Source organism: Petaurus breviceps, unplaced genomic scaffold (genome assembly GCF_028583685.1).
Source record: "Petaurus breviceps papuanus isolate PSGF00001 unplaced genomic scaffold, PetGlider_PUasm1.0 208, whole genome shotgun sequence".
Classification (NCBI taxonomy): domain Eukaryota; kingdom Metazoa; phylum Chordata; class Mammalia; order Diprotodontia; family Petauridae; genus Petaurus; species Petaurus breviceps.
In genome coordinates this window covers 26,991,242-27,117,086 of record NW_027185852.1, presented here as the reverse complement: position 1 = coordinate 27,117,086, position 125,845 = coordinate 26,991,242, and the positions used below count along the sequence as shown (strand labels likewise).

General features: G+C 44.7%; 1 protein-coding gene across 2 annotated transcripts; it reads right to left on the bottom strand.

The window, feature by feature from the left end:
• Positions 1-6,070: 6,070 nt before the first annotated feature.
• On the bottom strand, positions 6,071-123,925 carry LOC138165204 (spermatogenesis-associated protein 6-like). Of its 2 annotated transcripts, XM_069093326.1 has the most exons (13): positions 123,724-123,925; positions 114,529-114,666; positions 113,405-113,453; positions 109,055-109,096; positions 107,323-107,447; positions 78,856-78,939; positions 76,235-76,537; positions 70,409-70,496; positions 57,344-57,384; positions 48,802-48,983; positions 38,615-38,714; positions 18,697-18,788; positions 6,071-6,290 (listed from the first exon to the last, which is right to left on the bottom strand). In XM_069093326.1, exons 1-13 carry the CDS (start codon positions 123,772-123,774, stop codon positions 6,116-6,118), a joined length of 1,470 nt encoding a protein of 489 aa, XP_068949427.1. In that variant the 5' UTR covers positions 123,775-123,925; the 3' UTR covers positions 6,071-6,115. The 2 variants fall into 2 exon arrangements, with proteins under 2 accessions (XP_068949427.1, XP_068949426.1); XM_069093325.1 differs by lacking the exons at positions 38,615-38,714; positions 48,802-48,983.
• Between the last annotated feature and the right edge of the window lie 1,920 nt (positions 123,926-125,845).

Genomic DNA, 125,845 nt, shown 5'->3' with positions numbered 1-125,845 from the left:
GAGAGAGAGAGAGAGAGAGAGAGAGAGAGAGGAGGGGAGGGGAGGAGAGGGGAGGAGAGAGGAGGGAGGGAGAGGAGAGGAGAGGAGAGCAGAGGAGAGGAGAGGAGAGCAGAGGAGAGGAGAAGAGAGCAGAGGAGAGGAGAGGGACACTGGGTTTGAAATCAGTAGGCCTGGATTAGAGTTCTGGATTGGCAGTTCACCTGATAATAACGGGGTTACAGTAGGTCCTTCCCATCTAGGTGGTGCCACAGTGGATAAAAACTGAGCCCTAGAGTCAGGAAGACCTGAGTTCAAATTTGGCCTTATATACCTTATATGACTCTGGGCAAGTCTTAATCTCTTTTTGCCTCGGTTTCCTAATCTATAAAATGGGGATAATAATAGCACCCAATTTCCCAGGGTTGTCACGGTGCTTGGCACATGGTAGGCACTTATTAGAGGCTTATTCCCACTTCCTTTCCCTGCTCTCAATCACTGCCCAGGGCTCTATGGGCAGGGGTGCCCGCACTCTGCAGTGCCCCTTCCCCAAATATTGGGGGAGCAGGTGCCCAGCTGGGGGGGGCAAAGCTATTTCCAAATTCATCCCTGCCCACACAGTGAGGAAGGAACATCTTGAAATATACAAGACACATATGTGTTTCCTGGGGAAGAGGGAGGTGTTTCATAATAAAAACAGGAATGTGTGCATGGCTTTGGAGCGCAAGCTCTGCTTGTCATGAAAAGATGGTTCCCATCCTTCAACGGGAAGAAACAATATGGGTCCCAGATGGGTGCTGAGTGGCAGCGTTATCTGAAGGATGGAGTGGGAGACAAATGAAGCTTGAGACAGTATGGCTGAAATGTGGGCAAACAGCCGAGGAGGCAGAGCCTGGGGAACACCCGCGGGAAACGGGGTCCTGCTGTCACCATGATCTCTGCTGGGCATTCAGAAGCTGCCTCCTCAGGGCTCATCCCCGCCCACACACTCCAGGACAGGGGTGTTCTCTATAGAAAGCTGTCTCCTGCCCCCCCCCCCCCATGCCTCTGGAGCATCAACAAAGTTAGGCAAGCTTCCTTAGGAGGGAGCTCCTTGTTGATGGAGGTCGCCCAGTGGCATGAGTGAGACTTGTTGGCAGTGCAGTTAGAGGGGACTGTGATTCAGGTATGGCTTGGGTGAGGTGCCTCTGAGGTACTTTCAGCATCTAAGTTTCCTGTTCTTAAAAGTCCTTCCAGATATTCCCTGTTCTATGAGCAAACCACTAGAATTCTGACCCCAATCCATTCCCTTCCACCAGCCACACGGCTCAGAATCGAAGCAGCCTAAATGTGTGGGATTCAGAATTAAGGAAAAGCATTGAAATCTCCTGGGCACTGGGAAGGATACTACACATCCACCCACCAACAAGGGAAAAATAGAATCTGGATTAAACTTCCCTGATGCCAGTGTTCATTAAAACACAACAAAAACAGAACTGAAAGGAGTCCCTATCACTCTCCCTCTAAACAAAGCCTCAGCTAATTTCATCCATTATTCCTTGAGTGGAGGAGGCTGGATCCTTTCAGAACTAGAGGAGGAGGGGGAATCCACCCATTTTGGTGGCGTGAGCAAGGGCACACACACACACACATACACACAGACACAGACAGACACACACAGAGATGCAGACAGACACACACACACAGAGAAGCAGACAGACAGACACACAGAGATGCATACAGACAGACACACACAGAGATGCATACAGACACACACACATAAGAACAGACGCAGACAGACACACACAGAGACGCAGACAAACACACACACACAGAGAAGCAGACAGACAGACAGACACAGAGATGCATACAAACAGACAGACACACACATACACACAGAGACGCAGACAGACACACACAGCAGACAGACAGACACACACAGAGACGCAGACAGACACACACACATACACACAGACACAGACAGACACACACACACACACACACACACATCCTGCTTTGTGCATAGCCAAAAAGAACAGAGGCTGAATTTGCACTGGACAGAAGGAATTGTCTCCTGTCTACGCTTCCATGGCCTGGCTCTCCTCCTACCTGTCCTAATGCTGCCCCTGGTTTTCATTTGCTGCATCATCACCTACAACACTCCCCCTAACTATGGATGTCCCCCAAAGTCTCCCCCTCTGTCCTGTTTCTTTTCTCTACAATGGTGACATCAGCTCTGGAAGATTATCCCCAGCCCCCTCTCTTTCCTGCTTTTCAGGCTGACTAAACAGATGTCGAGAAGATTTTTGTACAGGTCTGGGTTGGGCTCTATGGTCTCTGAAATCCTTTCAAAGGCTGAGATTTTGTGACTAGCTGATCCATGGTCACTAAGGTCCCTGCTAGCTCTGGCCATTGTGATACTAAGTTCTTCAATTCAAACAGCTTAACATGGAAACATTGTACCTTTATTTTTATATGTGGAAAAAAATAATCTTTTCTCTTTAGGGATCTCAAGCATTAGTCCCATCCTCAGACTATAATAGCTCTCCATCCAGAATGGACCTCCCCACCTGAACAGGGGCAGGGGTTTACAGCAAAGTCATGGTTTTTGAAGTCTGAATTCAACCACATGAAGAGCCAAGAGTGAGCAAATACTCTGATTGTAATGTGAGGGAGCTTTCATTGACTTAGGTAACTTTCCATGGGCCTGCTCCCCAAGTCCTACAGAGCTGTGTCTAGGCCTGATTGCACTAGATAGAAGGAATATATAATAAACACATTATATATATATATATATATATATATATATACACACACACACACACACATACACACACCACACACACACATATATAAAACTATGGATGGGAAGGAATCAACAAGATGCAGAGGCGAGTATAAAGGATAAAACAGATTAAAATTAAAAAGCTAAAGCACAAACAACATCAATGTACCTAGAATAAGAAGAAAAACTACAGAATGGGGGGGGCTTTGCATCAAATAATTCTCATGTCTGATATCCAAAATCTATATTGAATTAACACAAATATGTAAGACTAGAAATTCATCCCCCAATATACAAGTGGTTAAAGGCTCTAAAGTTTTCAAAAGAAGAAAAGCAAAATTTATTATGAAAAAATGCTCCAGATTATTATGAGAAATGTAATTTAAACAATTTCCCATTAGACAAAATGGTAAAAGATGGAAATAGTCAACATTGAAGGGACACAGTAACATTGTTGATGGAGCTATGAATTGGTCCAACCATTCTGAAAACAACTAGGAATTATGTGAGAAAAGTTACTTAACTGTTCATATCTTTTGATCTTGTAAACTGGGTTTATAACCCAAGGAAGTAAAAAACAGAAAGATAGGTCTCATATCTACCAAATGACTCATGACAGTTTCTGTAGCAGCAAAAAGCTGGAAGCAGATTATGTGCCCAATGACTGAAGGACACCCAACAAATCATGATTTGTGAATATAGTGAAAAGGTACTTTGCCAGAAGGAATCACAAATATGAAGGACTTAGAGACACTCGTTCAGCTTTGAAGACTCGTAGGAACTTAGACAAAATAAAGTGGAACCCCCAAAACAATAAACAAAATGGTGGCAACAGTATCGATGATGACTGCTTTAAAAGACAAAAGAGATCAGATTAAATACAATGGCCAATGCTGCTTACAGAGGAATGAGGTTAAAACACACTTCCCTCTTTTCTGCTAAGAAGTGGTCAGTTCTGAGAACAGAAAGTACATGAGCTATGAGTCCCTATTGCTATATTAGGTGGCTTGATGGGGAGGTACTATGGCAAGGGGGCTGTTTATGGCCATGTGAATCACACATCAAAACAAAATGCATCAGACTGGGACCACGCTCGCAGATTAGCGGATCAATGCAATCCCAAAACATAGGAAGTACTTGTGTTTCAGCCCAAGCATGCCTGTCTGAAGTATCTTTGTGGACGAGATGGAAAGGAAAGTGACCAATGAGGATAAGTGGATTTAGAAATAGCTTAATGTCAGGGCCCAAGAGTCAGTAATGGTCAGAGCTATGCCTCCAGTGGATTGTCTCACACATCTGTAATTTTGTCTGTGCTATTCAATATTTTTATTTGAGTGGCAGAGATGTCATGCTTAACAAACTGGCAGAATACAGGAAACAAGGATGGATAGAAAACATGATGGATGACTGAGCCAAATCCAAAAAGACCCTGACCTGTCAGAGTTTAATAAAGTGAACTTTAGTGGGAATAAATGTAAAGATGGGGACCAAGAAATCAACTGTATGAGAGAAACATGGCTAGACAGAAATGGTTGTGGAAAAGGTCTGAGCCAAGTGAACTGAAAGCTCCAAGAGCCAGTCAGCAGGGTGATAAGGCACCCCAAAAGCTTACATGATTCCAGGCTTCTGTGCAGTTTCCATATGGATGGAGGTGAGAGCTGCTGTAGCCTGTCTTGATTACACAACATTTAGAGTGCTGTGTTCTGTTCTGGGCATGTTATCTCAGGAAGGAAACTGACAAAAAGATTTTGTTGCGTTTATCCTTCGTTTTCGCAGAAGACCGTGGCATCAGGGGAAATGATGACATGACCTGCAGCTGATGCTGATTTGAGTAATGGAGGGCTGACTGCCATATGAGAATTTGTTGAAAGAAACAGTGATATCTAGTCTGGAGAAAAGAAGATTTAAGAGGACACGACTGCTTCTTCAGGTAGTTGATGGACTGTTATAGAAGCAATGTAAATAAGCAGGTGCCAAAAGACAAGATATAAGGAATTGGGGGGCCAATTGGTATTGTATGACTCTTGGTGATCCCATTTGGGATTTTCTTGGCAAAGATACTGGAGTGGTTTGTCATTTCCTTCTCCAGCTCATTTTGCAGATGAGAAGACTGAGACAACCAGGGTTAAGTGACTTACCCAGGGTCACACTGCTACTGAGGGTCTGTGGCCACATTTGAACTCGGGTCCTTGTGACTCCAGGGTAAGCCCTCTATGCACTATGGTGCCACCTACCATCCATATGAGGAAAAGCTGCCTAACCATTAGCACTTCCACAAGTAATTGTTGCTGTGTTGGTGGATGATAAGAATTCACCTCATTGCAGGTCTTTAAGGGGACACTGAGAGTCGATTTTCAGGACCACAAAGCTTCTGGGATCCTTTTCAGCTTTGACTCTATCTTCCTACCAGTGACATGGAGAGGATCTGTTACGCATATGGTTGTTTCCTGGGCTACAGCAAGGACCAAGCCAAGGATGAGAATCCGTCCATCTGTCCTCTGGCTCAGGACTCACAGATGTCAGGGCAGGACAAGTGGGGGTGCCCCTCTGTGCTGAGTCACTGAGAGAGGGGCTCCCCACTCCCAGGACTCGGGTTGGTCCTCAGCTCTGGGGGTACAAAGGGGATGCTCTAGCCCCCCACAGCTGACCCAGTCGAATCCTGCCTGGTAAATTGGGAATGGGACACACTGGGTGTGAACGCAGCCTCCCGGGGGGGATCACCTGGTCCATCTCTACTGGACAGGTGAGCAAACTTGACCTGCCAATAGTTACACAGAGACAGGCAGGAGTGATAGAGATGGGGAGAGTGGCTGGTCTGTGCTTCTCCAGTCAGACTCTCCCAAGCCTCCCACTGGGGCCAGGACCCCAGACACCAAAGCACAGGAGGTGGTATATGCCAGACACAGGGAGAGCTTGGGACAAGAGGGGGAAACTGGTTCTCCCAGAATGACCAGGGAATCACCAGGTGCCCAACACATGAGGAGGATGTCTCCAGCCCCGTGAGTTTGTCCTTGACCGCGAGAGATGGCATCAGCACTGGCAGAGGGTGCAGCCCATGGATGTGCCCATGGACCTGGGGTACACACATTACATCTTACCTGGAGGACTTTTCCTGACAGTAACAAGGGTAGAGTCCAGGGACTGTTTGCAGAGCCCGTGGCCTCTGCCCAGGAGGTCAGACAGGAGGGAGGCACAACCCCCCCAGCTCAGCCTTGGCCTCCCCTCCCACCTCTTCCTCTAGACGCCTGCTCTGACCTGGGGCCCTCGGAGCGAGAAGACCATCATCCGCTGGCAGAAAGCAGACACAGAAAGTGGTTCTAGTAACAGATTTCATTGGGAAGCAGGCATGACAAGCACAGTGTGTGGCGGGTGTTGTTAGAAGCTTTCCTGGGTGCTGGAGCCACAGGCTTTCCTGTACAAGTTCCTATAGATCTTGTCCATGCTGTTCTCAAAGTTGCCTCGATGGGACTTTCCTTTATATGCTGCTGCTCGGTTGGACCAGTACTCGCCATTATCCAAGTGGACCAAGGGACGTGACCTATATACAGAACTGCCAAAAGAAGGTTAACACAAAGGCTGAAGTCAGTGACTGTGAAAGGCAGATACTCATTCACTCAGCCAACCCACCTGGAATGCTTATGAGGCAGCTATGGCAGTGCCCAGTGATGATTAGAGGAAGACAAGATCAAGGTCGGCCTCAGGCACGTACTCTGTGTATGTATGACTCTGAGCAAGTCACTTACCTGCCCCCACCCTCAGTGTACTCATCTATACAATGGGTAATAACAACACCTCCCTCAGGATTATGGTGAGGATTAAATGAGGCAGGATCTGTAACATGCTTTGTGAACCTTAAAGAGTTATATAAGCGCCATTATTATTATTATTATTATTATTATTACTATTATTAATCACTGGGTACCAAGCACTGGGCTGGGTGCTGGGACTAGTCCAAGCCCAGACAACTATCACAGGTGATCGCAGAGGAGCAAACCCAGTGCTCAGAGGAAGCAGCTGACAGCCCTTCCCCCTCCTGACCCTGAGGGTGAGGGGAGGCTGTTGGAAGATCAGGACTGAGTCTCCACATCTCCCTGGGGCTCTGCCCAGGGAGGCCAGCCTTGGCAGGTGACCACACGTGATGATTGCTGTCCATGGTCCTACCGCATGACAGTTGTGAATCTTTTCTGGTTTTAAAGTCACCAATGAATCTACCAGTATTTCTTGAGCATTTAGGAGCCTTCTAGGGCCTGGGGATGAAATGATGCAAGACCACTCTTCTCTCAAGGGCTTATAATCTGACTGAGGTGAAACAAGGCAGCACTCAGGGCAACCAGAGACTGATGGTTTGGGGCCAGAGAACCCCAGCCTTCTCCCTGATTAGCTGCGCAACCTTGAGCAGGTCTTCCCCCATTCTGTGGCTCAGATTCCTTCTGGGTTTGGCCAGGGCATCTGTAAGGGCCCTCCCAGCTCTCATACCCATGACCCTAATGTGCATGAAACCACCAGTGGGAAATGGGGGCTGTGTGAACTGCAGAGGCCCAATGCAGGAGGAGCTCAGAGAGGATGGGGCCGGTGTGGGCGGGTGGAGTCAAAGACAGCTATGAGAAGGAGGCCGTGAAGGATGAGGGGATCCTGCCCCATAGGACAGAGAGCTAGAAGGGGCTTAAGTCATCTTAAGACACTGCCTCTTCTTAAAGGCTTAGCAGGAATATGACGGAAGCAGAGGAGCCTTTGGGAAAGGTTCTCGGAATCCAGCCCCAGGCATTCCTCATTGCCTCACCTGATCCAACAGCTTTTGCTCAGTGCTGATCTCTGTCTGTCCCCTTCTAATCACAGTTATTCTCTTTTCCCCTTGTTTCACCAGTTCCCTTATGATCTCTCTTTGCTTGATCATCCTCAACATTCCCCCCATCTCCTCATCTCAGGTACCACTTCCTAGCTCATCCCCAGCTGCTGGAGCCCCCGCCCCCTTCCTGGCATGTCTTCTGGATTTACTTTTCTGCAATATTTGTCATTTCTCCCAATAGAGTACGAGCTTCTTGAAGGCAAGATTTCCACTTTTTTTCTGTGTGTCTCAGCACCTGGGGTCTTAATAAATGCTTGCTGGATGAATAGGAGAGAACAGAGAGGGGTAGAAAAAGCAGTTCCTAAGGTTGGGTGCCTGGACTCTACAGCTTCAGGAAGGCAAAAGGCAGCCTTCTAAATAGGACTGTGAGAGGGAGAATGGGGTAAATTATCTCACATAAAAGAGGCACAAAAGAGCTTTTACAGTGGAGGGGAAGATGGTCAGGAGGTGGGGGGGAAGCACTTGAACCTTACTCTCATAAGAATTGGCTCAAAGAGGGAGTATAGAAATTTCTCTTACCCTATAGGAAAGTAGGAAATGAAGTAGATAAGAGAAGGGGGGGTGAGAAGGGTGATAGAATGGGAAGGCAGACTGGGGAGGCAGTAATCAGAAGCAAAACACTTTTGACAAGGGACAGGGTAAAAGGAGAAAGAAGGATAAATGACAGGGAAAATAGGACGGAGGGAAATACACAGTAATCAGAAATGTGAAAAAATGTTTATGGCAAGTTGTTCTGATAAAGGTGTCAAATTCATAAGAATACAACCCATTCCCCAGGTGATAAATTGTCAAACGACGTGAACTGGCAGCTTTCAGACAAAATAATCAAAGCTATCTATAGTGATATGAAAAAAATGCTCTAAATCACAATTGATTAGAGAAATGCAAATTAAAACAATTCTAGGGTACCATATCACACCTATCAGATTGGCTATCATGATAAAAAAGGAAAATTATTATTGTTAGAGGGGATATAGGAAAACAGAGACACTAATGCACTATTGGTGGAGTTGTGAACTGATCTAACCATTTTGGAGAGAAATTTGGAACTATGTCCAAATTTATAAAATTGTCCATACGCTTTGACCCAGAAATATCACAATTAGGTCCATATCTTAAAGAGATTTTTTTAAAGGACCTATATATGTATAAAAATATTTATGGCAGTTCTTTTTGTGGTGGCAATGAATTAGAAATTTAGGGGAGGGAAAGATGGAGGAATAGAAACAAGACTTCCACATGGCTCCCACTCCCACCATCTCTAATTCATATAAAAAATGATTCTAAACAAACTTTGGAGCTACAGAACCCACAAAATGACAGAGAAAAGCTCACTTCCCACTGAAGACAGCCCGGCAGACTGGCAGGAAGGGGTCAGCAGGGCACTCTGGGAGCCAAGCCCAGCCCTGCATGAGCCCGAGGTTTTAGCCTTGGTGAGATCACCAGCAGCTGTGGCAGTTTCCATTATTATCAACCCATAAATGCTAAGGACAAAGTGAGAGATCAGTGCAGTGTGGACTTTGGGATCTGGTAATTCGGGAGTGCGGTCCAGCCTTTACCCCCTGGAGGGAGAAGCTTCTGAGGCTCGGTGGCCATCAGGCGCCACCGTGTGGCTGCTTCAGAGCTCCTGGCCTGCAGATTGTAGGGGGACCAAGCGACCAGTCTAAGGGGTAATCACTCTTGCTTTAACCTGCTTGGATCTGGATTGCTATCTAGGGTGGAGGTCCTGGGATGCACAGCCAGTTTGCCAGAGTGTGTGGAGGCTTCAGAGAGGGCACCCAACTAATAGATCCAGTAGCTTCAAAAACCCCAGCAACTGAGACAAAGCTCCCTTTTCTGGTAGCAGAGTTCTACTGTGGCAAAAAGCTCAAAAGTCAAGTAATTGAGTGGAAACATGAGCAAGCAAAGGAAGCAAAGGAAGAAGAGCAATCTGACATTAGGCTCCTATTTTGGGGACAAAAAGAATCAAAGCATGGAACAGGAGGAAGATAGCAAAGTCAGAACTCCTGCACCAAAAGCTTCCAAGAAAAATATAAGCTGGTTACAGGCCATAGAGGAGCTTAAAAAGGATTTTGAAATCCAAATAAGGGAAGTGGAAGTAAAATTGGGAAGAGAAATGAGAACAATGCAAGAAAATTATGAAATGAGAGTCAACAACCTGACTGAAGAAAATAGCACATTAAAAAAGAAATTTAGGGGAGGCCCAACATTTGGGGAATGGTTAAACAAGTTGTCATAAATGATTATGATGGAATACTATTGTGCTATAAGAAATAAGGAGCAGGATGCTTTCAGAAAAACCCAGGAAGATTGATATGAACTGATGCAAAATGAAGTGAGCAGAACCAGGAGAACAATATTGCAAGATGACAATACTGTATGATAATCAACTGTGAATGACATAACTATTCTTAATGATCCAAGACAATTCTGAAGGATTTATGATGAAAAATGCTATCCATCCCCTGAGAAAGAACTGATGGAGTCTTAATGCAGATAGAAGTATACATTTTTCTGCATTCTTTATTTTTCTTCTTGGTTTTTTTTTGGGGGGGGGGCTGTGTTTTCTTTCACAACATAATATGGAAGTAGGTTTTGTGTGACCACACATGTATAACCTATAACAAATTGCTTGCCTTCTCAATAAGAGGGGAGGGACTGAATTTAGAACTCAAAATTAAAAAGAAAAGTTAAAAATCATTTTTACATGGAACTGGGAAAAATATTAAACATCTCAGAAAAAAATAGATGGGATGGTAAGAGATGTTGGATATCTCAGATGATACTCTTCAGTTCACAGATTAAGCGTGTGTAGACAACCAAGAGCTTTCACAAGAGGTCAGGAATGCAAGTCTTCTCAGGTCATTTTATAGATGAGGAAACCAAGGTGAAGTGACTAGTTATGAAGCTATTGTAGGAACTGCTGAACACCCAGATGAGGGGGCCACATAGATCTGAAGGTACAACAACACATTTTTGAGACTGCAGGATTCCATTGTATGAATGAATAATCCTGGGCTGGAGGCACAGCCGGGCAGTCCCTTGCCCAGAGTGCTGACCTGCTCCAAAGTGAGCTAAGTGTAATGAAAAGTCATTGACCTGCTTGAAGGGGCCAGGCCTCTGGGAGGGGCCTCCTAATGGCACAGCCTGGTCATTAGGCACCCCAAGGCTCTGGGTTTACACACTTTAGTCTGCACTCACCCCGTCAGACATAATTCCCTCTGGTTTGATGCATACAGTCACCGTGGGCTCTTGCCCTTGGCAGTACAAGAAGGAGGAAAGGTCAGGGCTCCCGGGCCCAGAGTCTGAAGAGGGTCAATCTGCTATATGGCATGAGTACCGGCTCCCCAGGAGGGTAAGACTTAGCTCCTCACCAGCTGTCATTAACGTCTAATAAAACCTCTCTGCAATTTAAGGGTCTAATTAAAAATTGACAGTGGCTGCAGTTGGTTCTATCTCAGGAGGCCATAATCAATGAGACTTCCAAGTTGACTCCACTTTCTCTTTGTGAAACTTTCACTAAGTCGGCCCACAGGATCCTGGGGAGCTCAGGGTAATCAGTTGGCTCCTTCATATTATGGAGGTACCTGACTCCTGCTGGCTCACAGACTGCCCCAAGGTCATCTGGGCAGAAAGAAGCAGTCTGAGAAGTTCCTTCTGGGCTTAGGGCAGTCACAGAAGCACAGCTTTAGGCCTGGCAGGCCTTCTGAGTTCAACTGGCCTGCTGCATTCTGTATCTCTCTGGAGCCTTGGATCCCTTGGGCAATCTGGTGAGGCCTGTGGGCCCTTCTCAGAAATGCTTTTAAATGCAGACAAGACATAAGATTGCAAAGGGAACACATGATGGCATCTGATTTTGAAGTTCATGGGCCCTCCAGGTAAGACCTCCAGATCCAGGGGGACTGAGTCATGTGGAGGGTAACTAAGGCAGGATTTGAACTCCAGACACCTAATTCCCAATCCTTCTGAAGCAGCAGGAAGGTCTGGGGGCCTCTGGATCAAGTTCTTCATTTCATAGTTGAGGAAAGACAAGTAAAGCAATAGTGAGTGCTGGTCACCTGGACCCCCAGACAGAAGTGGCCTCTGAGCCCTTCTTAGGGCTTCCTGAAAAACTGGGAATTGTAGGTGTAGAGAATGGCAAGCATTAGGATGATTCCCCAAAGGAGTAAGAGGCTGAAGTGTGTAAGCTGAGGCTCTGCCCAAGGTGACCCAAGCAGTGAGGAAAGGCCACCTCAACACAGTATAAAAGCTACCAGTTTTAGAGTCCGAGGACCTGGGCTCAAATTTCACCTCTGACCCTTACTAGTCAGTCAGTCAATAAGCATTTATTAAACACGTACTATGTGCCAGGCACTGTGCCAATGCTGGGGTTACAAAAAGAGGCAAAAGAGAGTCCCTGACCTCAAAGAGCTTGAGACCTGAGGGAAAGAACATGCCAGCAAGTCACATACAGGAAAAATAGGAATTGAAGTGGGACCGGGAAAGGCTTTTGTGCAGAAGGCGGGATTTTAGCTGGGACTTAAGGGGAGCCAGAGAAGCCAGCAAGTGGAGTGGAGGAGGGAGAGTGTTGGGAGCCTGGGGGCCTAGCAGAGAAAATGTCCAGAGCTGAGAGTGTCTGCTTCCAAGAACCACCAGGTGGCCAGCGTCACCAGATCAGAGAGTACTTGTCTGGAACAAGGTGTAAGAAGGCCACAGAGGGAGGAGGGAGGACGTCTGAAGGGCTTTGAATGACAAGCAAAAGATTTTGTATTTGATTCCAAAGGTGCTAGGGAGCCTGGGGAGTTTAATGAGTAGGGAGGCAGCCTAATTGGACCTGTGCTTCAGGAAAGAGCCTGGAGTGAGTGGGCAGGCAGGCAGTGGAGGCAAGCAGCCCCAGCCGCACCCCTCCTCTGGCTACAGCAATGGTCCAGGTGTGGGGGGATGTACCAGGGTAAGGGCAGCCTCAGAAGAGAGAAGGGCTCTACTGAAGAGAAGCTGCAAAGGTGAAATCGACTGGCCTTGGCAACAGTGATGTGGGGGGCATGAGAGACAGAGGAGCCAGGAGGACTGAGGGACTGGGCGGATGGTTTTGCTGGGAAGTCAGAAAGGGGGAAGAGTTTGGGGAGAAAGATCATGAGTTCCATCTTAGACGTGTCTGTAGGACATCCGGGGTGAGCTATCTGAAAGGCAGATAGACATCAGAGGTCAGCAGAGGTTGGGGCAGGAAAGGTAGATTTGAGAACCATCAGCACAGAGGTGGTGATTAAATCCATGGGAGCTTATGGCATCACTGAGTGAAATAAGAAAAGAGGACAGCCCTGAGGAACACCTGCAGTTAAAGGTTGAGATCTGGAGGAAGATCCCCCAAAAGGAGACAGAGAAGGAGTGGTCAGAGAGGGAGGAGGAGAACAGGGAGAGAGTCAGGGCTCGAGAACCAAGAGAGAGGCCCACAGAGGTAAAGGCTGCAGAGGAGGCTGAGGACTGAGGAAAAACCATTGGATTTAGAGACTAAGAGATCACTGGTGACTTTGGTGGAATAAGGTCACAAGGCAGACTGTAAGGGCTTTTCATATTTAAATGTTTCCCTTGGTTTCTGCCCTAGGGAGCTCACAATTTAGCAGGGAGATAAACCATATATACCGAAAACCCCAGCACAACTGAAAGGCACAGAAGCAATGCTGAGTGAGCTGGGAAGGAAGTTGTTCCATGGGTGACTTATTCACAACCCAGGGGGCGTAACCCCAGCAGGCCGAGGTGAGCCCACTGAGAGCTGGGAGGGGGCTCAGGGGCTAAGCGGGACTCTCCACCAGATGCTCCTCCCCTCCTTGAAGGTGATAAATAGCCAAGCAGGGACTGGAACCCAGATGCTCGCCTAGATCCAGATCCCCTCTTTGCAGAGAACCACTGTCTGGTGTGGCTTCCCCTGCCTATCTCAGCAGGGGGCTGTGGGGAAGTCCTCAGAAGCCTGCAGAAATGGGAGTTCTGAGCAATCCTCACCACCTCCAAGGGAGGCTGTGTGGCTTCAGCCTCCCTTCTCTGTGCCTCAGTTTCCTCTTTCCCCACATGAGGCAGTTGGGCTCACTGGCCTCCAAGGCAGCCCTCTAGCTACGACATTGGAGGAAGGAGAGGGTGCATGCCAGTCTGGCTAATGTCATTAGGACAAATGATTCAGGAGCTGTTCGGGGGTGGCTCCGCTGTCCTAGCAGATGGCCGGCAGTAACCGTGCTCTGCTGATCTGGTTATGGCAACCTTGATTCAATCAACCTTCTGTAACACAGATAAGACATGCAAGTAGCTGCCCAGGTAGGAGCGAGTGTCTATATGAAGACATCACTCTTTGGGGTTTATCATCTGTCACAGAACTACAAGGGAAAGCATAATGAAATATTAAAAATTAAAATTAAAACAATTGTTTTTGTAAAAGTCACATGGGTCACTCCTGGCCAGGACCCAAAGTCATCGTCTGCAGGACAGAGAAGGAGAGACAGGAGGGCGTGTTCAGGTCTTATCAGGAACTGAACAAGTCAAGTGGCTGAATGTGGGGTCTGTGCCTAGGAGCTCTGCCCCTCTGCTCTCCTCCCCCTTCAACAGAGCACAGCAGCCTTTCTCCCTGGTGGCCCATCCTCCCAGAATCTCCATTTGAAGGAGAGTGGCCAGGCCAGCCGAGGGGTCCATCTTGACTCTCCAGACTCTCTCCCCCACCTCAGGTAGGGGCTGCCTCTTACTTGCTTCATTAGCATGCTGACTGGCACACAGCACTTAATAAATACTGCCTGACTGCTAAAATGAGATGCTGTGACCAAGGCTTTGGGGCCAGGAGCCCTGGGTTCAGGTCCTCACTTTCTGTACCATGTGACTCTGGCCTGACTCTGGGCCTCAGTTTTCTCCTCTGTAAGAGATGTCGGGCCTCCTTATCCAGAAGGTCCTTCCCAGTACTGACCTTTGAGGGGCCCCGTATTCTGACTCTGAGCCCTCTTCCTTCGGTCTTGCCAATCCGTTTCACTACAGACATCTTCCTTTCCCACCACATAACTTATAAAATTGATTATGATATCATAATCACGTTAGAGACAGCAGGGGAAGGTGGCCTGATCCAATTCCAACGCCTGGCTGTGGGATGGAAGGGACTTCAGACTTGCCAATGCTAGAAGCCAAGTTCTAGCACACCCCAGTGGGTGTGAGCCTGGGTCTGCTACCTGAGAGGAGGCCTCGCCCCTTGGGCAAGGAGCCAGCCAGAAGGGCAGGCCCAGGGGATGCCACTGCTAATGCAATTTACAAAAACCATCTATTAAGTCACAGACAGCTTGAAATTTATGTCAGTGAAGGGAAAACATAACCCTAATGAAATCACAGATGCTGGAATTACTGGAGCATGTGAGCTAGCAAAAAGAAGACTGGGCACAGGCCCAAAGATCTGGGCTGGAGGCCTGCCTCAGAGATTCAGGGGGTGATCTAGAGGAAGAGATTTCACTACTTTGGGCCTCAGTGTCTTTGTCTGTAAAATGGAGATAGTGATGTTCAATCAGCCTTCACATAGCACTACTGACAGCTGATGAAAGAAGGTGCCATTGCTAAAATGGGACGTACAGAATTTCCTCAGGGCTACAAAGCACCCTCAGTGAAGACTGTCTGATCCTCACAGCTCGCTGTGAGGCAGGTAACAAAAATGTGGTTCCCATTTTACAGATCAGGAAGCCACAGCTGACAAAAGCTGCAAAAGCAGCAGAAATGGAATTCAGATCTGGGGCTCTCTCCAGCTGCCCAGGGCTTAAGCACGCTGGGTGAGAGCCCATCAGCATTCCTCAGAATGTGTCCCATGGGCTCCGTGATGGCCATGGCAGACACCTTGGACCATATCACAGAGGCCTGAATTCTCCCCAGAGGTGCTGGTCAAGGCTTGGGGGAAACCTGGTGACTTCACCTTCTGCTTCCCTGCTATTTGCACCAGTGAAGTCTGTCCTGCTGCCAACAGGATTCTCTCCTTGACCCCCAGCTCCCATTGTCACCTGAAACCATTCCTGATGCTCTGAGCCAAGGGCTGGAGGACTTACGGACACCAACAGTAACAGAAAACTATCTGGATGTGAGGGTCAGCTCTGCCAACAGCCCTGTCAGCTGGACTCTCCTGCTGCTCCCCTTTAGGAGTCCCTGGGGCTCTCTACAGCGAGTCAGGCACTAATTAACGCTGCACAGCAGCCCCTGGAAGCTGCTGGCTGAATACCTAGGACCCTCTCTGAACCCATCACCCAGCCCCACTGGACAGCTGAGGCTGCCCACCCTCCTCCGCCCACTCCCAAGGCTTTGCCTCCAGTGTGCCTGGGCCCCTTGAGTCCTCTCCTCAATCACCGAGGCCATCACTAAAAGATGTCATGTTGACAAGGCTGCTCAGGTCACATGTGCCCCATGATGTGGAGCCACATGGCAAAGGAGGCTCAGGTTCCTGGCAGTAGGACCTGGAACTGGCCCAGAATCAGCCCACAACAGCCACCATTCCTGCAGCTCCTCAGGCTGACAAATCTTCTTCCTCACAGATGTCCTATGAAATGTGGATCCAACTTTTAAAGAAGAGGAAACTGCGGTTGAGTCTGGGGGGGAAGGGGAATGACATGGTGGATAGAGCACTGGGCCTGGAGTCAGGAAGCTCTGCAAATCCAGCCCTGGACACTAACTAGCTGTATGACCCTGGGCAAGTCACTTAACTACTGTTGGCCTCTGTTTCCTCATCTGTAAAATGGGAATAATAATAGCATCTACCTGCCAGGGGCCCAAGAGAAGAGGAGAGTATAGAGGTGAGATGGTTCATGGAGGGCTCCAGATGGAAAAGAGGAGAGAGTCGCTAGTTCAGGGGTGATGGCCTGGGAGAGAGCCAAGAGGCTGAGGGATGGAAGGCCCTGGCGCGGAGCAGGAGGGTTTGGTGACAGAAGACAGTGTGAGAGGAGCAAAGCCAGCAGATTACGGCCAGAGCTCTTGAACATGGAGGGGGGACCAGCACAGAAACATGGATGGGGGCTCTTTCTGTAGAGGTGAACTAGGGAATGGATGAGCACATCACGGTCTAGGCGTGAGGAAATGCTGCTGCTGGGCTGTAAGAAAAGCCTGGGAAGATTGGTACGAGCTGATGCAGAGGGCACAGTGTGCAGCCCCATCATCACTGTGAAAGATGAACAATTCCAGAGGGCCAATGATAAAGAATGGTGCCCCCCCCACCCTGCCCATGGCCACTGTAGGAGTTTATCTGGCTTGATTATGCGTATTTGCTACAAGAGTTTTGTATTATTCCCCCCTCCCCACCATGGGTGGGAGGGAGAAAAAACAAATGTTCCATAACTGGAAAGAAATGATTAAAAAAAGATGTACAAAACACCTAATTAAATAATGGCAAGATGTAACTTCGTAAGGCTACACTCTGCAGCTACAAGACATCATTATAGGTCACTAAAATTTACTAATGTGTCACAAGTGTGTTACCCAAGGAGCCCTTCCTGGGTCTAGCTGGTGTGTCTGCACAAATGTGGCAGAGCAGTGGGGTCAAACTTCATCAGCAACAGGGGCCATGGACTGACTGGCTTATGAAGCTCCACAAGATCCTTCCAAGTGACTTAAAGGCAGAGGGGCAGGGCCCTCGGCACAGTGAGAGCCTCCAAGAAATGCTTTCCCGTCCACTCCCTCGGAGACCCGTTACAACAAAGGGCAACGTCAGCTGCCAGGAATGGGCTGAGAGAAACTGGCAGCAGTTTTGCCTCTGAAAGCTGTGCAGCCCAGAGAGCAGAGGCTGGTGAGAAGGCTGGCGGGGGCCCGGACGGCTACGCTGGGTCAGCTGGAAGGCACCACTTAGAGACGCTGCTGGTAATGCCCACACAGCAGATCTGCTGGCCTTCGCACTGCAGCCACGGCTGAACTTTGGAAAGGGCGATTCCCAAGAGCCAGCACAGCCGCACCAACATCAGCTTCTAATATAAGAACATCAGGGAAACATGGTGGATACAGTTTACTGAGATTCTAGCAAAGCACCTGATAAAATGCTTCATACAATTCTTGTAGGAAAAAAAAGGAGTGATGTGCCTGGGATTGCAACACAGTTAGACAGAACCAGATCTGGGCGAATGGCTGGACTGAGAGTGGCCGCTAAGAGGCCAACACAAGCTGGCAGGAGGTCTCTAGTGGGGTGCCCCAGGGATCTGCGCTGGACCCTGGGCTGCTTCACATCGTTATCAATGCCTCTCAAAGGCATAGATGGCAGGCTTGTCAGATTTGCAGATGACCCCAAATAGGAGGGAGAACTAACACTAGATGACAGAACCAGGATCCCAAAGGACCTTGACAGGCTAGATACTGGGTCAAAGCTAATGAGCTAGAAAGTCAGTAAGGATCAATATAAAGCTTTATACTTGGGTACAAAAGCTTCCCGAGGACGAGGTCAGGGGTGGGGAGGGAACATGCTTAGGTAGCAGTTGGTTTGAAAACTACTTGGGAGCGAACTGAGAGTCAGCTGTGTGATATGAAGAATCAAAAAGAGCTTACGTGACCTGAGACCACACTGGAAGAAGCCAACCAGGCAGTGGGTGGAGAGCTGGGTCTGGTGGCAGGAAGACACAAGTTCAAATCCTGCCTCAGACACTTACTAGCTGTGTGACCATGGGCAAGTTATTTAACTATTTGCCTCAGTTTCCTCATCTTGTCAAATGAGCTGGAGAAGGAAATGGCAAACTGCTCCAGCATCTTGGTCACAAAAAGAGTCAGACACGACTGAAATGATCAACATGCAACAAACACATTCCTGAAGTTCAGAGGTGGAAAAAGAGAACTGACTTTCCTTTTAGAAAACACATTTTTCTCCTGGACTAAAATTATGCAAACTGATCCTTAACTAGTGAACATTTTCATCACTGAATGAAGTTCTGCAAGTAAAGGTTTGCAGGGCGGCCCCACACCCAGCTCCCTACAATGTGAGCTCACTCATGTGGAGTCTGTCAGCCAGTGTGGAAGGCACAGTGAGATCCCCCAGGAGCTCGGAAGCTACAGAGCACAGCCTGAGCCGGGGCCCTGGGCCTGCCACCGCCTCCTGAGCCAGGGCCCTGGGCCTGCCACTGCCTCCTGAGCCAGGGCCCTGGGCCTGCCGCAGCCTCTGTACCTGTATTCAGGATCGCTATCACAGACCAAGTCTTTATATGAAAAACTTCTCTTCAGGTCCAGCTCCTCGTCTTTTTCTTGGTCTCTCTCATCCTGAAAGAATTCAAGAAATCACTAAGTTGGCTTTTTACTCTCTGGAAATAGCTTTCATTTCATAAAATTTTATTTAAATGTTTAAATTTCTTGACAAAGGAGAAGAAAAAAGCAGAACACCATGTGCTTACCATTGGTTTTAATGAAACTTAGTGGACTCTTGCTAAGAATTTTTAGCCAATAAGCTGGTAACATTTCACTCAAGCTTCATGATGTTCCATACCTGAGTGGGAGGGCAGTGTGCTTGGAAGAGCACTGAATTGTGAATCAGAAGGTCTGGGTTCAAATCATACCTCTGCTACTTATTACACTGGTGACTTTGTACAAGCCACTTCCCCACTTTAGGACTTGACTTTCCAATCCACAAAATGACCTGGTTGGACTGGGAGCCTCCAGCTCTACATGCCAGGACCCTGTCTGCTTACCCCTGCCAGGCCTGAGCTCACCTCAGGCTGCCTTAACCCAAGGAAGCCTGAAAGCATGAGCATTACACACCCATGCTTCTGCTGCTACTCTGTTCCTGTGCCTCCTGGATGCAAAGTGGAAGCATGCTGACCTGTCCTGATTGCCAGACCCCTGCTTCCTTTGGGGACGAGAGCAATTGGTACTGTTAGTTAAGGGGAAGTAAGAGGCCATGGGGGAACGCTCTCTTGGGGAAAATGGCTACATTTCCAGACCCAAGAGGTTAACTGAAATACCATGTTGGGTCCAACATGAGTTCACAGGGTCAGCAGGAGAGTCAAGTAAAACAGTAAACATCACAAGACGACAAAATGGTGCCTGACTCCTGTCACGTCTTTGTCCTTTGTGACAGTGACACCCTCCTCACGTCTGAGCTTGATGCACCGAAATGGGCTCAGATGCTCAGAGCCCAGCTTGGCATTCTCAAACCTTCCAGAACCTCACAAAAAAGAGACACTCCAAAGAGAATAATGCTGGAAAAAGATGTTTCTAGTGGAAAACTTTCTCTAAACTTCCTGAGTCTCAGCTCATTTCTACCCTGGGCCCTGACGGCACCTGTCATGATCTCATCCAGAAGATGGAAGGACCTCCTTTCTTGTGATCTTCCAGGCACAGAATGGCATTCCTGTATCAAGGCACCACTACCCATAGCCATGGAACATCACTTCCTTAAGTTTGGTCCATTGATAAATTTATAGTCAATGATACCGCCTCAGCAAGATTTCCTATTGGCTTGGTCAGTCTTTACAAATACAACCATCTGATCACTGCTTAGTAAAGTGGAAAGAACACCACACAGGGAGTAAGATGATGCAGGTTTGAATCTTGGCTCTGCCTTTCACTAGCTGTGGGGCTTGTAATGCTTCAGGATCTGAACATGACAATGATCTCCAAGGCCCATGCCAATGATGACATTCTGTGTTTCTGAACCAAACAGAACAAAACGATAGTCCAAGACCATGAGAAGGGTCTATGTTCCTCCTTCATGCTTTCTACAATACCACCATGGATTTTTAGTACCTTTTGATTAGGGGTATGGAACACATTAGAGATGGGGAGAGCAAAGGATAATTGGTAGCTTGAGCATTGTTCTTGTATTCACGGACTATGAAGAAAATCAGAGGAAGGGTCCTATGTGTTGGATGGCTCTCCAATGGGAGATTCATGGAAGCCCACTAAGAAGAATCCCACAGAATGAGAAAGTTATAAGTGATACCAGTGGAGGGGATGCCCACACCCAGGAGATTCTGGAGCTATTGCAGCATCATGGTAGGGTACCCACAATACTGTTACTCCAATAGGAGACCTTTCTCATGAGGATTTTACAGAGATGAAAAAGTGGGGATGGGGGTGGGTAGTGGCTGACATCATCTCCATCATGAATTCTTTTTTAAAGTAAGTTTTCATTGATGTTTTCTGGTTTTTTTTATACCATCCGAATTATCCCCAGTATTCCTCCCAAAGTCATCCCACATAACAAAAAGTACTTTTTCTTAAAAATGAAATCCACACATTGAACAAAATTTAAAAATACATGCCATGTGTAACCCTTGTGGGTTACCTCCAACCCTTGAAGGGGTGAACTGGAGAGGTGGGTTGTCTCTTCACTCGAGTCCTGCATAATCTTGATCATTCTGTTCTGTTAACTTTTGGGTTTTTTGGAGCGTCATTCTTTCCATTTACATTGTGGTAGTTACTGGATACAGATTTCTCTTGGTTTTGCTTACTTCATCCCGCATCAGATCACACAGATCTCTCCATGCTTCTCTATATTCATCATGTCTTACAGCACAATAATATTCCACAAACTTCTTGTGCTACAATGTTATTAGCCATTCCTCAATCCAGGGGCATCTACTTTCTTTCCAATTCTTTGCTATCATGAAAATATTTCGGTGTAATATACGGACTTTTTGTTATTGATGTCTTCCTTGGGGTATTGGCCCAGTAATATACTTTCTGGTTCAAAGGGTATAGACATTTTAGTCATGTAATTTGCATAATTCCAAAAAGCTCTCCAGAATGGTTGTACTAATTCACAGCTCCACCAAAAAAATGGATTAGTGGGCCTGTTGCTTAACAACCCTTCCAACATTAACTATTATAATTTTTTCCATCTTTGCTCATTTTCAGGGTGTGGGGTAAAACCTCAGGGTTATTTTTATTTGCATTCCTCTTATAGTTATTTCATGTGGTTGTGAATACTTTTAAATTCTTCTTTTGAGAACTGTTTGTTCATATCTTTTAACAACTGATCTACTGGGGAATTAGTTATAGATACATATATATATATTTGTATGTAGGTATATAAATTTTTTTATGTATTTTGGATACTAAAACCCTTATTAGAAAATTCTAATACAAGGATTTTCATATTTGACCATTTCCCTTTATCGTAGGTGCAATAATTTTGTCTGTGCAGAAGCTTTTCAGTTTCAAGTAAACAAAGCTATCTATTTTAAATAATCAGAGTTATCTATTTTATATTTTACAATTGCTTCTTTCTCTTATTTGGTTAAGAATATGTCTCCTATGATCAATGCAAAAGACTTAGCTACTCTGATCAAGACAATGATCTCAGACAATTCCAAATGACCCATGATGAAAAATGCTATTCACCTCCAGAGAGAGAACTGATAAAATTTAAGTGCAGATTAAAGCATCCTTTATAAAACAAAACAACTTTATTTTTCTTGTTTTGTGGATCTCTTTGTGTTTTCTTTTGGAACATAGGTAAAATGGAAATATGCTTTGCATGATTTTACATGCATTATAGATATGTTGCTTGTATTCTCAAGGGACAGGGGAGGAGAAGAAAGCAAGGAGAAAATTCAGAATTCAGAACTTTTAAAATAAATGTTAAATTTTTACATATAATTAGGAAATAATGAAATAAATGTATTTTAGAATATATATTTCCTGCTTATAGCTGCAGGAGGTATATGACCTAATATTTTAAATAGTATGATATTTAATATTAAGGTCATACTATTAAAAAAAGAAGAGAAGCAGATTATATACCTCTCTCAGCTGTCAGCAGGAGATACTGTGGAAGGAAGAGTGATATGTTAGACTAGTCTAATTTTTGCCAGACTGCTTTCCAGTTTCCCCAGCAGTTTTTATTAAATAAAGATTGCTTTTCCTAGGTAATTTATGTTATCTACTTTATCAAACACTGAGTTATTGAGTTCTTTTGTTTAGGATTCTCCCTTGTTCCACTTATCTGTTTCTCTATTTTCTAACTAGTACCAGCCAGTTTTGACGGTGGCGGCTTTCTAATATAGTTTGAGATCTATAAGCGATATCCCTCTTTCCTCCCTATTTCTTTTAGTCTTTGACATTTTAGATCCTTTGCTGTCCCAAGTGAAATTTGTCTTTATTTTAGCAAGTTCTATAGAGTAAAACCTTTGGTAATTTGATTGGCATAGCAATAAAAACAGAAATTAACTTTGGAAGTATTATCATTTTTTATTATATTATATTGGTACTGGCCAGTCCTGAACACCAAATATCCCTTCAGCTATTTAAGTTTGTCACTGTATCTGTACATATTTCTGGTGAACCTTGGTAAGTTGATCTCCAGATATTTTATGAATTTTGTAACTATTTGGAATAGTATTTTGCTATTGTTGCTTCTTGGGTTTTGTTATTGTTATGTTGAAATGCTGTTTTTTTTTTTTTGAGGATTTATTTTGTAGCCTACAACTCTGCTGAAGCGATTGTCTCAATCAGTGTGCCGATTCCCTGAGGTTTTTCCAGGTATAGCATCATATCCTTAGTAAATAGGGATGTTTCTGTCTATTCTTCACTTATCTTTCTACTTTTTCTTATCTTATTGCTAGCATTTTCAGACTCCTATCAAATAACAGAGAGGAGGCATCCTTTATTTATTGGAAAAGGTTCATTGTGGATGATGCTTTTTTATCTTTAATGGATATTTTTCACTGTATTTAAAATGATCCATCTATGCCTATACTTCATAGGGTTTCTAGCACAAAAGTGTGATTTATTGTCAAAGGCTTTTTATGCCTCTGTTGAAATGATCATGCGGTTTAAAATATTTTGGCTTTTAATATGATTAATTTTATTGACTTTTCGTAATGCTGTCATCTCTGTATTCCTGGTATTAATCTCATGTGGTCATAATGAATGATTTCTTGAATAAATTACTCTTTCATTGACAGGATTTTGTTTAAGCTGTCTGAATCAATCAATATTCATTAATCATATTGTTCTACAATTTTTCTTCTGTGTTTTATATTTTCCCAGTTTAGGTATTAGATAAAAGGATTCTGGTAGTGTTCTTTTTGAATTTTTGAGAAAAATCTTGGAAGTTTGGGCACATGTTGTTCTTAAAAAGATTGCTAGAATTCACCTGTAAATCCCTCAGGACAAGCAGGTTATTGGTTTGTGTTTTGTTTTTTGATCGTTCTTTTATAGCTAGATCTATTTCCTTTCCTGAGATTGGTCTTTTATTTGGCATTTATCTGTTCTTCTGATAGTTTTGAGTATTTTACATTTTTTACAGATATTCTTCTATTCCTTTTTGTGTTTTCAGTTTTGTTAGCAAAAAGAAAACAGGTATCATATTTTGATTATTCCTTTTATTTTTTCTGGTTTTTGTTGGGATTTCATCTCACTCACATGCTATTTCATTGACTTAACTTTCTGCTCTCTTTTTAAACAGATTTGCTAAACCTTTGTCAACTTTATTAGTCTTTTCAAAGAATAAATTTTTAGTTTTATTTAGTTTCTCCTTATCTATTTTTCATTTTTGCGCTCATTTCAGGTTTATTTGTTGACTTTCTAACATTTTCAAATGCATATTAAGTTAACTAATCTTCTCTTTTATTTGGTTAATATACATTTGTAAGAATATGATTTTTCCCCTGAGGAATGCTTTATCTGCCTCCTAGAAATTTCAGTGTGTTGGTTCACCATTATCATTTTCTTCCGTGTAATTATTTTCTATGATTTGTTCTCTGCTCCACTCATTACTGAGGATTTCATTGTTAAGTCTCTATTTGGGACTCTGCCTCTTGTTTGTGGTCCCTGAACCAATTACTATTGATTGTAACATGGTCTATAAAGGATGTATTAACTATTTCTACATTTTTACATTTATTTGCAATGTCTCTCTGATACAACATGTGGTCAATTTTTGTTAAAGTTTCATGTGGTTCTCAGAATTTGTATATTCCTTTAGAGTCCCTTTTAGAAGACACCGTAAATCTTTTAACACCAACCAACAGTTTCTCCAGCAATTTGCCTAGTTTTATATTTTCCCTTGCTTATCTTCTTGTTAGATTTATCCAAAATTGCTAGAGAGATACTGAAGTCTTCTATCACTATTGTGTTACTGTGTCTTCTCATAGCTGTTAATGTTTTCTTCATAAATATTGATGCTAAGGAATTGGAAACATGTAAGTTTGTTACTGATATTGGTTTGTTGTCTATGGTTCCTTTCAGCACAATGTTGTTTCCTTGTCTGTCCCTTTTTATTTTTTTAATGTTTGCTTTTGCTTTGTCAGACAGCATGACTGAAACTCCTGGTTTTTGTTTGTTTGTTGTTTTTTTAATTTGCTTGATGTATAGTAATTTTTTTCCCATCTCAGTTTAATTTAATGTTTTTGTTTCATTATTTTTAAAAATGTTTTTGTAGGCAACAAATTGCAGGGTTTTTGTTTTCCTATCCAAACTGTCACTCTTTTTTATTTTATTGGATTGTTTCATCCATTCATTTTTAAGTATATGAGAATCAGGTTTATATAGTCCTCCATTTGCTCTAATTTTTTTTTTATATTATCATTTTTTCCCTCTTCTGTTGTAAACACATGACTATGTTCCTTCAGGTACTTCAGCCTATTCTTCTAGAAGGTGCCCTCATCCCCACTGACTCTATAATCCTTATCACCCCTTCCATTTGCTACCCTTTCCCTTCAAGGTTTTGTCTATTCGTTCTTTTTTTCTCTTCCTGCTTTTATCTGGTTATCTCTTACTCCCCCTTTTTTCCTCTCTGTCAAGTAGATTGCCCCTTTCTCTTCTTCCCTCAACTAGTTTTGTTCATTAGTTTTTTACATGTCATTTTCTGTGTCCCTTTTCAGAGAGGGTCTTTCACACTCTCTTCATTGTCCATCCTCTCTGTCTACTCCAGATCCTCATTCTCTGGTTCATGACATTGACAAGTATCTAGTCTCTCTTCTCTGTATTCCTCATGCAACCAAAACTTCCAAGGTGACCGTTCTGGGCTCTCCCCTCTAGGAAGTTTTTGCCACTGACTTGTAGAGTTTGTCCTACATTTTCACTACCAAAACACAAGTTCTACAAGTGACAGAGAGGACACTACCCAAGGGTAGGGACCACCCTCCCATAACCCTCATTATGCCACCCACCTCTGATTTATACCTTCCCTCTGGTTACCTTCTTTCCCCATATTCCTCAACTTTCCTCCCTGAGTTCATACTGTGCCATCCCTGTAGGTTCTCTTCTTCCTGAGTCTACAAGGATCACCTTCCCCTTATTTCTAGGCCCAATTTGACCCAGGCACATCACACTCCCCATTATCCCTCTTGTTCCCCTCCCCCACTTTCATATACCTCCTATGCTGTAATGTAACCCCACACATAATACTGATTCACCTATAGGCAGGGTGTCATCAGATTCTGTCCATAATGCCCCAAGCTTGTTTCTTCATTGTTATCTACACCTGACTTCAGCCTTCATTCCACTCTCCTTGTGTACTTTTGTCTCTCTGCTCTCATTCTGTTATTGTTGCTGTCCTTGGATGCTGCATTTATGCACACCCCACCCCTGCAGCTTGGAAAGGGGGGGGGTGGTTCAAGAAGCAAATAATCTCTTCAGATCTGATTTTCTTTCTAACAATGTTTCCAGCGCCTTTTTATTATGGAACATCCATCTTTTTTTGTTTATGACTAAGCTCAGATTTGCTGGATAGGTCACCTTGGGTGGCATCTGGAGCTCCATTCCTCTTCAGAACATGTGATTCAGAATTGTATGGTGGGTGTAGAAAAGTCTTGTTATTGGAATTTCCTTACTTTTGTATTTAAAAGTCTTTCTTCTGATTGCTTGCAGAACTCATTTCCAAATTGGATTTTTAAATTTTACCACTATGTACGTGTCTTAGTGAAGTCTTGGTTTGTTTTGTTTTCTGGAGGGAATCCATGAATTCTTTCAATTGGTCATTTCTTTTTCCAAGTTCAAAAATTCTGGGCAGTTCTCTTGAATCATTTCCTCCATGATGATGTTAAGGTTTTTTTGTCTTGCCATGTTCTTCAGGAAGACCTATGATCCTTAGGTTATCTCTATGCATCCTGTCTTTGAAATCAATATGTTTTGTTTGGATAGTGAGCCTATTTTTAAAATGTTATTTTTTTTCTTCTTCTCTTCTTCTGGGTTGTCCTTCACATCTGAGTATTTGCTTTCCTGATTTATTGTCTCTCTTGTTTCTTTGGTGGAGCTGGCCATGGCAGATTCCAGTGGCTCTATTCTGACCATTATCTTTGCTGGGAAGGCCAGCCATAAGTTCTGCTCCCATCATTCTCATTTCTCTTTAAAATCATGCAGGAATAGCATGTTGTGGTTCCATGTTCTCCTCATACTACACAAGGTTCTCTGTCTCACCAAGTGTTGCATCATTTTCCTTCATTTTTCAGTATTTATTCATAGATGTTCCAACTTGTTTACTAGATCAGGAGCCGTTTTCCTTCTGGCTGTTGGTGTTTTTCCTGTTTACTCATCTGCTTATGTCCTGTCAGTTCCCTCTGCTCCTCAGTTCTCTGCCTTAGCAGTCCTCTTGGCTGCCACACTTGTGCTCTTATAACTAAGGGCAATGCTCTCTGAGAAGCACTGAGCTCTATTTCAAGGCCAGACACCTGTCCAGCTTCTTTCTGCAGAGATCTCTTGTAGCACAGAATGTTGCTGCCTGGTGGGCCAGTGAGCTTCAGCAGATAATAGGTTGGGGGGAGAAGGGTGTGGTGTTGTGGCACTGGGTTTTGTTGCCAGCCCATATGCTGAGTAGAGCTGGACTGCAAGAATGTGGTGTAATCCCTGGGCTGTTGTTTTTTTAACCTTTTTTTGGATTCCAGGTGTACTATGACAGTGGTGTCAACTTCAAATAGAACAGATCCATCCTGTGGGCTTCATATCAGCTTAGAAAACCACAAACTGACATTATGCATGTTGTATTATATTTTATTTTCTTAAACATTCCCTAAACACATTTTAATCTGGTTTGGGCCAGTCAGGAGTTTGGTGGCCACTTGTTTGACACCTCTGTCCTAGACCATGGAAACAGCTGAAGTTGCTTTATTTTTGTCATATGATTTCTGATTTGGAGAGGTTTGACAGGTCGTGAGTATCAGAGAAAATGTCCTGCCCACCACCTTTTGGTCCTGCAACCCAGAAATCCCCTTTATCACCTATTTTTGCTAATAATACCTTGATCTAGCAGATTTGGGGGAATCTTTTCCTTCCTGAGAGATCCTGAAAATTGATCCTTATATGCCTTGAAAATCATGTTACCTCCACTGTGTTTTCTCTGCCATGCATCAGAACAAGATCCTGTTTCTGTCCAAGTGTAAAGCCAAGCACAAGCAGCTTTCCAGAGGTCTGCTACTATGAACAGATTTCAAGGTTCTGATTATACAGTATAGAGAACTCTCCATTTATTCAGTAAGAAACTAAGACAAAACATTTACAGAAATTAAAATACAGTATTCACAATGTTATGGCTTAATAACTTATCACTAAAGTGGCCACATAGTTTTCACCAAAGTGGTCACATACTTTTAAGCAAAAGATAACATTCATTCAGTAGCACAATCATTCTTAAGGAGGCAAGCCTCCTTAATTGACACAAAGTACAGAGGTCAAAAGCTCTCCATCCCTAGGTCACATTGTCTTAATCTCTTCAATCAAAAAGTCTTCTTTCTTCTTTATTGGAGATTAGTTTCCAATCATCTTTAATTAGTAAGTCCTTAACTCAAACATGTAATGGTAAAGGTCAAAGTTCTCCACCCCTAGTAAATCATGATCTTCTCAGTCTGCATTAAATACCCAAGGAGAGGTCTTTTCATCTTGACTTGAGGCTGGCTCTCTGCTTATATGGTTTCCCTTCCATGGTCCCAGCTCCTGCCAGCTCCTTGTCCAGTTCCTGTTCCATACTGAAGCTCACAGTGTCTAATCCACCTCAAGTCCTTCACAATTTCTGTTCCTGGGAAAACAAGGTTTAACAAAGCCATGATAATATTCATGTATATTGCTGGTATCCTCATCAATTCACTTTTTCTTTTTTGCTTTTTTGGAGGGCAATTGGGATAAAGTGACTTGCCCAAAGTCACACGGCTAGTAAATGTGTCAAGCATCTGATGCTGGATTTGAACTCAGGTTCTCCTGACTCCAGGGCCGGTGCTCTATTTACTGTGCCACCTAGCTGCCCCAACACAAATCATCAGTATAGTCCCTGGATCTCTGAAATTGTCAGCAAGACCATCCTCTAGGATTTCTGTAAATATACAAAAAGGAAATCCTCTTTCAGGGCTTCTGAAGCAGCAGCAAGGCCCCAGGGCTTCTGTAACAACAGCACCATCCTCTATTAGCAGATGAATCTGACAAAGTAATGTCAAAACAGACAGACAAAGTACCAACACCACAGTCATGCCTCCTCCCAGTTCTCTCTTCTCAATTCTCAACTCAGTCCTCAGTTCTCATTTCTCTTCTCAGTTCTCATTTCAGTTTCCACTTCTCTCTCTCCAGCAGTAGCAGCCCAGACTCCAGATGCGTGCTCCCAGAAGTTCTGGCCTCTCTCAGCTTGAGCTTTTCTTTATATAATATAGTATTAACTCCTCCCTGTTCTGCCCCTTCCTGTCACATCAACAAGTCCATCCCACTGTGGGATTCACAAGTTCTGGGTCTTAATATTTGAACTTGAACTAAGTGCTAAGAACCTGTTAGCTTGCCAATACAAGGGGCAAGGAAGATCTTCAAATTCCCATTACCATTACACCAAGTTTAATCTTGAGGGTCTGAGAAGATATGTACTTGGCAAAGTGAATTCTGCCTTTTTACCCCAAGGGATCAACTAATTAGGTTTGTTAGTCTAATCTGGAACACAGGTAACCCAGGAGGCATCTGGTTTTCTCCCAAGCTGTGGCAGCAATATTTAATCCTGGGATAAGCCAGTTTTTAAGACAGAGAAGAAGAAAAAGTACTGAAATTCAGAAATAAGTCATAGTAATTTAAAATATGACACCCACTTATTTACTATCACTGAACATTTAGCATCTTTTTCATGTGTTGATCAAGACCCACAGTGCCCTGAGCCCAAGGCACACATACAGAGAGAAGGCAAAAAGAAGAGACTGAGGCCGCACACTGGAGAGAAAGGTAAGAGAGGAAGAGATCCTTCAATGGTTGGGGGCTTGAGCCTGTCTTTTTTGAGCAAACGGAAAAAAGTGGGTGAGGAGAAAAAGGAGGTTTGGGAGAAATCTTGATGAATTTCAAAGGGACTGCTGAGTTTGCCCAACCACAGGACACTGGGCGACAGAGGGGGACTGAATCACCATACTCTCACTCTGATTCATTCTCAGCCAGAAGGAGAACGTCCTTCAAACTAAAAAGGCAGAGGTAGACAACATGGAGAGGGGACGACGCCCAATACAGGGAAGAGAGCAGTGAGGCTCCCAACCTGGATACAAGACATCACACAGAGCTCATCTCTCAGACGAGCTGCAGCGACAACACTGAGGAAATCATGAGCTGCCAAGAGAAGCTGAGCAATCATGGCTGAGGCAGCCTGCCCCATTTGTGGATGGGTAGCTCGAATTATTGAAAGTCTTATTTTTACCAAACCTCAGTCTACTTTCTGCATCTTCTGCCCTTTGGGTCAAGTACCACAGTGCTAATTCCTCGTCCCCACACACTGGCCCTTCCAGTACTGGGGCCGCTCTCATCCATCCCTCTAACTCTCCTGTTCTTCAGGCTGAACCCCTTCAGCTTGCCAACAAACCAATCTAAAAGCATTTATTAAGAGCCTACACCAAGGGCAGGCACTGTGCTAAGCATGAAAATGGCTTTTTAGTCCTGCCCCTGTGTACTGCACAACACCCAGCACACAGTGAGAGCTTAATAAGCCCCTTTCATTCATCCATCACAACCCATGATTTCCTAAGTATGGGTCACTTCCCACAAAACACAGGCCTCAGTAAACAGTCTTCACAAGTTCCCATGACATCGGGAGGCAGCTACATCAGGGCCATGATCCTGGGCACTGAGCCAGACTGGCCTTCAGTTGGCAAGCTGGCAAAGCAACACCAGACCTTTACTGCACACATGTAGCTGGTATGACGATGGGCCCAAATCTATGTTGCTAAAGGAACAAATACTATGAGATGGGAAAGAAAACAGGACTTGATCTCCAGCCCCAAAAGAGACTTGATTTAGAATCCCCTAGACTTGGCCTGTTCACTCATCTGCAAACCATAGCTTCTCCCAGTCTTAAATCAACTAGTTGTTGTAAAGATGATATGGGGTTAACTTATGAAACTTGCAGCTTCCAAGGGAAATGACAATGAATACTGCTGAGAAGATTCCACATGCTTCCTGGGAGGGGCAGGGTGAACTTGGGCAGGATGGCCTGACTGCAAACCTGGTTCGGACACTCACTAGCTGGATGACTGCTACTGGGACTTACCCTCCTCTGAACCTCCTCTCCCTTCTCCGACAAAAGGAGTTGGTAACAGTACTTGCTCTGCCCTCACCTGAGGAGAGGACAGTTTTGGTTTTCTGTCCACATCCCCAGCAGGAGCTTACATACAGCAAGTGCTTAATAAACGCTTTGAACTGGACATAACAGCTACAAAGTACAATGTAAATGTCCACTAAGCTTTCCATTTCATAGGAAAGGGTGCTTTAAGAAAAAGATGATCTTCCAATATAAATGATCTTTGCCACAGATTTTACAATGAAATCAATAAAATGGGATATGACAAAGCATTTTCCGGGAAAGTAAATGCAGGGAGGCCTCCTCAGCTGGCTGAGCACTTCAGAAGAATGGCCAACCCACTTATCTTGTGTTCACGGTTAAGCATTTACACCTAAGTAATCTGGAATCACCGGCTCTAGTTCAAGCAGGTAAGAGACTCCAAGCTCCCACAATGTTTAGTTTGCCATCTCAAGTGCATTTGAAAGAGAAAACTATGATCCCAAATCCATCCATCCTGAAAACACAAAGTTTAGGCAGGGCGCTGACTGGCACAGCCTCTGCCTACCCACCCTCCCAAGCTCTGCAGGAAAGCATTTTTGGCTTAGGAACAGAGATGACTTTTCCAGGCATGAACGTAAGTTCGACATTCTTCTAGAATGAACACAAGTCACAGGATTATCATGTCTGAGAGCTAGTAGGGAGAGAATGAGAGAACCACAGGTGGGGAAAACCAAAGTCCAGAGATGGAGGGTGATTTACTCAGTGCTTTCTGACCTCCCTTTTTGTAGAGAGGGAGAAAGCCCACAAATCTATCCACAGATCTCCACTTGGGAAAGCAATGAGCCAGGATCAGCATTGTGCAGGGAAGAAGGAGGCACCTGAGAAAATGAACATCACTTTCTATGAATCTAAAGTGTTCAGGAGCCCCCAAGCCCATCTTTACAACAAGGCTTGGTGCTCGATGCTTGGTGCTTGGTGGCTGCCAGTCCCAGCCCACCTTGGAAAGATCAAAAGAACAGAAGCCCCAGGGCGATGAAAAGCCTCCTGGAAGGTCTAAGTAAGTGGTCCCAGTTAATCTATGCCTTAGATAAGGGTCCTAGGGATATCATCAAGATCAGGGAGGTCACTTCCAGAACACATACAGGACTTAGCAACAATGACAACAGTTGGCGCAATATCGATTGTCATGGTGGGACCTGAGGTGCTGGTCAAGGATTATGCTTGCTCAGGGTGATTATATGTACTTGTTACAAAGGCAGCCCTTTATTTTTTTAATTGGGTCAGGGGAGAATTGTGGCAGGGAATAAGAGGTAGTAAGAGTGATACTTTTAAAAAGGAGAGAAATAAGATCATCAATGGCTCATTAAAAAATAAACCAAAGGGAGCAGAAAGGCATCCAGAAAGGGACACGAGCTGAGCAGCGTGGGTAGTGCCCCAGTAATTCTGAAAGAGCCAAAAACATTGTGACCCAGGGAAGATCGGCGCTTCTTCTGTTCTTCACTGTAGAGAAATGCTAATGTTTATTGGTGTTTGTCATGTTCAAAATGATAAAAAGACAAATTTCAAGAATTTTAAAAGAAGTATCAGGCTAGTCTGCCTATAAAGGGAAGCAGCTGATACTACAATGGGGACCTCAAGTGTGTGGAATAAGTTTGGTAGAAGATCTGCAAAAAGACAGGAGGAAGTCAGAGGGATAGTGAGACTAGGGACTGCAGGCAGGCTATCTGCCTGGGCACCGCCCAACTTTGGCTCACCTGCTGCATTATTCAGTCTAAACCTCAGGGGAATTTGCAAGGCCCTCCACTGGCTGCTGGGAGGTGATAGGTTGAAAAGGCAAAAGAAAGGGTTAATGTGTTTCATTCCCAGCTTCAGAAAAGCTCAGCCCAAAGCTGTAGACTGCGGGAAGCACACAGCTGACCATTTGCCCATGGTCCATTGAAGGGGCTTGGCTAATAAGGGCTCAGCAGCTGTGAGGCAGCAAGGCAGTCTACAGACTGGCAAAATTAACCCAAGAGCTGATGATGTGGCAACAAGTGTCCCCAAAGCCTTCCTCACCTTGGGCAGTAAATTTTCTGGACATAGGTTTCTCTTCCCACCTATGTGAATCTGCAGGAGCCTATGCCGATTTCTGTATGGGAGGCTGAAAATGAAGTTCTGGCAGGTTTGACCAGGCTGCAAAAGAGGCTTTGATGATAGCCTGGACAACTGGCAGTTTGTTCTGGAAGACCAGCCTAGCTAACTATGGAGGGGGGTATGTTACCACTTGGTGATGAATTTTTTGGCCATGGAAATCCAAAATTGACACTATGCAGCTTTCTTCTACATTCTTGGTGGCGGAGAAGGGGGCAAGGAGACAGAGTACTAAAAATAGAAATGTTCATTTGACTGTTGGCCCTGAGATCCTTTTCCAAAGAACAATGAGTGGACACAGTGCTGTGAGAGTTGTGTCCTATTATGATATCCTTGCTACAAATGAAACCAGAAGAAAGAAAAGAGATTCAGGGAAAGGAGAGAATGACTTCTGGGTAGTCCATGGAGAAGCAGAGAGCAGTGGTGGACCAAGCTTTATTGTACACTGAAGGCAATATTTCCTGAGATATTTGCTCATCACATTTTGCAGTAACATAATAACAGCCAGGCATTTATACAGCACTTTAAGGTTTACAAGGTATTTTCCAAATATTATCTCATTCCATCATTTTAATAGGATTCAATAATCTGCCCAATGCTTGGCTAGCAGGAAATCTGATAAGAGAAGAGAGAGCATGAATATCCCCCCCTTCACGGAGAGGCATTTCCTCCCTTCTTGGATCTTGCCCTTACACACAACCTCCAAGAAGTCTTTGCCAAAAGGTTAACATTAGGGCAGTGTGTCATAATGGAAGGGGATCTGGCCTTGGGCTGGGGAGCCCCAGGTCCTGGCCATGTGACCTTGGACAAGCCACCTCACCTTTTAGTGCCCTGGCTACTCTCCATGAGCAGAAGGTGCAGAGAAGGTGCCAACCCGCACTGAGAGAGTTTCATCATCCAGTGAAATCCAGCTCCAGCCCCTATCCTAATACCCATGCAAAAAGACGCCATGAAAATGATTTTGGCCGATGCGCCAATGTTGGTGGCTGAGGATGAAATGGTAGAGAAATTACAAAAAGAATTCTAAAAATAGCCTCCAAATCAAATCAACATTTACTCCCATATTTGATGACTTCAGTACAAAGTTGGGAAAAGATGAAGAAGGGGATAAAGACAAGGGGGAAGCATGGTTTAGGAGGAGGAAATAAGGGAGGCCAAAGACCTGAAATCACACAGAAACCTCATGCCTTTGAGAAAAGCAATGGCAGGCACTGAACATGCCAAGCAACAAATGGCATTATGAAGGATAGAAGAATTTATATTTTAACGGAATGGAAAGATTTGTTATTAGTGTGGAAGCAATTTCTGAGTCAGCGAAAGTCAACCCATTGACTTGTCTGAGCTAAGATTCAGAAGCAGTAAAAAAAAAATAAGACTAATATTATGAGGAAAAGACATTACATATAATTGAAACAAACTTAACCCTTTACAGTGTAAACCAGTTAGTCGGTCAATAAACATTTATTAAGCCCCTACTGCATGCCAGGCACGGTGGCAGGTGCTAGGGACACAAAGAAAGGCAAATGGCAGCTCACAAGAAAGCTCACGGTGCAATGAGAGAGGGGAGCCAACAGGCAGACAACCGCGGGCGCTAGATACGCTGGGAAAATCTAAGGATGATCGCCGGAGGGAGGGTGCTAGCATCCAGGAGGAGGGGCCAGGCTTCCTGCCAGGGGGGATTTTTTCTGGGACTCCAAGGAAGCCATGAGGAGATGAGGAGGGAGAGCAGTCGGTGCTCAGGGCAGCCAGTGACGGCTCCCAGAGGGCAGGAGGAACAGCAGCAAGAAAGTCAATGTCCCAGGGCCCCAGGGTCCCAGAGTCTGGGGGGAGGAGGAGGAAGATCAAATAGGACATTTTATATTTGTCCCAGAGGAGACAGGGAGCCGCTGGAGTTTATCAAATGGGGGGACAGTGGTGATTATTTTTAGACCTTCACTAGAGGAATAATGATGATGATGAAAACTAATATTTATATAGTACTCTCCAGGCACTGTCCTAAATCCATTACAAGTATTTTCTCACTTGGTCCTCACAACAACCCTGGGAGGTAGGTATTAATATTAGCCCCATTTTACAGATGAGGAAACTGAGGCAGGCAGAGGCAACGTGACTTGGCCAAGGTCACACAGTAAATGTCTAAGTTAGGTCTTCCTGACTCCAGGTCCAACACTCTATATACTGTACCATCACATTAGTGACGTGGAGGATGGTCTGGAGGGACTTGAGGCAGGGAGAGGTGATAAGGGCCTGCCCTGGAGGGTGGCAGCATTGTCAGAAGAGAAAAGGGGGTCCATGACAGAGATGCTACGGAGGCAAAACCGACAGTACTTGGCAGCTGACTGGTTAGAGAGCAGGGGATGAGTGAGGAAACCCCAGGTTCCAAGCCCGGGTTAGTGGGAAGAAGACGGTGCCTGGACTACACTAGGGGACTTCTGAAGGTTTGAGATCGGATGAGATCTGTCTGACAGGCAGCTGGAGATGCCAGCTGGAAGTCAGCAGAGAGGCTGCAGCCTAAGTACCTCTGAGACTCATGAGCATGGAGATTTTAATGAAAACCATAGGAACCGGTGAGATCACCAAGTATAAAAGCAGAGAGAGAAGAGCGCCCGAGACAGGGTCCCGAGAGCCACCCAGTCACCGGGCATGACCTGGCTAAAGATTCAGCAAAGGAGACTGAGGAGAGGTGAGACAGGGAGAGAGAAAACCGGGACAGAGAAGCCTTGTGAAAACCTAGAGAAGACAGAGCCAAGGAGAAGGGGCAACTGACAGTGTCTGACACCACAGAGAGGCCAAGAAGGATGAGGAGGGAGAAGAGGCCATTAGGTCTGACGATTAAGGGATCCTGGATACTGGAGACAGCATTTTCAGATGAATGATGGGGTCGGAAGCCAGACTGTTCAGATGAGAGTGAGACGATGGAACAGAGAAGCCACAAAAGCAAGGAGAAGCATGGAACAAGAGGCTGCACAGATAAGCTGAGGCTTTTGGACGATGGATCAGCAGAGACATGGGTGAAGGTGGAGACAGCGGCAGCAGGCATCTATGTGGCTGCTTGATGGGAGAGAGGGGGAAGTAGAAGCCAAGGTTCTCAGCTGAATGGGGGAGGGAGGGAGGACACAAAGGTCTGGAAGAGCTGGCTAGTGACTGGGTGTCAGGGAGGGAGCTATAAGAGGCCCTTGCCACAGCGAGGGCCAGCGGACATGACTTAACACAAACGTGTCGTGCACTCAGTCAGCAGTTGTGTGATTTTCTCCGGCTTCATTCAGGAGCATGCGAAGAGGAGAGCAGTCAGCAGATGGAGGCAGTGGTCCAGGGCTGGGGATTGGCAGGGAAAGTCAGGACAAAGGAGCAGGGGGCCAGAGCTGAACTGATTCACCCAAGAGGTCAAGATGGATTAGGCTGTAGATCCAGAGTATGGCACATGTCTGGGTAGCTGGGGTGTGGTAGAGGAGGAGGCCATAGGCAATGAGCAAGGTGAAGAACTGGGAGACGGGTGTTTTGAGGGGGCATGGATATGTAGGCTGAAGTTCCCTAGGATGAGGGCAGGGGTTGGGGAGGAGAGAGGCCCTGAGCCAGGCACTGGATTATAGAGGAAAGAAAGGGAGAGTCCTGGAGGGCTGTAGTGACTGAGTGGTCAGTACCGACTGAGTGAACCTCAAAGGAGGAGAGGTGACTGAGGGATGCTGGGAGAGTGGGACCCTGGAAGTGTGATGACCAGGGAGCCAAGGAGAATGAGTGACAGGGGAACCTGGAAATGGAGGCCAGGGAGGCTGTACCAAGTCTCAGTGAGAGTCAAAAGATAGAAAGGAAAAGATGTAGGATAAGTAAGTCCGGAGGGTAGGGGACAGAGAATGGGGTTTGAATAATGATAGTCAGGAGTTCAGAATCACAAGGAAGAGGAGACTGAGTTGGAGTAATCACTAATGATTAAGTTCAGGTGGGTTGTGAACATCACTGGGGTGTGGTCTCAGGATAGAGTCCTCTAAGGATAGTGGGCAGCTCAGCTGATGGAATCCGGTTTCTCTCCTTTCCCTACAGGTAAGTTCTGTGTCTGGAGGGAAATAAAGCAGGAAGGGTCCTTGACAATCGGGAAGAGGCCAGCCTACAAGACCAGCATACAGAAATAGGAAATGGACAATATCAACACCAACAATTTTATACACAAGTTTAGTCATAAGGAGGGCATCGAGGTAACATGTGACAGGCAGTGAAGAAGGGCTGCCCCATGGTCAAAGGGGGAGGGTTGGCAAGTTGACTGCAAGGTCCACTGAGGCTGGACTGTGCCCTGGGGGAGGATCAGCCAAGCTCCAGGAAATCAAACCAATTCAGCAAACAATGGCCTACCCTTATGCTTGGTTTTGGGCAAGAAACAGTTCAGATAAGTTGTGGTCCTTGTTTTCATGGGGCTCCCAACCTCTGGGAGAAATGAGGCCTTATGCCCAGGTAAGTAAAAAAAAAACAGACAGAGGAAAACACCACAGCCCTGGAGGCCTGAGGGGAAGGCCTTCGGGAAGCTTCCATTTCTTCCATTCTCTCTGTGAGTTGGGGGATTCCAGGGTAGATATCTTCCTGCCACAGATGAAGGGCCAGTGTGTGGCCCTGTAAGTCAGCCATCATGGATTTATTAAGTGGCTACCATGTGCCACACCCAGGGCTATTAAAAAAAGGCCAAATCCCAGGCCCTGCCTTCGAAGAGCTCATATCCTAATGGGGGCCAACATCTGGGTCCCTATGAAACACACAAGGTAAAGCTCAGGACAGAGCGGGGGAGGTTTGGGCTGAATCCTGGAGGAAGCAGGAGGTAGAGATGAGGAGAGAGAACATTCTAGGCCAGGGGCACAGTCAGTGCAAACAGACAGAGGAACAGTAAGAAGGCTAGTGGAGCCCATGCAGGAGAGTAGTGTAAGAGGATTGGGAAGTCAGAATGGGGACAGGGCATGAAGGGCTTTCCAAGCTAAACACAATTTTATATTTGACCCTGGAGGTCACAGGGAGCCCATGAATGCTGGCTTCTTCCCTCCTTCCTCCCTCCTTCCTCCCTCCCTTTCTTCCTTCTGAGCAGAAGGATGACACTGATGGACCTAAACTTTGAAATGCTTTGGCAGCTCAATGTGGAGTGTACTAGAGGGGGAAGGCCTGATGCTGGAAGACCAAGCAGAGAGCTCCTGCCATAGAGCAGGTGTGAAGAGATGGACAGTGGAGACCATGTGGGAGGGGAGACATATACAAGAGATAGAAAGGGATAGAGAGATGGATAAATGGAAAGACAGATGAATAGATGGACGGATGGATGAATGGATAGATGGAGATACAGACAGATGATAGAGTGAGCAGCTGAGTGTGTATTAAGACTTTACCGGGTGCCAATCCACAGATGTTATGAAGGTAGAAAGGATATGAGGTAGGGAATGAATGATACATCAGAAAAACAATTCAAGATCTTAGGCCTCAATATCATCTTGAACTATGGCTTTTACGAATATCGAGTTCCCAGGAAGCTGCATTCACTTACATATAGACATCTTTGATGAGCCCTGTGTGATTTCAATACATTTTTTACCCGCTCATGTATTTCATCTGAGTTTGAAGGTGAGCACCAATCTGAATGATATCTGCAGACATAAATGACAGAGAGAGATGATTTGTAGACAAGGTGGTGGTGGGAAGACAGGTAGGGAACACTTTTCAATCCCCAAATGCCAGTTACAGACAATTATTCCTTCCCAACCCCTCCTCCACAACTGATAATATAGTCAAGATCCAAAAAGATTGCAAAAAAGTCTAATATTTGGGTCAAATCTGAAAAGACAAAATATAATTTAGATGAATTTCCTCCATTTGGATTTTAAAAAATGAAATGCTTAAGTACTGAATGGGGAAGCCACAGCTAGCCAAGTATTTGAAGGGGTGACAGGAGGAAGTGGGATTGACCTTGTTCTGACTTCCAAAGGCAGAATAAGGCCCAGAGGGGCAGCACATCCTGGCACAGCTGCCTTGGAAAATGGGGGTTTCCCAGTAAGGGAGGCTCAGGTATAACTGAGAGCAGAATGCTACGGGGTTTCTGGAAGACAGTGGTCAGTGTGAAAAAGATGGGAAGGACAGGCAGGAGGGGGCTGAGAGCTCCAGCTGAGTTAGTCAAGAGTGTGGCCTGGCAGCTGAGGAACAGCCCTACATGTGCTCAGCAGGAAAGGCTTGCAGTTCACTGTCATTGAATGATTGTGTTCAGTTCTGGGAGCCACATTTTAGGAAAGATAAGGATTGATAAGCTGGAGGGCAATCAGGAGAGGCACAGGAGTGGGAAGTGGCACTAGGGCCCATGGAACATAAGCATTAGCTGGAGGACAGATGAGTGCTTGCCCTAGGGAAGGCCATGCTCCTGTGCCCAGAGGCTTCTGGGTCAGGATAAACCACCTCCCGCTCTTCCCCTTTGAGGTTTCCCAACCAGACAACAAAGCTAAGGCCACAACAATGGCAGATGTGCCCCACTGACAATACGTGGGAGGACTGTCTGAACACAAGGTCGTGACTGTGAACCTTTTAATCCTCTGTTTTCATCAGCAGACCTTACCCTGAACTGCCCAGATACACACCCCCACCCCCTCCCACTGTCTCCACGCCCATGACACCAGAACCCTGGCTTCCACACAATAAGGGTACCAATAATATCTAGCATTTGCTAAACTGCATTTGGGTGTTATTTGACGCGTCCAATAACCCCGTGAGGGAGATGCTGTTATTAAGCCCCCGTCTTACAGGAGAGGAGACCAGTGCTGAGAATTTTAGTGACTTGCCAAGGGTCATACAGCTAGTAAGTACCTGAGGCAGGATTTGAACTTGGGTCTTCCCGACTCCCACTTCTAGCACCCGTCCACTCTACTCAAAACTTCCTCCCCAATATCCCATTCCATATCTGCTCACTCCTTTTTTTTTGCCTTTTTATTTTTGGAGGGCAATTGGGGTTAAGTGACATGCCCAAGGTCACACCGATAGTTTTTGTGTTAAGTGTCTGAGTCTGAACTTGAACTCAGGTTCTCCTAACTCCAGGGTCAGTGCTCTATTCACTGTGCCACCTAGCTGCCCAATCTACTCTTTAGTCCATGTACTGTGCTAAATCGTCCCCCTGCTATCACTGCACCCTCTTCTCTTCTCAATCTGGACTGTCTTTGAACCACCATCCTACTGATGACCATGCCTTGGACCAAGCTCCAATGCCAGCCTGCTCCCAGCATTCACCTCCTTCATTTGGTCACATGCTACGTATTGGAACTGGAGGAGAGCACAAAGACTGTTCTGACTGGACCATGTTACCAGCCTCAGAACTGGGCCCTCATCATAACAAGGCAATCTCCTTCTTGTCTGCCAATCTCACTCACCATAGCAGCTGTTACAAACCTTTTCTCCTGCTCCCCATGCTGCCTCATACTCCACCAAAAAGCAGGGCCATTCCTAGAGAATTCCTCTTCTCCCATTCCTCTGATGTCATCCCTCACTCTTCTCCAATGATAAGGAGGTCTTTCTGCTTGTCGAGGTCACCCCCCCACATGTCCCCATGATCCCACCTTCTCCTGCAGAGTGTCCCCACTATCGGCCTCCCCCTTTCTTTCATCTTCAACCTCTCCCTATCTACTGGTTCCTCCCATATTGCCTACAAACCTATCCAGTTCTCTCCCTATTCCCATTTTAAAATCCTCATTAGGTCTTCCCATTTCCCTCTACTATCTTCCTATAATTTCTGTCCTCTTCTCAGCTAAATTCCTTCAAAAAGTTTTTGAGAACTGATGCCTTCATTAATCTTCCTCTCCCTCTTTTAAAGTCTCTGCAAATCTGGCTTCTAACCCTATCATTCAACTGAAATTGCCCACTCCTAAGCTACCTGCAATTCCTTAATTGGCAGATTACCCCTCTTGACCTCTCTGCAACCCTGACAGTCCCTGACACTACAGGCACCTCCTCCTCCTCCTGACCACTCTTTCCTCTGATTTTTCACAATATTGAACTCCAGGTTCTCCTCCTACCTGTATGACCACTCCATCTCAGTCACATCCAGTTACTGTGGGGATCCCTCAAGGTTCCATTCTCATGTCCCTCTAGACTATCTTACTTGGTGACCTCATCAGCTTCCTTGGGTTCAATTACTTTTTTTTTAAGCAATTGGGGTTAAGTAACTTGCTCAAGGTTACATGGCCAGTTATTTCTGGGTGTGGTGCTGAGTATCTGAGCCCAGATTTGATCCAGGTCATCCCAACACTGGAGCCGGTGCTCTTACTCGCTGAGCCACCTGGCCGCCCCATGGGTTCAATTACTATCTCTGTGCAGATGACCCCCAGATCTACTTATCCAGCCCAAGTCTCTCTCCTGATTTCCTTCCAACTACCTGTTGGACATTTTGAATTGGATGTCCCACAGACATCTCAAACTCAACATGTCAAAAAGAGAACTTACCTTTTTTTCCTTATCCAAACACTGCCCTCTTCTCAACATCTCTATTACTGTTAAGGGAACCACTATGTTGAAGGAGCCTAGGTTCCCAATTTACATTTCATCCTTACCACCTCTCTCTTTCTCATTCCATGTACCCAAACAGTTGCCAAACGCTGCCTTTTTTTTTCTCTGTAACATGTTTCAAACATGTCCCTTCTCCTTGCTCACATGGCCACCACCCTATTTGGGGTTCTACCTTTTGTCTGAACTACTGCAAAAGTCTTCTCATTGATCTCCTGGCCATAAGTCTCCAACTCAACCTGAGTGTGTTACTACCTAAAGTGCAGGTTGGACCCTGTCACTCAAGAAACCCCAGAGATTCTCTATCATCCCTCAGATTCCGCAGGAGCCACTTGGTTTGCCATTTAAAGCTCTGAGCTGCCTGGTTCCTCCTCACCTATTTGCTGTTCCTAGTACTCGGCCTCCATCTGTACTCCTGGCATCTTTGTTCTGGATGCTCATCGTGCCTAGAGTGTCTTTCCTCCCTCCCCACCTCTGACTCTTAGGATCCCTGGCTTTCTCTGAGAGGAAGGTTCTTCTCCCATCATTGCCTCGTCTCCCCCGCTCCCCAGCTGTTAGTGCCATCCAAGTATTTATTAGGTGCTAACTATGAGCCAATCACTGTGCTAAGAGATGGAGCTGCAGAGAAAGGTAACAGCCCAGTCCCTGCCTTCTAATGAGGTGGAACTAATTATGTAGAGACATGATATATCCAGAGGAGACGGAAGGAACTCTGTATTTACCTTGCATGTCCCATTAGAATGCAAGCTCCTTGAGGATGGGACAAGGCTTTTTCTTTGTTTCCCCAAGGCTCAGCATAGCAGCTGGCACATGGTAAGCATTTAAGAAACGTTTACTGATCCATCCATTCTAGTGCCAGGGTTGTTATTTGAGGAAGAAAGGCCTGTTCTGCTTTGCCAAAGAGGACAATAGTTTGGAAGTCACCGAGAAGCAGAATTACATGTGATGTAATGACAAACTTTGTACAATTAGAGCTATACAAACACATGATGGGCTGCCATGGTGGGGAGGGAGAGCCCCCCTCACTGGAGGATTTTAAGCAAAGACTGCAGCAGCCACTTGTCAAGCATGTCAGTCAGCTAACAGGCATTTATTAAGGGTTTACTACATGCCAGGCACTGTGCTAAGCACTGATGCAAAGAAAGGTAAAAAAAGTCCCTAAGCTCAAGGGCTCAACTGCCTAATGGGAAAGACAGCATGTGAGTAACAAGGTGCATAAGTATTTATGAACCTGTATGAGTATGAAGGGGATGGAAGGCGTGTGAAAGAGGCAGCCATTAGCAGCTGGGAACTCCTTCTCAGCCTGCCAGGATTCGCATCCAGCTCCAGCTTGATAACTGTAGATATCTTCCAGGGCTCTGTCTCAGGCCCTCTTTTCTTCTTCGATCTTACTTTGCTCGGTGATGCCATGGATCCTATGGATTCAACTATCATCTCTATGCTAATGATTCTTTAAAAAACTTTTTGGAGGAGAGAGGGCAGGATAATTGGGGTTAAGTGACTTGCCCAGGGTCACATGGCTAGTAAGTGTTAAGTGTCTAAATCTAGATTTGAACTCAGGTCCTCCTGACTCTAGGGCCGGTGCTCTATTCACTGCGCCACCTAGCCACCCCCTCTGAAAGTTTCTGATTCCAGTTTTGTGTAACCTGCAAATCTGATCAGCACATTAAGTAAAGGAACACATTTGGACTTTCCCCAAAAGGATGCTGAAGACACTGCCTTCGGCTGACTTAGTTTAATGGCGCTGACATAAAGGAAGCTGTCTTCTCTACTTCTCTAAACAAATTGGGCAGATTCCCTTTTGATTTTTTCCTATGAAAGTTCTAACACACACATACTCCATTCACGGTTATCATGCAGATCATGCGTATGCGTGGCCATGTGGCCCAGGACAAAGGGGCACTGAAGACTTGAATTCAAACACCTGCACCACTCCTCCCTAACTGTGTGACTGGGGAGCCTGCAGTGGCCAGGACTGTCACCTGTGACACGGAGGAGCTAGGCCAGGAAGTCTCCAAGCCCATTCATTCCAGCTCTAAGTGTACGGCTTTCATTCAGACAATACATTTTGAAAAAGCTGAGACCGTTCATGCTTTTTTATTTGGAAGCTTTTTACTGAAGACTTTGCCTATTTTATACATGCCATACTTCAAACGTATTCACATTTGCACATGAGAACGAAGAAGACAAATCACAAATTCATCTTCATGCTAGGGCAGCTGTCAGTAATCCATGTGCAAATCAGCCAAATTGATCATTGATTTATAAAAAAAGAATTTGGTGAAGTTCATTCACTAACACATGCTAAGTGTCTACTGTGTGCTAAGTCCGTTGATGGGCTCTAAAGACAGGAGGAAATCCAGGGTTTTCAACAGCCCCTCAATGTCACCCATTGGGGCATGTGAGAAGTGGGTGCTAGTGCATCCCTGGCAATGGTACGCCTGTGTTTTGGAAACTGGGGCCAAAAGCTAAGCAGCTCCCAGTGGCTCTGCTCCAAGGTCCAGGGCGGCCCATCAGAGAATCCACTAGTCTGCGCTGTGGGATAAGGGATGCAAGAGAAGGACATGGACCCCCTAACATCCTCATTCGTAAAATTCCGAATCCCAACTATGATTAAAGAGAGTCTCAGCTTCTTTTTAATTAGCTTTCCCAGTATCTCAGCTGTCTAATTTTTGTAATAACTATAAAGCCTAATCCACATTTTAAGGCCTAATGTTAATATTTAAACCTCTTCAAGTCATCTCAGGGAGGAAAATAGCTTCTGAAATCTGATCTCATAATATTGAGAACATTTTAGGTTGTATTGGAGTTATTTCCTATAACGGGATTGAAGCAAAGCACCTCATTTAGAAGGGCATGCATTGCATTTGCCAAGTACCACTAATAAGTCTTTTAAAAGCAATCACGGCTTCTGAGGTTTGTGCCGATGTCAGTTCTTTGCTGCAGCATTCCAGGAAAGCTCATTGAATTTCATTCCCCGTTTTCCCAGATAAACAAAATAAACTTCAAAACCTGCATTCTTTGTCATACTTCCAATTTTCCCGGGGACACAGACATATTCGACAGTTACATCAGTTTAAATTGTTTATCGATTCCAATAGATTATATAAACACTTTGGAAGTATTGCTCAGTGACCCAGAAAAAGCCAGATTAATCAGCGAGTGGCTTATAATTCATTTTAAAGATGCCAGCCATGTTGAAGCACAATCAATGGGACAAAACCGTTTTTCCTCCCCTGGTAATACAACTAAAGACATTAATTTTTTTGTTTACTGAAGATAGGGGAAAAAAAATTCTGGTCTAAAACACAGGCAGTCCACTGTGGAGTATGTGTATGTAAATACACATTTTTTCATGTGAAGAGTCTGCCATACGGTAGATGAATAAAGTTCTGACATCTCTACCTAGAAATCACACGTTCAGAAATCCAGACAGAAGGCAATGTCTCTGTCTTTATGTCACTCAATAATGCAGGAAGCCCTTACTCAGCACCTACTGTGTACTAGGAACTTTTTGAAGTGTTGGGAATGTGGAGACAAACAAAGCAATATGAAGCCTGGCCCTCGAGCCCCACTGAAGCAGCCCTGTCCCGGCTCTCACACTGGCACCAGGCACAGGCTTCTCAGTCTCAGAACCACTGGCTCCAGTCTAAGTGAGGAGCCAGGTCATGACCCACACTCCCTCCTTCTCTTCTCCAAGGTGCTCCAATGTTCCCCCGTAGCAGCACCCCTGCCAAAGGGCCAACCCAGAGCACAGGGGATCATGGGCACAGAGCAGACTGACTCAACCAAGAAGCATTCACTGTTTCCCATGTGTCCCTTTCCAGGGGATACAAATTGTCTCTTCCACAAGCAGCCTACCTGTTATTGGGGGACACAACATATGCAGACACACACGTACATACATGTACAAGTATCTGTGTGCATACATTCAGGGTGATTTTTTGAGAAAAGGTACCAGTACCTACAGGGGTGGAGGGGGGGGGAAGGGAATGAGCATGTATGAACACACATGTATGAAGTGGCAGTGGAATCAACCATAGTCTAAGAGCAGAGGGGCTGAGGGAGGGCACACCAGGCATGAAGGACAGCCAGTGTAAAAGCCTGGAGATGAGAGATGAAGTATTATGTAGGGAGCAGTAAAAAGGCCAGTGCGGCTCTGGTGGACAGTAAGGGAAGCGAGGCTAGGAAGGTGGGCTGGGCCAAGTGGAAGCACTCTGAATGACCAAAAAAGGCTTTCCTATCTGTTCTAGAATGTACTGCTGAGTAAGTGAATGACATTAGGGGAGTTAATACCTTGGCAGCTCTATAGATAAGCTTCCCAGTGAGGCTTCAAGCCACTTCCAAACTACGGGGAAGAGCACTACAGCCCCAGGCCCTGATCTCTAAAGGGCTAGGGAAAGGTCAGCCCCTCTGCAGCACTCCCTCTGCCCAGGTGAGTTTACAAAGGGCTTTCACTCTTGTGAGCAGGTGCCACTGACCACAATTCATGGGTGAGGAGGCTCAGGCTCCCAGAGGGGATGTGACCCACTCCAAGCCCCTCAGTCAAAGTGCTGGACTAACAGCTGGAAAGGTCCCCTCCCCCCATTTCAGAGGTAAGGACACTGACCAAAGGGTAAAGAGACCTGCCCAAGGTCACAGAGTCAGTGACAGGCAGAGGTATCACGAGGCTAGGTCTTCTGACTCCAAGTTGAGACTCAAGTTACAGGTCAGAAAACCCTCCCAACATTCCCTCAAACCTGCCTTTCTTCTAGAGGTGTGTTTTTCCCCTAGAATCAGATATTTTTAATTGATGTCTGTGAAGTTGCTTTCGATAAGTCATTTCCGTCCCCTTGGTCTCCTCTGAGCAGGGGTCTGCTGCAGGCTTGCCAGCCGCCCCAGGTGGGTAGGGTCAGGGAAGGCAGGACAAGAGCCCCTTCTCCATGGGAGGCAACACGTAAACACCTCAGAACACACATGCCCCAGGCACACGGCCAAGGGGCAGGAGACGTGGAATCCCCTCATCATGCCCTCCTTGGGGGTGACTTCCACTCCTCTTCCCTCCTCTCCTGGAAAGCCTTTCAGGGAAAGCAAGGCACTGTCTCCAGATAGCATTGGGGATGGGGCCCTTCAGCTACAGCCCTGAGGGGGCTGTGCCTTGGATTCACTTTCACTGTCAGACTCAGGCTTTGTTACAATACAGAGACTCGCTGGGCTGCTTTTATCTGCTCCATCTGACAGGAGATGGAAGGATCTGAGGCCCTCAGCAGTCTGAGCTCCTGGAGGACAGGGACCATCTTTTGCCTTTCTTGGCCTCCCCAGCCCTTAGCACAATGCCCGGCCCGCAGAAGGCATTTAATAAATGTTTACTGATAGATTCACTGGTGGTGTCTGCTAGGATTTTCCTTTTTTCAATTCCGGGAAAGCTCACTCTATCACAGAAATACAATCAAATTTCAAAATCTCACTTGAAATCCAGCAAATTGCCAGAGATGGCAAAAGATGGAAATATTGCCCACTGGAGGAGCTCTGAGACTTAAGTTTCTCATCTATTAAGTGGGGACCTTGGACTAGATGATCCTAAGGTTCTTTCAAGATCAGAGTCCACAGAATGCTCACTCTCTGATCTCTAGACCCCAGGCACCTTCTCTGGCTGTGCCCCTTGCCTGGCATGCCCTTCCTTTTCCCCTCCACCTCCTGGCCTCCCTGGCTTCCTTCAGGTCCCAGCTGAAATCCTACCTTCTACAGGAAGATGTTCCTGATCTTCTCCTTCCTGACCATGTCCTGTCTATCCTCTACATAACTTGTTCATTCCAGTTGTTTTTGCATGTTGTCTCCTCTATCAGACCCTGAGCTCCTTGAGAGCAGGGCCCATGATCTTGTATCCTCCATGCCTAGCACAGCACCCAGCACACAGTAGGTACTTAGTAAATGCTTATAGAGTGACCAATTAGTTTAAGACTGACTCCAGATCAAACATTCCAAGGGCTCCCTCAGCTCTGGCATTCCATGAGTCCATGGCCAATGGGGATTCAGGCACAAAAGCCACAAAAGGGGCCTTGACAACTTGTGTCAGATGGAACACTTCAGGCACCACCTAGGAGTGAAGGACTACCCGCCTGCACTAAGAAAACACCCTGAAGGAGGGTGGGCCTCCGCCTGACTGGGCAGGCTTCCATGACTGAGCAGAACAGCCCTTACCCACAGTGGAGGATTCCCATACTCAATAAGGCAAATCACGTTAAAAGTCAAGGCCAATGAGCACATCCTACCTGGTCCTTGAGCAAGCTAAGAACTTGTATAAACTCCACCCCATGCTCCCAAACACTCACATGGCTGTTCCTTTAAAGAGTTTAAAGTTCTGGGGGCCATAGGACTGCTGGACACACACAGGGCCCATTCAGGAGAGGCCTGCCTGTCTGTCTGTCTATCTAGGAATCAGCAGATGAGGTGGGCGGGGAGCCCCTTCCCTTCCCCATGTGGGGATATCTGATGTGCAGAGATTGAATGAGCCACAGTAAGCAGAGCTGAATGCAGAGATCAGCAGAGGGGCTCATCCTTCTGCAGCTTCCCCCCCCCCCAGTCATTTTCAAGGGCAGCATGCTGGTACATGTCTCTGAGCCCAGAGGCCTCTGAGGTCCTAGATGGTCAAGTTGGATGGGACCTTAAGGAACAGGGAGTACCCCCAGCACTTTTCTATTGGCCATCCAGGTGGAACACAAGCCTCCCTGGCCCCAGCCCACCCTAGCATCTGCCATGAACTGGCCAACTCCATCACACTCTGGGTGCCATTCAGCAAACTCTTTCCCCCACCAGCTGTTGCTAAGCAAGGTTTACTAGTGGAGGCCATTCGTTGATGAGATGCCACCCCCCCCCAGCTCTAAGAGTCTGTGACCCTGGGGAACCCTCAGCCCAAGTGCCTCATTCTACAGAAAGCAACAATTGGATTGTCTGAGCCTTTGAATTTACAAAGCACTTCTCTCCTTCTGATGATCTCTAGAGGCTGCTGAAGCCCGAGGAAGCTATAGATCTTGTCCAGTCTCAAGACTATTAAGGGGAAGGGCTGGAACCCAGATGTTCTAGACTCAAGTTTCCAGGACACTGCCTCAGCTTCCCCAGAAATGACAAATGACAAAACAAAGGTTTAGAGAGGCAGATGATTTTTCCAAGCCCCCCTTAAGAATCCTGATCAGAGAGGGAGAACACAGACAGCCTCACCTTTCCCTCAGAGTCGACTGATTGAACACTGGACTGGGAGAACGCTTCTGCATTGATGATGGTGCTGAGTGGACCAAGAGAGCCCTATCCATGTGGTGTGGCCGAGACGGCCTTGGGGCAAGGCATTCTTCACACCTGTCAAGAGAGTCTTCACGGTCTCTTATATGAAATGGCTTAGTGATCTGTTAAAAGACACATTAGCAGAGTGCTTAAGAACCCAAGGATCAGAAGCCCAAAGCCCCATACATGAGATAAAGTGCAGCCAAAAGCTTACTCATTGGATGGCTCCTTCAGCCCACAATCATTCACACAGCATGACCAGGAGTTACCTAAGGTCACATATGAAGATCAAAAGCCAAAAGACTTCCCTTAAGGCCCCAACAGCTAGTCAGGAAGAGTGCCCGCAGGGAAAAGGTCCCAGACTCACAGAGCCTTGGAGCTCACTTCCTCTTGCACCAAAACTTTCAAGCGAGTAGAGCTTTTCCACAGGAGACCATGGCCCCTGGAGAGAGTGAGCATCCCCATCACTAGAAGACCATGTCAGCAATGGCCCAGAAAGGATTTCTCTCGAGTTCTTGCCTAACTAAGCAAGGAGATATCTGAGACTTAATTTCTGACTCAGTCTGTGATTCTCTGGTACATCCTAGATTCCTACAGATCCTACAGCAACGGGGCTAGACCAAAGCTGCTTCCAGCTTTAAACCTGTGATCCTAGTTTTACAGAGCAGGAAACTGGGGCTGAGCCCTCTATGGATGAGGAGCCCTCCATCTCCATCTGAGAAAGGCAGAATGTGGCCATGTCCTGGCTCCAAGGCCTGCTGCTGTCCAAGGTGATGATGGGCTGACTGGCCAAGGATTTGCTCACGGTGGCCAGCTAGAAGCAGGGGGGAGCCAAGCAGTATCAAATGGTCAACAGCCAAAGAAGCCTAAGTCAATTTGAGTCAACAAGCACAATCAAAAGAGTAAGAGACTGAGCTTAAGTAGCCAAGTAGTGCCAGCAACACGCGGTCCCACTCAGAGGGATGGCAAAGCAAAACTTTGGACCTGGCCTTCTGGCCTGACTCTGACACCAGGCTGAGTCTTTCCTAACCAGTCAGTCTTCTCATCTGACACAGAATGGCAAACACCACAGCGCTAGAGAAAGGGCAGCTATGTCTATAGTTGTACAAGGTCAGATCAGGTGGCCTTTGCCAAGGCCCAAAGACAGACACCAATGATCAACATGATGTGAGATCAGAAGAGGGTGAGGTCAACCTCTGACTGCAAAATGGGGAGCTGAACTCAGTGACTGCAGCATTAGCTGCCAGTGCTGATCCTGCCCTCAGCCCTGGGACAGGAAGTCCTCTGCCACCACCTCCCTCTTGGGTCTTTTGCCCATTGGACTTTGTATGTGGCAACATTAGTCAAATGAAAAATACAGTGATCCCTGAGAAACTACCTAAGGGGGTTTGGAAAGGTCTCCTGGCAGAAGCCTTGAATAGCCATGGATAGCTGTGATTCTGTGCTCTGCTCCTGGTCTGCTACTGAGCCTGGACAGACCACTGGTGTGGGGCACTCAGTCTTTATGTGTCCAGGGCTGAGCAGGGGCCTTTTACAAACATCAATGGAAGCCAGTATTCATGGAGAATTGCTGAGCTTAAAGTGAGGAGAGGAGGCAGGGCAGAAAAGCAAGAAAGGCACTATTTGAATTCTGCCCATAGAATGCAACTGTAGCAGGGGAGTGAGGGACTTAGTTAGCTGGCACAAAAAGAGCCATTTGGTTTCAACCTGGGAGACAGAACTGGGAGCAATGGGGGGATGCGGCCGTGAGACAGACTGCAGCCCAGCATGGGGTAGAGCTTCTGAGTAATGAGGGCTGTGCCTGGAATAGGGGGAGCATCCCATCTCCAGGTTCCCAACCCAGGGTGGATGAGCTGTGCTTGGGGAGGCCTGGAAGGGGCCCCTACCTAGGAAGTAGCTGCCATAGCTGCCCTCTGACAGGCTCCTCTAGCCAGCTGTCCTCTTGGATCCCCCTTTCTATCCATGAGAAGTTGGTAGAGGCAAGAAAAGAAAATCTTACTATGTGATTAATCCTTGAGTCTCCCTACTTGGCACAGAGATATTACATTCATCCCCTAAACTGCTTTTTATCAAGGGGGAGAAAAAAGAAAAGAATTTGGACAATTAGGAATTGATAAAAGACCTGTACCAGTTTGGGGAGGGAATGGAAAAGAACTGGCTTATACTGGATCAGAGGACAGAAGGGCGGCATCGTCCTTCTCACCCCAGCCTGTCCACCACCAGGCTCTTGGTGATCCTGCCTAGTCCCCTCTCCTGACAGCACCTCCTATATGGCTCTCTTCCTCTCCTAGCTCCAGGCTTTCATGACCGCTCCCCAGGCTCAAGTAACCCCTAGCCCAGAAATTACTTTGAATTTACTTTAGATAAATGTCCTGTTGATTTATCTGCATGCATGTTGTTGCTTCCCAAGCAGAATGTAAGGACCTTGAGGACAGAGCCTGTTTTGTTCTTCTCATCCCAATGCCTTGTACATAGTAGGCATTTAATAAATCCTCTCCTAACTTCCTTTTCTGCCTTCATTCTCTGTCTTTTCATGGAGCTAAGTGGATCTAACTGTGAAGTTAACGGATCTAAGGATGTCATGCCCTGCTCAAAACCCTGCACTCACCTTCTATGGCCTCTAAAAGAAAGAAAAGTACTAGTCCACAGCACTTTCCCTTCCAGAAGACAGACGTTCTTCCTCTTCCAGACACCTATGAGCTCTGTCCCCACACCTGTCCCCCTGCCTGTTCCCCCCCTTCTCATCCCTGCCTCTGAGAATCCCAGCGCCACATACCCCATGAGGCCTTTCCCAAGCTCGTGGCTACCAGGGCCTCCCACTCCTGAAATAACCTTGCATGTATTGTGTACATTGTGTGTTCACTTACACATGCCCATGTCTTCTCCTCCACTTAAAGAACAGCTCTGAAACCTCTCCAGCATCTTTGCCAAGAAAACCCTAAAAGGGGTCATGAAGAGTTGGACACAACTGAAAGGATTGAATAGAATAATCCTACAATGACCTCTAAGAGTTCAAGTGAAAGGAAGAGTCCCATGTCTCTCACTTCAAATCAAAAACTAGGAATAATTAAGCTTAATGAGGAAGGTATGTCAAAAGCTAAGCTAGGCCAGAAGCTAGGCCACCTGATCAGTCAGCAGCCATCAACATCGAGGCAAGACCCTCCACCAGCAAAAAGATTATGACTAACTGAAGTTTCAGATGATGGTTAGCATATTTTTTTTAGCAATAAAGTATGTTTTAATTAAGGTATGTACAATTTTTAGACATACTATCATGGTATAGTGTAAACATGACTTTTATATTCACTGGGAAAATAAAAAATTTTGTGTGACTCAAAAAATTAAAAAAAACAGCTCCGGGAGAGCAGGGCTTCCTTCTGAACCCAGGGCCTGGCCCACAGTAGGTGCTTCATAGATACTGACCAACCGATGGGAAAATTCTTCCAGTTTCATTCTAAGGCCCACTGGATGTTTCCAATGACACAGCCTCAGAGCTGGAAAGGGCCAGGAGGCCAGTGAGTCTGACTTGAACCCACAGGGCTCTTTTCACAGTTACAAATGTCCTTTCTACAAGTCTTTTCTCCTGGATGCTAACCACCCCCACCTTGGCAGAGCCCCACTCAGCAGATATCATATCTGGTCCCTTTGTTCCAGGCTGCCTTCCTCTGAACAATTTCCAACCCATCAAGTTCTTCCTCAGCCCATGGGGCCCAGAATGAAATTCCATATTCCAGGTGTAGCTAAGACCTATGGAGGAGCAGGAAATCACAGGGAAAGAAAAGAAGGCTCAAAGGAAGGGGAGGGGCACACACATGTTCCAAATTGCAGGTAAATGAATAAGCACAGGCTGGTCTAGGCTGAACCAAGAAGCTGGTCTTGTAGTCAGGCACCTGCCTCTTCATCCAAGGACTTTAAAATAACCACAAGATGCATTTGTCATATTCTCCTTTGGTCACCTGTGTCTGTGTATGTCATTCCTTATTCCCTTGCCCTACACCAAACAGGAATCAGACTGTCATCTTCTTTTGTGCAGAGACAGCAGAGTGCAGGGGAGGGAGCCTGAGGGCTCGGCTTCCTAGACTCATAGGAGCAGAAAGGGACCTGAGAGGGGAAGCCCAAATGCCTCCTTTTCAAGATAAGAAAACAGGCCCAGAAAGGTGCAGACCCCTCAAGGCGACAGAGATCTGAATCGAAATTCCTCAGTTCGGAGTAGCTCTGCTCTGGCCCTGCTCTGCCACTGGTTTCAATTCATCTGTGCAATGGAGGGCCTGGATGACAGATGCATCTTAGGGACAGGACCCCATGGAGAACCACAAGATGTTCAACCAGCAGATGTAACAGCAAAGGAAACTTTTCCGTTTTCCCAGAGAAGGGAGGCGATTTGTCCCAGGTCACACAAGTGTGGGCACAAAGACTGAGGGCCAGGTCCTCAGCATCACAGCAATGACGTATTTAATCAATGTTGGCTGGATGCTATCTCTGTAGGGGAGAAGCAAACCTGACGGCAGGTGAAGGGAAGGGGAGAGGGGAGATAGAGAAGAGGCAGAGTTAGGCCTGTTGTCAGTAAAGGCTTCCTGACAATGAGCATCGTCCCAAAGCGGGCTGAGCAGCCTTAGAAGGCGGCAGGCTCCCCCTCTTTGCAGGTCTCTAGGCTGAGACTGCAGGCCACCGCAAGCCAGCCTGTGAATTCCCTCCCAACTCTGAGATGCTCAGATCCCTGAATAAATTTTGTTAGAAAATAGTAGTGCTTAAAGGTCTTAGGAATGTGATTAATTAATTGATAGCTATACTACCTAGACAGTACAAACAATGGTTTTCTCCAATAACTTTTTTCTTTTTAGAAATCAATTTTAATTAAAATGTCCTAGATAAAGAGTCTCTACCCCATGAATGCTTTTCAAGTGGGTGACCTGCATGTGCAGGAGCTCTCCAAGGAGACCCCAGCAGATTTAAATTGGTGGAAGTGCTGACGTTTGCTAGCTTCGAGGCCCAGACACCATCAGAAACCAGCACAAGTCTGGGTCTTGTGTCATGCCCAGGTGGCTCGTGGTATCACTGATTATGTTTCTGTCCCCAGCTTTCTCACCGATTCATTAATGGGAAGGGCAGTCATTCAACAGCAGAGCACTTCTCAGAGAATACCAGACACAAGGGCCTCTGGATTCTGGAGCGCTACCCTTCCGTTTAAAGCCAGCCCCTCATTTACAGATGAGGAAAGTGAAGGACAGAGAGGGAGGATCCTTGCTCAAGGTCCCACAAGGTCTATGTGGCAGAGCCCGGTCTCAAACTGAGGTCTGCCAACTTTCTGGCAGGTCATTCCACTACATCAGAAAGCAAGATGTCTGAACTGTAACCAGTCCAGCAGGGGAATTTTCAGGGAAAAGCACATGCAGGAGGAAGTGATGAGCTGGGATATCCCATCTAAAGCCCTCCTTCTCCTTTTGTAGAGGCCCTGAAACAATCTGGATTCTTTGGAAGCTGATTGAGAAATCAAGGGGACCAAGGCTCTAACCCCCTCAGATATTCACTAGCTATGTGGGCAATCACTTCACTGCCTGGGGCGGCTTCATCTGTCAAATGAGCAAGCCAGATTCCCTAGCCACTAAGACAGGCAAAGATGAGCCTCTCAGATTCTGGCAGGCCTTCCAGGCTTGCGTTAATCACCTCTGCCAATTCCAGGCTGCCCTTCCTCTGGGACTAACTCACCCCCTCCACCTTTGGTCTCCACAGACTCCATCTTCTAGGCCCCTGCTCTAGGCACAGAGTGCGCCCTCCTTGGAAAGAAGAACAGCGACTAGTTCTTTCTTGTTGGTGAGAATCAATTCAAGTGAATTCACACTGACTGAGTAATCCCTACATATATGCCAGGCCCACTGCTAAAGAAAAGTGGAATTGTCCTGGGAAAAGAGCCTATATTATAATCAAATGCTGAACAGAGCCTCCCTTTGGCTCCTTAACATTTTCAAGAAAGGAATTTGCATTAAGACAACTTAAAATGATTGGCTATTCAGCTTCGCCTCCTTCCCCCAAGTCTCTATTCCTCCCCCATTGGCTGTTCAACACTTCCTCTCACCTCTCCTGGGCCACATCACCCCAACTCCCCACTCATGGACATCCTCCATGAGCTTCCTCATTCCCCCTCTCTCCTCACAAATGACGAAGGTGCCTTTTTCCTCACCAAGGCTCTGACGTCTGTCTGTCCATGATCCCATTCCCCGACCTCCTATGTCAGACTGCTTCCAAAGCATCCCCCCACTGTGCTCTAACAGTCAATGTCCCCTCATCCATGGTTCTTTCCTGTGGCCTACGATCACACTCCCCTCCTTCGTTCCTCCTAACAAAACGCTCGCCAGTCTCTACTTTCCCTGAGGGGTCATCCTGGTCCCACTTGCCCTCCTCCTGCTGCACCCTCATAGGCTGGCCTCTTCCTGGTCTCCTCCTTCTGGACCTTTGCACCATATGATACAGACAGTCATCCTTTCCTTCTTCTCTCTGAACTGCCTGTCACCCTGCTCCCACCCAGCTGACCTCACCTCCTCTGTCTCCTTTTCTAGATTCACTAGGCCGTCTCCCTAGCACCCCATGCCTCTGTCCTGTTCTAGGCCAATCCACAGGTATCTCTGCATAGTGACTTACTAACCTTTTTATGTGATTAAAAAATGCCATAAATTTCAGCACCATAAGAAAGACCTTCCTACCAAGCAGAACTGTCCCACAATGGGAAAAGCTGCCTGAATGAGGAGGGAGTTTCCCACAAAGATATCATCCAGTCCAGCCCCTTCCAAGGCTGAGTAAAGTTCAGTGACTTCATGTAGAAAGGAAAGCATGGTTCCTTTATGCCCCAGCCAACACTCTACACTGCAGGCTGACCATTCTCTGAACACACCATGTACATTGTCAATCCCAAGCTTTTAGGGAGATGCTGCTCCCTTCTCTCTGGCTATCCCTCAGGGCCTAACTCAAGTTATACTTCTCTGAGAAGGCCTTCCCTAACTAGCCCTGGCCATGTGATTCTTCAGCACTTCTCTGGTCTGCTTAGGCCAGCATTTACTTCCATACTAGAGGGTCAATAATAATGAGAATAAGAAGAATTGAGTGATCAGTAAATACTTCTAGAATGAATGAATGAAGTTGTAGCTAGTTGGTGTAGTTGGAAAGAGGCAGGCTAGGCCTGAGGTCAGAAGACCTGAGTTCAAATTTGGTCTCAGAAATTTACTAGCTATGTGACTCTGGACAAGCCACCTAAACTCAGTTTGCCTCAGTTTTCTTGACTGTAAAACTGGGATAACAATAATAACACCTGCCATGCAGGGTTATTGTGAGGATCAAATGAGATGATATTGGTAAAGGGCTTGGCACAGTGCCTGGCACATAGCAGGCACTATATAAAAGCTCATTCTTTTTCTTTCCCCTTTCCCCTAATGAAAAAAAAAATATGTTGCTTGTATTTGAGAAGGTTCCATTTCAGCAGAGGCAGAACAAAAAGCTAAAACAGAAAGAAAATATGTAATAGCTGCTGAGCTGCCATCACTGCTGCCAATCACACAAAGACATGACCAGTAATCAGAGGGACCTGGAGAGAGGCCCCTAAGAACTGAGAAATGTCCCTGGAATGGGAATGGGAATTTGAAGATCTTCCCTGCCCCTTAATAAGCCTAAGGGAATTTGAGGACCTTCCCTGATTTGAAAATATACTCTGCCCCTAAGAGGCTGACTGTGGTCACACAGAGCCTGTGGGGGGAGGAGTTTGCTGAAGGATGAGCAGAGCCCACAAGAGAAGCTGGCTTGTTTTTCAGGGACACCCACACATTGTTACTTTGTGATTAGGCAGTGGGTCCTGAGGGTTGTGATGGTCTCTGACCCAGGAGAAGCCTATATATACCCTGATGCCAGGTTTGGCTTTGGGGCTCACTTTGGGGAGAGTTGTGTGATTAGGCTAGATGAGAGTCTAGGCAGCCATTGAGCCCCTGGCTTTGAAAACACAGATGCTGGTGCTTCTCTCTCTGGTAACTAACTATGGAGGTATGTGATGGTCAGACAGCTAGAAGCCCTGTCTGTTGGTCTGTTGAATTGTATTACTTTCTCTGTATTTTTTGTCTGCTTGTAATTTCTGTTTGTATTTTCTGAAGTTTGGGGTGCTGACTTTTCCCCCTGAACTCAGTAAATGGTTTATGTATCTTTGATTAAAGTAAGATCGTTAACCTCTTTTGGGTTGCTTTCCTTTAGAAAAGCAGATCAAAGAACCTATACTAGCAGCCATCCTGGGTATGCTAGGGTGCTTGCTGCTGTAGTTCCTGACAGCTGTCACCACCCTGCCTGAGGACAGGAGCAGAATCACAGGGTCACAAACAGCCTCTCTAGCTTTCCATTATTGGCCACCTTCATGTTAGGTATGTATTTTATGTGATGGAGTCACACATTCACACCCTCCCTCAGAACAGACACAACTTTTATCCTATCTTCTCTGACCTTTTCTACACACCTTATATTCCTTGGATCGGTAGTTGCCGAGATGAGCATGATCTGAAAAAGGAAGTTACAAAAGAATTAAAATTAAAAAATATTTGATAACATAAAGAAAAGATCAGTAGTCTTGCTTCAGCTGTTATCTTTACTGTCATATTATTAGAACATTCAGTCACTTCTAATTCAAAATTCAAAAGAGCTCTGTACTTCTCAGGATGATGAAATGGTACAGAAATCAAACCCATCCCAGACAGAAATGATTTGATGAGCAGTTACATGTCACTGGGGGAAACAGCCCAAGATGTGGCCTGGGAAGACGTGGGTTTGAGACCCCCATGCCTGGAATACTCTCCTCCTCTCTCTGCCATCTGCCCTCTAGGGCTTTCTTCAGCCAAAATCCTGCCTCTCTGTAAGAACTTCTCTGCTCTTAATTCTAGGACTTTCCCTCTGTCCATTATCTCCAGTTTCCTCTCTCTGTAGCTTGTTTCTATCTAAGCTGTTTGCATGTTGTCTCCCCCAACACACTGTGAGCTCCTTGAGGGCTGGGGCTGGTTTTGCCTTAATTTGTATCCACAGTGCTTAGCACAGTGCTAGCACACAGTAGGTGCTTATCCTATCCGCACCCCCTTTTACTAGCTGAGGGACCACAGACAAGTCACTTCTCTTTATTTTCCTCATCTTAAAGTGAGGGAGTTAGAATACATACAAACCATCCCTGGACCAGGAATGCCCTGCCCACCCATCTCCTATCTACTGAATTTCTCCTTAGCCATTAACACCCACCTCCTCCAAAGCCTTCTCTGATTCCCTCCTTTGGAAGGGTTAGTAACAGCTTCTCCCACAGCCCTCCCACTGCACACTTTTCTGTAATTTTTAACATACTTACCAAGTGATATAATATATGATAATTAGCTACATTTGGGTCTTTTCCTTTACCAGACTATAAACTCTATGAAAGTAGCTTATGAGGGGCTAGGTCTTATCTAACTCTGTGTCTTTCCCAGCATCCAGTATCGTGCTATGCATACTTTATATGTGTGTGTTAGATGCTGTTGAATAGTCTTCATAGTCTGCCATTTTATGACTGTCTGGATGGCTATTCTGGGGAATGCTGCAGAGAAGATACACAGATTGGCCTAGATGTCTTTTGGAAGTTTCTCCAATTCTGAGATTCAGAAGGGAAAGAGGAGAAACTGGGGGGAGAGGCAACTATGAGAATTATGCCCAAAGCATTATGAATCCAACTTAATGTGAGATGAGGAGATGGCTGCCACCTGTAACCCTGAGCTCTCCCTAAGTTGATCACCACCCCCTGGCCTTTGGGCTGGTTGTGATCACTCTCCATTGTGAGTAGGCCAATGTTTTGACACTAACTAGAGAACCTGGTGTGTTTAAAACACAGAAAACCCAGCTTCACTCTCAAGTCTCATCCAGCCAGTATCTACCCAAGCCAGCTCTCTCCACACAGGATAGGACACCCGGGCCTATATCCCTAGACCTTCCAGAATTCATGTCCCAAGCCCAGGGGAAGTCAATCCACTTGTCTTTGGAGCTCTGGCCCTAGAGTCTAGCCCCACAAGACTGACTGGGCCCAAATCGGGCCACAGTGTGTACAGCCCCACCCCAGACACCAGGCCACACTTCAGCTTCACAGCCTGTCCAATTAGCCACTCAGTGTTTTCCACTCTCACCTCCTCCCCTAAACCCCCTTCCACTTCCCCAGAACAAAATGTCCTTCCTTGGTCATCTCTCCTTATTTGTCTTGTCTTCCATATTTGAATGTAAGCTCCGTGAGGGCAGGTGCTGTCTATATTTTTAACATTTGTGCTACCAGTGCTTAGCTTAGAATGACAACATCTTAGTATTACCACAAAAATTGTTTTGCCCTCTCAGACTCCCTGAAGGGTCTGCAGACCACATTTTTTTGTCTTTATCCATTTGTTTGTTTACTCTTAGTTTACAAGATTCAGTTCCACAATCCCTTGAGTTTCAAATTTTCTCCCTCTCCCTGTCCCCCCCCCCCCCCCCTTTGGGGCAAGCAATCAAGTTTAGGTTCCCTGACCCCCTTTTTCAAAAATGTTATCCTAGGGAGTCTTGTTGTGGGAAATACAAATTTTCCTTTGAGTCTGTTTCTTTCTTTGGGCTCTCTGGGTTTTCCAGTGTTTTTTATACTACACAGTATTTTATTTATTTATCTCTCCAGCTTTAGTTCCTGACGTGACTAGATTCCCTGCTGCATTTTTGCAGAACTTCTGGGGGGGGAGGGTGCAGTACTCAGGCCCAAGCACATTTTAGGTCCCCTGGGTTCTTGTGTGGAACTTTTCCACCAGGGGCTGCCTCACTTTCCCTCTGAGTCTCAAGGCATTGGATCATCAGGGCCTTCTCTGGTATTTGCATATAGGGTGTTAGGAACCTCAGAGACCCTAGGCCTGTCCTGGTCTGAGGAAGGAGGCACTCACTGACCATTGCTGGGCCCTAGGTCTTCCAAGGTTCCTATCCAAGGTAGCTGCCCTCTCTTGCTGCCTGGGACACAAAGCCTTGCAGACTACACCTGTCCCCCGTCCATCTCTGCTTGTGCTGGGAGGCTACCCTTCACTGGTGCTGGTTTTGCTAGAGGATTTCCTTCCCTACTGCCTGTCAGCTTCTGGCTGAGTTTTTGTATAGTTCTAGAATAGAAAAAAGTCATTCCCTAAGATTCCTCATTGGATTTCTTGATCATTATTCAGGATGGTGAAGGCATCAGGGTTTTGCTAGAGAAGGTATAAGGGAGTTATGTGGTCATCTGAGGTGGCCATTTGGGCTGGAAGTGTAGAATTCTTAGGTTAACAACATTTATATTACCTGCCTTCCAGGGTTGTTTTGAGGAAAGTGTTTTGTAAACTTTTTTAAAAGACTGTAAATGTGAGCTATTCCAATCAAGGGATATCAGTTCTTGGCTGTAGGAATGTTTTAACACCACTGCTCAGAGTGGGTCCTAACTCTCCCAAAGTTAGCCGCCAGCCAGCTCTACACATGGATGGTGACTCTAAGTTGAGCGCTGTACCCCACTTCCCCATTTGCCAGCACAAACCAAAGGGCCAGGCAGCGGTGAGGGAGGGCCTCCTTCCAGAGTCTGGGCCCCAACACTCCTGGGTCTCAGCAGGCAGCCTCCAGAACAGTATCCCTGGAAGGCACACTTGTTGGTGGCCAGCTCTGTCTAGCTGAGTTAGGCTGATCCTCAGATATCAAAAAGTCAACTGCTGGGCCCAGACTGAGAGGATGGGGGATCAGGGCAGGTTTCATAGAGAAGGTGAAGCTCAAGCTTGGAGGATGGGTTTGGTGGTGGTGGTGGTGTCCAGTCATCTTAGTCGTGTCCAATTCTCTGTGACCCAGTTTGGGGTTTTCTTGGCAGAGATACTGGAGCGGTTTGGCATTTCCTTCTCTAGCTCCTTTTACAGATAAGGAAACTAAGGCAAACAGGGTGAAGTGACCTGGCCAGGGTCACCCAGCTAGTGTCTGAGGCCAGATTTGAGCTCAGGAAAATGGGTCTTCCTGACTCCAGGCCCAGGACTATCCACAACACCACTTAGCTGACCCTAGAAAAACAGAAAAGAGTGGGCAGAAGCAATCTTTCCTCTCCATACTGCTAACAGTTCCTCACCAAATCACTGCACTCTTAACAATGGTTAGTAACAAGGCCCAAAAAAATACATGATAAAAATGAAGAAATGCGACCTATACTCAGCCTACAGCTATAAAGAAATGAAGACACAAGGACAGGCCAGGAAAGAAGTTACAAGACTTCTCATTACCTCTACATGATGCAGCGCTGGGCCTTCCTCACTGAGAAATCTCATGGGATAATATCTCTGAATCACTGGAGGCTAGTAGCAAAGACAACAGTCTCTCCTCAGCTGAAACCATCTAAACTGTTACTTACAAGGCTTAACTTTGTCCCTTTATTCTAAGGATCTCTAAATACTCAAGGAAAACTCTGTTCACCCTTAGAACAGTAAGCCCAGTAAGCTTGCATGTAGACGTGGTCAAGGACAGAGGGATGAAACCCCTTCACCAGAGGGAAACAAGCCAAAGATGGAGCCAGGAATAATAAACTATTATTCTCATTTATAGAAATGCTACATTTAAATATGTTGTTGTAGAAACATAAAAATACAAAATGATGTAAACATTATATATTGTAATGATATAAAACGCATAAATATGAGTAATACTACTACTACTAGTATTGTTATTTGTATTTCTACAGAGCGTTAGGTTCCCAAAGCACTTTACAAACATCATCTGAGATCCTAACGACAGCCTTGGGAGGACGGGGCTACTGTGATTTCCTCTTTACAGGGAGGAAAATGAAGCAGACAGTAGCTAAATGATTCTTCCAGGGTCTCCCAGCTCATCAGTGCCTGAGGTCCAGCAGTCTCCAGCACTCGCTGCCTCTACAGTGTTTTAAGGTTTGGGCAACGTTTTCTCACCAATCCTCAGAGGCAGATGATACTATTATCTTCATTTTACAGATGAGGAAATTGGCAGGGAGAGGTCACGGGACTTGCCCAGGGTTGTAAGCTACTAAGCATCTGAGGCAGGATTTGAATTTAGGTCTGACTCCAAATCCAGACCTTTGACTCCAAAATGCACTTGCTCCCATCAAGACTGGTGAATATATTAGGTCTTAGCATGGAAGGGGAAGCAGGTCCACATGGAGCTCCATCGTCACATCTGCTCTCTCCCACACTGACCAAGGGGAGCTCATGGGCACCATTCACCAAGGAATGGGTTTGAATACCTGCTCTGCATCAAGAAGCCTTCCGGAAGTCGGGGACAGAGCTGGCGTCTCACAAGAGGAAATCCCACCTGCCCTGCACAGAAGCCTCTTCAGGGAAAAGAAAGCTAGAGCCAGGGCCCTGCACAGATCTTTCTTCATGACAGTATCTCCCCCAATGCTTCTCTATCAGTAAAATGGGAACCATAATAATGTGACACTCTTCCTCTAAGGAATGCTCTCTAGTGTTTTTAATAGAAATGGGTGTTGTATTTTGTCAAAAGCTTTTTCAGTATCTGTTGAGATAATCATACTATTTCTGTTGGTTTTGTTATTTATATGGTCAATTATATTGATAGTTTTCCTAATACTGAACCAACCCTGCATTCATGATATAAATCCCACATGGTCACAGTACATAATCCTTGTGAAATATTACAGTAAGCACCCTGCTAGTATTTTGTTCAAAATTTTTGCATTGATATTCGTTAGGGAAATTGGCCTATAATTTTCTTTATGTTTTAACTTTTCCTGGCTTAAGTATCAGCACCATATTTGTGTCATAAAAGGATTTGCCAATTTTTCCAAATAGTTTATATAGTATTGGAATTAATTATTCTTTAAATGTTTGATAGAATTCTCTTGTTAACCCATCTGGCCCTTAAGATTTTTTTCTTAGGGAGTTCATTAATGGCTTGCTCAATTTCTTTTTCTAAGACAGGGTTATTTAGGCATTCTATTTCCCAATCTGTTAATCTAGTTAATTTATAATTTCATAAATATTCATTGATTTCACTCAGATTGTCAGATTTATTGGTATATAATTGGGTAAAATGTTTCCTAATTGATTGCTTTAATTTCTTCTTCATTGCTGGTGATTTCACCCTTTTCAGTTTTGATACTGGATATTTTGTCTTCTTTCTTTTTTAAAAAATCAAATTAACCAGTGGCTTATTTATCTATCTTACTGGCTTTTTCATAAAGCCAGCTCCTAGTTTTCTTTATTAGTTCAATAATTTGTTTTGGGTTTTTTTTTTACTTTCAATTTTATTAATCTTACCTTTGGTTTACAGAATTTCCAATTTGGTACTCAACTGGGGATTTTTCTAGTTTTTTTTTTTTAGTTGCATGCTCAATTAATTGATCTGCTCTTTCTCTATTTTGTTGATGTAAGAATTTAAAGAAATAAAATTTTCCCAAGTACTGTTCTGGCTGCACCCCACAAATTTCCAGATGTTGTGTCATTGTTGTCACTCTCTTTAATGAAATGAGTCTTTCTATGATTTGTTCTACAACCCACTAATTCTTTAGGTTTCTTTTAGGTAAATTTTTAATCCATCTTTCCACTGCCTTTTGTTGCATGTAATTTTTATTGCATTATGATCTAAAAAGAATAAATCTAGCATTTCTCCCTTTCTATACCTGTTTTTGAGATTTTTATGCCCTAAAAGTAATTTTTGTGTAGGTACCATGTGCCGCTGAAGAAAAGGTATATTCCTTTCTGAGGTTATTCAATTTTCTCCAAAGGTCTGTAATATCTGACTTTTCTAATATTCTATTCACCTCCTTAGTTTCTTTCTTGTTTATTTTTTTTTGTTGTTGTATTTATCAAGTTCTGAAAGGGGACAGTTGAGGGCCCCTTCTAGTACAGTTTTGCTATTTCTTCCTGTAACTTATGTAACTTCTCCTTTAAGAATTTGGATGCTATACCTCTTGGTGTATATATGTTTAGTATTGATATTACTTCATTGTCTATGGTACCTTTTAGCAAGATATAGTTTTCTTCCTTATCTCTAATAATTAGGTCTGTTTTTGCTTTTACTTTGTATGAGATCAGGATTGCTACCCCTGCCTTTGTTTTATTTCAGCTGAAACATAACAGATTTGGCTTACCTTTACTCTTTACAGCCCCTTACCTTTACCCTCTGTATGTCTCTTTGCTTTAAATGTGTTTGTTATAAATAACATATTGTAGGATTCTGCATTTTGATCCACTCTGCTATCTATTTCTGTTTTGCGGTAGAGTTCAACTTATTCCCATGCACAGTTAGGATTACTGTGCATTTCCCTCCATCCTATTTTTCCTCCTGTTTGCCCTCTCTCTCCTTTCCCCCTTTCCCTCCTCAGCACTGTTTTGCTTCTGTCCTCCACCTCCCCTAGTTGGCCTCCTCTCTTCTGTCAGAGCTTAATCTCCTCCTCTCCTACTTTCCAGTCAGGTAAGACCAATGTCTATACTCAACTCAATGTGTATGTTATTTCCTCTTTGGGCCAACACTGATGACAGTAAGGATCAAGTGATGTTCATCACTCAACCTCCCCTCTTTCCCTCCACTGTAATCAGTTTTCATGCCTCTTCATCTGAAATAATTTGCCCTATTGTAACCCTCCTTCCTTCTGCACTCAGCGTACTCCTATTTCTCATCCCTTATTTTTGTCATTCCCTCACATTTGCCTTATACCCTTCCCTTCTATGTACATTCCTTCTAGCTATACTATAGTAAAATTTTTTAAGAATTACAAGTATCATCATCAGCTCCATTGAATCCCTTATGTTTTCTTTTCCCTTTTTACTTTTTAGGCTTCTTTTAGGTCTTGATTTTTGGTTCAATTCTGGTCTTCTCTTTATGAAAGCTTGAAATCCTTCTATGTCATTGAATGACCATTTTTTTTTCCTTTGAAGTACAGCTTAATTTCTCCAGGTAGGTGATTCTTGGTTGCAGTCCTAGCTCCTTTGCCTTCCAGAAATATCACGTTCCATTACCTTTGATCATTTAACTTTATAGTTGCTAAGTCCTGTGTAATCCTGATTGTAGCCCCCCAATATCTGAATTTTTTCTTTCTGGTCACTTGCAGGATTTTTTTCTTGATCTGATAGTTCTGAAATTTGGCTATAAAGTTCCTTGGAGTTTTTATTTTGGGATCTCCTTCCTGAGGTGATTGGTGGATTCTTTCAATTTTTAGTTTGCCCTGTGGCTCCAGAATAATGGGGCAGTTTTTCTTGATAATTTCTTGAAAGATGCTGTTCAGGTCCTCCTTTTGATTATGGCTTTCAGGTAGGCCAATGCTTCTGACATTGTCTTTCCGGGATTTATCTTCCAGGTCAGTTGTTTGTCCAATGAGGTATTTTATATTTTCTTCAATTTTTTCATTCTTTTGAATTTGATTCTTGATCAGACTCATTAGCTTTCACTTGCCCAGTTCTAAATTTTAAGAACTTGTTTTCCTCAATTAACTTTTATACTTCCTTTTCCATTTGGTCAATTCTACTTTTAAAGCAGCTGTTTTCTTTCTCCAAGCTACTGACTCTTTTTTGATAATTCACTTGCATTATTTGCATTTCTTTCTCTAATTTTTCTTTTCCTTTCTTATATCATTATAAAGCTTCCCTTTGAGCTCTTCCATGATTTCTTTAAGGCCTAAGACCACTTCTTGTTTTTGTTTGGGGCTTTATTGTCCTCCTCTGAATTTGTTTCTGAATCTTCCCTGTCACTATAATAACTTCCTATGGCCAGATTCTTTTGTTGCTGTTTGCTTATCTTTTGTTGGCCTTTATCCTTTCTTTTAAATTTGAGCTCTCCTCCTGGGGTGGAAAGGGCACTGTCTGAGGCTTCTTGTGTTAGGGGCTACAGGCCCTAGCTGTTTACCTGGTGGTACGCTAATGTTGTCCTGGGCCCATGGGGGACCCTCGTGTCTGGTGCTGTGCTGAGGCAGTAGGGTGGGGGGTGGTTGGAGTGCTGAATGAGTGCCCTAGTACTGGTGCCTGGCATGTGCTGAGGGTTGGTGGGGCATTTCATCACTTCCCAGGGCTATGATAGAGCATGTGGAGGTTCCTGTAGCCAGAGTCTCCATTGCCCTGGCTATGCTGAGGCTTGGGGGGGGGGGGGCGCGTTTCTGGTGCTGGCGCTTGCTTGCTCCACCATGCAGGGCTGAGGACCTCCCAGTGGTTTGCTGAGGCAGGGCTTACCACTGGCTTGCTGTGATGCCTCCTGTCCTGGACTGTGCTTCCTTTCACTGGAATGAGACAGACCTTTCCTGCCAATCTTCCAAGTTTCTTGGGCTAAAGACTGTTTTACCCCATCTTTTTTGCCAGTTCTGCTGTTCCATGATTTGTTTTAGGGCACTAGTTTATAGTTGTTTGGAGGTGAATATGGGAGAGTTACAGAGATTCACTGCTTACTCCTCCATCTTAGTTCCCAGAAATCCTCCAACTCTCTTTTGGAAGATGTTACTTGGTGCCATGTCCACTGACTTCCCAAAGAAGACATTTGTGATATTCAGAAATTATATTTTGCTAACAAAAGTTTAGCCTTTCTCCTTCCTCTCTCCTGAGCTGTATTTTCCAACTTATTTTTGCCTCCTTACCTATTCCCACATTTTCATTAAAATCACCGAGTACCAAAATATGTTCATTTGATTTGGAAGACTTCACTGAGTTCTTCATAGAGTGTCTACATCTCTTCATCCTCTGCAACAGATTGGTACCTAGATGGCAATTATTTTCCCAGTGGTCTTAACAAGTCACGAACAGTGGAATTCAAACTGATCAAATTTCTCATGAATGCTATTCTGGCAGTATTGCCCAGATCCTCATGCTTCTTCACCCCATCTTCCTCTGCCACATCTCTCCCATCCAGCGGATGTCCAGCCTCAGCCTAAAAGCCCCCACCTCTTGAGGAAGCTTATTCCCCTTTGGGACAGCTCTCTTGGCTTCTTAGCAACCTGAACCCATTGCTCCTGACTCTGCCCTCTTGGGCCAAACACAGCCCAGTCCCTCAAACTCTCATGTCCTTTCTCCATCCTCAATTCTTCTCCTACAAGCTAAAGAAGTCCAACTCCTTCACACCATCCTAATGTGCCGTGGACTAGAGGCCCTTCACTGGAGACTATTGTGGAGAAAACCACATTTTACTCTGTCCGTTTCATTACTCTCTTTATTCTCAGGCCCAGCATGGTGCTCAATCAGGACAAGTGGATTTCTGATATCCACAAAAGCATGACAAGCCCAGCTTCACCAATGCCTTTTTGTTACCTCTCCAAGTGGACGCTGGAGCCCAGCTTGGATGTCATGGCCACTTCCTTTTGGTTGCCTTCGTACAGATAATAGTTCTGTTCTTCCAACAGTCCTGGAAAGCTCACATGCATGGAAGCCATAACACACCTGAGCATTTACTAACTTTGCACTCTTTTCAAAGGCTCTCCTCCCACCATCACTGGAGAAGCAGCATTAAAACAAAGGAGCTTTTGGTCAGTCCCTAAGCATTTATTAAGCGCCTACTATGCACCCGGCACCGTGTTAAGTGCTGAAGAAAATAAGAAAGGAAAATGTCAGCCCTTGCCCTCAAGGAGCTCCCAGTCTAATGGGGGACAAAACACAAACATCACTGCACAAACAGCTACAGCCAGCATAAACCGAAGAAAACAACAGCAGAATGCACCACTATTAATGGAGCTAATGTAATGGCTTCACTTGAAGGAAGTTAGGGAAGTCAGGGGCAGAGAACATTCCTGGCATAGGGACAGTCAGTAAAAATACCCAGAGTTGGGAGACAGAGTGTCTTGTCTAAGGAAAAGCCAGGAAGTCAGTGACCTTGGAGCAAAGATGTGTGTTGGAGTAAGGTGTAAGAAAACAGGAAAGGTCAAAGAGACCAGGCTAACCAAGTATCCCATGAAATTATGTTTCCTGTTGTTCCGGATGCGAAGCAGAACCGTTCCATCAACAGACTTTTTCATGTTTTCCCCAGGACAAGAACTGTCCTTCTATTACCCTATAAATCCCTTCTGGTTTTGCCTTCATTGATGGTGTGAATGTCAAGGCTGGTATGAGTCAGTTCCTCCAGGAGTATGCTACTCATTGGTCCCTGAACAAAGCTTCTGTTAACGCTGTCAATGGTCTAAATACTGTAGCATCGTTCTTAACCACTTTTCTTCCACTGCAATAGACATGAAAGAGGACTTTGGGCCATTTATCACTTATATTTCTCTTTGACCCAGAATGTGGTAATGAGCCTCTCTGAAACCAGCTAGGTTGTCCCTAAGGAAGCAGGTACAATCTGTGGCTGAGACCCAATTCAGAGCTTTCCCAGGACCTGCCCATGCTTCTACTTGGCTGGCATAGCTGATGAGATATAAAGTCCCCAGTGAGTTCACTAAAGATAAGAGTTGCAATTTCAGATGAACACACACACACTTTCCAATGAAATTCATGCATTAATTGATGAGAAATATTCACCCCCCACCAATCCTCCCACCTCCTTCAATACTATAGGGTGATCTGTGTGACCCTCACTTCTTGACATATGGCAAGCTCTGGCAGGTCCCATCTAGCAGGAAAGGCTTAGAAACACAGTGAATTTTTCTTGTTGTTGTGGTCCTGGGGCCAACGGCAGTAAAGGGTGGGAGAGACAAAGTTATTGGACCACAGTTCCTAAGACAGAGCATTGATGAAGGGGTTGTCCCAACTGCACTACATGTCACCTGAGGACACACTGAAGGTAGAGTGCCTGATGAGGCCAACTAGCAGCCAATGACAAGGTGTGAGCTCAAGGCGTGCCACTGATTCCCCTGCTGACTACCAAAGTGACTAGACAAGATGTCTGGTTTGTTTTTGACATTCATAAAATGAGGGAGTGTGATAGTAATGGCAATTAAAGATTCCCCTGTATTGGCTTGGTTTTCAAATTGATTGTATTAAAACCCAGAGTTTGTTAATCCCACCTGTGGGATGGGCTTGTTGATGTGAAAAGAAAGTCCTGAAGTGGGAGGAGCTGGTGACGTAGATTTGGAGAGACACTGGAGAGAGGCGGAAGATCTTTTTTTGGAAGCAGCACCTCGTGGAGAGAGAGAGAGACTAAGAGGATTGCTGGTGGCCGCTTTGAATTGCCCTGGACTTTTGAGACCTGCCCCCTGAGCTGCCAAGGACTGAGGAGACATGGCTGTTTTGCTGGTACTTTGTCTATCTGTTTTGATGTTATTTTGCCAGATTTGTCCACTGGTGAAAGACTGTCCTGTTGAAGAAGTCCTGGAACCTGGCATTTGGTTAAGAAGGCCTGAGACTGTCCTGCAGACAGAGAGTGAATACTGTCCACTGGTGAGGGACAGTACTGTTGTTGCAGGGGTCTGGGAGCCTTTCTGTTGGTTCAGAAGCCCTGAAGAAGGATTTTCTTGTTGTATGTTTACAGAAATCCTGGGAGAGGGCTTTGCTAATGTGTTCAGGGGTTCTAGGGCTGTTCTACAGACAGAGGATAAATTCATGAAGGGACTGGCAATGTATCTTATGGCCTTGCTAAGCCTTGTCTCTCCAGGAACTAAGATTGCTGAGAACTTGCCTCGTGTCAAGATGAAGAAAAGACCTCCATTTGGGTATTAAGTGCTGTGTTTAAACTTGATGTAACTCTGGGGTAGATTCAATTGTGACCCAGGGGTGGGGAACTTTTGACCTTTTTGTGTTCTATGGTTGAGCAAATGAATGTATTTTACTTATGTTTGGAAACTAATCTCCATTTGAGAAGAGGGGCTTTGTGGTGGACTTAATTAAGGTATAGCCTAGGGGTGGAGAAGTATTTGGAACAGAGACTTTGTAATTGATTGAATGATTGGAAAGTCCTGGGGTGGGGTAGGCCTTGGAGATGATTTAATCACACTTAGTAAATGCTGTATTTGGAATGATGTCATGTTTTGATCTTCTCTGTTCTGGGTTTGTTACTGAATAAAATAGAGAGCGCCTATGCTGGTATTTTGAACCTGGGAAGTTGCCTTTGCTTGATATTATATTACAGGGAGTTGGCTCAACTCTCCCTTCCACCTCTGACTGCTGTGATTGTAGGCACCCTATTCAACAAGGATATTCAAAGTCGAAGGACCTTCCCCCTCAACTGGTGGCGAGGCAAGGACTTTCTAAGCTACAGAGGCAGGGTGGTAGTGGCGGGTATTACTATCCTATGCACAGAGAGGGTGCTTGAGAAGATACCCATTGGCTTCTGACCTTGGCTCTTTGTTCCTCCCACAAGATTGGCCCACATGGTAAATGCACTGGAGACATTAGCACATGTGGCACAGAAACACTGGTCCTCCAGGGCTAGGGCACAGAAGAGGAAGGAACCAGGCAGCTACAGGAAGGACTAGGGATACAATGCGGTATGATGGTCAGTGCTGGACTTTAGGAAGATACCGTTTTGCTAATGACCTTTCATATAGCGGGCACTTAACAGATACTTGTTGCCTGGTCTGGCCTCCTAGGTGTGTGACCGTGGCCTGGGCAAACATAACCCTTTTCCCCGTCCCCCCAACAGAAAGGGCTTGCCCAGGCACACACAAGCCCCTGCTCACCATCATGCAGCTTGCAGCATGCCTCACTTGAAGATTCTCTGCCATTGGGCCCAAGAAGAACTTCAGGCTTGGGGCGTGGGAGGTCAGCCTAGAGGGAACAGAATCCAGAGCTTAGAATCGTGTGAGAAACAGTACGACAGCGGCCATCAAAGCCATCTGGCCTTGGCTGAAGGCAGACAGGAACATTAACAGGGCAGTCCAGGCACGGGAGAGTCAGGAGCACAGACAGAGCAGCAGGAAACATGAATTTCACAAAAAAGAGCTCCCTGAATGCTGGGGGGAAACCACTGGGAAGCAGTCAGGCAGAAACTAGGCTGGGATTAGCACCAGAGATCATCTTCCACAATGAACAGAACTAGACATGTGATCTTAATATTAAAGATAATGTCATAAACATTAAAAAAGAAAATCATGTGACTGCCACAGGTATGAGAATAGATTCTTTACAAAACAAGAGAAATAGACAATTACAAATGAATATATGTAACAGTAATTACGTACAATTGAAAAGATTCTAAACAAACAAAATCAATGCAGCTAATGATGAGGGAAGCAGTTAAACATGGGGGAGAAATCTTTTTATCAAATTTCTCAGATAATAGTTGGTATCCAAAATATACAGACAAAACTAATTTATACACTCACAAATGATAAAATGTCATCCTCTGATAAATGATCAAAGGTTAACTATTAACAACCATATGAAAGGATGTAAGAATGTTATTCATAATAAGAGAAAAGCCTGGCCCTCAGAACAGGTAGAGAAGACATTCCCACCTGACTCCTCTGATGAGCTGAGAGGTTCATGGGCATGGAATTCTGCATCTATTTCCAGACTTTTCCCATGTACTAATTTGTTTTGCTAATTTTTTCCTTAAAAATATTAAACTCATTATATGAGATGGCTCTCTGGGAGGAGGCAGGAGATACTGGGATGAATTCTGATGGTGATATAAATAACAACAGCTACCAATAACAAAGTTTTTAGAACCACCTAGGGTGCCCCTTGGAGTCCCAGTGGACCAGGGTCTTCTGGGCTGGTTCCCGCCAGCAGAATGGCCCGGGGCTGCTGGGACTGCAATGGATCAAGTTGCGTACACATCCCCTGTTCAATGCTGTCCCCTATCCCTGGCCAGGACTCCCCTCTGGCTCTCTTTGCTTTTCTTGTTGTTTAAAAAAAAAAAAAAGTATGGCAATGAAAATCCAAGCTGATTGAAGAAGTAAACCAGCATCTGCTAGAAGGAATCACGGGGTTGGAGAACGAAGCCGATGGAAGCCCAGGCACAAAATTATGAGGACAAGCAAGGCTGGGGGTAATGGGAACTTCATTAAAGGCTAAGAAATTGTATCAGGTCACCCCCTGGGCTCTTCCCCTCAGCTCACAAGCTCTGGCTAGAGTGATCCCTGCCCTTCACCGTCTGAGCCCAGAGTCTCCTCTGGACAGAACTTCCATTCCTACCACACGTTAAGGTGAGCAGTGCCTCTTCTTCACAACCACCAGAGATGTAGGGGGTTCGAGAATTATAGCCCCATTTGCAGAGCAGAGATACATCTCTGCTAATAACACGGCCAGAAAGTACTGGAGCCAGGATGCCAGCCCAGGTCTCCCTGACCCCAGGCCTGGCTTCCTCTCCACTAAAACATGCTGCCTGGAAGCTGAAGGCAAAAGCCCTTCTCCCTAGCAGGCTCTGAGGGGGCCTAAAGAATGATAACTCTGGGGTCAGAGGGTCAGACTTCACTGTGTGTAGTTTTCTCCTCTTGGCCATGAGGGTCCTAATTCACAGATTACCCATGGCAGCATGGGCAGTGTGGGACTTGGGAGTTCCCTCTCTGATGCTTGTTAGCTCAGAGGAACCCCTACACTTCAGTCTTGAGCTGCAGTTTTCTCATCTGTAAAGTGGGACTCACAATGTCCATCAGCCCTACCTCACAGGGCTAATGTGAGGCTCCAAGGAGATTTGGGTATCCAAGATGTCACCCAGCATAAGCCCCTCATTTTACAGAGTTATTTAAAGCACTTTGCAAACTTTAAAGTGATGAATGTCAATTCTCGTCCCCACCAATGCTGAGTGGCTGAGTGGCCATTGAGAAAGCCCTCAGTGTGCCTTAAGCACTAGGGAAATGTGAGTTATTACTACTATCATGAAGATGTGTAGGAAAGCCCTACACACTCAACATAAAAAAAATACCTTCATAAGACCAGTAAAGGTTCAAATGTGATAACATATCTAAATTTAGTCAACTGTGAACTACAATGTAAGATGAATATTTGTCCATGAATATTTAGACGAATATTTGTTACATGTATTGGGCATGATTATATTATTATCCAAGCAAGTTAAAAAGAAAAATGGGTTGGGTAAAAATAATTTTTTAAAACTGCTTGTACTGAGCTATATTAAAATCAGTTCATGTCAAGCAACAAAGTGAAAAATTAGAGAATATTAAAGCAAAGGCACTTTAAAAGCCCTATTTCCCTGAATAATATTTAGGTGGCTAACACTTAGCCAAAAGTAATTCTGATTATTATCTTCCCCCACTCAGACATTTTAATTAAATGTGCCTCTATTCCTTCCAATTAAAAGTTAGATTTGAGTATGATCTCTATTTGCAATTTAACGCCAGACACAAAATGCCCAACTGTGGACAGCCATTAAAGCTAAAGACATTTTAAAAGTGCCTGCCAGTCAGGGAGGCAGCCAAATACCACCATGGACATTTTACAGAGATGGGGCCAGTGCAACAGAGGAGGCCAGAATCACTCATTAGCATTTTAGATGGGGAAGTTTATGCTTTAAGAGCCTTTGCACAAAACCAGGACTAGGCAAAGGGAGGATGAGCAGCTGAGATGAAGACAGAGAGACAAGAATAGTCAAGGGCTACTAGAACCAGCAGTGCGGTGGCTGTCCTCAAGATGTAGAGAGGAAGAGGACATCAGGGAAGGAGTTCTGGGTTTTGACAGCACCAGTATGAGGTAAAGAGTGACCTGCCAACATGAAGATGAGGAAAAGGTGAGATGTAAATGACTAACTGCCATCCAAGGCTTCACTGATCCCAAAGAAGGCAGGCACCTTGAAACTTCACCCGGAAGAACACTGCTGCTCCTCAACAATTCCAGGAACTGGGACTGCAATCAAGATCATTTAAATGAATTCTGCTTTCATGGGAAAAGGACTTAAATTTGAGTTTAGAAAATCATGAAGTTGGTCAGATTCTCCTGTTTCCTGTATATGCTAAAGGTCACGCTTGCAATGATGAGGTGATAGAGCCTTGGATTTGGAGTCAGAAGACTCAGTCTCAAGACCTAGTTCTCCCAAGTCAAGAAGCATTTATTAAGCACCTACATGTCAGGTACAGTGCTAAGTGCTGGGGATACAATGGAAGACAAAAAAGTCATCCCTGCTCTCAAGGAACTCACACTAGAAAGGAGGAGACAACATGAGAACAACCACATCTACTATCTATCTATCTGTCTGTCTGTCTGTCTGTCTATCTATCTAAATTAAACTAAAGATAATCTCCAACAGAAAGCCCTAAGATTCAGGTCAAATGGGAAGGCAGATCTCAAGCTGAGACTTGAAGAAGTCAAGGAAGACAGGTGGCTGATATGGGCAAAGAGAGAATTGCAAATAAGGGGGCAGTCAGTGAAAATGGCCAGAATCAGGGCACAGTGTCTTGTCAGAGGAAAAGCCAGATCCCAGAATACTAGGGGGAGAGGGCAGAAATAATGAAGACTGGAAAGTTAGGGAGAGTGGGTTATAAAGGGATTTTAATAACAAAGGATTTTTGTATTTGATTCTAGCAGTGAGATGAGACAGTTGGAGTTGACTGAATGGGGAAGGGCACCTGGCTAGACTTGCACTTAAAGAAAATGAATTTGACAGCTGAGTGGAAGCTAGAATGGGGTAAAGATACTTGCGGCAGGGCAGGGAGGCAGGGAGACCCCAGCAGGCAACAGCAATGATCCAGGCATGAGGTGTTAAGGGCCTGCACCTGGACGGTGGTAACAACAGAAGAAAGAAGCAGGCACAGATGAGAGCTAATGAGAAGGTAAAATAGGTCTTGGCAAGAGATTGGATCTAGGAAAGGGAGAGAGAATGAAGGCTGGAGGATGACCCCTAGGCTTTGAACTGAGTGATTGGAGGAATGGCAGTACCCTTGACAGTAACAGGGTGAGTCTGGGGGAGACATTAATGACTTCCATTTTTGGATACGCTGAATCTAAGATGTCTATGTGACACCCAATTTAAGATGTCCAATAGGCAGTTGGAGGTCAGAAGAGAAGGTAGGGCTGGATAAACAAGTCTGAGAATCATGAACATAATCAGGTTCCCAGGTGAAACAGCATAGAGGACAAAGAGAAGAGGGCCCAGACAGAGCCTTGGAGGACACCCACCATTAGGAGCCAAGAGCTAGAGGAAGACCTACCTGTCTGAACAATCAAAGAGCTAGGAGGAGATTCAGGAGAGGGGGCATCAAGGAAGCCCGAAGCAAAGAAAGCATCAAGGGAAAAAGAAAGACCAACAGCGTCAAAGGCTTCTGAGAGGGCAGGAAGGATGAGAATTGAGAGAAGGTGGGCAGACTCAGTAATAGCAGATCATTAGCAGCCTCAGAGGGCAGTCCTGGTGGAGTAGCCCTCTCGGGCCTTCCTTCATGTCATCATCCCTCCACAAGAGGGGCCCCGTCTTCTCTACACGTCACATCTTTCCCAGCCCCAGAGCCACAAGGAGAAGCAAAAGGAGCCGATTCCCTTATTTTGGGTCAGGGATTCCATGAACCCAATACCCCCAGGGACTTTGGGAGACAAGTCAGAGTCAGCTGAGGCCCTGGGGAGCTTAATGGAAGTGTTCCTGACTTTAAACTCAGCACTTCCATCCACTACACTTCACTCTTTCTCTTAATAAATACACTTTAAATGTAATCAAGTTTCTAAGATTAGCCCTTGACCATGTATTAGTAATGGATAAAAGGGATGAACATATATACTGTGATAAACTTTGGGGTAAGCAGAGCTCACAGAGTGGCCTCATACCACAAACTGAGGGCAAGAAGGGGCTCTAGAGGGTTTCACAGGAGAGAGCCAGGAGAGGATGGACACTTAGGGGGCCAGACTGGGATTCACATCCATCTTCACCGGGACCGGGAGCTCTAGGCTTAGCCTAGAGAATACAAAGGGGAAACAGGAGACCTAATGGCCTTCAAGTACTTCAAAGAGCACAAAAGCAATGAGACATCTTCTGGAGGACAGAACTGGGAGCAGTGGGTGGAAGTTTTCAAGAGGCCCCCTGAGGTCTGATGTCTGGAAGAGCTCCCAGATCACTCGAGGGAACCGGAACGGAAATAGCAATGTTAGCATGACCTACTGCTGGGCTGCTGGGAGGCACCCTCTCCTTCTCCAGGTGCCTTCCTCAAGGTCCTCCTATACACCTAGATTCACTGTTTCCAAGGCCCATTATTCCTTCAGAGCCTGTCCGAGACAACTCACTTTTCATGATCCTTTCCTAAGGAGCCCTTAGTACCCCTTCCCTGTCCTTCTCAGCCCCTATGAACACTAATGTCATTACTCCAAAGATGGGTTAGGTGGCTTTCTGTGCCAAGAGAAAAGGAGTGGACAGAAAGGATCTAAGTATGGCATCACTAGCTCTGCCATTTACCAAGGGCAGAAGATGAGCTTGCTCTAATGACCTTACACTAAAGATGGCTGGGTATAGGGCACATGGGATTGGAGCAGAAGATATATTCTTGTTAACTAGGGGGTCAAAGCAGCTTAGGAACAGCATTTCAGAGAAGGACACAGGTGGGGAACGTTTTGCAGAGGACACATACATGTCTGATGACAAATGGAGGTTTGTCAGTGTCCTTTTTGAACTCATAGGGTCCCAGGTTGAGATGGGCCAACCGCCGCCTAGTGTCTTCTGACAGCTCACACATCCGTCTCTTGGTGTACGGGGATGGGGAGTGGGACTTGGACGAGATGGTGGGTTGCTCATAGTTTCTTGGGTTGGTACAATACTTGTGTCTCTCAGGGGACCTGGACTTCTTCTTGGACAATCTTGTTGGCCCTCTGATTTGCATCCGACCATAGCTCCTTTCAAGAGGGGTGGCATGGTATGATGTTTTATCTTGAACCTGAAAAACAAAATGGAGGTCAACTTGTGATGGTGATGGAGAATGGCAAAGAAAGCCCAAGGTGCAAGAAGTGGGAGAGGGCATCCCTTCCCTCTTTGTAGTTTTGCCTTGTTATTCAACTACTGGGGAACTGAGGCAGAACACAGCCATTGCTGGACTTGACAAGGAACCTGAGAGATACTCAAACGGCCAAGTTCACATGCCTGCAGCCAGCCTGGTCGGGGGGACCTCCCTAAGACGCAGGGTCTCATGATCTCAAGATCCAGACTCAAGTCTTTCTTTCTGGTCATACCACTAACAAAGCCCTGGTAAGCCTAGAGCCATGGGGGACATCAGGGCTCGTTCAAGGTTCTTTGTTTGTGGCTTCCTGGAAATCTTATTTTTCTCCACCTCGCTCCCATTAGATAAGGGGTTCTTAACCTGGGACTGTAGGTAGATTTCGGGGAGTCTGTGAATTTGGGTGGGAAATAAAACCCATGTTTATTTTATTTTCACTAGCCTCTTTCTAAAATTTAGCATTTTCTTCAATTATCTTTAAAAACATGCACTCTGAGAAGGGATCCAGAGGTTTCCCCAGACTACCAAAGGATCCCTGGCACCAAAAAAGTTAAGAGCCCCAGCTCTAGACTGTGAGATCCCTGAGGGCAGGGACTGTTGTTTTTTTTCCATCTCTGAGCTACCAGCACGGAGTATAGGTCCCTGCATAGAGGAGCTGGACCAAATTCGGTCACTTCTCCCTTTAGGAATCCATTCTCATGGACCACAGGATGGAGAAGGATCCTCAGAGGAAAGAAAAGCAAGGCATTTATGAGAGTCCATGTCAAGGCTTCACTTCATCTGAGTCAGCTGAACCTGGATCCTAGTCTGACATTGTCGCCCTTCAAGGTTTACAAAGCACTTTCCTCTGTCGTCCCATAAGGTGCCAGGGCCCTTCAAACCCCAAAGCCCAGAGGTCGGCCTGAAGGAGCGTCTAATAAGCCTTGTTTGGGCTGCACTGAAGATCTGAGCAATTCCAGAGCCTCTCACTGCTCCTCAAACCAGACATTCCACCTGGGACTCTGTGCCCTGGTTCTAGCTGGCCCCCATGGCCTAGATGCTCCTTCCTCTCCTCTGCCCCTCAGGATCCTCTGTCCTTCCAGACTTGGTTCAGCTGCCAAAGCCTTTGGCAATCCTTTTCTGTTCCCCTTCACTGTAAGAGCTCCTCTGGAATCAGGAAGACCTGAGTTCAAATCCAGTCTCAGATAATTCCTAGACCCTCTCTGTGCCTCAGTTAAACTGGGATGACAATAGTAACACCCACCTCCATAAAACAAGATGATACTTGGAAAGCTCCTGATGCCAATGCTACTTGGTGTCACAGACACTCAGCTGTCAAAGCGACCTTCCTAAAGCACAGGTCTGACCATGTACTTCCTCTAGTGGCACCCTACCCTCTCCAGCATGGCATACAGAATGCTATCTGCCCTCCTCAGCCTGGCCTCCTCCTACCTTGGCAACCTTCTGGCACCTCACTCTCTACCATACACTCTTCAGTCCAGTGATGCCAGCCTCCTAGCTGTTCCTCAAACAGTTTGAGACCCTTATCTCCAGCCTCTGTGCCTTTTCTCTGGCTGTGCCCCCTGCCAGGAATGCTCCCTCTCTCATCTCTGCATCCTGGCTTCCTTCAAGCTTCAGCTAAAATCTCTTCTTCTATGAGAAGCCTTTGGACCAAATCATCCCCAAGGCCGCTTTCAGCTTTTCTGTTGTTCCCTACCTTACTGAGATATTGTGAAGAAAGCCCTTTCCAAACCTTGAAGTTCTAGGCATGGGCTCCCTTAACTTAGTCTTTCTTTGGGGCAGCCTGCTAGCTACACAAGGTAGGATGACAATGGAGAAGATCTTCCACTTTTTCCTTCTCCTCCTCCTCCTCTCGGCAACTACCAGCCAATTCCTAAGAAAGGAGTCCTCCCCATCACCTCCCACTGAGTAGCAAGCTTTTATTCCAATCACATTTGATTAAATTGAATCAAATTGTCAGATACCCACAACAACTGCTTTTACCCAAAAAAATACCAGAAGTGGGAAGCGGGTAGGGGGCAAACCAGAAAGGGGCATGAGATATGTCAAAGGAAGGGAAGCAGATGGGTGGCTAGGTGGCACAGTGAATAGAGCACCGGCCCTGGAGTCAGGAGGACCTGGGTTCAGATCCCTCAGACACTTAACACAAAAACTAGCCATGTGACCTTGGGCAAGTCACTTAACCCCAATTGCCCTCCAAAAAGCAAAAAAAAAAAAAAAAAAGGAAGGGAAGCAGATGCACAGAGGCATGGAATCATTACCTGGAGGCCCCGACACTTCCTTGAGCTGATCAGGCATTCTGTGATCACAGAGGTGGTAGAAAATTCCAGCTTTGGAGAAAGTCCCTGAGGAGAGGAGAAAAGAAAAAGTCATTTCTCCACATCAGGATCTTTACAAGATAAAGATATCAAAGCTACAAAATGCTGCCTAAATGCAAACTCCTTCCCTTTGTTCGTCTCAGCCTTTATTTGAGATCATTGGAAAAGGCAGGACTTTTCTATGTCAAAATGTCAGCAAGACACCACTGGCCCAGCTGAGTACTTGATTACAGATGATTCTAGGGCTTTGGAAAAACAATGAAAGCTCTGATTTTCTCAGTTCAATACATCCTGCTGTCATTCATTTTTAGAGAGTTTCCTTACAGCCAAATATGTGAGGAGGGTATCTGGGGAATTTCTGGCACGGAGGTTCAGACAGCTGGAGGACTCATCTCCAGTGGCCATGATGGCCACTGTCTGGTGCCATTGCCCCCAGGCTGGCTGAGGTAGCTCCTGAGCCAGCAAAGGGGATGCTGGCCACCAAGGATACCCTCCAACCCATCCTGGAAGGCCCAGCTCCTTGGCCACTTCCTCCAGGCAGCCAGCTCTGATGCCTCACACATACTTCCCATGTACAAACTGTTTATATCCCTCTCACTTTTTATCTAATATTCTAAATTACATGACATATTTGTGTCTTTGTCCCCTAAGTGTAGTCTTCACAAGAGCAAAGACCATGCCTTGTCAATATACAGCATCTCCCACAAACACAATAATCCAAACATTTGGTGAACGGATGGCTACAAGACCAAAGCCAGAAGCAGCTTCCTCTAACCTCGGTGACGATCACTTTGGCTATAGCCACTGCCCAGGTCCCTCTTGGGTTTAGCTCCAATGCATCTTTCAAGCCTCCTCACACATGCAGCCCCCTTTAGGGACGCTCTGTCCTCCCCAAGTCAAAACCTCCTCCCCCAGTCTCCCAGAATGCCTCCCAAAGCCTCACGCTCAGTGCGGCCTCTCACCTCCACTGCTCCTAGCACTCTGCCTGACCCCTCTCTTGGGCTCATAGGAAGCCAATGGTCAGTGGGCTTACTGCTATTTCATCCCTGTACAGGAAAGGAAACATGCAGCCTCAATAAACTCAGCCACCACAAGCCCCATCTTTCTCTCAGAGGGTGGAACAGGAAGTCTCCACAATAGCACACCTACATGTTAGACTCAGAGTCCAGTCAGAACCTGGGTTTGACTCTCACCTCTAACACTTTGGTGACAATGGCATTTAACTTTCTCTGAGTCTCCATTTCTAAGTCTGAAAAGTGGGGGCACTAATTCCATCACTAACTAATTCTTGGGGTTAATGCTGGTCAAAAGACACAATATAGAGAAATACCAGCTATCATTAGAAAAATAAGACATTTCCTATCCTGCCAGGACGTCAGATTTCACCAGGGTTCTTCCCTGCACACCTCTGTCAGCAGCTGCATAAGGGTTCAGTACTCTCCTTCCCAGCAACAATCACCAGACTGCAGGACGTTATTATCAGAAGGGGCCACGACGCATCTAGTTCTGTGGAAGGCTTCTACTCTCCCGCGTTTACCCCCATCGTGTTATCTCCATTCCTCAGCTCAAGGGACCACAATGGTCATCTGGTGCAGCACAGCAGAATCACCACTGCACGTTTATTCCCAGCAAGTGTTTGTCTTGCTTCTACTGGAAGACTTCCCCACTTCCCAGCATGGCCCACAGCACTCCGGGAAATCTCATAACAAGCATACGTCTGCCACTTTGTAACTTTGACTCCATTCACTGCTCATGGTTCACTTTTGTGGGGCTCAGCAGAACATGCCTAAGGCCTTCTCTGTGTGATGGATCTTCAAGTATTTAAAGACAACTACCGTGTTGTCTCTACATCTTCTCCAACCCAAACATGCCTGGTTCTTTCAACTGATCTTCAGGCATCATGAGCTTGAGGCCCTTTACCCATCTTTAGACACTCTCCGACTTATTGATGGCCTTCTGGAATCGTGGTGCCCAAAACAAAGTGGAACACGTCCGTAGCACATGCACTGGAGCCTATTCTCCCAAGCTTCCTAGGACCAGGTCAGGCCAGGTCCCAGAATATTGTCATCGTCATCATCATCATCATCATCATCATCATCATCATCATCATCATCATATCTTCTTCTTTCTCTTCCTCCTCCTCTTTCTCTTCCTTTTTCTTCTTCTCCTCCTTCTTCTCCTTCTCCTTCTTCTTCTCCTTCTTCTTCTTCTACCACCACCACCACCACCACCACCACCACCACCACCACCACCACCACTACTACTACCACTTTTGCTGCTGCTGCTCCTACTACTACTTTCCTTAGAATCTAGAGGTAATGGGGATGGGTGTTATGGGATGGTTTTCTAGAACTCTAACTCACAAGCTATATGACCATTAAGAGATATCTGCTTTTTTAAGCTAATATTTTCTAAGGTCCTATAGTATGAACAGCTGGTACAAAACATCCCCCCACGTCCTTCAACTCATCTCCCACTAACTCCTCCAGAATCCAGGGGAAAGTGGGCTTTCAGCTTAAAGCATAAGCAGCAAAGAGATCATCAGAATGTCCTGGCCACCCAAAGACCTTCCCTCCTTTTGTGGCACCCTCCCTCCTGACATTTCCCTTCGGCTCAGAGTATCTTTCTGCTCTCCTCAAAATGCAGTTTGTTGTGGGCTGCCATCAGCTGTCCCAGGGACCCTGTGAGAAGACCTACAGGGAGTCAAAAATCTTCTAACCTTTCAGAGGTCCCAACATGATCCTTGGGTCAAAGAGTTGGGGAGGAGACAAAGGTTCTTCTCCCCATCCCCAAATCATTCCCTCTTGGGGACTTGGATAGTGCATCTCCCTGAGCTGGCCCATCCCTGGCATGTCCCACTCAAACTGCCTCACTGGGGCACCCAAAGACCCAGGGCAGGACTAAGTCTCTTCAGCACCCCATGTCTTCCCTTCATGCTCTCATGCCATTCAAAGTGATCAACAACTGTCTGCATCTAGTTTCATGCTTTTTATCAAGTGACTGATTCAACCATAGGCAGGCAGGCATTGCTTTCTATGTACCAGACACTGAGCCACTGTCCTAAGCCTGGGGATACAAATACAAGTGGCACTAAGTATTGGAACCCAGTGGGGTGTGGGGTTATGCAGGATCTCATTAGCTACATTCATGGAGGAAGGGCAATCGCCCCCTGTCCTTCTAGCTGGAACTAAGCCCCTCCCTCCAAAGCCAGCCAGAACGTAGACCCTTTTTAGAAGGACTACTGTCCAGCTATGTATGCCTCCCCCATCTTCACACTTAGTCCTATGGAACTGCATCTTATCTGATTCAGCCCAACCTTGTCATGGGCCAACATCTTTTTGGATGTGATTCTGTTACTCAGTGTGTCACTTATGTGGGAGCCAATTGATCACTGCCAAATCTTACTATCCTGCTTCCTCACTGCTCCATTCTCTCCACTCACACAGCCAAGGCACAAGGCACAAGGTCAGGCCTTCATCATCAGCTGCTCAGATGATCTGAGCAGTCTCTGATTTGTCTCCCCACCCCAGGACATCCTCTGCAGTGCTGCCAAAATGATCTTCCTTAAGCAAGACCTGACCGTGTTACTCCCCTCCTCAGTCACCTCCAGTGGCTCTAACTTGTGTCCATTTGTCTTTAAAGCCCTGCACAACCTGGTTCAAATCTCTCTGGCCTCACTGGACATTACCCCTCCTCCGACACTCAGCAATTCCGCCACACCAGCCTGCTTGCTGCTCCACACATCTCCCACCTCCATGCCTTTGTACTTTATCTCTCCCCTGTGCAACCCTCTCACCTGTGCCTCCGAAAATTCCTCTCCAGACAGAGCTCAAGCACCATCCTTTACCTGATGTCCCTCCCTACTCCACTGCTAGTGCCCTTCCTCCCAAATGATCTTGGGTTTATTTGCACGTATATTCTTCATTTTTATTCTGGGCTTGTTTGTACTTGTGGTCTCCCTAATTAGAACGTAAACTCCTAGAGAGTAAGGATTGTTTCATTGTTTATATTTGTATTGCCTCCTCTTAGCACAGTGTCTGGCACATAGTAGGCACTTAAATGTATCTTATGGTGGTGGTCATTGATGAGTTACTTTAGTGAAAATTAGCCCACTACATAGAGCTGGCTCCAGCCTACCTGGGGTAGAGGAGTGAGTCCATCACACCAGGTCTCCTGCCTCTCTCCAGAAGAAGAGAAACACATTTCCTTCAAGCACCAGGTTCCTCCCTGTCAGGGAAAAGGCCAATCCATCAGGTTTCTAGCCTGGTCTCATGCCTTGGGAGGAGGGGAGTAACACTATTCCTTCAGCTTCAAGCACCTACCCCCTCACCTGACTCCACCCTAAGACCCAACACACGAGGACAATAAAAATCTACCTGAACTCATTCCTGATGATGATGATGATGACGATGAACAAAGTTCCTACTGGTCATACCTTCCCCATACCAAAGATTCTGATCCTCCAGCTGCCAATCAAACCTGTTCTTCATCTCCTACCGCTCAACCCTTATTCCCACTCCCCTCTACCCTTTACCCCTTCAAGGTCCAACTCACAAGTTAACCATCCCCTTCCACTGTGCTCTCTGGAATGCCTGCTCCGTGGGTAACAAGCTTTTCATCTTAGACCTTTTCACTTCTAAATCTACTGGTTCTCACTGAGACCTGGCTCTCTCCCAATGTCACAGATTCTTGGGTCTCCCTTTGCAGAACTTGTACCAATATACCCAAATCACTGTGGAGGTTGGGGTGGGGGGAGTGGGGTTGGAATGTTCCTTGCTCCTCACTGCCATTTCCAGGTTTTCCCTCTATCCCCATCACATAGGAACCTCTCCTCCTTTAAGGCTCACTCAAGGATACCTAATCTAAATTCCAGTAGCTGTTCTCTGCCAACTCCCAAGACATTCTGCTTCTTTCTTTAATGAATTCAGTGCCTTGCTCACAGTCTTTCCTCCACAGCTCCTGCCATCATACTAGTGGACTTCAACATTCATATTGATAACTCCCTCAAACACCCTAACCTCCCATTTGATCAACATCCATTTTCAATGAATTTCCACTCCACCTCAGCCACACACAGAGATGGTCATGCACTTGATCTTGCTATTACCCACAAATGTACTAATTCCACATTCATGAACTCTGAAATTCATTTATCTGATCAAAATCTATTGGCATTCCATCTCTCCCTCTTATCTTTGAACCCTAAACCATTTTCTTCTCCACCATGACCATCAATTCCTCAGTTCTCTCCCAGGTTATTATCCTTGGACTGGCTACACTCTCCTCTATGCCTCGTCTTTACCCCTTGGCCAACCAGGTGAATATATCATGTTCCTCATTTGAGTCCATTTCCCCCTATCATACTGCCCATCTTGCCCTGCCAACCCTCAGCCTTAGATCCCTTCCACCATTCACATCTTTGATCCAACACATGTGCTGCTGAATGAAGCTGGAGAGAATCACAAAGCCATGACAACTGGGTCCACTACAAAATTGTTATATCATCACAATTGGGCCCTCAGCTCCGCAAGGCAAATGTTTTATGCCCCCCCCCAAGTGACTCAATCCCTCTCATCATTGAAGCTTACCCAAAATCTGTCATGTCTCCTCAAGCATCCCATGCCTGCCCCAATCTCATTCTCAGCTGAGAACCTTGCCTCCCATTTCACTGAAAAAATGGAGGCCATTTGCCATGAGCTACCTCTTCTCCCCTCATCTTGCATTTACTCAGCTACTTCTGCCACAATCTCTGTCTCACGTGGAGTGGGCCTTCTCTTTGCCAAGGCAAACACTCTCTTAATGCTCTGCAGTCTAGGTTCTGAACCCATCATCACACCAATGAAACGATCTCCCCAAAACTGCCAACAGCTCAACTGGCAAATCTCATGGCCTCTTCCCCATCCTCCTCCTCCCGGACCTTGGCAGGCTTTGACGCTCTCCTCCTTGGTACTTTCTTCTCTCTTGGTTTTTGTCATGTGGCTCTGTCTTATTCTCCTCCCACCTGAATGATTGCTCCTTCTCGGCCTCATGTGCTAGAACTTCAATCGGGTGAGTCCTGCTGTTGGCGTCCCATGGGTTCTGTCCTTCTTTCCTTCTCCCTCTACACTATTTCGCTTCATGGATCTTTTCAGCTCCTATGGACTGAATGATCATCTCCATGCTGATGACTCTCGATTCTATTTGTCCAATCCTCACCTCTTTCCTGACCTTGAGTCTTGTATCTCCGACTGCCTACCGAACATCTCAAAGTAGATGGTCCATAGATATCTTAAACTTAGCACATCCAAGACTGAACTCACTCTCTTTCCCCCAAAGGTCTTCTTAACTTCTCAAGCTCATGACTAAATATTACTTGAATCTTCATTCTTTCTCACCCCACCCCCCAACATACCCAATCTGTTAGGGCCTACCAAGTTTCTCCTGGTAACACATTTTGAATACACTACCTTTTTCTACTCTGACACTGTCACCACCATGTTGTGGCTCTCAAATCTGGTGCAAGCCAGGGCTTACTGGCTGGTCTCCCTGTCAGACATCCTCCAATCTATCCCCTACTCAACTGTCAAGTAATCCTACTAAAGAGAAGCTATGACACTATACTCAAATCAATTCCAGTGGTTCCTTGAAGCCTTCAGGATCATTTTGTCCTTTGAAGCCCTCCTCGTGACAATGGCCTCCTGGCTTTTTCACAAACAAGACACTCCATCTCAGGGGGGCAGAGTGAAGATGGTGGAGTAGAAACAGGACTTCCATGCAGCTCTGGCTTCCACCTCCTCCAATTCATGTAAAAAATTACTCTAGACAAACTTTGGAGCTACAGATCTCACAAAATGACAGAAAGAAGCTAACGTCCCACTGAGGACAGCCTGACAGGCTGGCAGGAAGCGGACAGAGCAGCACTCTGGGAGCCAAGCCCAGCCCCGTGCAAGACCAAGGTTTTAGCCCCAGGGTGGCCACAACCAGCTGCTGGCTGGAGGGACTTCAGAACACCAGCACCTGTGGTGGTTTCCAGAATTATTAACACATAGATGCTAAGGACAAAGTGAGAGGTCAGTGCAGTGTGGACTTTGGGATCCGGTAGTTCGGGAGTGCAGTACAGCCTTTACCCCCTAGAGGGAGAAGCCACTGAGGCACCACAGCCATGTAGCCACTGCCACCGCCACATGGCAGCTTCAGCTCCTGGCTTGCAGACTGTAGGGGGAACAAGCGACCAGTCTGAAGGGTAATCACTTTTGCTTTAAGCTACTTGGATCTGGATTGCTTTCTAGGGTGCAGGTCCTGGGGTGCGTGACCAGCTTGCCACAGCATGTGGAGGCTTCAGAGAGCACACCCAATGAACAGTTCCAGCAGCTGAGAAAACCTCAGCGATTGGGACAAAGCTCCCCTGTCTGGTAGCAGAGTCCTACCATGGCAAAAAAGCTCAAAAGTCAAGTAATTGAGTGGCAGCATGAGCAAACAAGGGAAGCAAAGAAAGCTCAGCAATATGACATTAGACTCCTATTTTGGGGACAAAAAGGATCAAAGCATGGAACAGGTGGAAGACAATGAAGTCAGAACTCCTGCACCAAAAGCTTCCAAGAAAAATACAAGCTGGTTACAGGCCATAGAGGACCTTAAGGATTTTGAAAAACAAATAAGAGAAGTGGAGGAAAAATTGGGAAGAGAAATGAGAACAATGCAAGAAAATTATCAAATAAGAGTCAACAACCTGACTGAAGAAAATATCACCTTAAAAACCAGACTAACTCAAATGGCAAAAGAGGCTCAAAAAGGCAATGAGGAGAAGAATGCCTTAAAAAGCTGAATTTGCCAGATGGAAAAAGAATCTCAAAAGCTCACTGAAGAGAATCATTCCTTTAGAATTAGATTGGAGCAAATGGGAGCTAGTGACTTTATGAGAAATCAAGATACTATTAAACAGATACAAACAATGAAAAAATAGAAGGCAATATAAAATATCTCATTGGAAAAAGTACTGACCTGGAAAATAGATCAAGGAGAGATAATTTTAAAATTTTTGGACTACCTAAAAGCCATGATCAAAAAAAGAGCCTAGAAATCATCCTTCAAGAAATTCTCAGGGAAAATTGCCCTGATGTTTTAGAACCAGAGGGCAAAACAGAGGTTGAAAGAATCCACAATCACCTCCTGAAAAAGATCCCCAAAAGAAAACTCCTAGGAATATTATAGCCAGGTTCCGGAATTCCCAGATCAAGGAGAAAATATTACAAGCAGCCAGGAAGAAACAATTTGAATATTGTGGAAACACAATCAGAATAACACCGGATCTGGCAGCTTCTACAATGAGGGATTGAAGGGCTTGGAATATGATATTCCGGAGGTCAAAGGAGCTGGGATTAAAACCAAGAATCACCTACCCAGCAAAACTGAGTATCATGTTTCAGGGGGAAATATGGTTATTCAATGGAATAGAGGACTTTCAAGCATTCTTGATGAAAAAACCAGAGTTGAATAGAAAATTTGACATTCAGATACAAGAAGCAAGAGAAGCATGAGAAGGTAAACATGGAAAAGAAATCATAAGGAACTTATCAAAGTTGAACTATTTATATTCCTACATGGAAAAATGATAATTGTAACTTATGAAATTTTTCTCAGTATGAGAATATTTGAAGGGAATAGAAATGTGTGTGTGTGTGTGTGTGTGTATATATATGTCTATATAGGAGAATATATGGGCATATGAATACATATGTGAGTGTGTGTATATATGTGTACAGGTACACATAGACATTGAATAGGAAGGGATGGTACTTAAAAGATGAAATTAAGAGGTGAGAGAGGAATATAATGAGAGGAGATGGGGAGATACAGAATGCGGTAAACTATCTCATATAGAAGAGGCAAGGGAAAACAATTACAATGGAGGGGAAGAACAGGAAGGCAAAAGGGAATGTGTTAACCTTATTCTCATTGAATTTGGCTTAGGTAGGGAGTGACATACACAATAATTAGGGTATCTCACCCTACAGAAGAGTAGGGGTGAAGGGGATGAGAGGGGGGTGATGGAAGGGAGGGCAGTCTTGGGGGGGAGGGAAGTTAGAAGCACCCACTTTTGAAAAAGGACAGGATTAAAGTAGAGAATAGAACAAGTTGGGGGGGGATAGGATGGAGGGAAATATAATCAGTCTTTCACAATATATCCACTAAGGAAATGTTTGCATAGCTACACATGTACAACCTATATTGAATTGCTTATCTTCCCAGTAAGGGTGGGTGACAAAGGAGGAAGGGAATGAATCTGGAATTCAAAGCTTTAATATCAAATTTATATATATACATATATATATATATATACTATTATTAATATTACTTTACATGTAACTGGGAAATAAGATATACAGGCACTGGGACATAGAGATCCACCATGCCCTACTGGAAAATCAGAGGGGATGGGGGATGATATGGGATAGAGCAGATTGGAGGAGGGGATTATCCAGTGGGATCGCTATTTTGGGGTGGTGGTTAGGAGAAAAGCAGGGAGAAAATTTTTAACTCAAAATCTTGTGGAAATGAATGATATAAACTAGAAGTTAATAAAGCATTTGATAAAGGGAAAAAAGACAGTCAGTCTCTTAGCTCTGAGCATTTCCTCCAACTGTCTCCCATGCTTGGAATGCTCCCCCTCATCCTCAGCCTGCTCCAACTACTGATCTCCCTGGGTTCCTTTAAGTTCCAATTAAAACCCCATCTTCTACAGAACCCTCCAAATAATAGTACTTTCTGTCTCTTTTGACAATTTTTTATTTATCTTGTAGATAGCTTGTTTCTATACATGTTTCTGCTTCTTGTCTCTCCCATTAGACTGTGAGTTCTTTAAGGGCAGGGGCTGTCTTTTGTCTCTTTTGTATCCCCAGCATTTAGCACAGTGCCTAGCACAAAGTCGGCATTTAATAAATGTTTAACGACTACTGACTATTGAATTCAATAACCTGTCCCCCTCACCTTCCCAACTTCTTACATCTTATATTCCCAGTGCACTCCCCATACACAGGGACTCGACAATCCCTTGGCACTGGCCTTCCTGCCAATCCTCAGACAAAACATTCCATATCCTGATTTCAGGCCTTTTTACTCCAGGCCATCCCTCATGCCTGGAATGTTTTGCCTCCTCATCTCCATCTCCTGGCTTCCCGGGCCTCCTTCAAATCTCAGTTAAAATCCCACCTTCTAGAGGAAGCTTTCCTGATCCCCATTAATTCCCATGTCTTCCCTACTTTATCCTCTACCCAGCTGGTTTATGATAGTTGTTTGTGAACGTGAGAGACATTGATGTCCCTCTTATTAGCCTGAGCAGTTTGAGAGCAGTGTCTGTCTGGCTTTTCTTGAGATTAGCAGCAATTAGAACAGTACCTGGCCCATCTTGCTCAGTCCTGATCCTGTATGGGGTCCTCTTGACAAACATACTGGAATGGCTTGCCATTTCCTTCTCCAGTGGATTAAGTGACTTACCCAGGATCACACAGCTGCCTACAGAAGTAGTTTAATAAATGTTTACTGACTGATTCCTCCACTCAGTATTGATACAGTTCACTTCCTGCAGTAACATGTTGACATATAGATCATTGGACAAGGATCTCAAATTTAAAGTATAAACAGCTAAATTAGTGTTTAGCAATTGTGAAAAACTATCATTTTGGAGAACTTGGCCAGCACTATTACAAAAGTGAAAGTGGATCCCAGTCAATTTATTTTGTTCCATACTCTCGGAGCCATATTTTTTGTTCCACAGATTGCCAGGGCCAAAGACTTCACCAATTGTGGCCCTGCGACTGATGGTGATTCTCCCTCCACGCGCAAGTTGGTTCTCAGACAGCAGGGACAAAGCATGAAATCTTTTCAGTTTGGACAAAACTTCCTGGAACAGGTTTTCAGAACCCAGGCTCATATCCCCATCACACAAGGCCATGAAAGAAGTATTTTATGGAGATGCAGAGATGGCAAACAATAGAAAGAGCCATTTAGGCTTTGGGTAGCTCCACCTTCTTTTTCTTGTCTCTTCTTCTTCTGGATTTATATGAAATTATCCATGGAGTCATCCTCTCAGATCTTATTGGAGACGAGAAGGTGATTCTGAGTCACCAAAGACAATGTCAGGAGAGAACCTATGAACACACAGGGTGGGTCAGTTACAACCACACCACAATGAGGCACTGGAGGGACAGGGTAATAGCTTGCCAATAAGCTGATGAGGGCTTTACATCTCAGTGATTCTGAACCCCTAAAGGTCATCATCCAAACCTGATTCCTCACCCCCACCTTATTCCCATCCCCCTCAAACCTCCCACTCCAAAGTTCCAACTGAACACCACCCAGCCTTTCCAATGTGCCCTCTGGAATGCCTGTTTAATAGGCAACAAACTTCCATTCATCCTAAATCTCTTCCTTTCCCACTCCTTCCATCTACTAATTATTACTGAAACCTTGCTCCCTTCTGATGACAGTCTCCCGGGCTACCCTTTCTAGTACTGACACAATACTCCTCATTCCCTACATACACTTCTAGTTTCTCCCCCTACCTGTCATTCAGTTACCTCTCCTCTTTTGAGACTCATGCTATTCACATCTACCCAATCAAACTCCTGGTAGCTGTGGTCTACAGACCCCCAGGACACTCTTCTTCCTTCCTCAATGGTTTACTACATGGCTAACAATTTGTCTCTCCTCAACTCCTACCCTAATACTTGGGAACTTCGCATATGCAGTTTTTAATCCAACAGAAAAATAAAACAAACTAATTTCAAGCAGTCAGTCAAAAGGTCAGTCAATAAACACTTATTAGTGCTTATTTAAAGCCAGGTACTGTGCTAAGCACTGGCATACAAAGAAAGACAAGACAGACCCTACCATCAAGGAGTTCACAATCGAATGGAGAAGACAATAAGACAACCACTATGTACAAACAAGCCAATACAGGATAAATAGAAAATACTTAAGGGAGTGAAGGCTCCTTCCAAGCTGACATGGAGCCATTAACAACTATTCTTTGAGTCCAGTCTGTTTAACAATCTCCAAATTCCCCTGACTGTAGTACCGACTGTCTAGCACCACATTTTTCCATCTTTTCCACAAGAACAGCATAAACAACTTGGTCAAATGACTCGCTAAAATTCCGTTAAAGAGTAATGCTATCGAAAGAAGAAATAAGATTCATCCAATATGATCTGTTCTCTTCCTGTGTGATGGAACTGAAACAGCATTTGCCCTTTCCAATTGTACAGCACTGCTCTGATTTTCCAGGACTTTTCAAATATCACTGAAAATGGCTCAGCTGTCCTATCTGCCAAATCCTCCAGTGCCAAGTGGTCTGAGTGCACTGAGGGCGGCTAAGGATTCTCCATTCTCCTCACTCGTAGCAGGTGTCGGCTCCTTACCAGCCATTCTCGTTCCCTTCTCAATCCAAGGAATGTGCCCTTGAGAGAGAAGCAAAAGGAGCTCTGAGCAGCTCTTTTCCTCCTCTGCAATCTTGGGTCACCCCCTCCTCTGCCCCCTTGATCAGAACCTAAAACTGCGCTGAGACTTTAGGCTGTCTTGCATGGCTTTGAAAGGCTTTTCTTTTCCATTTGCCCTGAGTGTTCTCTCATGGTGACAATTTCAGAATTTTAGCACTCCAGATCTGAGCTACTCATACAAGGATGGCATTGCATGGCTGTATTCCTCCCTTTGTAGCTGCCCTCCCTTCCCTCTTCTCTTCATATCTTTGCTAACTCTAAGTTAATTGCTGACTTCCATGTGTGGTCATATCAGCCTCTTTAGGCAAGTTCTCTTCTCCCTCCTCCCTGAAAATGCTTTCCTTGGGGTCTTCAGAAGTTCTTAGCCCTACATGCTTGACTTCTTTCAGACAATTTCACCCCTGAGATCCTCCCTACCCTTCTCCTGAAGTCTTCAAATTCTGTTACCTCTAAATCTAGACTGTATCATACTAGAATTCCTCCCTTTTTCTCTATCAGGAATTATATAATGGAATGATTGTTTCTACATAAGAGTCCCTATTAACTAGTATTTCTTGAAGTCCAAACCTTTATTTCACAGACAAGGAACTAGGTTTATTGAGGAGCCATTCAATTTAATGCAATAACCATTTATGATTTTCCATAAACAGCCAATCACCAGCATTTGTGTGTTTAACTTCCGTGACTTCAAGCATTCACATGACCTTATCAGGAGTCCCATTTTCACTTTTGCATTGGTAACCATGCACATTCAAGGCTATGCACAGGAGAGGAAAAAAGTGAGCCATGTGAGCAAGTTTGGGGAGTGGCTGGTATCCTACTAGCTCTTTCACCATTCTTGTTCACCCAACCATTGCAAAGAGCTCCCCGGGCAGTCACAGCATATTTTCATTGTTTAATTTTAAAAATCAAGTTTTGTGTTGCAATTTTGCCCCCAAAGCATAGTGTGAGTCCTCTGAACTCTAAGCCTAAACGTGTGAAATCAGTGATGTACTTTAGTGAGAAAATGAAGGGTTCAGATGACTTTTGGACAGAATGTCTGCAACCACCATTGACTTCGAGTTTGGTGTTAATGAATCAAAAATTCATCATATTTGCAAAAAAGGAGGAAAACATGGTACTGTAGATTTCATGTATTATAAAAAGTAAATATGGTCTGAAATCAATGTTTTTATTAAGATGTTAACACAAAAAGTCATAGAATTCTAGGCAACGACTATGTTTTGCATTTGACCATTTTTATTTTTATGGGTTATTTCATGGTCATTAAGTTAGAAAAAGTGTACATTATTGGAATTTATGTTTTATTGTAAAGAATTATATGCAGAAAAGTTTATTTTCAGCAATCTCTAGTGAAATATTACAGCTTTTGGTGGTCACAGGAACTTAACCTGCTATTTCCCTTAGGTTCAATGTATCAAATTTTCATTTCTGACTTTCACACTGTTTTCTGGGAATGTCAAAACATTAACTATATCTCTGTAACCTAAAAAACAAAATAAACCTGAAAAGAGAGAAATGGCCAAATCTATAGTGACAGAAGTTGAATTCACAAGAAGTCAATCCTATCATAACAAACATTTCTAAAGCCCTTTATGGTTTACAAAGTACTACATGTACCTATATACATATATATACATGTGTATACATATATAGTATGCATATATATCTGTATGTGTATGTGTATATGTATAGATACACACATGTATATGAAAGCTCGTTTGAGGCCCATAAGAACCCTGGGAAGAAGTAAGTGCCATTGCCCCCATTTTACAGATGAAAAAACTTCAGAATGGAATCAGTGAAGAGTCTTTCCCAGAGCCCCAGAGCTACTGAGCAGTGTAAGGACACATTTGAACTTGAATTTTCCTGATTCGGAGCCCAGCATTCTAACCTCTAAAGCACTCTGCCCCACAACACAAGATAAAACTGAAATGTGAAAAGCCTAGCCCACAAACAGCTAACTTCACGACTTTGTGTCTTAGGGTGCAGATGAAAAGCTGGGACAGCGTGGTGGTGCCAGAGTGCACAGAGTGCTGAGCCTGGAGTCAGAGACTTGTCTTCCTGAATTGAAATCTGGCCTCAGATACTTATTAGCTGTGTGATCCCGGCCAAGTGACCTCACCCTGTTTGCCTCAGTTTCCTCATCTGTAAAATGAGCTAAAGAAAGGATTGGCAAACCACTGCAGTATCTCTGCCAAGAAAACCCCAAATGGGATCAGAAAGAGTCAGACAGGAACCCCAGGGCACTAACACTCAAAAGAGGTCACAATATATTAAACAAGTATTATACTTGTATTATATTGTGTGGAATGACTTGCAGTGAAGTTTCCCCATTCTAAATATCATATATACATTCTTATTACTTTCTTGTATTTTGTAACTAAGTTCAGTATTGTATCCACATATACATACATATGATATGTATATATTATATATATATATATGTAAGTCTGTGTATTTCAAAGTAATGTAAGAGCTATTGGGTATTAATACAATTGCTTGGATTAACTATTGAGACCAAATTATAAGTGTTTTTAGTTTGGGGAAAGGAATGGTAGTGTGAGAGGTAAGGGTTAAGTTTCTACAGAACTGCAAGAATTGCTGAACAAAACTACTGATAACAAGTAACAGACAGTAGCCTTGGAGGAATCGAGGCAGTAGCCTTGGGAGGAAGTTGAGTTCCCAGTTTCCAGAGAACTCCTAGATAATACTAAAATGAAATAATGTAGAATAGAAGGAGCTGGCAGCAGCAGGTGGATTTGACCAATCAGGAAACAGGCAGTGGCCTTGGGATACTCAGGCCCAGATAAGGATGTATCTAGGTTAGACTGAAGGGGGTTCAGTATTCTGAGGTTGTTAACTGTGCTGGCATAATGGACCTCATGTATTATGTATGTTATCTAACAAATTAGAGCCTCATTAGTAATAATTAGGTTGATGTTTGGGAGGGCATGAAACCCTTGCTTATTTAACCCAGGTTTAGCTTCTGTACGGTGGCCTCCTTTCTCTTGGTGCTGTCCCAGAGACTGGACTGCCCGCTTCTCGAGAGATTCTAATAAAACTTTCTACCTTCACTTTGAGAGGTCTCCGAGTAGTCAATTTGGGTTAGGGTCTTCGTATCCCATACAATATGAAGGATAATAAGTCAAAAATACCCAGTGAAAAAGGGAATTCTGTATACTTCCCAGAGAGCAAGAAATTCTAAACTAGTTACATTTGTTTTTTTAAAAAGGAAGTAGGAGAGTAATTAGGTCAAAAGTCAATGCTTTCAAAACACAATTACTGAAGACAAACTACAGTGTAGACATCTTGGAACACATGATAGAGAATCCCAACCAAGAATCCCACCAAAGAAGTGGAGGCTTTTTAAAAAAAGTTACTGAACTCAAAAATACAGGAATGAAAGGAAAATTCAGAAGTGAAACAAAGATCAATCATTTTCAAAGATAAATTCTGGGGAGAAGTGACCAATCTTAAAGACCAGATGCAGAGAGATCATTTAAAAATCATTGGTCTCCTAGAGGAGTAAAATAATAATTAAAAAAAAAAAAAGATTAGCATACTACTGGGGGTTGGTGGGAGGACTGCCCAGAAACTTCAAAAACAGACAACAAAGTACAATTGATTTGATGGGGTGCTTGGGGTGTCTATGTTTGTAACATCAGTTTGTAACATTAGTTTGTAAAATCAATTTGTAAAGCCAGTCTGTAAAATCACATTCCCTGCCTCCCCCCCCCCCAGCCTCAGAGCATTGGCTCTGCCCCTTTCCCTTGCCAGCACTCTGCCTAGCAACAATTCATGAACTGTTTATCTCCCCTAGAATAATGGCCAGCTGCATCTATGAATCCTTCAATGCCCTATCTGTAAGTTAACTCCTCAGCCAATTATACACATCCTGAATCCCCATTAGCCTTGGTTCCCAACATTCATCTTGTCAAACGTAACAATGAAGGGTGGCACTTCTCAGTCAGCCCTGACCACTAGTTGACTTAGTTTCAAGCCTAAAACCACACCTCCAGGTAGCCCCGCCTTGGGCTATTTCCCAGTGAATTATGGGCAATACGCTTGTGCAGTAGATAATAAAAGTGCATGTTCCTTTAAGCACTGACCACTCCTTAACTCCTCCCTAATCCTACCCTTATTCACCTAGTTAGCATAATTGATATCTGATTTACTATTGTAACTATTTATAAACTATACCTATGACTTCTTTAAGTTTGCAGGTTCCCTAAGAACTCATGCCCGCTGTATAGAATAACAATAAACTTTTACAATCCTGACTTAAAAGATTGCTTGGGGTGCAGCCAGGTGGCTCAGCGAGTAAGAGGACCGGCTCCAGTGTCGGGAGGAAAAACTATGGAAAAAAACAAGAAGAATTTGAGGCATTTTTGCAAAATAAAATAAGTAAGTAGAAAACCTAACCATGTATGAACAGAATGTTTGACTTGTAAACATTCCAATCAAGAAAAACACACGAAATGCCATTAAATATATTTATCAAGAAAAGACTCAAGATTGAAATCAATATGCTCATTTTTTCAGGTCATTGTTTAAAAAAATGATTGAGAGGGAAAGTAAAATAAAAGTAATTATTGAGAGACAAAAAAGGACCTACGCCACTAAAGATTTAAAGGTATCCCTAAAAATAAGGATGAAGAAGAGCTGACTGTCCCACAGACTGAATCTCACCATATCACTATATACATCATTACCATTTTTTTTTGGAGAGGGGGAAGTGAGAAGGAGGGATTGTGAAAAGGACAAGAGATGCACAATACAGGAGGAAGCTTATTAAGAGATGGAGGGAAGAACTAAGCTGAGGAAGGACTAGTAGAAAGGGTTTGCCCTAAAAATGAAAATGAAAAGGTACCATTAAATAAGGTTCCCATGGAAGGGTTGAAGTATATAACTTTGGTGAGAAATCAGGATCTTGTAATTAATTTCATTATGGGAGAACAGCACAAGATGAGACTACTTTCATTTAGCAAAGTTTATACTTTAATGGATTATATCCCACACTACTAGAGGGTGGACCCCAAGAGTTAATAAATACCAAGGGGGATAGGGAGGCCATAGAGGTAATAACAAAAAAATGTGGCTTAAGGATCATAGTAAGAAAAAAAAAAGCAAAACCAGGTCTCATGATACAGGATCACAGACTGACTACCACAATACAGTACAGCTTTCATCACATACTGATTTCTAAAAGTGAAGGCATATAAATAATGAATATTGGACAGATGAATATATCCACAGAAAGTAGGACAGGGTAATATAGACAAATGGAATAACACAAAAATGAAATAGGAGCTAATATTTGGAATCCCAGAAGCTCTACTTCTTATAAGGGAAAAGCTTAGACTATGAATGGAAAATAGAAGGGATTTGTACTCCCTGCTGCTGGGAGTTAGAGGATGTAAGCACTTGAGTTTAGAACTTTGGTGGCAAAACAGTGCTCAAGTCAGGCAGGTACCTGCACCAAGGCCAGCACAAGAGGAGTGAGTCCCAGGGAATGGAGGGCCACCAGGTTGTCCAAGGAGGGGCAAACTGACCCAGGTCAGAAAAATGAAGGCTGCTGTATCTGGCAAAAAAAGGAGACGGTTTCAGACAGAAGAAAAAATTAATAGAAGAGATAGAAATTAGGAGGAAGACAAAGTAAATTAAAATTTCTTAGAAAAAACAAAAGAAAGCTACTTAAGTTACAAAGTTGGGGAGAAATACAAGAGTGAAGATCTCAAACCACATCTGGGTGAGGAAAGGCAAAGAAGGGAAGGGAAAGAGATAAATAAAAAGAGAGAAAGGAAAAAGTGACTGACAATCAAAGCAGAGACTTTAGGAAGAGACCATCATCAAAGTAGTACAAACAAAACTCATCACAGGGACAAAGAGCTGATTTAAAAGAGGAAAGGGTTAAAAATCAATATATAGTAAAGCTATAAGTGGAGGGAAACACAACCTAACAATCATAATCTAACATGCAAATGGATTAAAAAATCCAATAAAATAAAAAAAGAATGATAGAATGAATAAGAAAATAAAACCCAACAATTTGCAACATATAAGGAACACAACTAAAAAATAAAGACACACAAGGAATGAAAATGTGATACTATAAAAAATTTTACTATGCATGAAGTGATTCCAAGAAAAGCAGGAGTTACAATCATGAAAAGCCAAAAAAAAAAAAGAATCACATCAAAAGAGATTAGACACAGAACCTAGATTATGTTTAGAGCCACCCTACATCATAACTATGGGGGGGAGAAGATAGTATTTCAGAAAGAAAGATTCTTTCAAATTAATGGTACAGTGGGTTTTTTCTTGAACAGAAAAACAGCTTGTTTTTATCTATTGTTACCATTGAAAATGAGACAAAGAAACTTGATTCTCTCAGTGGTTGACCCTGCAAGAAAAGTGGGGCAAGCCTTATTTTCCCTCTCTGGTATGAGCTAGGGTGAGCCCCAATTGAGAGATGTGTGTGACTCTGAGAAAGTTTTATCAAAAGAGAAGTCACAGATACAAGTCCTTTCTCTCTGGGAAGCCACAGACCAGAACACAGTAGTATAATAACGAATACAGGGAACACAAAAGATAGAACCAAGTGCAGAAAAGAATGATAACCTCACAATGCACGTGTCAAGAAACAACTCACTGTAACAATTAACAAAAAGATAATGATCATACCAAAGTTTCTAGGATGCAGCTAAAAGCAATTTGTAGAGGAAAAATTACATTTCTGAGAACATGAACAAAACAGAAAGAAATGATCAACAAACTCAGTGTGTGTACACATACATATGTATATATGTCTGTCTGTCTGCATATATATATATAATATATAACCAGAGAATCAACATATGAACAAATTTAAAATAAGCAAAAAATTAAGGAATTTTGAAAACGTAGAGGAGAAAATTTTAAAAGAAAAAATGAGGACTAAAAATAAAAAACTAAAAGCTGATTTTCGAAAGAAAAAACAAAATCATTAATTAAAAAGGAAAAGAAAAACATATTACCAAAAATAAATGAACAAGCAAACACAAACATAGCACAGACAGAAGAAATAAATGATAAGAAACTACTATACAAAAATACATACATAAATATATATATTTATATACAAAACATACAAAAATATATTTATATATAATACATACAAATATATATATATAGGCAAAAGAGTATTATAAAAGGAAGTAGATGATTAAAAGCAAAAATGAAAAATGCCCAAATTAGCAGAACATAACAAGAAGATCTTAATCTTTTCTGGGAGGGGAGAGCAGGTTCCAGGGTAGGGTCTTACAAAGGAACTAGCAGGGGCGAGAGTGAGGGGATAGGAAGTCCAGATAAATTTACACAAAAATTCTATCAAAGATTTAAAGACCAATTAATAAAAAAAAACTCTCAATAACTGAGAAACAGAATTCTACCAAGCTCTTTGTAAAAGACAGGATTCTAGAATCTAAACCAAGTAGGCTAATGCAGAGAAAGAGAATTATAAGCCAATATCACTAATAAGTATTGATGTAAAAATTTCAGATAAAATCCTAGGAAAAGGACTATGACAATGAATTCCAAAAACCTCTTTGCTATGACCAGGCAGGATTTATACCAAGGAAGCCTCAATATTAGGGAAATCATTAATGATTTATCATATTAAAAATAAAAATAACTCAACCAGATAAGTCTATCAATAGATACCAAAGAAGCCTTTGACAAAATACAAGTCATTTATGCTAAAAAAAAAACAAACAACACACTGAAAAGCATAAGTACAGAAAGTCCATTTTAAAATATGATTTAAAAGAATATAAAACTAAAGGCTAATAGTATTTGCCGTGGAGAAAGAACATAAGATTTGCCAATAAATACAGGCCTAAAGCAAATATGATCCCTTTACATATTAACATTTAACAGTCTTAGAAATGCTAACAATAACAATAAGACAAGAAAACAAAATTAAAGGCATAAACTTTGGCCAAGAAGAGACAACTTTATCCCAACTTGCAGATGGTGTGATGACTTATGGAGAAAACTGCAGAGGATCATGGCTCTCTGGTCTGCCATTTCCCCAGGCCTGGAAGGCGCTATCTCCTCACCTGCCTGGCCTCTGCCTCCGCCGTGGCTTCATTCAACTCTGCTTGCTCCATGAAGCTCCTCCTGCTCTTATCAGAGCTAATGCTCCCCCTCCCTCCGCCCCCAAAACGACCCTGTATTTACTCTGTGTGTGTGTGCGTGTGTGTGTGTGTGTGTGTGTATGTCCTGTCTATACTGATGTGTGCATGTTCTGTGTCCCCTGACAGTGCCTGGGCAGGCACTTTCTCTTTTTTTTCATTTTTGTTATAGGCCCCGTTACTTCAAGACCTACACAGTGCCTGGTATGTGGAGCCTTGAGGAGTCACTGAAATGTCTGAAGGACCTTTACAAGGAAAGGAATTAGCCTTATTCTGTTTGGCCTCAGGGATAAAACTAGAAATGGTCGCTAGAGATGCTAAACCGAACATTTGGGCCCGAAGTTTACAAAGCAAGCAGGCCACATCCTGCCAGTAATGAGAACAACCTCAACAAGTCACCGGGGACTTCCAGACTGCAACCCTTCTCAGCCCTATGAAACTGGTGACAACTTAGGACAGAGAGCAGCCCAGCTGGACAGAAAACAGAATGATGCAGAATCCTGCAGTAAAAAGGCTCTGGAAAAGGAAGAGCAGGTGCTCTGCAAGGCTGGCCTATACCAGCATGGTGGGACCTGGGGGTCCACGTAGGTGACATGGCCAAGAGTCCCACAGGAACGGCAAGGAGGGCTGGGCCTTGCAAACTGCACCACTGAAGATGACATCCAAAGGAAGTCAGAGGTGCATTTGAATATTGTGTTCCAGGGAGAATTCTGAGGTAATTAAAAGCTCCGTACAACCCCCAAATGCAATGTCTCTTGTCTCCTTTCAGGCAGCTAGGGAGCACAGTGGATAGAGCACTGGGCCTGGAGTCAGGAAGACGGGAGTTCAAATCCAGCCTTGGATATTTACAAGTTGTGTGATCCTGCGCAAGTCATTTCACCCTGTGTGCCTCAGTTTCCCCATATAAAAATGAACTGGAGAAGGAAATGGCAAACCACTTCAGTATCTTAGCCAAGAAGACCCCAAAGGGGTCAAGAGTCAGATATAACTGAAACAGCTCGACAGCCACAACTCGTCCCCTTCTCTTACTCAATTCTAGGCCCAATGACTATCTTCAAAAGAGTATTACACTGAACTGAAATGAAGAAAGAAGGAACGCAACCTGGAAACTGGATGATATCACACAGGTGAATCTGTAGCTGTTTGGAAGGAGGGAAGAAGGGAGGAAAGGTGTAAAGGAAGACGGAAGGATTTATTAAACAGTTACCACAGGCTCTGCCAAATGTTGGACAAACTATCTCTTCTGATCTCCACAACAACCTTGGGAGGCAGGCAGTGCTATTATCCTCATTTTATTATTGAGGAAACCAAGGCAGGGGTTAAGTGACTTGCCCAGGGACACACAGATAGTAATATCCAGCAGCTTCTACACCGAGGGTTCGAAGGGCTTGGAATATGATATTCCAGAGGTCAAAGAAGCTGGGATTAAAACCAAGAATCACCTACCCGACAAAACTGAGTATCATGTTTCAGGGGAAAATACGGTCATTCAATGAAATAGAGGACCTTCAAGCATCCTTGATGAAAAAAACAGAGTTGAATAGAAATAGAGAAGCATGAGAAAGTAAACAGGGAAAAGAAATCATAAGGAACTTATTAAAGTTGAACTATACACAATAATTGTAACTCATGAGACTTTTCTCAATATAAGGATATTTGAATAGAATATATATGTATATATATACATACATACATATGTTTATACAATAGGGTATATGTGTATATAAATACTTACATGAGTGTGTGTATATGTGTACATGTATACATAGACAGAAGGCACAGGATCAGTAGAGTAGGAAGGGACAATATCTAAAAAATAAAATTAAGAGGTGAGAGAAGAATATAATGAGAGGAGATGGGAAGACACAGAATGGGGTAAATTACCTCATATAAAAGAGGCAAGGGAAAACTGTTACAATGGAGGGGAAGAACAGGAAGCCAAAAGGGAATGGGTCAACTTTACTCTCATTTAATTTAGCTTAAGGAGAGAATAACATACACACTAAATTGGGTATCTTACCCTATAGGAAAGTAGGGGGAAGAGAATTAGAGGGGGATGATAGAAGGAAGGGCAGATTGGGGGAAAAGGTAGTTAGGAGCACACACTATTGAAAAGGGACAGGGTCAAAGTAGAAAATAGAATAAGTGGGGGGCGGGATAGGATGGGGGTAATATAGTCAGTCTTTCACAATATATCCACTATGGAAATGTTTTGTGTAACTACACATGTACAACCTATATTGAACTGCTTATCTTCCCAGTAGGGGTGGTGACAAGGGAAGAAGGGAAAGAATCTGGAAATCAAAGTTTTAAAATCAAATGTTAAAAAAATATTATTATTATTTTTTACATGCAATAAGATATACAGGCACTGGGGTACAGAAATCCATCTTGCTCTACTAGAAAGTCAAAGAGGAGATGGGGGAGGATATAAGAGAGAGCAGATTGGGTGAAGGGGTATTCAGTAGGATTGCTATTTTGGGGTGGGCGTAGGGGAAAGACGGGGAGGAAATTTGAAACTCAAAATCTTGTGGAAATAAATGTTGAAAACTAAAAATATTTTTTAAAAAAGAAATTATCTAAGTTTATTTGATGTTCTTTGACTCAACATAGTCATTAAGTTTAAATTATTAAGTTTTCAATTAATTTTGAATCATTTCTTCAGTAGTTCTTCATTGTTTGAATAATGTTCCATAAAAGATGTATTTAATGTCTCTGCATGTCTGCATTAGTTTTTAAGGTTTTAATGGTCAGTTTTTGTAAGGGTGCCATGAACAGCTAAGCAATATATGTATATATATATATGCAATAATTATTAAAAGTCTATCATATCTAACTTTTCTAAAAATTATTTTCATGCACTTAATATTTTTCTTGTTTATTTCTTGGTTAGCTGTAACTAGACCTTAAAAGAATGCCTCAAGATCCCCTTGCTATTAAAGTGTTACTTTCTCTTTCTATGAATCATTTAACTTTTCATTTAAGTAGTTAGACGTGATGATATTTGGTGCATTAATGTTTAGTGTAGATATTAATTCATTGCCTCTGGTACCTTTCTTCATAATATAGTTCCTCTGTTTATCTTAATCAAGTCTATTTTTGACATTACCTTATCTGAGATCATGATTGCTAACCCTAGATGCCTTCCCCTTTTAGAATACCATAATCTATTGTGTATATATCTTCTATCTACTGAATTATTTAAATGATATCTCCCTATTGAAATAGGTTTTCCTAACTGGGAGTAAAGGAACTTTTTTTTGTCTTTTTTTTTTGGAGGGGGGAAGGCAGGGCAATTGGGTTAAGTGACTTGCCCAAGGTCACACAGCTAGTAAGTGTGTCAAGTGTCTGAGGCAGGATTTGAACTCAGGTCCTCCTGACTCCAGGGTCCATGCTCTATTCACTGCGCCACCTAGCTGCCCCAGTCCAGAAACTTTTTAAAAAATATTTTAATAATTTTATTTCAATACAATTGTTTTTCTCTATACTATAAGTATCTTATTAATTTAAAAATATTATTTATTTTGAGAAGAAAACCACAAACTGCTAAAGGGTCTTTCACAAGGTCTTCCTTTGGGAGAATGAGACCTGGCCAAAGTCCAAACAGAGGCCTCTCCTTCCTCCTGTCCCCCACTTCCACCCCAGGTTGCTAGAAAGTCACACCTGCTCCAAACTCTGCATTGACTTCAGTTCTCTAGCTTAATAATTTCTAGATTACTCACCCAGCCAAATTTCCTCATACCATTCAAAGACTTTTGTACAACATCACTACAATTATAAGGGTTTTTTCTGGACATCGCAAGTGAGAAAGAGCTGAGTCAATCAATCCACCCCCCCTCACCCACTTTTAAAAGTGTAGAACACTAACAGCCGGAGGGATCCAGAACAGACAGGCTCCTCTAGGAGGGGCACCTGGGTGGAGTTCTGAAGAAAGCTGGGAGCCAAAGAGGCAGAGCATGGACAAAAGCAAGGAGAAGGAAGATGGTGTGTGGACAGAATAGCAGGAAGGCCCATCTGGCTGACACACAGAGCATGGGTAACAAGCCCGGAAAGGCCCGTTAGACCGACATTATGAAGCACTTCAGATGCCAAACGGAGCAGTCTATATTTGACCTTAAAAGAGCTGGGGTGGTCAGACATGTAACTAGTTGAATGTTGGATAGGTTGAAGAGGGCAGAGGTCAGAGGCAGTGAGACCATGTAGGTGAGAGGAAGGAGGGATGGGGAGGAGGTGGCATCAGTGCTTTCTGATGATGGACAAAGGGGAGTAACAGCAGAGCTCAGGAGGCCTGGAAGGACGGAAGCACCCTCCCCAGAGAGAGGACCATCTTATGATGTGGGTATTCTCCAACAAGGCAGAGCACAGCCCATGTGTGCCCTCCCTGCTCCTCCATACGTGGGCCCCTGCAGAGCCTTTGTTCATGCTGTCCCGCAGCCTGCAGGGCTCAGCGGCTCATTCTTCCTCCAGCACCAGCTTCGGCTGGCACTTCCTTAATGGCATCCTTTACCCCACTTCCCTGTCTCCTCCACAATGCCTTGCTCATGATGTGTCTCAGCAGGTCTGTGCCTGCCAAGCACCTATCTGATGGGTTTGTTTCTTTTGCATTTAAAATGTAAAGAATTTAAAATCTACACTCTCCCACCCCCACCCCCAACAGCCTCATAATATAAGTAACATTCTTTTGCTTTTCTAAGAAACGTTAATTTACTTTGTTTTCCTCCTAATTTTCATCTCTTCTATTACTTTTTTCTTTGTCTGCCATAGCTGAACTAAGCACTGCTGTTTCCTTGCTGATATCTTTTCTACGTGATGGCTAACAAACCCTTTTTGTTAACTGAACCTGTAAGTGCCTCATTTTGTCCCAACACTGAAACCAAACTGAAAGGGTGCTGGTGTCAGGTACATCCCTAACAACCCCCATCACTTCTTCTTGTCTTGGGACTCAGTTTTCCTAACCCTCTTCTTCATTTTTACTGACAGCCAATCCCTACCACCACCACCCACCAAGTTTCTTCCAAGCTATTACAACCATTAGGTTTCCCAAGCCTCCCTTCTGGTTCTTGGTCTCATAGTTAACCAGTTCAACCTTACAGTGGCCTCACTCTTGAATTCCTGGTGCATTCATGCCCTGGCCTTATCCTGGCAGGTGCCTGATCAAACCCCACCCCACCATCTGCCTCCTCTCTGCCCGCTCACACGCTGCTGAATGGTTCTGGAGGAAGTCAAATGCTGACTGGATCCACCACAAGTTTCTATGATCTCAGTGTGACAAGACAATCCCTTTAATCCTACCTAAGTGATTCTTCATCATGTTCCCCACAACAACTATTTGGAATCTTCTCTTCTTTCCTCAAGCCTCAAATAGCATCCCTTCAGACACTCTAGTAGCTTACAGTAGCTTGAAGACCTAGCCTCACCTTAAATGAGAAAATAATGCTATCTGCCACAATCTCTCGCTTTATAATACGTGAAATTCCTTGACTTCATCTTCCATCCTCTCTGATCCTTTATGCCTGTCTCTGATGGAGACTTGGCCATTATCCTCACCAGGGTCAATCCCACTACTTATATTCTTGATCACATTTCCTCCCATCTCCTCTAACAGAGTGGCCCCCAAACCATCCTCACTCTTTCTCTAATCTTCAATCTCCCTTCCTTCTACTACCTTCTACTCCCTTCTACTACCTACAAACTTATCCAGGTCTCCCACAACCCTAAAAAATGTTCACTTGACCCTAAAGTGGGGGTGATATCAGATAGACTCAGAAAGTAAGATGGGTCCAACATAGAACAGACTGTAAGTGCCGAGCACAAGGGTTTATACTTGACACAAAGGAAACAGGAAGCACTAGGAGTTGCAGTCACTGGTAGGAGAAGGACACGGTCACACCAATGCTTTAGGAAAATCGCTTTAAAGACAAGGCTGATCTTTCTTCCACACACCAGCCCTTAATTTACTTGGAGAAGCTTATCACACACCCCTCAGGTCTTGGCTAATCTAAACATGCCTAGCCCCTCCAAGTACTTATCCCGGGTGTTTTATTTAACTTAATGTTGGCACCAACCCTGAGGTCTAGCACACTTTTCTGCTGTAGCAAGCTGACTGACAGAATGGTTTTGAAATGTGTTTCTGGTAAGAAGTTAACTCTTCTCAGTGGATGAGCTGAGACTAAAATGGCATTCCCATCCTTAGTCTTTGTCAAATAGTGCTTACAAAACATCTCCTCCAGTAAAATGCCAGGGGCTGGGAGAGACTGTCTTCACCTCAGTACCCCTGGCCTGTAGCACAGTGCTCGTCATACAGCAGGCACTTAACAAATACTTGTTGACTGATAGACAATACACTTCACACAATATACAATATACCTCACGCATTTTAGGAATCATTTTTCTTAGGCTCAGATTCAGCCATGTTAGTCTACTCAAAAATCTTCCAAGGCTCCAAAGTGCCTTCCAAGCCAAGGCCATACTCTGCTGCCCAGCATTCAAGGTTCTCCACCCAACCTTTCCACCCCAATTTCATGTATTGCCCTCCAGTTCTATGCTCCAGGCACATGCTGGCTAATTCTCTGCCCTAAAAATATGCCGTGCCATTTCCCACTTTCAAGCCATTCTTTACACTGTCTTTCCTATATGCTCTCTCCCAACCAAATTCCTGCCTGTTCATCATTTTAACTCATACTTTCTCTGCCAGAAGTCTTCCCTGATGTCCACACATTCCTCCAACTCAAAGCTCCCACAGCCCTTTATCTGTCCTTCTCTGATGCTCTCCCCACATAACACTGAACAGGATAACCTTACCTCTTGGTGTCTTATTCCCTGACTAGCCTATGTGCCCCATGAGGACAAGGCCCTTGGCATAATTCTACCCTTACAACCAACCCATCCAAGCTCTGCACACAGTAGGCATATGATAAATATTGTCTGTTTTGTACTGTAAGAGGGACCATAGCATAATGGAAAGAAAGTTGCCCTAGGGTTCAAAAAAGACCTCGTGTAAAGTACCATCTTGGACACTTGCCAGCTGTTTGTCCCTGGCCAGGCTGCTTCACTTCCCAGAGTCCCAAGCACTCCTGCAGACAAAAAGGTACTCCTCTGCTGCTTTGGTAGAGTAAAATTATCCACCAGAAGTCTCTATTCCAATAAAATCTCAGATCCAAACCAAACACTGGATGGAGAGATGCATGGATGGATGGCAGCACTGTACCATCAGTGATGTCTTATAGAGTAATATAAAGGATAATGTTGAAAAAATATGAGATTAAGACAGGAGGAGAAAAGTTAAGGTGTCAGAGGCAAGAGATGACAAACAGATGGCCCAAGGGAGTGACCCTTGGGCCTTCTCCCTACATTCTGAGGGGATTCTTTAGAGGCCCAAAAGAAAAACCAAGGACAAACTTCACAACAAAGCTGACGGTGTAGGAGATGAGTACCAGAGGCAACAAGCACATCCCTCCATCACGCACCCATCCATGGGGGAGAGAGAGTGAAGAGAGTATTCTTTAGTGTTTCCACTGAGCTCCACACATCACAGAAGCTACCTAGATCCTGACTGGCACACACCAATGGGCAAGAGTTGGCACGTTACAGACCGTTTCTTACAAGCACAGTCTGCCCTCTCCCCAGTCAACCTTAGAGAGCACTTGCCATTCTTAATACTGAGTGATCAGTCAAGAGTGAGCACTTAAGGAAGGTCTGACTCCAGGATGCCAGGACCCCCTCCTGCACCACTCCTGGGGCCTCACATGTTTGGCACTTACCCTGATGCCAGAAATTCTTTGCATTATCACTTGGCGATTTGAATCATGGTGTCCAGACATTTGCTTCGGACCAGGGAACATGAAGTCTCTCATGTTTTCCTCATATGTAGAGAGTGTTTCACCCACTGCAAGAAACAGATCAGAGGACTGAAAATAGATCAAGACATCAATACACATCCCTGTGTCCAGAAACAATGGCATCTTTTACAAACTGTCCTGTAGGATTCCCATTGTGTTTGACCAATTTAAGACTACTGCCCCAGGCTACATCCTGAATCTTAATACTTATTAAGGATGGAAGCTCTGAAATGTAATATATATCATTTTCCATTTGAAAAGTAAATTCAGCATGAAAAACAAGAGATACCCACTAATTGTTTCCCTCCATTTGTTTTGCTGAAATGCTGCTGTGATTCTAACCCCCTCTCCTTAGTTTCTCCCCTCCAGCATAGAAACAGCCCTGAGTTCTCAAAGGCTGGGTGATCAGCTGAGCAGAAGGGCCTCTAGGACAGACCTGTGACTAACCATGATCCTATCACTGGAGGACAGACCAAGAAAGATTCTGAGAGATTCCTCACCAAAGGTCTGGTCATGAGGTAATCTATCTTTCATTGCTAAATATCTAGTACTACCTACTAACTGGCAACCAATGTCAGTTCAGAGACAACCCATGCCAATGAATAATATCAAACTATTAATTATCAGCAACTATGATCTGCTTTCTTATCTCTAGAGATATTTTCACACATTCAAGAAGTAATTTGGGGTCACAAAAGAATGTTTTTTTTTAAATACACAACATGTAGACACCTACACCCTATTACTGTCAACAAACCCCCCAGAAAGTCATGGTGGTGCACACCTGTAATCCTTGCTATGGGAGGAGGCTGAGGCTGGTTGAGTTTGGGAACTCTAAGCTGCAGCAGGGCTGAAGCTGATTGGGTATCAGCACTAAGTACAGTACTCAGATGGTAAGACCCCAGGAGCAGAGGGCCACCAGGCTGCCTAAGGAGGGGTGAACCATCCAGGCCAGAAAAATGGAGCAGATAAAAGCATCTGTACCAATCAGCAGCAGGATGGGCCCATGAGAAGCTACTATACCTCCCGGCTGGGTGAGATAGAAGGACGTAGTCTTTAATCAACAAAGACCCATCTACCTCCCCCCCCCCCCAACACACACTCCTGCTAATGATTTGTTTTTCAAGAAAGCAGGAAGCAGTGTTTCCTGTTCTCTCTACATAAATATCAAGATGATGCAGAAACAGACAACTGGGAGTTTTCATGGTTCCTCCAATACAGTTAATATACTAATTAATTGTAAATACATTAATGCTCAAGTTTTCAAGTCACCCTTTTTACCATGGTTACCTTCTTTAAAAGTTGGGGTGGGGTCAGCTATAGGGAGGGAATACACTGACAAGGGCCATGTGGTAGACAGGAGGCTGCATTTTTAGCAACTTCACAAAAACTGATTCTTGAATTTTGGTTGTTATGATAGCTCTGGATAAAGTCAGTTTATATCACATTTTAAATAATCTCTATTCATCAAAGTTTGGACAATGTATTCCCTAACACTGTGGCCAGGCATTTTTCTGGATCTATTCAGCCCTAAACAAAATAGTTCTTAAATGAGGAAAAGGCTAAGGATGAGGGTGGGACTGTGGTCATTCTATTATGAATTAGCTCCCCACATATACCCCATGCTGTCTTAGGAACAGAATCAGTTTCATACCTGGCAGAACAAGCTGTATCAACTCAAACACTGCTGTGTCGTCTGCAAAGAAAGAGAACAGATTTTTCGTGAGTAAACAAGCCGGGTCAGCCCGTCATTTTCTTAGCAGTAGAGCAGTCACAAGGCAAAAAGGCAAAGGTACGTTTATGTGCTCGCAGCAGATCCCTGGTCAACTTGCCCTTCCTTATACACGATGCTCCAAATATCTGATAAATTTAGATAAAGGTGGAAAGATTTATATGAACTGATTCAGAAAGAAATAATCAGAACCAAGAGTACTATGTAGTGGATCATCAAAGGAAACCAGGCCCTGAGTATGGAATGACTGAAGTTCCCAGGAAAGGAGCAGGGCAACATCACATCCTGCCCAATGGACAGGGCAGGAACTCCCAGGACCGAATGTCACACTAATGGGTAGCTTGGCTTAAATGCTTTTCTTTGTCAAAAGGGAGCATCAGTGGATGTAAAGATAAAAGGAGTAAAAAAAATTTTTAAAAGGGGGGAGGTGCATCTGATTGTGGGAACTTAGGAAGCTTCAAGGGACCCTATTTGCCCTATGAAGGATGTACATGATGTCAGCGGCAGGAAGCACAGGGCATATAAAAGGAAGGGAAATAGTCCCTTTTCATCAAATTACAAAGGGATTCTAAAGGGGCATAGTGAGAAATGAACCTGGCTAGGGCCCATCTCCCTCAGATTGGTTGGTTCATCCCAGAACCTCCATTTTAGGGAGGAGGCCCAAGCAAGTGATGTCTCCATTCCCCTCCAGACTGTCCAAACTGCTGATTCATCAACACAAAAGTTCTAAACACATCTGACTCCAAAGCATCTACAAGCAAAATCTCAAAGAGAAACACAGCTTGAACATAAGGTTCAACTAGAATTCCTAGAAGAAGCAAGAATTTTAAAAAGACTTTAAAATGGTTTTGTAAATGAAACAAGAGTGCTAATGGGAAAAAATGGAAAAGAAATGAGAGATATGGAAGAAAGAATTGGAAAGGGAATTAACGGCTTGGCACAAGAGGTAAAAAACCTTGCCCAAGCAACCAACTCCCTGAAAATCAGAATGGACCAAATAGAAACTAAACACTCCATAAGACAAGAAATATTAAGACAAAGTCAAAAGATTTAAAAAATAGAAGCAACTGTAAGATATCTCATAACAAAAGCAACTAAACTGGAAAAAAAAAGATTAAGGATAATTTAAGAATCATTGGACTATCTGAATGTCATAAGGAAAAAACTCTAAATATCATATTTCAAAAAATCATAACAGAAAACTGCCCAAATCCCTTAGAACCAGAAGGCAAAGTGGAAACAGAAAGAATCACAAGTCATCTCCTGACACAAATTCCAAAATGGAAACTCCCAGACACATTAGAGCCAAAATCCAGAGCTTCCAAATCAGAGAAAAAATGCTATAAGCAGTCAGAAAAAAAAATTCAAGTAGGAGCCACAGTCAGAATCACACATGATTTAGCAGCCATTACTACACTATGAAGAAACAGATAGTTTAGAATATAGTATTACAAACAGCAAAGGATAAAGACTTACAGCCAAGAATAATTTCCCCAAGAAAACAAGTATTATGCTACAGGAGAAAGAAAAAAGAACTTTTAATGAAATAGAATACTTTCAAGCATTCCTGATGAAAAGACTCGAGCTGAGTAGAAACTTTGAAATACTCTATGTAAGGAGGATCTGCTTATTCTTTTACTTTCATGGCCATGGAAATCTCTAGTTTCCAGGTATTTGATAATAACTCCCAGAATAGTCCCAAAGATTCTAGATAGTAATTCCTAGAATCACAGTGATAGTCCTACTGAGACTGCACAGTGAGATACAGGGTGATATGTGATACTATATTTGCACTGAATGAAGATATTGCTAAAGTTAACCTGTGAGGCTATTGCTGGCAAGATGCCTTCTTTGTCTGTTGCCCTATAAAACAAGTGGGTACTGGTCAGTAAGTGAGGAACCCACAGGGGAATATGAAAGTGTAACTCTGTGTGTGATCAGCCCCCATCAAGGGTGGAAGGGATTTAGGGGAGGGCACAAGCTGCAATGCTAGTTCTGTCTCAATTAACCCCATCAAGACACGAGGGTAGTTGACCCTTCTTGTCGGCCCCTACAAGAAGGGTGATTAGGGAATGCTGTTATAGGTGTTGGTGCCTCCATTATCAGCAAACTCCCACTGAGAAGAATAGACTAAAGTATGTAAGATTATTAACCCCTCCAAAGCTGTCTTCCTGTCCTTTCCATTTGACCAGATCAAGAGTAACCTGTTAGAATCTGGAATCCAAAACCTCCAGTGCCTCCCCTATGTTACTTGTGAAACAAATACAAACACAAGAGTGAAGCTAAATGAAAAGGCACATATAAGTGAGCAATTGCAAGGGACTATAGAATGATGAAGCATTTACATTCTAGTAGGGGAAGAAATGGAAGTATTCCCTCAGAACACTAATCTGAAGGCTTATAGAGGGAGCCTAATATGACAGAAAGCCAAAGAGGTATGTCATTATGTTCTTATGATCGTAAGAGAAAAAAAAGGAAAGGAAAGAAAAAAGACACAATGAGAGGTAAGAGAGGGAAAGTCAGGTTAAAGAAAATTTTCTCATATAACTGAAGTGAGTACAAAAATTGAATACAAAAGAGAAGGAAAGGGTAGGGAGAAAGGAGACACTTGAACCACACTTTTATCTGAACTGGTCAAAATAAGGAAGAACACACATACACGAGATGGATACAGAAATGCATTTCATTCGACACGAAAATAAAAGGGAAAGGGAGAATGGAGCATAAGAGGGAAGACAGATTAAGGAAGGGATTAATCCTAAACAAAATAGTCTCTAAGGATGCATAAAAATATTTATAGCAGCTCTTTTTGCAGTGGCAAAGAACTGGAAACTAAGGAGATGACCATCAGATGGGAAATGGCTCAACAAGTTATGGTATATAAATGTGACAGAATACTATTGGGCTGTAAGAAATGATGAAGGGAAGAGTTTCAGAGAAACCTAATAAGACTTGTATAAACTGATGCAGAGTGAGGTGAACAAAACTAGAACAATTTACACAATAAGAAAAATACTGTAAAGGCAAACAACTTTGAAAGTCTTAAGAACTCTAATCAACACAATGACTAAGCAAAGTTCCAGAGGACTCTTGATGAAACATGTTACTTACCTCCTGCTAGAGAGGTGAAGGACTCAGTGAAGAGTGACACTTTTTTTTTTAATAGCCAATGCAGAAATGTGGTTTTTTTTACTATATACATTTTTCCTTCTTTCTTGATTGGGGGTGGGGGGACAAAGGAGAGAGAGAAGACAGATTTTTGTTGATTAAAAACAAAAATTAAGGGACAGCTAGGTAGAGCAGTTAATAGAACACCAGCCCTGGAGTCAGGAGAACCTGAGTTCAAATCTGGCCTCAGATACTTGACACTTACTAGCTGTGCGACCCTGAGCAAGTCACTGAACCCCAGTTGCCTAGCCAAAGACAATTTAATTTTAAAAATTCACCTGGGTGAAAAAGACAAGATTCTCAAGGGAGATAATGAACAAAATGAGAAGGAAATAAGCCTAGTAGTACCAGATCAAAAATGATACTACAAAATAGTAATCATCAAAATAATTTGGTTCTGGATAAAATATATAAAAGTCAAAAACAGATTAGCTAACACAGAAGCAAAAGAGATATAGTAAAATAGCATCCAAATAAAATTAACGACCCCCAATTATTAGGGTAAGAAACCAATTATTGGACAAAAACAGCTTAGAAATGCTGTGGAGCCCTGGATCTGGGCAAAATAAGACCAAAACTGGCCTATCAAAGCCCAGGTTGGTTCTAAGAGCAGGGTCCAATTTTCTAATGGGAAAGAGGTGGCCTGAGAGAAAACCACACACTATGGAGATGCTGAGAGCTATATGGGTTCATCTTCCAATCTGACCTCCCGGGAAGCTATAGACTAGACAATCCACCTAATCCTCCTTAATGTCTATTTCCTAATCTATAAAATAGAACCATGTGCACCACCTACATCCTGGGGAGCAGGGGTGATGTCTCTGTAAACCATACTTTTGAAGTCTCAGGTTGTTCTAACAACAAGCAGTGGAGTAGAGCAGTAAAAGGCCCGGCTTCTGATTCAGAGACTAGGCCTGTGGACAAAGTGCTTGGCCATTTCTTTCATTTCCATGAGCCTCAGCTCCCTTCTCTGTCAAGCATCAACAGCAATGCCATGTGTTGTGAGGAAAGGAGTCAAAGATCAGCCCTCAAACCCTACAGAAAAACGAGCAATCAGTGGACAGTCAGAAACAATGAGCTCAAAAAAATGAAAACAAAACTTACCTTCAAGTTGTGCTACTACATCTCCCGGGTCTATGGCTTCAGGGAACACCTGGTGAGAAAAGGGGCAGAGAGGAGACTCCATCAGCCAGCAGCAAGTGCCGTGAGCTAGGCCTGTGCCACACCGGGCACACAAAGACAATGAGTTCAACAACTTCTACTCTCACACAGAACTTTACAAGAATGTGATTTCCTTTTCCTTCATCCTTACAAAGTCCTTTCTGTTCCATCTAGAGTGACCCTCATATCTTGTCTCCACTGTCACTTTGTCTCTTCTTCCCATGGTCGTTGTCAAAGGTGCTTGTTTTATGTAAATAGTAACTGCCCTAGGACTTAGGATAGTAGATGGAAAGAGTGAGCAGAGACACAGTTAGTAATGCTGAGCTTGAAGAAATGCTATCCAGAAATTAGGGGCAAGCCAGGTAAACAGCCCAGACAGAACCAGAAATAGGTCTAAGGATCCACAAGGCAATCATGCCCTCCTATGTAGTATCTCTCACTGCTCTTTCCCTTCCTGCGGTGTATAGTTTATGTTTCAAGACACACTTGTCTTTTTTAATCAACTAAGACAACTTGAGAAATAAACTTTTGTACTGAGAAAAAGATAAGTGATAATTAAGGGGAATAATTCCTAAATTCAGTAGCTGACAGCAAAGATTTATTTCTAAGCTATTAAATTTTGACTCCAGTCACACCTTTCCAGTTTAATAAAATAAAGGTCCACAGTACCACAATCATGAGTTGGACTTTAGCCAAGATGAGAAGGCAAGGTAAGCACTGGCTCAGTGTGGGACACTCACAGGAGTAACACAGAGCACTTTGTTGTATGATTTCTTAAAATTACTCATATTTTCAGTGCCAGAAAATTCTATTTCCTGTGGTGCATAGGAATTGATTCTAGACTGTCAAGTCACAGGTCACTGAAGGGACATTTTTTGAGAAGTAAAATTAGACTTGTACTTTCCCTGGTAAATGGCGAGGCTCTTTTCACTTGCTTCCCAATGCAGTCAAATGCCTGTCCTCCCCTAAGCTTGCAAACTCTGGGAGTATTTGTGTGTGCCTTGCCCAGGACATGTAAACACAGCCTTTTTCAGGACACACAGGGCTGAACTCACAAGGGAGCCTACCTTTTCAAACACCATTCTGGCATTGAAGACCAGCGGAAAGATAGGAGGGACACATTGTGTCTTTTTGTGCTGGCCAAACACACAAACGCTGAGATAGACGTCCTCCTTGTCTTTCAGCTGCAGTCGTGGACAAGATACCTGGGGCCAGGGGAGACAAAAATATCCTGATTACATAGATGTGGCTTATAAAATGAACTTTTATACAATAGGGAAAAGCAGAAGGATCCTGGTAAGTACAATCAGAAACCATTTTAAAAAATTAAACTGAGAGAGCCCAAACTGGGCAGAGCTAAACGAAATATCCTTATTTTGCCAGAGTCTGAGAATAATTAAAATTATGAAGAGTTCTGGTAAGGCTTATATAAAGCTCCCTCCTCATCTCTAGAAACGCACCCCAAAAATTGTGAAAACCAAAAGGAAGGAAAGGAATAGTCTTCTCCCCAGAGAGTCCCTTCTGGAACATTATCGGGGCCCCTTCCTTGAATGTGGGCATCTCCCAAGACTGTGTCCTGGGGCTTTCCTCTTCCCACTCTCTACATCCTCTCTTGGTGATGATCAACCCCTGAAGAGCCAATTTTCACCTCCTGCAGAAGACTCTCAAATCTACAGATCCAGCCCTAATCTGGCTCTGGTGGGATGGTTCCACATCATCAATGGGATGCCCCACAGGGATCACAAACTCAAATTTCTGAAAAAGAACTAACTTATTATCTCTCCCTAATCCCCTTCCCCTCTTTCTAATTTCCTGTTTCATCAAGAAGACCAACACCCTGAAAGCTCAGCCATGTCCCCAGCTGTTCTCTGCCTTCCCCCTCCTCATCCCCTCTCTCTTCATTCAAGGACCACCCTGATACAGTTTTACCTACAAAGGGTAGAATAGATATAGGGAGATAGCAGGGACAGAAGGATCAAGTGAATGTTTTTTGAGGATGGGGAGACACGGGCATGTTTGTAGACAGTGGAGAAGGAGCTAGTTGACAAGGATATTGAAAATAAGTGAGAGTGAGGATTACAGAGAGATTACAGAGTCTACTGGAGGAGATGGAGCAGAATGGGATCCTTTGAACAAGTAGAGAGGTCAGCCTTGGTAATGAATAAGGCCAGCTCTTCATGTGCGACAGGAGTAAGGAAGGAGAGAGCAGCAGAAGGCATGTGAGTGATAGGAGATGAGGAAGAGGGGAGAAGGAGCTCATTGTTTTCTGTGAAATACGAGGCTTGTTTCTCAGCTGAGAGTGAGGGGAGGAGGAGCCACGGGAGGTTTGAGGAGGAACGGAAGGTTCAGAAGGGCCGTTGGGGAGAGTGGGAGAGTGAAGGACAGTAGGACTGCCCAGCAGCAGGGAGGGCCCAGGTGAGTGTAATATAAATTTGTAGTGGACCCAGTCAGAAGAGGTGGGTGATTTTTCTCCATCTTTATTCAGTTGCATGTATGTAGGAGTGAGGACAGTCAAAGGTGGGATCCAAGGATGAAGTTTGGCAGGGCATTCCTTTGTGATGGTGATTTAGGATTTCTAAACATCTTGCATTACCTTGTACTACTTTCTGTGTTTGCCCTGATCCTGCTGCCCATGTTGTCATCATACTTCTCAACCACATAGCTGCCCCCAAAAGAAGGAGTGGTAGCCAATAAATGAAAACTAGCTTTTTGGAGTATATTTATAGCTATGCATAGAGCAGGGAAGTTCATTGATCACCTTGATAATGTCAAGTGTGGCAAGTCTCCACCTGGGCCTCTGGGTCTGGATACCCCTTCTAAGTGAAGCTCTTTTGCTCCCCAATACCATAGTTTAGACTCCCCTGATATGTCTCTAGTTTTGAGGGCAGATTATATTTAGACCAATGCAGCAATGAATTTTTGCCTTCCAGGTGAAATGTGCTTAAAAGTATGTTATTCTAGACTCAACGGATAAGTACAGCTTTGACACTACTCTTTAAAGGCAGGTTATGCAACACAACACACAGTTCTCAAAGGGATCACGGAGAAAACACATATCTTCCCCCTGGCAACACATTATTTTCTCCTAGACTGGGTGGCTCTGCTTTCTGATAGAGCTGTTGTAGGGAATTCCGTGTCAGAGGGTGAAACCTCCCTCTAATTTCTGTGGTTCCCACATTATCACAATACTACCGAAGGAAAAGCGATGTCATACTTCCAAATGCCAGGAAGATGGGAAGACAGAGGAAAGAACTTCAGGGCTCGAAGGCATGGAAAATCTCTCCAATGCCCCAGTGTTGCTATCCCACCCCATCTGTGACCCCAATACAGCAGAGCAGTCTTGGGGGTAACTAAAACAAGCCCAGAAGCAACCTCTATAACAACAAGGAAATAATTTTTCAAGGCCACTCATTTGAAAATTTAATACAAACACCTCTGTGTTTAGTGGATGCCATACTTTGATGAGTTAATTTAATGGACTTTATTGGAATGTCCACCCAAAGATTCCTTCCTCCAAGGTCTCCTGCAGGAGTTTTGAGAGGGAGTAGATACAGCCAGAGCCTCAGAGTCAGGGCTATAAGAAGCGCATCCTCTAAGGAATTAACATTGCTTTATGCACCGTGATTAGTAAAACTGGCAAATAAAAAGCCCTCAAGCAAAAGTGGTACATGTCCACTTCCTGCCATTTCCAAACCATACCACCTTTGCTTTGACCCCTTGTCCAGGGGCCCTGAAAGACATCTCTGGCCTTATCTGACCCAGAGCCAGGCCTCCACCTCACTTCCCTGAGGCTTCCAAACCACTCTACTCCTCATCCTCTCATGCCCACATTTTCTAGCTCTCCTTCTATGTGTTGTCTAGCCCAGTGAAGTATAAGCCTCTCAAGGGTGGGAACTGTGTTGCTTAATTAAGTGTATTTGTATCCCTAGTCCTTAGCACATTGCCAGGTACACAGCAAGAGCTTAGCAAATGCTCACTCATTCATTCATTCATTCTACAGTGGCATGATGCCAAACGGGCAGAAGCTTCTAGGCTTCATATGGTCCTTTACATCTACAGACAGTAATCTCTCCATGCACAATGTTGGCCCAATGACCAACAGGCAGGGGATTTTTCCCAGAAATGATACCAGAAGACAACTGCACACAAGAAGCAACTTAAAAGACAGAATGCTGGACTGCATATTCTGCTAAGTCACAAGAACAGCATTTATATGCTATAATAACACCTCTCTGGGCAGGTTCCAATCCTGCTGAGAGGTTGCTCAGTGTGGCACACAAAGGGATCTCAGAGATCATCTGACCAGGCCCCTCAGGTCCGAGAAGGGAAAACTGAGGGCAGACAGGAAAGGGCCAAGCCAGGGTCCAAGATCAGGACCAAGGCTCCAAGGGACACATTTGGGAGCAGAACCAAGATGGCGGAGTAGAAACACAAACTTGGTAGGAGCTTCCACTCCAACCACCTCTAATACCTGTAAAAAAGAAAGACTTTAAACAAATTTTAGAGCTACAGAACCCACAAACTGACAGAAAGAAAGAAATCTCCTGCTGAAGGCAGCCTGGCAGGCCGACAGGAAGGGTCTATAGCACTGAGTTGGGAGCCAAACACAGTTCCGCATCAGCCATGCCGAGGCCGGGGAGGCCCCAACCCACAGCACAGACTGGCCAGAGCAGACTTCAGGAGAGAGAACCACCAGCAGCTGTGGCAGTTTCCAGACTTCTCAACCCATAAACACCAAAGACAAAGTAAAAGGTCAGTGTGGAACTCTTTTGGAACAGGGGAGGGGGACAGAAGAGCATGGTCCGGCCCCTGCCCCCAGCAGCGAGAAGCAGTGAAGGTACAATGGCCGCAGCTGCTGCCATGTGGCTGCTTCCAGAACTCCTGGCCTGCAGACTATAGGGGAACCAAGTGACCATTCAGAGGGTAATTGCTCTTGCTTTGACCTGTTGGATCTGGATTTCAGTCTTGGACGGTGGTCCTGGGTTGTGTGATCAGTGAGCCAGAGCTTGTGTGTGCTGCAGAGGGGGCACCCTCCTAACAGCTCCAGCAGCTGCAAAAAACCCCAGCAATTTGGAACAAAGCTCTCCTCTCTGGAAGCAGAGTTCTACCATGGCAAAGAGCTTGAAAGTCAAGTAACTGGCAAGATGAGCAAGCAGAGGAAGCACAGTAAGACCACAGAATCCTTTTTTGGGGACAAAAAGGATCAAAGCATGGAACTGGAGGAGGATAACAAAAGCAGAACTCCTGCATTAAAAGCTTCCAAGAAAAATATGAATTGGTCACAAGCCATGGAGGAGCTCAGGAAGGATTTTGAAAATCAAATAAGAGAAGTGGAGAAAAATAGGGAAGAGAAATGAGAATGATGCAAGAAAATCATGAAAAGAGAGTCAACAGCCTGCTAAAGGAGACCCAAAAAAATACTGAAAAAATAACATCTTAAAAAGTAGACTAACTTAAATGGCAAAAGAGGCCCAAAAAGCCAATGCGGAGAAGAATGCCTTAAAAAGCTGAATTGTCCAGATGGAAAAGGAATTTCAAAAACTCACTGAAGAGAATAATTCCTTCAAAATTAGACTGGAGCAAATGGAAGCTAATGACTTTATGAGAAATCAAAATACTATAAAACACATCCAAACAAATGAAAAAATAGAAGGCAATGTGAAATATCTCACTGAAAAAACTACTGACTTGGAAAATAGATCCAGGAAAAACCATTTAAAATTATTGGACTGCCTGAAAGCCATGATCAAAAAAATAGCCTAGACACCATCTTTCAAAAAATTATCAAGCAAAATTGCCCTGATATTCTAGAACCAGAGGGTAAAATATAAATTTAAAAAATTCACCGATCATCTCTTGAAAAAGATCCCAAAAAGAAAACTCCTAGAAATATTATAGCCAAATCCCAGAGTTCCCAGGACAAGGAGAAAATACTACAAGCAGTTAGGAAGAAATAATTTTTGTATGTGGAAACACAATCATGATAACACAAGATTTATCAGCTTCTACAATAAGGGATTGAAGGTCTTGAAATATGATATTCCGGAGGTCAAAGGAGCTGGGGTTAAAACCAAGAATCACCTACCCAGCAAAACTGAATATAATGCTTCAGGGGAAAATATGGTCACTCAATGAAATAGAGTACTTTCAAACATTCTTGATGAAAAAACCAGAGCTGAACAGAAAATTTGACTTTCAAATACAAGAAGCAAGAGAAACATGAGAAGGTAAACAGGAAAAAGAAATCATAAGGAACTTATTTAAGTTGAACTATTTACATTCCTACATGGCAAAACAATAATTGTAACTCATGAGACTTCTCAACATGAGGATAGTTGAAGGGAATATATATGCATATATGTGTATATATATGTAAGTAAAGGAGAGTGTATGTATATGTAAATATATATGTGAGTACATGTATACATAAACAGAGGGCACAGGATGAATTGAATAGGAAGGGATGATATCTAAAAAATAAAAATAAGAGGTGAGAGAGGAATATATTGGGAGAAGAAGAAAGGGAGAGATAGATTAGGGTAAATTATCTCATTATAAAAGAGGCAAGAGAACCCTGTTACAATGGAAGGGAAGAACAGGAAGGTGAAAGGGAATGGGACAACCTGATTCTCATTGAATTTGGCTTAAGGAGGGAATAACATACACACTCAATTGGGCATCTTACCCTAAAGGAAAGCAGGGGGTTAGGGGATAGGAGGGGGGATGATAGAAGGGAGGGCAGATTGGGGGAGAGTATAGTTAGAAGCACACACTTTTGAAAAGGGATAGGGTCAAAGGAGAAAATGGAATAAGTGAGGGGTGGGATAGGATGGAGGGAAATATACTTAGTCTTTCACAATATACCTACTATGGAAATGATTTGCATAACTACACATGTACAACCTATGCTGAACTGCTTGTCTTCTCAGTGGGGGTGGGTGAGGAGGAAAGAAGGGAAAGACTGTGGAACTCAAAGTTTCAAAAACAAATGTTTAAAAAAACTGATTTTTACATGAAGCTGGGAAATAAGGTATACAGGCACTAGGTTATAGAAATCCATCTTGGTCTAGTTGAAAGTTTGGGGGGGGGATGGGGGAGGATAATAGAGAGAACAGATTGGGGGTAGAGGTATTCAGTAGGCTCACTATTTTGGGGTGGGGGTAGGGAAAGATGAGGAGAAAAAATTTGTAACTCAAAATCTTGTGGAAATGAATGTTGAAAATTAAAAATAAATAAATAAATTGGAAAAAACAAACAAAAAAAGGGATGCATTCTTCCCCTTGATAGGGAGGTTATTCCTATGACATGGATAAACTCCCCCATCTCACATTTTGCCTAACACAGAGTCTTGAGGACAAATTCAGGATGGAAGTTGGGGAGGGCATTGTACTCATGGCAAGCCAGCAAGCATTGTGCTCCAGGCACCAAAGCTACAGCATACAAAGAAAGCCAGTCCCTGCCTTCAAGAAACTCACAGTCTAATGGGGAAGATGCCCATCAACAACTATGCGCAGACAAGATAAGTTGGAGATAATTATATCAGGAAGGCCTTAGCATTAAGGGTGTCAGGGGAGGCTGGCTGTAGAATGTGGGATTTCAGCAGGGCCCTGAAAGAAGCCAGGGAAGCCAGGAGGTAGGGATGAAGAGAGAGAGCCTTGCAGGCATGAGGGACAGCCAAAGAAATCACTGGGAGCCCAGACAGAAGATGCCTGGGGTAAGGAACAGCAAAGAGGGAGGCCCTGGGCACTGAGTCAGAGTTGTGGGTGGATGTGAGACTGCAGAGATACTGTGTTTCCCCGATAATAAGACACTGTCTTATTATTTTTTTTGGAAAGAAAAACACCAGAGGGCTTATTTTCAGGGGAGGGCTTATGTTGTCCTGCCTCAGCTCTCCTCTGCGGCACTGCTCTCAATGGCGCCAGCAAGCAAATCACTGGGGAAGAACAGGATGATGCGCTCACTGCTGCAGCTCTGATTGGATGCAGCTCGGAGCGCGGCGTGCGTTTCACTGGGAAAGGGGGGGGAGGTGCATACAGAGGGTACCATAATGTAGCGTGTAGCGCAGGGGATCACCTTCACTACAGTAGCAATCTCAATAGGGCTTATTTTCGGGGGAGGGCTTATTTTAGAGGAATCTTACACAGTAAGGGGAGGGCTTATTTTCAGGATAGGTCTTATTATGGGGGAAACACGGTAGGAGAAGCTCAGATCACCAAGGGCTTTAAACAGGGTCTTGTATTTGATACTTGTGGTACCTGGGAGCCCCTGGTGTCTACTGGACAGAGGGAGGACAGGGTCTGACAGCTGAAGGGGAGGATGAGGTGAAGTGTTATTCTGGACACTGCACAGAGAGGCCTTATGTGTGGAATGCCTTCACTGTATTTAAAGTAGAGATCTAATGCAAATTTGTGAGCTTTTTACAAGACAGTTCAGATGATTAAAAGAAACCAAGTTGTCCAATTCCACATTTTAAACTCCCCAAGGGCATATCCAAGATCAAGAACCCGAAATAATCAATCAACAGGCACTTAACATTCATCTGCTGGGTGCCAGGCACTGCTAGGCACTGGGGATAGAGACAAAAACATTTTCTTCGAGAATGTGTTTATAAGACCTCTAGAACTTATACTCTATTGAAAGCAAAATGAATGCTGTATCTCTCTCAATGTAATTATAGAGATGAAAAAAAAATCAGTTCCTGATACAAAGAATTGTAATAAAAAATACACAACATTATACCCTCCAAAGGGTCGAAATTCCTTGTTAGGGGGCCAAAGGGCAAAAGAGAGAAGGGAACATAAGTGGGCTGCACAAGGTACCACTGAGGACCATGCTCAAGAAAGCTGCATGGTAATTATTGCCCAGGCACACTGACTCAGTCAGTCATTTACTCACATAAGAGAACTGAGGGCCACAATGGCACCCATGGGATATTAAAAGACCTCTAGGAAGGCTGCCCATGTGCAGGATGAATCTTTGGTGTGCATTTACAGAAGGATGGAGAATGAAAAGTGACGCTGAAGGAGAAGGCACCCATAGGCCAAATGCCTGCCTGAATGAAATCACAGATTCTCTGAAATGTTGAAGTGTGACACAAATGAGAAAATTAGGGCCCACTTGGGATGCAGGCAAAGTGCTCTAAGAAATGTGAGGAGAGGACAGTCACGGGGTGGGGGAAATGGGAAAGGCAGTAGTCAGATTTCAAACAAGGGCAGCATGGCCTAGTCACCGGACCAGTGGACAGAGCCAACCTCTGCACCTGGAAAACCTGAGTTCCAGGGCTGCCTCTGGCAAGTCCTGGGAAAAGTCACTTAAGCTCTCTTTCCACAGGACAGTCAGCTGCGGCACGTGTGCAGGCCCTGCACCAAGGAAATCACAGGTTCTGACCCCCCAAAAGAGATGGGAAAGGAGGGACCCCTCCCGGTGGGGCAGCGTGAGAACAGAACCAAGCAGGAATGAGCCGGGAGATGAGAGGAGCGCGCCGGCTGGGCGGGACTGTGCCACCCGCACGCCCCTTCTCTGGCGCGTCCCTGTGCAGGCATCGCGGTCTCTCGGAAGGCTCAGCACTTGCACCCCTCCCAGGTGACGGACCGCAGCCCCTGCCAGGACGCACTCAGCTCCCCCCAGACCGCTGGGCGGAGGCCCCTCCCCACTCTAGGGCACGGTGGGGCTGGCCCAGGCAGGGGAGCCCCACGTCTCCGCAGCGAAGCCAAGTCTGGAAAACTTCTGGTCTTCCAAAGACTGCCTGTGAGGGAGGGGTCCCGGGCGCTCGCAGTGCGGGGCTAGGCGGGGAATCCAAGGGGAGGCACCCCCCCTCACTCCCCAGCACTTAAGGTCCTGCTCTAAAGCACTGACAAAAGAAACCAAGGAGGAGGGGGGGGTGGGAGGGGAGAGCAAGGGGCCGCAGGCATTCACCGTAGGGGACCGGGAACCGAGGGGGGCTTCAGAACCCTTACCAAGCCCAGGAACGGGCCGGGCTCTCAGCGGGGCAGCCCCAGAGCTGGCGTTGGGACTGGGGGAAGGGCCTGGGGGGCGAGGAGGGGCTCCCCACCGGGAGGGAAGGGCAGAGAAGAGGGAGAGAGGCAGCGGCCTTCAGGTCGGAGGACAGACCCTCCCTCCCAAGAAATACAGTGCAGGGGCCGATAAAGAAGTCCCTCTCCGTGCCTCAGTTCCCCTCCCGCCCGTGTCTGTTTCCCCCTCCCCGTGCCTCCATCTCCCCCCTCCCCCGTGCCTCAGTTTCCCCCGGCCGGCCCGCCACTCACGGAGCGGATCTCCAGAGCCAGCGCACACTGAAGCGCCTTCATCTTTGGCATGGGGCGGCCTTGGCCGCGGGCCCGAGCAGGGGAGTGCGGATCTGGGGGCGGCGGCGGAGGCGGAGGGCCCAGACCCGGGCCCGAGGTCCTGCCTCAGTCCGGCTGGAGCAGCAGCTTAGCCTGGGCGGCGGTGGACACTGTTGTCATGGCAGCGGGGGCGGGCTTGGCGCGAGGCCCGGTGGGGCGGAGCCTCCGAACGCTCCGCCGCGGCACGTGACCCACCCCATAGCCACGCCCCGGCCTGAGCCGCGAAGCCGGGGGGCGTGGCCGGCCGAATGTGGGGGCGGAGCTTCCACGGCGCGACGGGCGGGGGAGAAGGTTTGGAGGGTGTCTGTGACGTCACGGAGGGCCGGAAAAGCTCCGCCTCTTCTCCGCTAGCCCAAGGATCCTTAGTCTACTAAAAAGACCCAGTTGCGGACCTCAGCTCCAGCAGTCCAGCAACCGGCATTTATTAAGCGCCTATTGATAACAGAGACAAAGGGAAACAGCTGGGAACCTGCATTCTGCATTCTGCCTCTGGGATAGGGATAAGAGATCGAGCCTGGGATTTTATGGATACAGGGAACTCCCAGGGGAGGAATCTCTTGCTCCTGAAGCAGGTTGGCACCTTCTCTGAAATGCCCGTCCTTAGACCAAGGGCCTTTTGGTGTCCTAGACCCCTGGGCAGGCGGGGGAGCCCTTCTCCAAAGAACGCTTTTAAGTAGTAAGATAAAGCGTTACTGCAAAGGAAGCCAATTATATTACATACACTAGCCAGAATATCTTTTAAAACAAGATCCTGGACCCCAGGTTAAGGACCCCTGACTTCCGGAGAGAGTGGCTTAAATCATGGAAAAGTTAGAAAGCAGCTCAAAACAGTGGAGGGACCTTGCCTGGACTCAGTCATCCCTGTGATTAACTGTAGGACCCTCAGGGAAGGGTTAGAGCATAGAATTAAAGGTAGGAGGATTTGGGGGTTTGCCTATTCCCACCCCTCCCCCCTCCTATAGAGGAGGAATCTGGCAGTCAGAGAACGTGGGGACTTCCTTTTCAAATCAGCAGATGGAATAAAACTAGGAGGAGATTAGCCACAAAAAAAAAGGAGAAATCGAGGATTATGACTAGTGAACATGTACTAATCAAGGGAGGGTTTTTTGAGGATGGGAAAGACATGTGGGTATGTTTGTAGCCAGTAGGGAAGCAGCCCGTTGACAGGGATGGAAGGAGAGTTTAAACACCATCACCTAAAGCATCACCTCTCCCTCGTTAGTTTTATTCCATTTGCAAGGGGGTTCAAAACTTCAAAAGCAGCACATCATGGGTGATGGGTGATGTCTAAGGTATGTATGACTTGTGGGTGCCTGGGATGGAGAGATGGAGTCACAGAGTGAGTGGGGTCAAGATGCTGAAGTCCCCAAGAATGAGGGTAAGATTTGGGGCAGAGAAGACTGTAAGCCAGGAAGTCAAAAAGTGACCTGCCAGATTATGGATTAGAGCAACAGGCATCTAGACCTTGCAATACTTCAGAAGGCATGCTGCTGGGTGAAGGTGGCAGAGAGAAGCAATGAGGAGCCAATTGTATGCCAAGTGCTCCTCCTCCTGACCCAGGACCAGGACAAGAGAGTCTGCCAGAGGGAGCTAGGCTCAAGATGGAAAAGGAGTGAAAAGAGGAGATCTAAGGTGAAGGGGGTTTATTCATAATAGAACTGGAGTTCCAGAGGGCACCATGGAAGACAAGAGCAGAGAAAGGTGAAGGAATAAGAGTATAGGGACTGGGAAGCAGGGGAGGAGACGAGGACTGGGAGATGTCTGAGTCACAGGGACTAGGGGAAAGAAACAAGCTCATTAGTCATAGAAATAGAGAAGATGCCTGGCTAGCTACCAACTTCCAGGGTCCTGTGATGTCCAGAGCAGGGCTTTGGGTTGGTCACTCACATACAGACCACCAGCGAGCTGGGGAGTTTGACTTTGGGTCTGTTGAGTCTGAGTCAATAAGAAAACAAGTCGACAGGGTCGACAGCCTGAGTTCATGTGTGATTTTAGGTCTCTGGCTTCATGTCAATAGAAGAAGAACCACGATAGTTTAGTATCA

Excerpts from the sequence above, each read along its gene's own strand:
- LOC138165204 (XM_069093326.1), bottom strand. The coding sequence starts at position 123,774 with ATGCCAAAGATGAAGGCGCTTCAGTGTGCGCTGGCTCTGGAGATCCGC. Across the intron at positions 78,940-107,322 it reads AAAGAATTTCTGGCATCAGG|GGACTTTCTCCAAAGCTGGA; the intron begins GTAAGTGCCAAA and ends TCCTCTCCTCAG. Across the intron at positions 48,984-57,343 it reads ACCGATCCAAGGAATATAAG|ATCACTAAGCCATTTCATAT; the intron begins GTGTGTAGAAAA and ends GTCTTTTAACAG.